At 42.8% G+C, this 144,179-nt stretch overlaps 1 protein-coding gene and 1 pseudogene across 1 annotated transcript; both read right to left on the bottom strand.

The window, feature by feature from the left end:
- Window positions 1-80,549: 80,549 nt before the first annotated feature.
- Window positions 80,550-80,636, bottom strand: LOC123433668 (annotated as a pseudogene).
- LOC123431387 (UDP-glucuronic acid decarboxylase 2-like) lies at window positions 80,605-81,321 on the bottom strand. The gene is made up of 5 exons (XM_045115186.1): window positions 81,253-81,321; window positions 81,048-81,131; window positions 80,875-80,949; window positions 80,673-80,793; window positions 80,605-80,630 (listed from the first exon to the last, which is right to left on the bottom strand). The coding sequence occupies exons 1-5, from the start codon at window positions 81,280-81,282 to the stop codon at window positions 80,605-80,607; spliced, it is 336 nt and encodes a 111-aa protein (XP_044971121.1). The 5' UTR covers window positions 81,283-81,321.
- Window positions 81,322-144,179: the final 62,858 nt, after the last annotated feature.

Raw genomic sequence — 144,179 nt, 5'->3', positions numbered from 1 at the left:
TAATGTTGGAAAATATTGATAATGTATATAAAAATGTTAATCAAGCATCTGAAAAAATTTCTTGAACACGTATTTGAAAAAGGATTATCAGTCATTCGAAAAATATTGAACTAGAATTTGGAAATATTAATCAACAATTTCAAAAATGTTAAATGTGTATAGAAAAAATATTAACCATGTATTGAAAAATGATATATTTTTTATCATGTATTCTGAAATGTTCATAAAACATTTATAAAATATTGACCAAGTGTGTGAAAGTGTCAACCAAGCATTTTGAAAATGTTAAATGTGTATAGAGAAAATGTTTGGTCATGTATTAAAAAAGATTAATATGTATTTACAAAATGTTAAATGTGTATGGAAAACATGTTGACCATGTATTAAAAAAATGTTTAAATTGTATTTGAGAAATATTAAGTGTTTATAGAAAAATGTTGACCATGCATTGGAAAATCTTAAACTTTTATTTTGAAAATGTTAAAGAGACTCAATGTGTAAAGAAAACAAGAAAAATCAATGAAAAATGAAAAAAATGATAAACAAAACCAAAGTAAAACAAAGAAGAAAGAAAAAACAATTAGAACCGGGAAAAGTAATAAAGAAAACACAAGAAAAAGAATGTAAAAGAAATAGGACCTAGTAAAATGGAGAAATAAATGAAAAATAACCGATAAAAAACAAAGGAACCCCTCCCCCCCCCCCCCCCCCCCACCACCACCACCAAAAAAGCAATGGAAAACCCGTATATTCCATTTGGCTCTAGGGAGCATATGCTCCTGCGTATTAAAAATGTATTTTACGAATGTCATTTTTTTTTGAAAAAAATAGATATGTTCGTTTTCACACTCAAATGGCACATGCAAATTTACAGGTGAAAAACTTAAGTATTTTGGTCTGTGCAAAATGAACAAGTCAAACATCAAATGTTACACTTAATTTTGTTTTTTTCACCAACGAAGCATCGCTATCCCATATGGCATGAAAATCACCAAGGAAAACTTATTTACTCTTTATTTTGATTTTACTGTTCATTAGGGAGCATATGCTCCCAGAGCCAAAAGTCCACGTCCACTGGAAAACCAGCAGTTTTCCTTTTAAGTAGGTCGCACGCTAGTATCCAACACAAGCCCTATACTCACCCAATAGTTAGCTTCGCTAAACATAATGGATCTTCCTTTTTCCCTCTTTTTCTCTTAAAGATGTGCTAACATGCGAGCACGTTACTATGGACTCTCAAGGCAAGGGATCCTTCCATCTCACTGGTCGGCCCGTCACTATGGACTCTTAAGTCGAGGGATCCTTCCGTCTTGCTGACCAGCCCGTTATTATGGACTCTTAAGGCAAATGATCCTTCATTGTTCTCTCGCTGAATGCGAGATATAGCTCCCACACCATGAGATTATATGTTTTGGTTGTTTGGAATAGTCTTATGGGTTCCCCTCGAAAGCCCATTTGCATAGAAGCCATATAAGTCTTTGCTTGACTTGATTGGGATGGGTTAGAAAATGCAGAGGTTAAAAACTGGCCTAGGTATGATACCGGTTCGGATAATAGGCACACTCGTTTGCAATGCCTTAGATGTCTCATTTCTGTCCAACCCCGATAATATTGCTACGGCAGGATATATAAAAAGAGACTGTGATTTATTTCGCTCTAAGGCTTTTTTTATAATCAAACTAATAGGAAATAAATGAAAACCGATTGGGTTTCAAAAGTACAGAGGTTACCATTATCTTATTAATTGTGATCCCTTAGATTTGGAAGCATCCGATGTTTCTTCGCCAGCTTGCAATTACTTCGGATTTAAATGCCGCTCTGACGCCTGGCTTAAATGGTATAAATGAAGATTCATTGGAAAGCTACGTGACTGGTGATTTTTCTAATTATATTTTGGCAAGTAATTATCTGCCAATGGAATTGGGTGATATGACGTTTGCTTCGTTCCTTTTATCTCTTCGCCAACCCTTCCCTCCTCATCTCCTCCACAACGCACACGTACTCGGTCCGTCCTCCATGCCTCCGCAACAGTTGCTCGAGCTCCTCGGTGTTGGATCTTGTCATGGTGAACTTCCTTGTTGATTCATTGCCTTTTCTCCTCGGGGAGTAAAACGTTGTTGAAGTTGAGGGCTGGTCACATCTCCATAGGTAACACACCAGCTCCAACCTCCCCATGAAGCATGAAGATGTGGCAATCGCCACAATCACCCCTTCGCCGGATATGCAGGTGCCTTTTCCCCGATGCGTGCCTTTCTATATTTGTAGTTCGGTCATGAGATGACACAAAAATTCCCACTTAGTCAAGGTTATGTGCAACTAGATTCTTTTGTAGATAGAGATTGGCTAGTCCATCACAATCCTCATAATTTCAACCATCACCATACTAGTTTTGTCTAGCATAATGAGGGTATCACCAGAGGAGATCTACATATAACCAAGTTTGTTGGTTTGCCATGCTTACCTTTCGAGTTGATCTCTTGAAGTTGCAGCCTATTCAGGGTGCAGTTGAAGACTTTGGTAATTCGGTTTTATGAGACAAAGGAGCATGTTATTTTTCCAGGGTTGTTGTCAAAGTGATGGTGGCTGATGTTGTTGTGATCCCCCAAAGCCTTGTTGTCTCTACTGACACCAAGCATCAAGGAGAGTCATGGGCTGTCTCCATAGTGATACATCTCAAATGTATCTATAATTTTGTAAATATTCATAATATATTCACATCATTTATATAGGCTTTTGAAACAATTTGGTATTAATTTTATTGCACAAACATATTAATCCTATGACAAGGATAGTTCCTATTATTTTTGTGTTGTAGAGACAACTTTTGTTGTGTGAAATAAAGTACGAAAGAAATACTTTTGCAACTCTGAGTGAGGCGTACTTTGGAAGCTAACTTTGTGGAGAACTGAATTTTCTCATCTATGAAGTTTCTTTATGTTGGACTAAATCTTTTTGGAATCATTGAGATTATATGATGCATGTCTAGTATAACTTCTAAAGACCCGTAGTGACATTGAGGTAATAACTCTACAAATAATAGCTTAGAACGATAAAAAATTATATGATATTGCCGTACTATAATTTCTAGGGCTGCCCTAGGTGACATTGGGATGACTCAATAGATTAAGATTGGAAAGATGAATTTGAAGTGGTTGGCAATTTTCTCACCTTCCATATCTCATCCCACTTTTATATGATAAATAGGGAAAGTTATTTGTGATTTTTTTGCCACAATTATTAAGGACTTATCATGTTGTTAACTATGTTAACGATGTAAAGAATTGACCAAAGTGATAGTATGAACCCGGTGTTTTCAAGCATTGAAACACCATTTTTATTCACTTTTGTTACTTGTTATGTTGTTATCTGTATTTATTCAGATTATTTAAAGTTACTTTTACCAGTTATATTACATATATATCATCATCTCTTCACCAAATAGTGCACCTACAAAATTGACAATTGTCCGAGGTGTGTTGGGGACACAACAAACTTCTTGTATCTTGATTGCAGGGTTCTTTGAAAGGGATCAGTTTCAACCTACACCTCCCGCCGATTGATAAACCTTAGGACACCAGTTTCAGAGATCGTATATGGCCCCAGATCTAGATAACTTCAACAACAAACTTGCTCTTCTCGACGAGACTAAAAACTTTCCTGTGCAACATTTCTCTACCCAAGGTCATCTTGAAGTCGCAATTGGGCTGTCAAATCTGTAAAATATTAATTGAAAAATGTTTTGTTGCACCCAGACGGTACGGATCACTTTTTACAACCCACCGTTTTGGCTATAACTTTTTCATATGACTTTGGATTGAGATTATTGAATAAGAAAAATCGTTCACCTCGACTAGACGAAGAATTTTCATGTAGAAAAACTTTTCCATCCGGGTCCATACTAATTGTGTTTTCTTCCATGCCATGATCTGGTGTCAACATGTGCAAGTCCTAGCTCCATTTTGGATCATCTACATACCTATGTTGATAATATGACTTGATCTGGTTATAACTTTGAGCCACTCTTTGCAATCATGCCATTTTCGAGTGTCAAGACCAATGGAACTCGTATTCAAAGATTAATTATATAATAGTGTATATTTATATGCCTCTTGATAATTGCACCAGCTACAACATGCATGGTAACTCGTCATTGATAAAATGTTGACTCTATCACCATCTTATATGCCTAAAATATATTTTGATGCCACATACTTGACTCATTTATTACCATTGATGGAAATTGGAGTCTAGATTTGTCTATCAACAATAAAAGATAATTTTCTTGTAGATAGTATCATTTCGAGCTATGTGATATTTGGATTATTCGGATTCAAGATAATTTGTTTTTGTAGACACATGTACAACACTATTTTCTAGGTCTTTGCAAAAAAAGTAATTGTGAGAAGCTTTTCAGGCTAGGGTGCATTTGGTACACCACACAAATACCGGTGCTTACAATTGATCCTCAGAGAAAGAAGGTGAAGCTTCATGTCACCCATGTGTACATTCAGATAATGTAAATATTTTCTTGGCCATAGATAAGTATTTGATCGAAAGCATACCAAACATATTACAATACAAGATAATAATAAACACAACACTGCGGATTTTAGGAATAATTGACTACCCCATGATAGGAATCCACATATTATTTTAAATACAACACCAGTGACAACAACCTCACGACGTGGTTCTTGTCACATCTACCCTCGCGGGGTGTGCAACATCAACACACTCTTAATCAAATTACTAGGCAGCCATACCATTTGCATTAACCTGTAGAAAATGAAGAAAATCAATATATAGTAAGATTAGCATAATTACTGCCCTCTGCTCCAAATTGATAACATCTTTTGAATTGTATTGAACCAATCATGTGCTACTTTAACCACTGCCTTTTTTGAAAGGTAAGTAATTAATTATAATATAACCATAGTTTTTTGTTGCTTTTATCATTACCACTTACATTACTACTTTGGCGATTACCACTTACGTACATATGGTAAAAGATACAACTGTACCATTTTTGTTAGTTATAATTGTTTGTGTGAGAAAAATAATGTTATCTCAATTATGCAGAGTTTTCTTGCCGTGTGTTCTACTTACCGCTCGGGGGGGGGGGGGGGGGGGGGTATAGAATGCGTGAATATGAAGCTGTCTATAGTTCTCAGAGGCTGTCCTCCTGAATATGGTGTGATTGATGGTGCCATCTGCCCTGACCAATTCTTTGGTGCCACCAACAATAGCCCACTCACCATCTGTATCGGTGATCCCCATGACTTGAAAGGTAGACCCATTGAACCTATTTCACGTGGGCACCAAATGATATCACGCATATCACAAAATTGAAGGTTTGGTAAATATATATATCATGCATATCACGCATATGCACTTGGCAAATATTATACTCCCTCCGTTTTAAAATAACTGTCTCAACTTTACATTAGGTCTAGTACAAAACTGTACTAAGCTTAAGACACTTACTTTAAGACGGAGGGAGTAGTTGAAAAGAACTAAACTAGTTTTTTTCAACTACAAGTATTTAGGTATAAAAAGAGTAATCGAATGGATCAGAACGAATACTACTATTGTTAGCTACACTTTTGTCTTGGTGTACAGGTAAGATGATAAAAATTAATGCACGGCCTCATCCTTTATCTGTTATGACCAGCATGGAGCTACATTCGTCATTTGTAATTCTTCTTCTCAGCTGGCCCCCTATTGAATTTTAGTGCCAACACATGCAGGATATATATTTTTAGTCTTAAATACGGGCTGTGTGAAAGCACAATCGTACCAAACGCACGGGGTCATCACATACGTGTGGTATATCCTGAAATTTTATGCCGTTTCTTTCTTGTGTCACTGTGTGATGTGATACATACAAGTGCTACTTGGGCATTATACGTCGCGTTGCAAATCGAAAAAGAAAACCCTTGACCCTGCCTCCTTTTCCTCTTTCACATTCTTTCACGAGGCTGGCCATTCACCGGTGACTTCTCGCCTCCCTTTCTTCCTCGATGACGCCTCCCTTCCTCCCACGCTTGTCGGTGACTACGCATGCTCCATGAAGCCTAATGTGGCACCTTTGCTCCCCCTCCCCCTTTCCCTATAGCTCTTGCAGCTACTTACATGGTGCATACCTCTCCATATCGCACAATGCCATCTTTCTCCTATGAAGCACATGGATTCCGCCACTATACAACCCTTTGGTGGTTGTATGTCATGCGAAGAGCCACAACAATAGTCAAAAAGTACAACATATAGCGACACTTTGGAAGAGCTAGCAACATGCCAAGAATGCATTGGAAGAAAGATGACATTTGAGTGTTGCGCGAATGGCATGTTGAAACCAACGTCTGGTTTTGCTGCAAACGGCTAGCAAAAGTGTTGGAACCGGCCAACCCAGCAGTCACAACCCGTGACTGCACCAGCTGGGTTTTGGCCATTTTTGCTGCAAGCCGGGCAGCCCAGTGCTGGAACCAGCCAATCCAGTGCTGCAACCGGCAACAACGACAACTACCCGGTAGCAGCCATATTTGTTTTGGTAAAGCTTTAACACTACTAGGGAAAACCTTACAAGTACGGTTGGATTTTTCCCTACCAGTAGCGTGGATGCCAGCATTACTACTAAGACGCTACAACTAATAATTAACATAAGCATCATGTTTCTAGCTTTATCCAAATCGTGATCCATGAAAAGAATAGTATGATCAACGTATTGCAAGATGGACACAACACCATCAACTAGATGTGGTACTAGTCCAGCTACTCGGTCCTCCTCTTTTGCTCTTCCTATCATTACTGCCAACATATCTGCTACTATGTTGAACAGTGTAGGACAAATTGAGTCACCCTGCGTGAGACCCTTATGCGTTTGGAAGTAGTGACCTATGTCATCATTCACCTTCACCCCAGCGCATCCTTTTTGTACGAAAGATTCAGTATGTTTTGTCCATACTTCTTCGAAACCCTTCATACGCAAGGCTTGCTGTAAGAAAGACCATTTTACTTTATCATACACCTTCTCGAAATCCACTTTAAAAATAACCCCATCTAGTTTCTTCGAATGGATTTCATGCAGCGGTTCATGTAAGACCACCACACCCTCTAGTATGTTTCGTCCACGCATGAACGTTGTCTGAGCTGGCTACACCATCGAGTGTGCAACTCTAGTTAATCTATTAGTTCCCACTTTAGTGAAAATCTTAAAGCCAACGTTTAGTAGGCGAAAGGGAAGGAATTGCTCAATACGAGCAACACCTTCCTTTTTGGCAATAACGTTATCGTACCAAAGTTTAGATGAAATAACTGCAAATGTCCATTGAACAAATCATGGAACAAAGGCATAAGATCACCCTTAATGATGTGCCAACATTTTTTTGTAAAACTCTGTCGAGAATCCATTTGGACTCGATGCCTTACCATTCTTCAACTAAGATATCGCCTCAAACACCTCTTTCTCTGAAAATGGTGCTGATAAAACCTCATTCTCGTCATTCCCGAGCTGAGGAATATCGTCTCCCAATCCCTCATCCAACGTAACAAAACTTTCAACCGGAGCTCCAAACAACTGTTTGTAATATTCAGAGATGTACATCTTTAGGTTCTCTTACCCTGCAATTGTACACTCATCCTGCTCCGAGTTGAAAAATCTTCTGCTTTCTATGTCTTCCATTTGCAATAAATGGAAGAACTTAGTATTATCTTCCCTGTACATAATGTTATGAGCTTTAGCTCTAACCGCCCACTTCAGGTCCTCCTCTCTTAGAAGCTCTTGCAATCTCTTCTCAGCATCCATCCTAGCTGCCCGCTCATGCACTGTGAGCACAACCGTCTTAGCCTTTACATCAAGCTCATTTATAAGATTAAGAAGTCTCTCAACCTTATACACTCCATATTGATCCTTCGCCCAACCTCTCAAAAACCGTCTTAAGTGCCTAATCTTGTTCTACCATCGATCCAAGTTGGTCTTGCCTTGCGAGACCATCCCCCATTCCCTGGAAACCAATTCCAAAAATCATTTTTTCTGGAACCATGCTAATTCGTAGGAGAACAAACCCTTGTTTCCTACATGAGTTGCTTCCCTCGAATCAACCAATAGGGGTGCATGATCAGAGATTCCTCTCTATAAGTCATGGCCAATAACCAGAGGAAATTCTGTTCCCAGTCGACACTGGTTAGCGCCCGATCCAGCTTCTCATAAGTTGGAGTCGGCAATGCATTTGCCCAAGTAAATTTCCTCCCAGAGAGCTCGATCTCTCTTAGGTCTAGACTTTCAATAATCCTATTGAACATGAAAGACCATCTACCATCAAAATTGCCGTTGTTCTTCTCCTCTCTTCTCCTAATAATATTGAAGTCACCCCCGATTAGGATAGGTAACCTTTCATCACAGATCCGTACAAGATATGCTAAGAAATATGGTTTGAGTTCTCGCTGGGCTGCTCCATACACCGCAACAAGAGCCCATTGGAACCCATCAATCTTAGAGTGAACTCCAATCTTGACAGTAAAATCCACTAGTACTACATTACGTACTTCTAAGGACGCACGCTTTACTCCAAGTAAGATCACACTAGACCTTTCTCCTGGAGGCAAACAATGCCAATCGAAATCAATTCCACTTGACAGGGTATTTAAAAACTGATGCGTAAAATTGTCCCTGCCCGTTTCAAGTAAGGAAATGAAATCTAATTTATGTTCTATCGAAGCATCAACAAGGAACCTTATTTTAGGCAATTTAGCAAGACCTCTGCTATTCCAAAAGATTCCTTTCATCTATCATCATGGAATTTCTTTGCGATCCTAGCTCTAGCACTTCTATGCACAGAAAAAACCAGATAGACCTTCATTTTCCGTGTGCGTTTAGGCTTCTCATTTCCTTTATCCCGGTCCATATAACCGGTTTCAGGAATAGAACTACTCGTAGAGCACGGAGGGGCCATATACCCCTCTTGACCACAGTCCGTGTCCCCGCTCTGTTGACCCTGAGGTGGACGTAAATCCTCACACAAAGAATTCAGTGATCGAACCCCTAAAGTATTAATTTCGAAATCATTCATGGGTTTCACTGCAGCAATATTACGTACTATGTCCATGGCCCTATCAACCTCAAGGTCTAAAAATCGTTAATGGATTTTGAGACCTCCTTCGCATTATTCCCCAAGCTAACTCCGAGAAGCCTAGCACTATCAATAATTTCAGCTTCTGAAAATGAAGAATCAAATACGAAGTGTTTACTGACAAACCTGTAGAGTGCTCGATATCACGAAGCTTGGCCGCACGCATTGCTCTGCCCATCTGTATGTCATCAGCGTCAGGCTGCACCTGAATCCTGAGACTAGATGGCCTATCCCCGGAAGCCGGCTTTGGAATACCCCCAAAAGCAATCACATCCTCTGTCATAGTCTCAGGTTGTCCACACCCGCCGCTTTTGCGCTAAGTGTTTGAGCTGGTGCGAAACCATCGGTTGCCGCAGTCTGCGCCTCCTGCAGGTTCAGTGTGACAGCCGCTGCAGCTGGGGAACAGTTGCCCTGAGTCAGCCCGCACCCATTCATGTGTGAACCGAGCAGTCCATCGGTAGAACTAGCAGCAGAGCGCAGAGGTGCACCTTTTTTGGTAGAGGAGATGACCGACCCAGCCTCCTGCCCATCTTTCATCTCAACCTCCACAACCTTCAACTTGTCCGAGCAAAGCCCATCAGACATCAGCTTCATCTTCTTCTGCTTAGACAGACAATCTATGTCTTGAGCCATTGTCTCCCCTCCTGTGGCAGCCAGCGGTGATTCGTCCATCTCAACTGGATATCCCCAAAGGCGACTTGGAGAAAAAACAACACCAAAGGAACCGAACTTCAAAGTATTGATCGGCGTTGAAGAGGGAACCACCCCTCCCCGCAGAATCACCATCTGGCTTGTCAGAGCGGCTGTGTGAGCCTCGACAAATTTCATTGGACCCATTGTCCCCATTCTTCTCCTGAGCACCACTCCCCGCATCCCAATCAGTCATATGCACATCCATATCTTCATCCTCCTCCGTAAACAACGACAGACTCTCCATCTCGATCTGTAGGCAATATCGCATGCCTCCATAGGTCCAAAAAACCACATCAGGAACCAGATCTATGTCAACCACACTGGCGAGCAGCCGGGCTACCCCATTAGCCCTAGTGAACGGTATATCAATGTCCTCAGTTTTACCAACCAGAGATCCCAAGCTCCATGCAACTAGGAAATTGTTAAGCTCCTTAGGAGGAGCATCCGAGAACCTCATCCAAATATCAGGTAATGGTGTCCCGAGAGGCTCTTTTGACTTCCATTCAATGAACTCTAGAACACAATTTGTGCTTGGCACTCTGCACATGACAAACTTAAGCAGACGTGCAAGATCCTCCCTTGATGGAAGATCAACTCTGAACACCTGCTCTTCTACTTTGACTGGCGCCCATTTAAAATTCGCAAAAACTAGCTCACGAAGCAATTGGACGAGTTGATCCTTAGTCATCTGTCCTTGAGTCATAGTTACCAAAGCAGTCAAAGATGTATCAACCACTGGAGCAATCGAAGGTGTCGTTGGTGATTCAAAAGACAACATCTCGGGGCAACAAACCCCATAGATCGTTACAACCGGTTTTGGCCTGAACAACAATGGGCACTTTCCTGTTGCATGGTTAGGCTTGAGGCAGATATCACATTGTTCAGCCTTGCATTCAGCCACAAAATGACCTGGCATACTGCAAAGATAGCAGGTCATCTTCTCTTTCTTATGCTCCCATTTTGAGATTTTATCACCTCCTTTAGGTTTGTCCACATCACTCGCGCGATCATCTTCTGGCCCGGCAACAATCTTACTCTCCTCCGGCGCCTTAGCTACAGCTGGAATCTTCACCATGGTAGACATAGGTGCAGCCAGCCCTGCAGTGTTAGTGCCTGCAACAGCGCTGGTCTCCTTGTTGTCACCCTCATCCTCTGCTCGCGCGGGGGGAGCCGGTGGTCTGGGCCGCTTCGGCTTCCTGCCTCCACCCCAAGCAGGGCGGTAACCACCACGCTGCTGCCAGTATGGAGGCCTCGACGACCCTTCGACGAACCCCCCTGTAGGTCCATTGAAACCTCTGCCCGCAGCAGGCTTGCTTTGCCAGGCATAGCGACGACCACCACCACTAGAAGATGACCCACGATGCTGCCCCTCTTCGTAGGCGTTGAAACCATCATCACCACACTGCCCGCTAGGAGGCTTCCGAGCCACGTCGACCTGCCGAGCCATAGTCCCCGCATCATGCGTCCGAACCCCTGCGGTGTCGACGCCAGTCGCACCTCTCGTGTATTCGGTGCTTGCTGAGGTCCCGCCCCATCTCTCCCTGGAGGAGGAGCTGTCTTTGGCGGCAGAAGGTTCTTACCCCGTCCATCCATATCAGGCCTTAGCGGCAGCACACGCAGGGCTCTTCCCGGACTTAGCACCGGGAACCCAGGCCTAACACGCCGCAGAAGAACCCTAGCCGCCAGAGAAGTATTCGGACAGAAAGAATCAGCCGTGATGGAATCCGTCGTATTGCCTATGTCATCTGTTGGAAATATGCCCCAGAGGCAATAATAATTAGTTATTATTATATTTCTTTGTTCATGATAATCGTTTATTATCCATGCTATAATTGTATTGATTGGAAACACAATACTTGTGTGGATACATAGACAAAACACTGTACCTAGTAAGCCTCTAGTTGACTAGCTCGTTCATCAAAGATGGTCAAGGTTTCCTGGCCATAGGCAAGTGTTGTTACTTGATAACGGGATCACATCATTAGGAGAATCATGTGATGGACTAGACCTAAACTAATAGACGTAGCATGTTGATCGTGTCATTTTGTTGCTACTATTTTCTGCGTGTCAAGTATTTGTTCCTATGACCATGAGATCATCTAACTCACTGACACCGGAGGAATGCTTTGTGTGTATCAAATGTCACAACGTAACTGGGTGACTATAAAGATGCTCTACAGGTATCTCCGAAGGTGTTCGTTGAGTTAGTATGGATCAAGACTGGGATTTGTCACTCCGTATGATGGAGAGGTATCTCGGGGCCCACTCGGTAATACAACATCACGCACAAGCCTTGCAAGCAATGTGACTTAGTGTAAGTTGCGGGATCTTGTATTACGGAATGAGTAAAGAGACTTGCCGGTCAACGAGATTGAAATAGGTATGCGGATACTGACGATCGAATCTCAGGCAAGTAACATACCGAAGGACAAAGGGAATGACATACGGGATTATATGAATCCTTGGCACTGAGGTTCAAACGATAAGATCTTCGTAGAATATGTAGGATCCAATATGGGCATCCAGGTCCCGCTATTGGATATTGACCGAGGAGTCTCTCGGGTCATGTCTACATAGTTCTCGAACCCGCAGGGTCTGCACACTTAAGGTTCGACGTTGTTTTATGCGTATTTGAGTTATATGGTTGGTTACCGAATGTTGTTTGGAGTCCCGGATGATATCACAGACATCACGAGGGTTTCCGGAATGGCCCGGAAACGAAGATTGATATATAGGATGACCTCATTAGGTTACCGGAAGGTTTTCGTGCATTACCGGAAAAGTTTCGGGCTCATCGGTACTGTACTGGGAGTGCCGGGAGGGGTGCCGGGGACCATCAGGAGGGGTGTCACGCCCCAAGGGGTCTCATGGGCTATGGGAAGAGATAAACCAGCCCCTAGTGGGTTGGAATCAGTTCCCACTAAGGCCCATAAGGTTTGAGAAGGAAAAACACAGGGTGGAAAGAGTTTCCAAGTGGGAAGGTGGAATCCTACTCCAAGTAGGATTGGAGTAGGACTCCACCACCTCCAATTTCGGACAAACCTTTAGGTTTTGAGGCTGCCTCCTCCCCTCCCTCCCTCCTATATATAGTGGGGTTTTAGGGCTGATTTGAGACAACTTTTGCCCCGGCAGCCCGACCACATACCTCCACGGTTTTACCTCTAGATCGCGTTTCTGCGGAGCTCGGGCGGAGCCCTGCTGAGATTAGATCACCACCAACCTCCGGAGCGCCGTCACGCTGCCGGAGAACTCATCTACCTCTCCATCTCTCTTGCTGGATCAAGAAGGCCGAGATCATCGTTGAGCTGTACGTGTGCTGAACGCGGAGGTGCCGTCCGTTCGGCACTAGATCGGAGCGGATCGTGGGACGGATCGCGGGACGGTTCGTGGGAAGGTTCGCGGGGCGGATCGAGGGACGTGAGGACGGTCCACTACATCAACCGCGTTTCTTAACGCTTCTGCTGTGCGATCTACAAGGGTACGTAGATTGGAAATCCCCTCTCGTAGATGGACATCACCATGATAGGTCTTCGTGCGCGTAGGAAATTTTTTGTTTCCCATGCGCGACGTTCTCCAACAGTGGCATCATGAGCTAGGTTCATGCGTAGATGTAATCTCGAGTAGAACACAAAAGTTTTTGTGGGCGGTGATGTGCGTTTTTCTGCCCTCCTTAGTCTTTTCTTGATTCCGCGGTATTGTTGGATCGAAGCGGCTCGGACCGACATTACTCGTACGCTTACGAGAGACTGGTTTCATCGCTATCGGCGAGTGCCGGTTTCTCCAACTTTAGTTGAATCAGATTTGACCGAGGAGGTCCTTGGATGAGGTTAAATAGCAATTCATATATCTCCTTTGTGGTATTTGCGTAAGTAAGATGCGATCCTACTAGATACCCATGGTCACCACGTAAAACATGCAACAACAATTAGAAGACGTCTAACTTGTTTTTACAGGGTATGCTTGTGATGTGATATGGCCAACGATGTGATGTGATATATTGGATGTATGAGATGATCATGTTGTAATAGTTAATATCGACTTGCACGTCGATGGTACGGCAACCGGCAGGAGCCATAGGGTTGTCTTTAAACTAACGTTTGTGCTTGCAGATGTGTTTACTATATTGCTAGGACATAGCTTTAGTAGTAATAGCATGAGTAGCACGACAACCCCAATGGCGACACGTTGATGGAGATCATGATGATGGAGATCATGATGTGACGCCGGTGACAAGAAGATCGTGCCGGTGCTTTGGTGATGGAGATCAAGAAGCACATGATGATGGCCATATCATGTCACTTATGAATTGCATGTGATGTTAATCCTTTATGTACCTTATGTTGCTTAGAACGACGGTAGCATTATGAGGTGATCTCTCACTAAAATTTCAAGACGAAATTGTGTTCTCCCCGACTGTGCACCGTTGCGACAGTTCTTCGTTTCCAGACACCACGTGATGATCGGGTGTGATAGACTCAACGTTCACATACAACGGGTGCAAAACAGTTCCACATGCGGAACACTCGGGTTAAGCTTGACGAGCCTAGCATGCGCATACATGGCCTCGGAACACATGAGACCGAAAGGTCGAGCATGAATCGTATAGTTGATATGATTAGCATAGAGATGCTTACCACTAAAACTATTCTCGACTCACGTGATGATCGGACTTGAGATAGTGGATTTGGATCATGTACCACTCAAATGACTAGAGAGATGTACTTTTTGAGTGGGAGTTCTTAAGTAATATGATTAATTGAACTAATTGTCATGAACATAGTCTAATGGTCTTTGCGAATTATGATGTAGCTTGCGCTATAGCTGTACTATTTTTAATATGTTCCTAGAGAAAATTTAGTTGAAAGTTGATAGTAGCAAACTTTGCGGACTGAGTCTGTAAAACTAAGGATCGTCCTCGTTGTTGCGTAGAAGGCTTATGTCCTTAATGCACCACTCAGTGTGCTGCACCTCGAGCGTCGTCTATGGATGTTGTGAACATCCGACATACACGTTTCTGATGACTACGCGATAGTTCGGTGCAAAATACTTAATGGCTTAGAAGCGTGGCGCCGAAAACGTTTTGAAACGTCACGGAACATGAGTGATGTTCTAAAGAGATGAAATTGTGATTTCATGCTTGTGCCCTTGTTAAGAGGTATGAGACCCCCGACAAGATTCTTTGTCCATGAAGTAAAGGAGAAAGACTCAATCGTTGAGCGTGTGCTCAGATTGTCTGAGTACGACAATCACTTGAATCAAGTGGGAGTTAATCTTCCAGATGAGATAGTGATGGTTCTCCAAAGTCACTGCCACCAAGCTGTGAGAGCTTCGTGATGAACTATAACATATAAAGGATAGATACAATGATCCTTGAGAGACTCGTGATGTATGACACTGCGAAAGTAGAAATCAAGAAGGAGCATCAATGGTTGATGGTTAGTAAAACCACTAAGTTTCATGAAAGGCAAGGGCTAGAAGGGATACTTCGTGAAACAACAAAACAGTTGTTGCACTAATGAAGAGACCCAAGTCTAATTTCAAACCCGAGACTAAGTGCTTCTGTTATGAGGGGAACGGTCACTGAGGCGGAGCTACCCTAGATGCTTGGTAGATAAGTAGGCTGGCAAAGTCGAAAGTAGTATATTTGATATACATGATGTTGATGTGTGCTTTACTAGTACTCCTAGTAGCGCGAGGGTATTGGATACCGGTTCAGTTGCTAAGTGATTGGTAACACGAAATGAAAGCTACGGAATAAACAGAGACTAGCTAAAGGCGAGGTGACGATACGTGTTGGAAGTGTTTCCAAGGTTGATATGATCAAACGTCGCACGCTCCCTCTATCATTGGGATTGGTGGTGAAACCCAAATAATTGTTATTTGGTGTTTGCGTTGAGCATGAACATGATTGGATCGTGTTTGGTGCAATACGATTATTCATTTAAAAGAATAATAGTTATTCTATTTGCTTGAATAATTACCATCAATGGTTTATTGAATCTCGATCGTAGTGTTACACATGTTCATAATATTAGTGCCAAAAGATAAAAAGTAATAATGATAGTACCACTTAGATTTGGCACCGCCACTTGAGTCATGTTGGTGTAAAATGCATGAAGAAGCTCCATGCTTATGGATCTTTTGGACTCACTTGATTTTGAATCACTTGAGACATGCAAAACATGCCACATGAAACAAGTAGAGTAACTTGTTGGGAGTAATGCATTTTTGATGTGTGCAGTCCAATAAGTGCTAAGGCACGCAGTAGATATCATTATGTTCTTACTTCACTGACGATTTGAGTAGATACAGGAGTATTTACTTGATGAATCACAAGTCTGAAATGTTGAAAAGTTCAAAGCTATTTTAGAGTGAAGATCGTCGTGACAAGAGGATAAACAGTCTACCATATGATCATAGAGATGAATATCTGAGTTACGAGTTTTGGTACGCAGTTAAGACAATGTGGAAATTGTTTCGCAATTCATGCCACCTGGAACACCATAGTGTGATGATGTGTCTGAACGTCTTAGCCACGCCCTATTTGATATGGTGCATACTATGATGTCTCTTATCGAATTACCACTATCGTTTATGGGTTATGCATTAGAGACAACCGCATTTACTTTAAATAGGGCACCGCGTATTTCCGTTGAGATGACACAATATAGACTAAGGTTTAGAGAAATCTAAGCTGTCATTTCTTTAAAGTTTGGGGCTGCGATGCTTATGTGAAAAAGTTTCAGTCTGATAAGCTCGAACCCAAAGCGGATAAATGCATCTTCATAAGATATCCAAAATAGTTGGATACATCTCCTATCTCAGATCCGGAAGCAAAGTGTTTGTTTCTAGAAACGGGTTCTTTCTTGAGGAAAGGTTTCTCTCGAAAGAATTGAGTGGGAGGGTGATAGAACTTGATGAGGTTATTGAACCATCACTTCGACTAGTGTGTAGCAGGGCACATGAAGTTGTTCGTGTGGCGCCTACACCAATTGAAGTGGAAGCTGATGATGGTGATCATTGAGCTTCGGATCAAGTTACTACAAACCTCGTAGGTCGACAAGGTCGCGTACTACTACAGAGTGGTTTTGTAACCCTGTCTTGGAGGTCATGTTGTTGAACAATAATGAACCTACGAGTTGTGGAGAAGCGATAGTGGGCCCGGATTCCGACAAATGGTTGGAGGCCATTAAATCCGAGAGAGGATCCATGTATGAAAACAAAGTGTAGACTTTGGAAGAACTACTTGATGGTCGTAGGACTATTGAGTAAAGATGGATCTTTAAAAGGAAGACAAACGACGATGGTGATAAGTCACTATTAAGAAAATCTCGACTTGTCGCAAATATGTTTCCGACATGATCAAACAGTTGACTATGGTGAGACTTTCTCACTCGTAGCGATGCTAAAAGTCTGTTAGAATTATGTTAGTAGTTGTTGCATTATTTTTGAAATATTGCACATAGGATGTCAAAACATTGTTTCCTCGATGGTTTTCTTGAGCAAACATTGTATGTGATACAACCAGAAGGTTTTGTCGATCCTAAAGATACTAACAAGTATGCAAGCTCCATCGATCCTTCAATGGACCGGTGCAAGCATCTCGGAGTTGGAATATACACTTTGATGAGATGATCAAAGATTTTGGGTTTGTACAAGGTTTTTGAGAAACTTGTATTTCCAAAGAAGTGAGTGGGAGCACTATAGAATTTCTGATAAGTATATGTGGTTGACATATTGTTGATCAGAAGTAATGTAGAATTTCTGTGAAGCATAAAAGGTTGTTTGAAAGGAGTTTTTCAAAGGAATACCTGGATTGAGCTACTTGAACGTTGAGCATCAAGATCTATGGAGATAGATCAAAATTCTTAATAGAAGTTTCAACAAGATGCATGCCTTGACAAGTTTTTGAAGGAATTCGAAATAGATCAGCAAAGAAGGAGTTCTTGACTGTGTTGTAAGGTGTGAATTTGAGTAAGACTCAAAACCCGACCACGGCAAAATAAAGATAATAGACGAAGGTCGTCTTCTGTGCCTTAGCCGTAGACTCTAAAGTATGCCATGCCGAGTACCGCACCTGATGTGTGCCTTGCAGCAAGTCTGTTAAGAGGTACACAGAGTGATCCAGGATTGAATCACTGATCAGCGGTCAAAGTTATCCTTAGTAACTAAATAGACTAAGGATTTTTTCTCAATTATGGAGGTGGTTAAAGAGTTTGTCGTAAAGGGTTACGTCGATGCAAGCTTTGACACTAATCCGAATAACTATGAGTAGTGAAACGGATTCGTATAGTAGAGTAGAAATTTGGAGCATTTCCGAATAGCACGTAGTAGCAGCATCTATAAGATGACATAAAGATTTGTAAAGAACGCACGGATCTGAAAGTTTCAGAACCGTTGACTAAAACCTCTCTCACGAGCAAGACGTGATCAGACCCCAGAACTATATGGGTGTTGGATTCGTTGAAATCACATGGTGATGTGAACTAGATTATTGACTCTAGTGCAAGTGGGAGACTGTTGGAAATATGCCCTAGAGGCAATAATAATTAGTTATTATTATATTTCTTTGTTCATGATAATCGTTTATTGTCCATGCTATAATTGTATTGATTGGAAACACAATACTTGTGTGGATACGTAGACAAAACACTGTGCCTAGTAAGCCTCTAGTTGACTAGCTCGTTGATCAAAGATGGTCAAGGTTTCCTGGCCATAGGCAAGTGTTGTTACTTGATAACAGGATCACATCATTAGTAGAATCATGTGATGGACTAGACCCAAACTAATAGACGTAGCATGTTGATCGTGTCATTTTGTTGCTACTGTTTTCTGCGTGTCAAGTATTTGTTCCTATGACCATGAGATCATATAACTCACTGACACCGGAGGAATGCTTTGTGTGTATCAAACGTCGCAACGTAACTGGGTGACTATAAAGATGCTCTACAGGTATCTCCGAAGGTGTTCGTTGAGTTAGTATGGATCAAGACTGGGATTTGTCACTCCGTATGACGGAGAGGTATCTCGGGGCCCACTCGATAATACAACATCACACACAAGCCTTGCAAGCAATGTGACTTAGTGTAAGTTGCGGGATCTTGTATTACGGAATGAGTAAAGAGACTTGCCGGTAAACGAGATTGAAATAGGTATGCGGATACTGACGATCGAATCTCAGGCAAGTAACATACCGAAGGACAAAGGGAATGACATACGGGATTATATGACTCCTTAGCACTGAGGTTCAAACGATAAGATCTTCGCAGAATATGTAGAATACAATATGGGCATCCAGGTCCCGCTATTGGATATTGACCGAGGAGTCTCTCGGGTCATGTCTACATAGTTCTCGAACCCGCAGGGTCTACACACTTAAGGTTCGACGTTGTTTTATGCGTATTTGAGTTATATGGTTGGTTACCGAATGTTATTCGGAGTCCCGGATGATATCACGGACGTCACGAGGGTTTCCGTAATGGTCCGGAAACAAAGATTGATATATAGGATGACCTCATTTGGTTACCGAAAGGTTTTCGTGCATTACCGGAAAAGTTTCGGGCTCATCGGTAGTGTACTGGGAGTGCCGGGAGGGGTGCCGTGGACCATCAGGAGGGGTGTCACGCCCCAAGGGGTCTCATGGGCTATGGGAAGAAATAATCCAGCCCCTAGTGGGCTGGAATAAGTTCCCACTAAGGCCTATAAGGTTTGAGAAGGAAAAAACACAAGGTGGAAAGAGTTTCCAAGTGGGAATTTGGAATCCTACTCCAAGTAGGATTGGAGTAGGACTCCTCCACCTCCAATTTCGGCCAAACCTTTAGGTTTTGAGGCTGCCTCCTCCCCTCCCTCCCTCCTATATATAGTGGGGTTTTAGGGCTGATTTGAGACAACTTTTGCCCCGGCAGCCCGACCACATACCTCCACGGTTCTACCTCTAGATCGCGTTTCTGCGGAGCTCGGGCGGAGCCCTGCTGAGATTAGATCACCACCAACCTCCGGAGCACCGTCATGCTGCCGGAGAACTCATCTATCTCTCCGTCTCTCTTGCTGGATCAAGAAGGCCGAGATCATCGTTGAGCTGTACGTGTGCTGAACGCGGAGGTGCCGTCCGTTCGGCACTAGATCGGAGCGGATCGTGGGACGGATCGCGGGACGGTTCGTGGGACGGTTCGCGGGGAGGATCGAGGGACGTGAGGACGGTCTACTACATCAACCGTGTTTCTTAACGCTTCTGCTGTGCGATCTACAAGGGTACGTAGATCGGAAATCCCCTCTCGTAGATGGACATCACCATGATAGGTCTTCGTGCGCGTAGGAAATTTTTTGTTTCCCATGCGATGTTCCTCAACATCATCATGACCTACCTCCACTCGGGCCTCGACCTGGGCCACATACCCATCAATCGGCAGGCCCGAACTGGGCACAAGTGCAACCAGGAATGGATTTTGCAAAATAGGTCGATCAGCCAAAACATTGCTTGCAGTTTCCTTTTGTGACTTGCCGAAATCGTGAGAACAACCCTGGCCCGAATACCCAGTTATTGTTGTGCCTAACAATTCAGCCTGTAAATCCGACCCTACCAAATTTAGTAGGGAATTCAAACATGCGTCTCGCAGATCCCGGATCGGCAAGACCACTGCCGGCGTCGTCGTCTTCCCGACTTTGGCCAACACTTCTTCCTCTTGGTTACGAGAGTCCGGTTTTCTAGCTTGATGCAGTCGGATAAGGTTAATGGAGGCAAACGTACCTTAGGGATTGGTCCGATGAAGGGATGGACTGCCTTCGACTTCGCCTTCCTATCTTTCCTCGGACCTCTCCCGCTAAGGTGAGGCTTCCGACCTCCCGGTAGCACCAACCCCGGACCGATCCGTCGAGCTGGGCTATCCTCAGCCGACAATGGCAGAGGTGAAACTGTTGGGGAACTTCGCATGGGAAACAAAAATTTTTCTACGCGCACGAAGACCTATCATGGTGATGTCCATCTACGAGAGGGGATGAGTGATCTACGTACCCTTGTAGACCGTACAGCAGAAGCGTTAGAGAATGCGGTTGACGTAGTGGAACGTCCTCACGTCCCTCGATCCGCCCCGCGAACAATCCCGCGATCAGTCCCACGATCTAGTACCGAACGGACGGCACCTCCGCGTTCAACACACGTACAGCTCGACGATGATCTCGGCCTTCTTGATCCAACAAGAGAGACGGAGAGGTAGAAGAGTTCTCCGGCAGCGTGATGGCGCTCCGGAGGTTGGTGATGACCTTGTCTCAGCAGGGCTCCGCCCGAGCTCCGCAGAAACGCGATCTAGAGGAAAAACCGTGGAGGTATGTGGTCGGGCTGCCGTGGAGAAGTCGTCTCAAATCAGCCCTAAAACCTCCGTATATATAGGTGGGAGGGAGGGGACCTTACCTTGGGGCTCAAGGAGCCCCAAGGGGGTCGGCCGAGTCCAAGGGGGAGGACTCTCCCCCCAAACCGAGTTGGACTAGGTTTGGTGGGAGGGAGTCCCCCTTCCTTCCCACCTCCTCCTTTTTTTTCTTTCTCTCTTGATTTTCTTCTCCTTGGTGCATAGAGCCTTTTGGGCTGTCCCACCAGCCCACTAAGGGCTGGTGTGCCACCCTCAAGGCCTATGGGCTTCCCCGGGCTGGGTTGCCCCCCCGGTGAACTCCCGGAACCCATTCGTCATTCCCGGTACATTCCCGGTAACTCCGAAAACCTTCCGGTAATCAAATGAGGTCATCCTATATATCAATCTTCGTTTCCGGACCATTCCGGAAACCCTCGTGACGTCCGTGATCTCATCCGGGACTCCGAACAACATTCGGTAACCAACCATATATAACTCAAATACGCATAAAACAACGTCGAACCTTAAGTGTGCAGACCCTGCGGGTTCGAGAACTATGTAGACATGACCCGAGAGACTCCTCGGTCAATATCCAATAGCGGGACCTGGATGCCCATATTGGATCCTACATATTCTACGAAGATCTTATCGTTTGAACCTCAGTGCCAAGGATTCATATAATCCCGTATGTCATTCCCTTTGTCCTTCGGTATGTTACTTGCCCGATATTCGATCGTTAGTATCCGCATACCTATTTCAATCTCGTTTACCGGCAAGTCTCTTTACTCGTTCCGTAATAAAAGATCCCGCAACTTACACTAAGTTACATTGCTTGCAAGGCTTGTGTGTGATGTTGTATTACCGAGTGGGCCCCGAGATACCTCTCCGTCACACGGAGTGACAAATCCCAGTCTTGATCCATACTAACTCAACTAACACCTTCGGAGATACCTGTAGAGCACTTTTATAGTCACCCAGTTACGTTGCGACGTTTGATACACACAAAGCATTCCTCCGGTGTCAGTGAGTTATATGATCTCATGGTCATAGGAATAAATACTTGACACACAGAAAACAGTAGCAACAAAATGACACGATCAACATGCTACGTCTATTAGTTTGGGTCTAGTCCATCACGTGATTCTCCTAATGACGTGATCCAGTTATCAAGCAACAACACCTTGTTCATAATCAGAAGACACTGACTATCTTTGATCAACTGGCTAGCCAACTAGAGGCTTGCTAGGGACGGTGTTTTGTCTATGTATCCACACATGTAAATGAGTCTTCATTCAATACAATTATAGCATGGATAATAAACGATTATCTTGATACATGAATTATAATAATAACTATATTTATTATTGCCTCTAGGGCATAATTCCAACAGTCTCCCACTTGCACTAGAGTCAATAATCTAGCCCTCACATCACCATGTGAATTACATTGTAATAAATCTAACACCCATACAGTTCTGGTGTTGATCATGTTTTGGCCGTGGAAGAGGTTTAGTCAGCGGGTCTGCTACATTCAGATCCATGTGCACTTTGCATATATTCACGTCCTCTCCCTCGACGTAGTCGCGGATGAGGTTGAAGCGTCGTTTGATGTGTCTGGTCTTCTTGTGAAACCGTGGTTCCTTTGCTAAGGCAATGGCACTAGTGTTGTCACAGAACAAGGTTATTGGATTCAGTGCGCTTGGCACCACTCCAAGATCCGTTATGAACTGCTTCATCCAGACACCCTCCTTAGCCGCCTCCGAGGCAGCCATGTACTCCGCTTCACATGTAGAATCTGCTACGACGCTTTGCTTGGAACTGCACCAGCTTACCGCACCCCCATTAAGAATAAATACGTATCCGGTTTGCGACTTAGAGTCGTCCGGATCTGTGTCAAAGCTTGCATCGACGTAACCTTTTACGGCGAGCTCTTCGTCACCTCCATACACGAGAAACATCTCCTTAGTCCTTTTCAGGTACTTCAGGATATTCTTGACCACTGTCCAGTGATCCACTTCTGGATTACTCTGGAACCTACCTGTCATACTTATGGCCAGGCTAACATCCGTTCTAGTGCACAACATTGCATACATGATAGAACCTATGGCTGAAGCATAGGGGACGGAGCGCATATGCTCTCTATCTTCATCAGTTGCTGGGCACTGAGTCTTACTCAATCTCGTACCTTGTAGAACTGGCAAGAACCCTTTCTTGGACTGTTCCATTTTGAACCTCTTCAAAACTTTATCAAGGTATGTGCTTTGTGAAAGTCCTATCAGGCGTTTTGATCTATCCCTATAGATCTTAATGCCTAGAATGTAAGCAGCTTCTCCTAGGTCCTTCATAGAGAAACTTTTATTCAAGTAATCCTTTATGCTCTCTAAAAGCTCCACATTGTTTCCAATCAGCAATATGTCATCCACATATAATATTAGAAACGCCACAGAGCTCCCACTCACTTTCTTGTAAATACAAGATTCTCCAACCACTTGTATAAACCCAAATGCTTTGATCACCTCATCAAAGCGTTTGTTCCAACTCCGAGATGCTTGCACCAGTCCATAAATGGATCGCTGGAGCTTGCACACCTTGTTAGCATTCTTAGGATCGACAAAACCTTCGGGTTGCATCATATACAACTCTTCGTTAAGGAAACCGTTAAGGAACGCCGTTTTGACATCCATCTGCCAGATTTCATAATCGAAAAATGCAGCTATTGCTAACATGATTCTGACGGACTTAAGCATCGCTACGGGTGAGAAAGTCTCATCGTAGTCAACTCCTGGAACTTGTGAAAAACCCTTTGCCACAAGTCGAGCTTTATAAACGGTCACATTGCCGTCAGCGTCCGTCTTCTTCTTAAAGATCCATTTGTTCTGAATAGCCTTGCGGCCCTCAGGTAGTATCTCCAAAGTCCACACTTTGTTCTCATACATGGATCCTATCTCGGATTTCATGGCTTCTAGCCATTTGTTGGAATCTGGGCCCACCATTGCTTCTTCATAACTTGCAGGTTCATTGTTGTCTAACAACATGATTGATAAGACGGGATTACCGTACCACTCTGGAGCAGCACGTGATCTCGTCGACCTGCGTGGTTCAACAGAAACTTGAACTGGAGTTTCATGATCATTATCATTAACTTCCTCCTCAACTGGCGTCGCAACGACAGAGGTTTCCCCTTGCCCTGCGCCACCATCCAGAGGGATGAGAGGTTCGACAACCTCGTCAAGTTCTATCTTCCTCCCACTCAATTCTCTCGAGAGAAACTCCTTCTCGAGAAAAGCTCCGTTCTTAGCAACAAACACTTTGCCTTCGGATTTGAGATAGAAGGTGTACCCAACTGTCTCTTTTGGGTAACCTATGAAGACGCACTTTTCCGCTTTGGGTTCCAGCTTTTCAGGCTGAAGCTTTTTGACATAAGCATCACATCCCCAAACTTTAAGAAACGACAACTTTGGCCTTTTGCCACACCACAGTTCGTATGGTGTCGTCTCAACGGATTTTGATGGTGCCCTATTTAAAGTGAATGCAGCTGTTTCTAATGCATAACCCCAAAAAGATAATGGCAAATCAGTAAGAGACATCATAGATCGCACCATCTCTAACAAAGTACGATTACGACGTTCGGACACACCATTACGCTGTGGTGTTCCAGGCGGTGTCAACTGTGAAACAATTCCACATTTTCTTAAGTGATCACCAAACTCAAAACTCAGATACTCACCCCCACGATCAGACCGTAGGAACTTGATCTTCTTGTTACGATGATTTTCCACTTCACTCTGAAATTGCTTGAACTTTTCAAATGTTTCAGACTTGTGCTTCATCAAGTAGACATAGCCATACCTACTCAAATTGTCAGTGAAGGTGAGAAAATAACGATATCCGCCGCGTGCCTCCACGCTCATCGGACCACACACATCGGTATGTATGATTTCCAATAAGTCACTTGCACGCTCCATTGTTCCGGAGAACGGAGTCTTAGTCATCTTGCCCATGAGGCATGGTTCGCACGTGTCAAGTGAATCAAAGTCAAGTGACTCCAAAAGTCCATCCGCATGGAGTTTCTTCATGCGCTTTACACCAATATGACCTAAGCGGCAGTGCCACAAAAATATGGCGCTATCATTGTTTACTCTAACTCTTTTGGTCTCAATGTTATGTATATGCGTATCGCTATCAAGATTCAATATGAAAAATCCCCTCACATTCGGTGCATGACCATAAAAGATGTTACTCATAGAAATAGAACAACCATTATTCTCTGACTTAAAAGAGTAACCGTCTCGCAATAAACAAGATCCAGATATAATGTTCATGCTCAACGCAGGCACTAAATAACAATGATTTAAGTTCATCACTAATCCCGATGGTAGCTGAAGTGACACTGTGCCGACGGCGATTGCATCAACCTTGAAACCATTTCCTACGCGCATCGTCACTTCATCTTTCGCCAGCCTTCGTCTATTCCGCAGTTCCTGCTTCGAGTTGCAAATATGAGCAACAGAACTGGTATCGAATACCCAGGCACTACTACGAGAGCCGGTTAAGTACACATCAATAACATGTATATCAAATATACCTGATTTTTCTTTGCCCGCCTTCTTATCTGCCAGATACTTGGGGCAATTGCGCTTCCAGTGACCCATACCCTTGCAATAGAAACACTCCGTTTCAGGCTTAGGTCGAGCTTTGGGTTTCTTCGGCGGATTGGCAACAGGCTTGCCGCTCTTCTTCGAATTACCCTTCTTGCCTTTGCCGTTTCTCTTGAAACTAGTGGTCTTATTCACCATCAACACTTGATGCTCTTTACGGAGTTCAGACTCTGCGACTTTTAGCATCGCAAACAACTCGCCAGGAGACTTGTTCATCCCTTGCATGTTGTAGTTCAACACAAAGCCTTTATAGCTTGGCGGCAGTGATTGAAGGATTCTGTCAGTGATAGCCTCTTGCGGGAGTTCAATCCCCAGCTCAGCTAGACGGTTTGAGTACCAGACATTTTGAGCACATGTTCACTGACAGACGAGTTCTCCTCCATCTTGCAAGCATAGAATTTATCGGAGGTCTCATACCTCTCGATCCGGGCGTTCTTCTGAAAGATAAACTCCAACTCCTGGAACATCTCAAATGCTCCATGACGCTCAAAGCGACGTTGAAGTCCCGGTTCTAAGCCATACAAGACTGCACATTGAACTATTGAGTAGTCCTCCTTACGTGCTAACCAAGCGTTCTTAACATCCTGATCAGCCGTAGCGGGTGGTTCATCTCCTAGCGCAGCATTAAGGACATAGTCCTTCTTCCCAGCTTGTAAGATTAGCTTAAGATTACGAGCCCAGTCTACAAAGTTGCTTCCATCATCTTTCAACTTAGCTTTCTCTAGGAACGTATTAAAATTCAGGATGACTGTTGCGTGAGCCATGATCTACAACACAAATATATTCAAAGTGGACTTAGACTATGTTCAAGATAATTAGAGTTTAACTTAATCAAATTATTTGCTAAACTCCCACTCAAAAAGTACATCTCTCTAGTCATTTGAGTGGTTCATGATCCACTTACACTAGCTCAAGTCCGATCATCACGTGAGTTGAGTATAGTTTCAGTGGTAAGCATCCCTATGCTAATCATATCATCTATATGATTCATGATCGACCTTTCGGTCTCATGTGTTCCGAGGCCATGTCTGCACATGCTAGGCTCGTCAAGCTTAACCCGAGTGTTCCGCGTGCGCAACTGTTTTGCACCCGTTGTATGTGAACGTTGAGTCTATCATACCCGATCATCACGTGGTGTCTCAAAACGACGAACTGTAGCAACGGTGCACAGTCGGGGAGAACACAATTTCGTCTTGAAATTTTAGTGAGAGATCACCTCATAATGCTACCGTCGTTCTAAGAAAAATAAGGTGCATAAAAGGATTAACATCACATGCAATTCATAAGTGACATGATATGGCCATCATCACGTGCTTCTTGATCTCCATCACCAAAGCACCGACACGATCTTCTTGTCACCGGCGCCACGCCATGATCTCCATCAACGTGTTGCCATCGGGGTTGTCGTGCTACCCATGCTATTACTACTAAAGCTACATCCTAGCAAAATAGTAAACGCATCTGTAAGCACACACGTTAGTATAAAGACAACCCTATGGCTCCTGCCGGTTGCCGTACCATCGACGTGCAAGTTGATATTTCTATTACAACATGATCATCTCATACATCCAATATATCACATCACATCATTGGCCATATCACATCACAAGCATACCCTGCAAAAACAAGTTAGACGTCCTCTAATTTTGTTGTTGCATGTTTTACGTGGTGACCATGGGTATCTAGTAGGATCGCATCTTACTTACGCAAACACCACAACGGAGATATATGAGTTGCTATTTAATCTCATCCAAGGACCTCCTCGGTCAAATCCGATTCAACTAAAGTTGGAGAAACCGACACTTGCCAGTCATCTTTGAGCAACGGGGTTACTCGTAACGATGAAACCAATCTCTCGTAAGCGTACGAGTAATGTCGGTCCAAGCCGCTTCAATCCAACAATACCGCGGAATCAAGAAAAGACTAAGGAGGGCAGCAAAACGTGCATCACCGCCCACAAAAACTTTTGTGATCTACTCGAGAAGACATCTACGCATGAACCTAGCTCTGATACCACTGTTAGGGAACGTCGCATGGGAAACAAAAATTTTCCTACGCGCACGAAGACCTATCATGGTGATGTCCATCTACGAGAGGGGATGAGTGATCTACGTACCCTTGTAGACCGTACAGCAGAAGCGTTAGAGAACGCGGTTGATGTAGTGGAACGTCCTCACGTCCCTCGATCCGCCCCGCGAACAATCCCGCGATCAGTCCCACGATCTAGTACCGAACGGACGACACCTCCGCGTTCAGCACACGTACAGCTCGACGATGATCTCGGCCTTCTTGATCCAGCAAGAGAGACGGAGAGGTAGAAGAGTTCTCCGGCAGCGTGACGGCGCTCCGGAGGTTGGTGATGACCTTGTCTGAGCAGGGCTCCGCCCGAGCTCCACAGAAACGCGATCTAGAGGAAAAACCGTGGAGGTATGTGGTCGGGCTGCCGTGGAAAAGTCGTCTCAAATCAGCCCTAAAACCTCCGTATATATAGGTGGGAGGGAGGGGACCTTACCTTGGGGCTCAAGGAGCCCCAAGGGGGTTGGCCGAGTCCAAGGGGGAGGACTCTCCCCCGCAAACCGAGTTGGACTAGGTTTGGTGGGAGGGAGTCCCCCTTCCTTCCCACCTCCTCCTTTTTTTTTCTTTCTCTCTTGATTTTCTTCTCCTTGGCGCATAGAGCCTTTTGGGCTGTCCCACCAGCCCACTAAGGGCTGGTGTGCCACCCTCAAGGCCTATGGGCTTCCCCGGGGTGGGTTGCCCCCCCCGGTGAACTCCCGGAACCCATTCGTCATTCCCGGTACATTCCCGGTAACTCCGAAAACCTTCCGGTAATCAAATGAGGTCATCCTATATATCAATCTTTGTTTCCGGACCATTCCGGAAACCCTCGTGACATCCATGATCTCATCCGGGACTCCGAACAACATTCGGTAACCAACCATATATAACTCAAATACGCATAAAACAACGTCGAACCTTAAGTGTGCAGACCCTGCGGGTTCGAGAACTATGTAGACATGACCCGAGAGACTCCTCGGTCAATATCCAATAGCGGGACCTGGATGCCCATATTGGATCCTACATATTTTATGAAGATCTTATCGTTTGAACCTCAGTGCCAAGGATTCATATAATCCCGTATATCATTCCCTTTGTCCTTCGGTATGTTACTTGCCCGAGATTCGATCGTCAGTATCCGCATACCTATTTCAATCTCGTTTACCGGCAAGTCTCTTTACTCGTTCCGTAATACAAGATCCCGCAACTTACACTAAGTTACATTGCTTGCAAGGCTTGTGTGTGATGTTGTATTACCGAGTGGGCCCCGAGATACCTCTCCGTCACACGGAGTGACAAATCCCAGTCTTGATCCATACTAACTCAACTAACACCTTCGGAGATACCTGTAGAGCACCTTTATAGTCACCCAGTTACGTCCTCCGATGTCAGTGAGTTATATGATCTCATGGTCATAGGAATAAATACTTGACACGCAGAAAAAAGTAGCAACAAAATGACACGATCAACATGCTACGTCTATTAGTTTGGGTCTAGTCCATCACGTGATTCTCCTAATGACGTGATCCAGTTATCAAGCAACAACACCTTGTTCATAATCAGAAGACACTGACTATCTTTGATCAACTGGCTAGCCAACTAGAGGCTTGCTAGGGACGGTGTTTTGTCTATGTATCCACACATGTAAATGAGTCTTCATTCAATACAATTATAGCATGGATAATAAACAATTATTTTGATACAGGAATTATAATAATAACTATATTTATTATTGCCTCTAGGGCATAATTCCAACAGAAACATCATCGAAAATCTCCTCCAACTCGGCCTCATCCTCTTCTCCTACTAGAACCCAAAAACGGCCGTCAAACTACGGACGTGCAACATGCACCGGAGAGAGAGTGAGATCAACGCATACCTGCGATGCAGATGTAGACGTCGTTGCCTCGACTTGCGGCGAAGGGATTGGTTCCCCCCTCCACAATTAGATACACATCGATCTCCAACCGCAATCCAAGATAGACCACCTCTCCCTCCTGCAGATATTTGCCGACGAGGATGTCACCATCGTCGCCCCTCACCGTGATCCACCAAGACTTCAGATGAAGGTATAAACTCCCATGCCATTCGCCTCCCCCATGAACGGTAGAGAAGCGCGCCAGCCATCTCACGTACTTGAGGGATCAACCAATACCAGATCAGAAACCCCTCCCGAAGTGAGCGGCACCGGCGCGTCGACAGTCGGACTAGACTCCGGCAGCAACGACACGACCCAGTACCTACACCCGAGACCGGAACCGCCGATTGCAGATCTAAGACCCCTCCCGACGTACGCACCAATAGCGCAACCACGGTCGGAGGAGGTTCCGGCGGCAGCGGGGCCGGGGACGCATACGCCATCCCAAGCGGTCCTCTTTTTTCTCTTCTCTCTGCTGCTGCGTGCGTGCATCCCAAGCGGCATTTGAGTACTTGAAAAAGGCAAGAGTAGCCACCCCAGGTCACGTCACTGAGGATGACATAATGCCTCATCCATGGCCACCGTTTGAGTACTTTGATTTGGTGGTGCTTTTCTAGTTACTCGTCTCGGGATCTAGGGTGAAACCACAAGTGTGGCTCTAGTTGGTTATACCGGGCAATGAGAATGTTCTGTGTCGTTACCTTGTTAAAAGCTTTGTTTGGAACTCGCTTAGACATGATTTTTAGGATGAAAAACTACGATGCAGCGGTCGGTTGTTGGATCCGACGACGGCGGTGATTGTACGCCGTGCCCTTTCTTAAGGTGTTGCGGTTGACAAACTTTACTCGTATTCATTGTGTTTTTAAGATATGGTTAGTGCCGATGGACATTGCTGCATTTGGTCGTTTGCTGTTTTGATTCCTCCAGGGTTGTTTTTCTAGGTATAGTTTTAATCTTCTATGACTTTGCTACTTGACAACGTGAGCCTGTGTGTTTGTGTATTCATGCGTGTGTGTTGGTTGTGTACATCTTTATTATGCAAAGGTTAGTTGTATGCTTAAAAACACTTTTTTATAGAGAAAATGCAGAACCATGGAGCTCACTAGCCTCAGGCAATCTCACCCACCTAGAGCGGATAATTATATCTCATCCACCACAATGTTAGAGCATCTCCAGCCCTTCGGCCTCCCAGGGGCTTGAAATAGCGCCGCCTGGGGTGTGCCAGCGGAAAAATCGGCGTGGGGTTGCACGGGTTCCCAGCCGCCCTCCCCCACAAGGTCGCCCCAACCGTTTTTTTCAAATCAATCTCGGCCTGAATTCGGCCAAAAACAACACAAATTTGAAGTATATTCAGCGTTTTCATTGATATTTGTACAAAACTGAACTTAAAATATAACTCAAAATGAAATTTAAACACTACTACGCCTCCGTCTTCTACATGCCGAGAAGCTTGTAGAAGTTGGTGTAGTCGCCACCGTCGTCGCCCTGCACTCCCCGCCGTCCTTGCTGCACACCTTCCCTGGGTCGTAGTGGTGGACAGGGTTGGTCGGCCCAGACGCCTCCTCGTCACTGTCGTCGAGGACAACGACGCCGTCCTTCTCACGGCCGCGGCGTCGAGTGGCGATCTCTTTAAGGGCGCGGCGCTGGCACTCCATCTCATCCCGGACGTAGTCGTCCCGCGCCCATTTGAGGACAGTGTCGTCGTCGGTGGCCATGTCCAGGTGCTCCTGCTTGATGGGGAGGAGCACTAGCTGGGTCTTCGGCTTGACGAGGCGGGAGGAGGAGGAGCCGCCCTTATTGGTGACGATGCCGCTGCTGCGCGTGCACCACCCGAGCGGGGTCTTGAGCGGCTCCGACTTGACGGGGAGGAGCGCTGACGACCCGGAGGAGCTGGAGCGGGACCAATACGAGGAGGAAGACGTCGTCTCCATGCGCCTTGACGGGAGCAGGCGGGACGTGCGTCACTGGGACGCACGTCTCCACGCCTTCACTGCACCGCCCATGAGGAATCAATGGAAGGCTGACCGGTAGCACAACCTTTGCATTGATTCCTACAGGAAACGAGGCGACGAGGACGATGGACATGCCTACTCGCTGACTCGGCGGGTCTACACGCGTTTCGTGCCAAAAAATCGTTTCCCCCGGCGCCCGTGGGACCCCCAGCGCACCGGGTTCGGCCTGGGACTGCTGGGGCCAAATTCAGCCCTAACCGGCGAAAAATAGGCTCCTCGGAGTGCGACTGGGCCATTTTATAGCGCCGATGACAGAAAAAGGCCTTGGAGGGCCTCTTGGGGGCACGGGTGAAGATGCTCTTAGGAGAACAATTATCACCCTTAATTATATATTATCCTTCCTCCCCTCATCAAATCACCAAGGTGCCAAGTCGAATATCCGTTCCACTACCTACTCTCATCCGAACCACCTACTCACTAGGGTGCGCAGGAACGGGCAGGGAGTTCCCCGGCGGGGGACGACGGCGACTCAGGAGTGGGGGAGAGGGGGGAGGGGGGAGTGGGGGAGTTAGGAAAAGTTTGAACCGGGTTAACTTAACATAGCAGTAGCGCTGGATTTGTACCAGCGCTACTCCTAAGTTAGTAGTAGCGCTCGTACTCAGCGCTGGATGAGTACCAGCCCTACTACTAACTTAGGAGTAGCGTTGGTACAAATCCAACACTACTGCTAACTTTCTTTTCTTTATTTTCTTTATTTTATTATTATTATTATTAACTTTTTATTATTTTTCTTTTCTTTTTATTATTTTCCTTTCCTTTTGTGTTTACTTTCCTTTTTCTTTTGTATTGCTTTCTCCCTTTCGTTTTTTATCCGACGGCCTCGCACGCAGTCAACGAGAACGTCTCTCTCCCATATTGCGTGAATATTACCAGAACCATGTGTTGTTTCGTACACAAAACACATCCATATATATAAATGATTGTTTCTCACCTGCGTCGAAGAGGTTTCACATTGAGCTTCTTCCCTTTCTTGTTCGTTGTCTTGATTATATCAATAGTGATTTCAATACTAAAAACAATACTACGATCACCCAACTAAGTTCTATATCACTACTTTTGGTACTAAAATTCAGTATTGCGATTATCCACATTAATATTTCAATACCGATTTCAGTACTTCAAAATAGCTCCATGATCACCCGACTCGGTTCTTTATCACTAGTTTCCGTATTAAAATCTAGTATTGCTATTATCCACCTAAGTATTTCAAAACAGATTTTAGTACTGAAAAACAGCCCCACGATCACCTCACTTAGTTCTATACTTCAGTACAGATTTCAGTACTAAAATGAGTGTTAAAATATAAACTTTGGTGAGTTGGGTGATGGTGGTGTTTTGTTTCAGTACTAAAATGAGTTTTAAAATATAAACGTTGATTATCACAATACATAATTTTAGTACAAAAAGTTGTGATATAGAACTTAGTCGGGTGATCCTGGTATTGTTTTTTGAGTAGTAAAATCAGTATTGAAATATGAACATGGGGATAGTCACTATACTAAAATTTAATTCCGAAACTAATGATATAGCAATGAGTTGGGTGGTCATGGTGTTGTTTTTTGATACTAAAACGAGTATCGAAATATTTACGTGGATACTCACAATACTAGATTTTGGTACCAAAATTGCTGATATAGAATTGCGTCAGGTGATTGCCGTACTCAAATCAATATTGAAGTATAAAACTGAGTCCGGTGATCGTGGGGCTATTTTGAAGTACTGAAATCATTATTCAAATATTAACGTGGATAATCGCAATACTGAATTTTTGTAACAAATTAGTGAATTTTAGTACCGAAATTAGTGATATAGAACCGAGTGAGGTGATCATGGTGTTGTTTTTGAGTATAGAAAACGGTACTTAAGTATAGAAATTAGTGAGGTGATCGTGGGGCTGTTTTTTAGTACTGAAGTCAGTTTTGAAATATTTAGGTGGATAATGGCAATACTGAATTTTAATACGGAAACTAATGATATAGAACTAAGTTGGGTGATCGTGTTGCTATTTTGAAGTACTGAAATACTAATGTGGATAATCGCAATACTGAATTTTAGTACCAAAGGTAGTGATATAGAACTGAGCCGGCTGATCTGGTGTTGTTTTTGAGTACTGAAATCAGTATTGATATATTAAATTGGATGGTCGGTATACTTATTTTTAGTATCGAAACTAGTAATGTAGAACTGAGTCGGTTCATGGTGGTGCTTTGTTTCAGTACTGAAATCAGTGTTGAAATATTAACGTTGATAATCACAACACAGATTTTAGTACAAAAAGTTGTGAGATAGAACCGAGTCAGGTGAACGTGGTATAATCTTTTGTGTACTAAAACCAGTATTGAAATATTAACATGGATAGTCACTATACTAAATTTGAATTTCGAAACTATTGATATAGCACTGAGTTTGGTGATCATGGTGTTGTTTTTCAATACTGAAATCGGTATCGAAATATTAACATGGATACACACAACACTAGATTTTAGTACCAAAATTACTGATATAGAATTGCGTCACGTGATTATCGTACTCAAATTAATACTGGAGTATAGAACTATGTCCAATGATCGTGGGGCTATTTTTCAGTACTGAAATCAGTATTGAAATATTAACTTAAACAATCGCAATACCAATTTTTTGTACCGAATTAGTGAATTTTAGAACCGAAATTAGCGATATAGAACTGAGTGAGGTGATCATCGTACTAAAATCAGTATTGAAATATCGACTTGCACGTCGATGGTACGGCAACCGGCAGGAGCCGTAGGGTTGTCTTTAAACAAATGTTTGTGCTTGCAGATGTGTTTACTATATTGCTAGGACGTAGCTTTAGTAGTAATAGCATGAGTAGCACGACAACCCTGATGGCGACACGTTGATGGAGATCATGATGATGGAGATCATGGTGTGACGCCGGTGACAAGAAGATCGTGCCGGTGCTTTGATGATGGAGATCAAGAAGCACATGATGATGGCCATATCATGTCACTTATGAATTGCATGTGATGTTAATCCTTTATTTAGCTTATATTGCTTAGAACGACGGTAGCATTATGAGGTGATCTCTCACTAAAATTTCAAGACGAAATTGTGTTCTCCCCGACTGTGCACCGTTACGACAGTTCTTCATTTCCAGACACCACGTGATGATCGGGTGTGATAGACTCAACGTTCACATACAACGGGTGCAAAACAGTTGCACACGCGGAACACTCGGGTTAAGCTTGACGAGCCTAGCATGCGCAGACATGGCCTCGGAACACATGAGACCGAAAGGTCGAGCATGAATCGTATAGTTGATATGATTAGCATAGAGATGCTTACCACTAAAACTATTCTCGACTCACGTGATGATCGAACTTGAGATAGTGGATTTGGATCATGTACCACTTAAATGACTAGAGAGATGTACTTTTCGAGTGGGAGTTCTTAAGTAATATGATTAATTGAACTAATTGTCATGAACATAGTCTAATGGTCTTTGCGAATTACGATGTAGCTTGTGCTATAGCTCTACTATTTTTAATATGTTCCTAGAGAAAATTTAGTTGAAAGTTGATAGTAGCAAACTTTGCGGACTGAGTCTGTAAAACTAAGGATTGTCCTCGTTGTTGCGTAGAAGGCTTATGTCCTTAATGCACCACTCAGTGTGCTACACCTCGAGCATCGTCTATGGATGTTGTGAACATCCGACATACACGTTTCTGATGACTACGCGATAGTTCGGTGCAAAATACTTAATGGCTTAGAAGCGTGGCGCCGAAAATGTTTTGAAACGTCACGGAACATGAGTGATGTTCTAAAGAGATGAAATTGTGATTTCATGCTTGTGCCCTTGTTAAGAGGTATGAGACCCCCGACAAGATTCTTTGTCCATGAAGTAAAGGAGAAAAACTCAATCGTTGAGCGTGTGCTCAGATTGTCTGAGTACGACAATCACTTGAATCAAGTGGGAGTTAATCTTCCAGATGAGATAGTGATGGTTCTCCAAAGTCACTGCCACCAAGCTGTGAGAGCTTCGTGATGAACTATAACATATAAAGGATAGATACAATGATCCTTGAGAGACTCGTGATGTATGACACTGCGAAAGTAGAAATCAAGAAGGAGCATCAATGGTTGATGGTTAGTAAAACCACTAAGTTTCATGAAAGGCAAGGGCTAGAAGGGATACTTCGTGAAACAACAAAACAATTGCTGCACTAATGAAGAGACCCAAGTCTAAACTCAAACCCGAGACTAAGTGCTTCTGTTATGAGGGGAACGGTCAGTGAGGCGGAGCTACCCTAGATGCTTGGTAGATAAGTAGGCTCGCAAAGTCGAAAGTAGTATATTTGATATACATGATGTTGATGTGTGCTTTACTAGTACTCCTAGTAGCGCGAAGGTATTGGATACCGGTTCAGTTGCTAAGTGATTGGTAACACGAAATGAAAGCTACGGAATAAACAGAGACTAGCTAAAGGCGAGGTGACGATACGTGTTGGAAGTGTTTCCAAGGTTGATATGATCAAACGTCGCACGCTCCCTCTATCATTGGGATTGGTGGTGAAACCCAAATAATTGTTATTTAGTGTTTGCGTTGAGACATGCAAAACATGCCACATGAAACAAGTAGAGTAACTTGTTGGGAGTAATGCATTTTTGATGTGTGCAGTCCAATAAGTGCTAAGGCACGCAGTGGATATCATTATGTTCTTACTTCACTGATGATTTGAGTAGATACAGGAGTATTTACTTGATGAATCACAAGTCTGAAATGTTGAAAAGTTCAAAGCTATTTTAGAGTGAAGATCGTCGTGACAAGAGGATAAACAATCTACGATATGATCATAGAGATGAATATCTGAGTTACGAGTTTTGGTACGCAGTTAAGACAATGTGGAAATTGTTTCGCAATTCATGCCACCTAGAACACCATAGTGTGATGATGTGTCTGAACGTCTTAGCCACGCCCTATTTGATATGGTGCATACTATGATGTCTTTTATCGAATTACCACTATCGTTTATGGGTTATGCATTAGAGACAACCACATTCACTTTAAATAGGGCACCGCGTATTTCTGTTGAGATGACACAATATAGACTAAGGTTTAGAGAAATCTAAGCTGTCGTTTCTTGAAAGTTTGGGGCTGCGATGCTTATGTGAAAAAGTTTCAGTCTGATAAGCCCGAACCCAAAGCGGATAAATGCATCTTCATAAGATATCCAAAACAGTTGGATACATCTCCTATCTCAGATCCGGAAGCAAAGTGTTTGTTTCTAGAAACGGGTTCTTTCTTGAGGAAAGGTTTCTCTCGAAAGAATTGAGTGGGAGGGTGATAGAACTTGATGAGGTTATTGAACCATCACTTCGACTAGTGTGTAGCAGGGCACATGAAGTTGTTCGTGTGGTGCCTACACCAATTGAAGTGGAAGCTGATGATGGTGATCATTGAGCTTCGGATCAAGTTACTACAAACCTCGTAGGTCGACAAGGTCGCGTACCACTACAGAGTGGTTTTGTAACCCTGTCTTGGAGGTCATGTTGTTGAACAATAATGAACCTACGAGATATGGAGAAGCGATGGTGGGCCCGGATTCGGACAAATGGCTGGAGGCCATGAAATCCGAGAGAGGATCCATGTATGAAAACAAAGTGTAGACTTTGGAAGAACTACTTGATGGTCGTAGGACTATTGAGTAAAGATGGATCTTTAAAAGGAAGACAAACGACGATGGTGATAAGTCACTATTAAGAAAAGCTCGACTTGTCGCAAAGATGTTTCCGACATGATCAAACAGTTGACTATGGTGACACTTTCTCACTCGTAGCGATGCTAAAAGTCTGTTAGAATTATGTTAGTAGTTGTTGCATTATTTTTGAAATATTGCACATAGGATGTCAAAACATTGTTTCCTCGATGGTTTCCTTGAGCAAACATTGTATGTGATACAACCAAAAGGTTTTGTCGATCCTAAAGATACTAACAAGTATGCAAGCTCCATCGATCCTTCAATGGACTGGTGCAAGCATCTCGGAGTTAGAATATACACTTTGATGAGATGATCAAAGATTTTGGGTTTGTACAAGGTTTTTGAGAAACTTATATTTCCAAAGAAGTGAGTGGGAGCACTATAGAATTTCTGATAAATATATGTGGTTGACATATTGTTGATCAGAAGTAATGTAGAATTTCTGTGAAGCATAAAAGGTTGTTTGAAAGGAGTTTTTCAAAGGAATACCTGGATTGAGCTACTTGAATGTTGAGCATCAAGATCTATGGAGATAGATCAAAATGCTTAATAGAAGTTTCAACAAGATGCATGCCTTGACAAGTTTTTGAAGGAATTCGAAATAGATCAGCAAAGAAGGAGTTCTTGACTGTGTTGTAAGGTGTGAATTTGAGTAAGACTCAAAACACGACCACGGCAAAATAAAGAGAATAGACGAAGGTCGTCTTCTATGCCTTAGCCGTAGACTCTAAAGTATGCCATGCCGAGTACTGCACCTGATGTGTGCCTTGCAGCAAGTCTGTTAAGAGGTACACAGAGTGATCCAGGATTGAATCACTGATCAGCGGTCAAAGTTATCCTTAGTAACTAAATAGACTAAGGAATTTTTCTTGATTATGGAGGTGGTTAAAGAGTTCGTCGTAAAGGGTTACGTCGATGCAAGCTTTGACACTAATCCGAATAACTATGAGTAGTGAAACGGATTCGTATAGTAGAGTAGAAATTTGGAGCATTTCCGAATAGCACCTAGTAGCAACATCTATAAGATGACATAAAGATTTGTAAAGAACGCACGGATCTGAAAGTTTTAGAACCGTTGACTAAAACCTCTCTCACGAGCAAGACATGATCAGACCCCAGAACTATATGGGTGTTGGATTCGTTGAAATCACATGGTGATGTGAACTAGATTATTGACTCTAGTGCAAGTGGGAGACTATAGGAAATATGCCCTAGAGGCAATAATAATTAGTTATTATTATATTTCTTTGTTCATGATAATCGTTTATTATCCATGCTATAATTGTATTGATTGGAAACACAATACTTGTGTGGATACGTAGACAAAACACTGTCCCTAGTAAGCCTCTAGTTGACTAGCTCGTTGATCAAAGATGGTCAAGGTTTCCTGGCCATAGGCAAGTGTTGTTACTTGATAACGGGATCACATCATTAGGAGAATCATGTGATGGACTAGACCCAAACTAATAGACGTAGCATGTTGATCGTGTCATTTTGTTGCTACTGTTTTCTGCGTGTCAAGTATTTGTTCCTATGACCATGAGATCATATAACTCACTGACACCGGAGGAATGCTTTGTGTGTATCAAACGTCGCAACGTAACTGGGTGACTATAAAGATGCTCCACAGGTATCTCCGAAGGTGTTCGTTGAGTTAGTATGGATCAAGACTGGGATTTGTCACTCCGTATGATGGAGAGGTATCTCGAGGCCCACTCAGTAATACAACATCACACACAAGCCTTGCAAGCAATGTGACTTAGTGTAAGTTGCGGGATCTTGTATTACGGAATGAGTAAAGAGACTTGCCGGTAAATGAGATTGAAATAGGTATGCGGATACTGACGATCGAATCTCAGGCAAGTAACATACCGAAGGACAAAGGGAATGACATACGGGATTATATGAATCCTTGGCACTAAGGTTCAAACGATAAGATCTTCGTAGAATGTGTAGAATCCAATATGGGCATCTAGGTCCCGCTATTGGATATTGACCGAGGAGTCTCTCGGGTCATGTCTACATAGTTCTCGAACCCGCAGGGTCTACACACTTAAGGTTCGACGTTGTTTTATGTGTATTTGAGTTATATGGTTGGTTACTGAATGTTGTTCGGAGTCCCGGATGATATCACAGACGTCAAGAGGGTTTCCGGAATGGTCCGGAAACAAAGATTGATATATAGGATGACCTCATTTGGTTACCGAAAGGTTTTCGTGCATTACCAGAAAAGTTTCGAGTTCATCGGTAGTGTACTGGGAGTGCCGGGAGGGGTGCCGGGGACCATCAGGAGGGGTGTCACGCCCCAAGGGGTCTCATGGGCTATGGGAAGAGATAAACCAGCGCCTAGTGGGCTGGAATAAGTTCCCACTAAGGCCTATAAGGTTTGAGAAGGAAAAAACACAAGGTGGAAAGAGTTTCCAAGTGGGAAGGTGGAATCCTACTCCAAGTAGGATTGGAGTAGGACTCCTCCACCTCCAATTTTGGCCAAACCTTTAGGTTTTGAGGCTGTCTCCTCCCCTCCCTCCCTCCTATATATAGTGGGGTTTTAGGGCTGATTTGAGACAACTTTTGCCACGGCAGCCCGACCACATACCTCCACGGTTTTACCTCTAGATCGCGTTTCTGCGGAGCTCAGGCGGAGCCCTGCTGAGATTAGATCACCACCAGCCTCCGGAGCACCGTCACGCTGCCGGAGAACTCATCTACCTCTCCGTCTCTCTTGCTGGATCAAGAAGGCCGAGATCATCGTCGAGCTGTACGTGTGCTGAACGCGGAGGTGCCGTTCGTTCGACACTAGATCGGAGCGGATCGTGGGACGGATCGCGGGACGGTTCGTGGGACGGTTCGCGGGGAGGATCGAGGGACGTGAGGACGTTCCACTACATCAACCGCGTTTCTTAACGCTTCTGCTGTGCGATCTACAAGGGTAAGTAGATCGGAAATCCCCTCTCGTAGATGGACATCACCATGATAGGTCTTCATGCGCGTAGGAATTTTTTTGTTTCCATGCGACATTCCCCAACATCATCATGACCTACCTCCACTCGGGCCTCGACCTGGGCCACATACCCATCAATCGGCAGGTCCGAACAGGGCACAGGTGCAACCAAGAATGGATTTTGCAAAACAGGTCGATCAGCCAAAACATTGCCTGCAGTTTCCTTTTGTGACTTGCCGAAATCGTGAGAACAACCCTGGGCCGAATACCCAGTTATTTTTTTGCCTAACAATTCAGCCTGTAAATCCGGCCCTACCAAATTTAGTAGGGAATTCAATCATGCGTCTCGCAGATCCCGGATCGGCAAGACCACTGCCGGCGTCGTCGTCTTCCCGACTTTGGCCAACACTTCTTCCTCTTGGTTACGAGAGTCCGGTTTTCTAGCTTGATGCAGTCAGATAAGGTTAATGGAGGCAAACGTACCTTAGGTATTGGTCCGATCAAGGGATGGACTGCCTTCGACTTCGCCTTCCTATCTTTCCTCGGACCTCTCCCGCTAAGGTGAGGCTTCCGACCTCCCGGTAGCACCAACCCCGGACCGATCCGTCGAGCTGGGCTATCCTCAGCCGACAATGGCAGAGGTGAAACATCATCGAAAATCTCCTCCAACTCGGCCTCATCCTCTTCTCCTACTAGAACCCAAAAACGGCCGCCAAACTACGGACGTGCAACATGCACCGGAGAGAGAGTGAGATCAACGCATACCTGCGATGCAGATGTAGACGTCGTTGCCTCGACTTGCGGCGAAGGGATTGGTTCCCCCCCCCCACAATTAGATACACATCAATCTCCAACCGCAATCCAAGAGAGACCACCTCTCCCTCCTGCAGATATTTGCCGACGAGGATGTCACCATCGTCGCCCCTCACCGTGATCCACCAAGACTTCAGATGAAGGTATAAACTCCCATGCCATTCGCCTCCCCCATGAACGGTAGAGAAGCGTGCCAGCCATCTCACGTACTTGAAAGGATCAGCCAATACCAGATCAGAAACCCCTCCCGAAATGAGCGGCACCGGCGCGTCGACAGTCGGACTAGACTCCGGCAGCAACGACACGACCCAGTACCTACACCCGAGACCGGAGCCGCCGATTGCAGATCTAAGACCCCTCCCGACGTACGCACCAATAGCGCAACCACGGTCGGAGGAGGTTCCGGCGGCAGCGGGGCCGGGGACGCATACGCCATCCCAAGGGGTCCTCTTTTTTCTCTTTTCTTTGCTGCTGCGTGCGTGCATCCCAAGCGGCATTTGAGTACTTGAAAAAGGCAAGAGTAGCCACCCCAGGTCACGTCACTGAGGATGACATAATGCCTCATCCATGGCCACCGTTTGAGTACTTTGATTTGGTGGTGCTTTTCTAGTTACTCGTCTCGGGATCTAGGGTGAAACCACAAGTGTGGCTCTAGTTGGTTATACCGGGCAATGAGAATGTTCTGTGTCGTTACCTTGTTAAAGGCTTTGTTTGGAACTCGCTTAGACATGATTTTTAGGATGAAAAACTACGATGCAGCGGTCGGTTGTTGGATCCGACGACGGCGGTGATTGTACGCCGTGCCCTTTCTTAAGGTGTTGCGGTTGACAAACTTTACTCGTATTCATTGTGTTTTTAAGATATGGTTAGTGCCGATGGACATTGCTGCATTTGGTCGTTTGCTGTTTTGATTCCTCCAGGGTTGTTTTTCTGGGTATAGTTTTAATCTTCTATGACTTTGCTACTTGACAACGTGAGCCTGTGTGTTTGTGTATTCATGCGTGTGTGTGTTGGTTGTGTACATCTTTATTATGCAAAGGTTAGTTGTATGCTTAAAAACACCTTTTTATAGAAAAAATTGCAGAACCATGGAGCTCACTAGCCTCAGGCAATCTCACCCACCGAGAGCGGATAATTATATCTCATCCACCACAATGTTAGAGCATCTCCAGCCCTTCGGCCTCCCAGGGGCTTGAAATAGCGCCGCCTGGGGTGTGCCAGCGGAAAAATCGGCGTGGGGTTGCACGGGTTCCCAGCCGCCCTCCCCCACAAGGTCGCCCCAACCGTTTTTTTCAAATCAATCTCGGCCTGAATTCGGCCAAAAACAACACAAATTTGAAGTAAATTCAGCGTTTTCATTGATATTTGTACAAAACTGAACTTAAAATATAACTCAAAATGAAATTTAAACACTACTACGCCTCCGCCTTCTACATGCCGAGAAGCTTGTAGAAGTTGGTGTAGTTGCCGCCGTCGTCGCCCTGCACTCCCCGCCGTCCTTGCTGCACACCTTCCCTGGGTCGTAGTGGTGGACAGGGTTGGTCGGCCCGGACGCCTCCTCGTCACTGTCGTCGAGGACAACGACGCCGTCCTTCTCACGGCCGCGGCGTCGAGTGGCGATCTCTTTAAGGGTGCGGCGCTGGCACTCCATCTCATCCCGGACGTAGTCGTCCCTCGCCCATTTGAGGACAGTGTCATCGTCAGTGGCCATGTCCAGGTGCTCCTGCTTGATGGGGAGGAGCACTAGCTGGGTCTTCGGCTTGACGAGTCGGGAGGAGGAGGAGCCGCCCTTGTTGATGACGATGCCGCTGCTGCGCTTGCACCACCCGAGCGGGGTCTTGAGCGGGTCCGACTTGACGGGGAGGAGCGCTGACGACCCGGAGGAGCTGGAGCCGGACCAATACGAGGAGGAAGACGTCGTCTGCATGCGCCTTGACGGGAGCAGGCGGGACGTGCGTCACTGGGACGCACGTCTCCACGCCTTCACTGCACCGCCCATGAGGAATCAATGGAAGGCTGACCGGTAGCACAACCTTCGCATGGATTCCTATAGGAAACGAGGCGACCAGGACAACGAACATGCCTACTCGCTGACTCGGCGGGTCTACACGCGTTTCGTGCCAAAAAATCGTTTCCCCCGGTGCCCGTGGGACCCCAGCGCACCGGGTTCGGCCTGGGACTGCTGGGGCCAAATTCAGCCCTAACCGGCGAAAAATAGGCTCCTCGGAGTGCGACTGGGCCATTTTATAGCGCTGATGACAGAAAAAGGCCTTGGAGGGCCTCTCGGGGGCACGGGTGAAGATGCTCTTACGAGAACAATTATCACCCTTAATTATATATTATCCTTCCTCCCCTCATCAAATCACCAAGGTGCCAAGTCGAATATCCGTTCCACTACCTACTCTCATCCGAACCACCTACTCACTAGGGTGCGCAGGAACGGGCGGGGAGTTCCCCGGCGGGGGACGACGGCGACTCAGGAGTGGGGGAGAGGGGAGAGGGGGGAGGGGGGAGTGGGGGAGTTAGGAAAATTTTGAACCGGGTTAACTTAACATAGCAGTAGCGCTGGATTTGTACCAGCGCTACTCCTAAGTTAGTAGTAGCGCTCGTACTCAGCGCTGGATGAGTACCAGCCCTACTACTAACTTAGGAGTAGCGTTGGTACAAATCCAACACTACTGCTAACTTTCTTTTCTTTATTTTCTTTATTTTATTATTATTATTATTAACTTTTTATTATTTTTCTTTTCGTTTTATTATTTTCCTTTCCTTTTGTGTTTACTTTCCTTTTTCTTTTGTATTGCTTTCTCCCTTTCGTTTTTTATCCCGACGGCCTCGCAGGGAGTCAACGAGAACGTCTCTCTCCCATATTGCGCGAATATTACCAGAACCATGTGTTGTTTCGTACACAAAACACATCCATATATATAAATGATTGTTTCTCACCTGTGTCGAAGAGGTTTCACATTGAGCTTCTTCCCTTTCTTGTTCGTTGTCTTGATTATATCAATATTGATTTCAATACTAAAAAACAACACTACGATCACCCAACTAAGTTCTATATCACTACTTTTGGTACTAAAATTCAGTATTGCGATTACCCACATTAATATTTCAATACCGATTTCAGTACTTCAAAATAGCACCATGATCACCCGACTCGGTTCTTTATCACTAGTTTCCGTATTAAAATCTAGTATTGCTATTATCCACCTAAGTATTTCAAAACAGATTTTAGTACTGAAAAACAGCCCCACGATCACCTCACTTAGTTCTATACTTCAGTACAGATTTCAGTACTAAAATGAGTGTTAAAATATAAACTTTGGTGAGTTGGGTGATGGCGGTGTTTTGTTTCAGTACTAAAATGAGTTTTAAAATATAAACATTGATTATCACAATACATAATTTTAGTACAAAAAGTTGTGATATAGAACTTAGTTGGGTGATCCTGGTATTGTTTTTTGAGTAGTAAAATCAGTATTGAAATATGAACATGGGGATAGTCACTATACTAAAATTTAATTCCGAAACTAATGATATAGCAATGAGTTGGGTGGTCATGGTGTTGTTTTTCGATACTAAAACGAGTATCGAAATATTTACGTGGATACTCACAATACAAGATGTTGGTACCAAAATTGCTGATATAGAACTGCGTCAGGTGATTGCCGTACTCAAATCAATATTGAAGTATAAAACTGAGTCCGGTGATCGTGGGGCTATTTTGAAGTACTGAAATCATTATTCAAATATTAACATGGATAATCGCAATACTGAATTTTTGTAACAAATTAGTGAATTTTAGTACCGAAATTAGTGATATAGAACCGAGTGAGGTGATCATGGTGTTGTTTTTGAGTATAGAAAACGGTACTGAAGTTTAGAAATTATTGAGGTGATCGTGGGGCTGTTTTTTAGTACTGAAGTGAGTTTTGAAATATTTAGGTGGATAATGGCAATACTGAATTTTAATACGGAAACTAATGATATAGAACTAAGTTGGGTGATCGTGTTGCTATTTTGAAGTACTGAAATACTAATGTGGATAATCGCAACACTGAATTTTATTACCAAAGGTAGTGATATAGAACTGAGCCGGCTGATCTGGTGTTGTTTTTGAGTACTGAAATCAGTATTGATATATTAAATTGGATGGTCGGTATACCTATTTTTAGTATCGCAACTAGTAATGTAGAACTGAGTCGGTTCATGGTGGTGCTTTGTTTCAGTACTGAAATCAGTGTTGAAATATTAACATTGATAATCACAACACAGATTTTAGTACAAAAAGTTGTGATATAGAACCGAGTCAGGTGAACGTGGTATATTCTTTTGTGTACTAAAACCAGTATTGAAATATTAACATGGATAGTCACTATACTAAATTTGAATTTCGAAACTATTGATATAGCACTGAGTTTGGTGATCAGGGTGTTGTTTTTCAATACTGAAATCGGTATCGAAATATTAACATGGATACTCACAACACTAGATTTTAGTACCAAAATTATTGATATAGAATTGCGTCACGTGATTATCGTACTCAAATTAATACTGGAGTATAGAACTGTGTCCAATGATCGTGGGGCTATTTTTCAGTACTAAAATCAGTATTAAAATATTAACTTAAACAATCGCAATACCATGTTTTTGTATCGAATTAGTGAATTTGAGAACTGAAATTAGCGATATAGAACTGAGTGAGGTGATCATCATACTAAAATCAGTATTAAAATATTAACATTGGTAATCACAATACGAAATTTTAGTACAAAAAGTTGTGATATAGAACTGAGTCGGGTGATCGTGGTACGGTTTTTTGAGTAGTAAAATCAGTATTCAAATATTAACATGGATAGTCACTATACTAAATTTTAATTTCGAAACTTTTGATATAACATTGAGTTGGGTGCTCATGGTGTTATTTTTCAATACTGAAATGAGTATCGAAATATTAACATGGATACTCAGAATACTAGATTTTAGTACCGAAATTACTGATATAGTACCAAGTGAGGTGATTGTTGTACTCAAATGAATACTAAAGTATAGGACAGAGACCGTTAATCATGGGGCTATTTTTCAGTACTCAAATCAGTATTAAAATATTAATTTGAACAATTGCAATACTAAATTTTAGTACCAAAATAGTGAATTTTAGTACCAAAACTAGAGATATAGAACTGCATGAGATCATCATCATACTAAAATCAGTAATGAAGTATAGAATTGAGTGAGGTGATCGTGGGGCTATTTTTCAGTACTGAAATCAATTTTGAAATATTTAGGTGGATAATAGCAATTCTGGATTTTTATACGGAAACTAGTGATATAGAACTGAGTCGGGTGATCGTGGTGCTATTTTCAAGTACTGAATCAGTATTGAAATATTAACATGGATAATCGCAATACTTAATTTTAGTACCAAAAGTAGTGATATAGAACCGAGTCGGGTGATCGCGGTGTTGTTTTTGAGTACTGAAATCAGTATTGAAATATTAACATGGATAGTGACTATATTAAATTTTAATTCCTAAACTATTGATATAGTACTGAGTTGGGTGATCATGGTATTCTTTTTCAGTACCGAAATCAGTATCGAAATATTAACATGCATACTCACAATACTATATTTTGTACCGAAATTACTAATATAGAACTGCGTCACATGATTGTCATACTCAAATCAATACTCAAGTATAGAACCGAGTCCGGTGATCGTGGGGCTATTTTGAAGTACTGAAATTGGTTTTGAAATATTCACGTGGATAGTCGCAATACTGAATTTTAGTCCCAAAGTAGTGATAGAGAACCGAGTCGGGTGATCGTGCTATTGTTTTTGAGTACAGAAATCAACATTGAAATATTAACGTGGATGGTCACTATACTTATTCTTAGTATCGAAACTATTAATCTAGAACTGAGTCGGGTGATGGTGGTGTTTTGTTTCAGTATTGAAATCAGTGTTGAAATATTAATGTTGATAATCACAATAATAATTTTAGTACAAAAACTTCTGATACAGAACTCAGTTAGCTGATCGTGGTATGCTTTTTGAGTAGTAAAATCAGTATTGAAATATTAACATGGATAGTCACTATAATAAAATTTAATTCTGAATCCATTGATATAGCATAGAGTTGGGTGATCATGGTGTTGTTTTTCAGTACTGAAATCAGTATTGAAAAATAACATGGATACTCAAAATACTAGATTTTAGTATCAAAATTACTAATATAGAACTGAGTGAGGTGATTTTCGTACTCAAATAAATACTGAACTATAGAACTGAGACCGGTTATCATGGGGATATTTTTCACTACTGAAATCAGTATTGAAATATTAATGTGAAAAATGGCAATACCAAATTTGATATCGAATTAGTGAATTTTAGTACCGAAATTAGTGATATAGAACTGATTGAGGTGATCATCGTAGTGAAATCAGTACTCAAGTATAGAACTAAGTTAGATGATTATGGGATTGTTTTTTAGTACTGGAATTAGTTTTAAAATATTTAGGTGGATAATAGCAATACTGGATTTTAGTACGGAAACTAGAGATCTAGAACTGAGTCTGGTGTTCGTGGTGCTATTTTGAAGTACTAAAATCAGTATTGAAATATTAACGTGGATAATCGCAATACTGAATTTTAGTACCAAAAGTAGTGATATATAACTGAGTCGGGTATTCATGGTGTTATTTTTTGAGTACTGAAATTAGTATTGATATATTAATGTGGATGGTCATTATATTCATTTTTAGTATCGAAACAACTAATGTAGAACTGACTCGGTTGATGGTGGTGTTTTGTTTCAATACGAAATTAGTGTTGAAATATTAACGTTCATAATCACAATACATAATTTTAGTACAAAAATATGTGATATAGAACTCAGTCAGGTGATTGTGGTATTGTTTTTTGTGTACTAAAATTAGTATTGAAATATTAACATGGATAGTCACTATACTAAATTTTAATTCCGAAAGTACTAATATAGCACTAAGTTGGGTGATCATGGTGTTATTTTTCAGTAATGAAATTAGTATCAAAATATTATCGTGGATACGCACCATACTAGATTTTAGTACCAAAATTACTGATATAGAACTCCATTAGGTGATTGTCGTACTCAAATCAACACCGAAGTATAGAACCGAGTCCAGTGATCGTGGTCTATTTTGAAGTACTTTAATTAGTATTGAAATATTAATGTGGATAATCGCAATACAGAATTTTAGTACCAAAAGTAGTGATATAGAACCAAGTCGGGTGATCGTGGTGTTTTTTTTGAGTACATAAATGAGTATTGAAATATTAACGTGGATGGTCACCATACTTATTCTTAGTATCGAAACTAGTAATATAAAACTGAGTCGGGTGATGGTGGTGTTTGTTTGAATACTGAAATCAGTGTTGAAATATTAACGTTGATAATCATAATACATAATTTTAGTACAACAAGTTGTGATATAGAATTGATTCGGGTGATCGTGGTATTGTTTTTTGAGTAGTAAAATCAGTATTGAAATATTAACATGGATAGTCACTATACTAAAATTTAATTCCAAAACTATTGATATAGCACTGAGTTGGGTGATCATGGTGTTGTTTTCCAGTACTGAAATCATTATCAAAATATTAACGTGGATACTCATAGTACTAGATTTTAGAACCAGAATTGCTGATATAGAACTGCGTCCATTTGATTGTCGTACTCAAATCAATATTGAAGTATAGAACTGAGTCCGTTGTTCGTGGGGCTATTTTGATGTACTGAAATCAGTATTGAAATATTAATGTGGATAATCGCAATACTGAATTCTAGTACCAAAAGTCGTGATATAGAACTGAATCGGGTGATCGTGGTGTTGTTTTTGAGTACCGAAATCAGAATTGAAATATTAACGTAGATGGTCACTATACTTATTCTTTGTATCGAAACTACTAATATAGAACTTAGTGGGGTGATGGTGGTGTTTTGTGTTAGTACTGAAATCAATGTTGAAATATTATCGTTTATAATCACAATATAGAATTTTAGTACAAAAAATTGTGATATAGAGCTGAGTCGGGTGATCGTGGTATTGTTTTTTGAGTACTTAAATCAGTATTGAAATATTAACACGAATAGTCACTATACTAAATTTTAACTCCGAAACTATTGATATAGCACTGAGTTGGGTGATCATGGTGTTGTTTTCAGTACTGAAATCAGTATCAAAATATATTAACGTGGATACTCACAATACTAGATTGTAGTACCAAATTTACTTATATAGAATTGTGTTAGGTGATTGTCGTACTCAAATAAATACCGAAGTATAGAACTAAGTCCGGTGATCGTGGGGCTATTTTGAAGTATTGAAATCATTATTGAAATATTAACGTGGATAATCCCAATACTGAATTTTAGTACGAAAGGTAGTGATATAGAACTGAGTCGGGTGATCCTGGTGTTGTTTTTGAGTATAGAATTCTGTATTGAAATATTAACGTGGATGATCACTATACTTATTCTTTGTATCGAAACTACTAGTATAGAACTAAGTTGGGTGATGGTGGTGTTTTGTTTCAGTACTGCAATGCGTGTTAAAATATCAACGTTGATAATCACAATACATAATTTTAGTACAAAAAGTTGTGATATAGAACTAAGTCGGGTGATCGTGGTATTGTTTTCTGAGTAGTAATACCAGTATTGAAATATTAGCATGTTGATAGTCACTATACAAAAATTTAAGTCCGAAACTAATGATATGTTACTGAGTTGGTGATCATGGTGTTGTTTTTCAGTAATAAAGTCAGTATCAAAATATTTACGTGGATACTCAAAATAATAGATGTTGGTACCGAAATTGCTGATATAGAACGGCGTCACGTGATTGTCGTACTGAAATCAATACTGTAGTATAGAAGTGAGTCCGGTGATCGTGGGGCTATTTTGAAGTACTAAAATCGTTATTCAAATATTAACGTGGATGATCGCAATACTGAATTTTGTAATGAATTAGTGAATTTTAGTATTGAAATTAGTGATATAGAACTGAGTGAGGTGATCATGGTGTTGTTTTATAGTATAGAAATCAGTACTGAAGTATAAAATTAGTGAGCTGATCGTGGGGCTGTTTTTCAGTATAGAAATCAGTTTTGAAATATTTAGGTGGATAATAGCAATACTGGATTTTGATATGGAAACTAATGATATAGAACTAAGTTGGGTGATCATGGTGCTATTTTGAAGTACCGAAATCAGTATTGAAATATTAACATGGATAATCGCAATACTAAATTTTTGTACCAAAAGTATTGATACATAACTGAGTCGGGTGATCGTGGTGTTGTTTTTGAGCACTGAAATCTGTATTGATGTATTAACGTGGATTGTCACTATACTTACTTTTAGTTTCAAAAGTACCAATGTAGATCTGAGTAGGTTCATGGTGGTGTTTTGTTTTAGTATTGAAAGCAGTGTTGAAGTATTTACATTGATAATCACAATACATATTTTTACTACAAAAAGTTGTGATATAGAACTGAGTCAGGTGATCGTGGTATTGTTTTTGGAGTACTAAAATCACTATTGAAATGTTAACATGGATAGTAACTATATTAAATTTCAATTCCAAAACTATTGATACAACATTGAGTTGGGTGATCATGGTATTGTTTTTCAGTACTGAAATCAGTATCGAAATATTAACATGCATACTCACAATACTATATTTTGTACCAAAATTACTGATATAGAACTGTGTCAAATGGTTGTCATACTCAAATCAATACTGCAGTATAGAACCGGGTCCGGTGATTGTAGGGCTATTTTGAAGTGCTGAAATTTGTTTTGAAATATTAATGTGGATAGTCGCAATACTTAATTTTAGTCCCAAAGGTGATCGTGGTGTTGTTTTTGAGTACGGAAATTAGCATTGAAATATTAACGTGGATGGTCACTATACTTAATCTTAGTATCGAAACTACTAATATAGAACTGAGTGAGGTGATGGTGGTGTTTTGTTTCTGTATTGAAATCAGTGTTGAAATATTAACGTTGGCAATCACAATAATAATTTTAGTACAAAAAGTTGTGATACAAAACTGAGTTAGGTGGTCGTGGCATGTTTTTTGAGTAGTAAAATCAGTATTGAAATATTAACATGGATAGTCACTATACTAAAATTTAATTCTGAAACTATTGATATAGCACTGTGTTGGGTGATCATGGTGTTGTTTTTCAGTACTGAAATCAGTATCGAAATATTAACGTGGATACTCACAATACTAGATTTTAGTACTAAAATTGCTGATATAGAACTGCGTCATTTGATTGACTACTCAAAAACAATACTAGATTTTAGTACTAAAATTGTTGATATTGCACTAAGTCTGGTGAATGTGGGGTATTTTGAAGTACTGAAATCAGTATTGAAATATTAACGTGGTTAATCGCAATACTGAATTTTAGTACCAAAAGTAGTGATATAGCACTAAATCTGGTGATCATGGTGTTGTTATTGAGTACAGAAATTAGTATTGAAATATTAACGTGGATGGTCACTATACTTAGTCTTAGTATCAAACTACTAATATAGAACTTAGAGGGGTGATGGTGGTGTTTTGTTTTAGTACTGATATCAATGTTGAAATATTATCGTTCATAATTTCAATACAGAATTTTAGTACAAAAAGTTGTGATATAGAGCTGAGTCGGGTGATCGTGGTATTTTTTTTTGAGTACTAATATTAGTATTGAAATATTAACATGGATAGTCACTATACTAAATTTTAACTCCGAAACTATTGATATAGCATTGAGTTGGGTGGTCATTGTGTTGTTTTTAGTACACAAATCAGTATCAAAATATTAGCGTGGATACTCACAATACTAGATTTTAGTACCAAAATTACTAATATAGAACTGCGTTGGGTGATTGTCGTACTCAAATAAATACCGAAGTATAGAACTTAGCCCGATGATCGTGGGCCTATTTAGAAGTACTGAAATCAGTATTGAAATATTAACGTGGATAATCGCAATACTGAATTTTAGTACCAAAAGTAGTGATACAGAACTGAGTCGGGTGATCCTGGTGTTGTTTTTGAGTATAGAAATAAGTATTGAAATATTAACGTGGATGGTCACTATACTTGTTCTTAGTATCAAAACTACTAGTATAGAACTGAGTTGGGTGATGGTGGTGTTTTGTTTCAGTTCTGAAATGGGTGTTAAAATATTAACGTTGATTATCATAATACATAATTTTAGTACAAAAAGTTGTGATATACTAGAACTTAGTCGGATGATCGTGGTATTGTTTTTTGAGTAGTAAAATCAGTATTGAAACATTAACATGGGGATAGTCACCATACTAAAATTTAATTCTGAAACTAATGATATAGCACTGAGTTGGGTGATCATGGTGTTGTTTTTGAGTACTAAATGAGTATCGAAATATTTACGTGGATACTCACAATACTAGATGTTGGTACCAAAATTGCTGATATATAATTGCGTCACGTGATTGTCGTACTCAAATCAATACTGAAGTATAGAACTGAGTCCGGTGATCATGGGACTATTTTGAAGTACTAAAATCATTATTCAAATTTTAACGTGGATAATCGCAATACTGAATTTTTGTAACGAATTAGTGAATTTGAGTACCAAAATTAGTGATATAGAACTGAGTGAGGTGATCATGGTGTTGTTTTTGAGTATAGAAATCAGTACTGAAGTATAGAAATTAGTGAGGTGATCGTGGGGCTGTTTTTCTATTACTGAAATCAGTTTTGAAAAATTTAGGTGGATAATAGCAATACTCGATTTTAAAACAGAAACTAATGATATAGAACTAAGTTGGGTGATCATGGTGCTATTTTGAAGTACCGAAGTGAGTATTGAAATATTAACGTAGATAATCGCAATACTGAATTTTAGTACAAAAAGTAGTGATATAGAACTGTGTTGGGTGATCTGGTGTTGTTTTTTAGTACTGAAATCAGTATTGATATATTAACTTGGATGGTCGGTATATTTGGTTTTATTATCGAAACTACTAATGTAGAACAGAGTCGGTTCATGGTGGTGCTTTGTTTCAGTACTGAAATCAGTGTTGAAATATAAACGTTGATAATCACAACACAGATTTTTAGTACAAAAAGTTGTGATATAGAACCGAGTGAGGTGAACGTGGTATATTCTTGTGTGTACTAAAATCGGTATTGAAATATTAACATGGATAGTCACTATACTAAATTTGAATTCCGAAACTATTGATATAGAACTGCGTCACGTGATTGTCGTACTCAAACCAATACTGAAGTATAGAACTGTGTCCAATGATCGTGGGGCTATTTTTCAGTACTGAAATCAGTATTGAAATATTAACTTAAAAAATCGCAATACCAATTTTTTGTATCGAATTAGTGAATTTTAGAACCGAAATTAGCGATATAGAACTGAGTGAGGTGATCGTCATATTGAAATCAGTATTGAAATATTAACATTGGTAATCACAATACGAAATTTTAGTACAAAAAGTTGTGATATAGAACTGAGCGTGGTGATCGTGGTATTGTTTTTGAGTAGTAAAATCAGTATTGAAATATTAACATGGTTAGTCACAATACTAAATTTTAATTCCGAAACTATTGATATTGCACTGAGTTGGGTGCTCATGGTGTTATTTTTCAGTACTGAAATGAGTATCGAAATATTAACATGGATACTTAGAATACGAGATTTTAGTATTGAAATTACTGACATAGAACCGAGTGAGGTGATTGTCATACTCAAATGAATACTGAAGTATAGAACTGAGACCGTTAATCGTGGGGCTATTTTTCAGTACTGAAATCAGTATTGAAATATTAAAATGAACAATTGCAATTCTAAATGTTAGTACAAAAATAGTGAATTTTAGTACCAAAACTAGTGATATATGTCGGGACCCCGATCCTAAGCCATAGGAATCCAGCCTGTAACACATCGCATCCCTTTGTGGTCTCACGCACGGTTAACTCCACGGCTGCAGCCTTACCTTAGCCGGGACCGTTTGCGTCTTTTGACTCACGTATGCGATAGTGTCGCTAGCAATCCAATGTCAAAGAATTCGGATCGACATGTCTAGTCATAAACCAAAGTGGCATTACCGCACAAGGACGGGCATACATGACCCAACAAAGCAGGTGTCGGTCATCAGCGAATGTAGACGAGTCGTAGCAAGCTACAGGGACTCCATTACATCGCGTGACATTTCCCCAAAGGGGACAGACACAGCAGCTAAGAAGGACACATGCCGGTCAACCAATGTGTCCGGAGCAGTAGCGGACTACCAAGGCTCATTGGATCACAAAGGGGCATTTCCTCGTTAGGAGTGCTACTAAAGTTCAGGACTAGGTAATCAAACCCCATACATATCAAGTACGACACACGTACGCATGGCATACCGATATGTATAGATACATCGATGGCATCACAACATAACCATAAACATACAAGCCTTATTTAAGAGGCTCGGAAGAGCCACACACATAATATTACACATTAAAGGTCTCACGACGCATAATAGCAGTCATTCAATTACAAGCCAGCGGAAGAGTTTAAACTGTCTGAGTACAGACAGGACAACTAGAAGGCACATGGCCTGACTATACTACAGACCAACGTAGGGCCAGATCGTAGCTGGGACACCAGCTACTCGTCGTCGTCGATGTCTACGAAGAACCCTCCATTAGGGTCATTAGCAACCTCTGCAACATTTATTAAGCAAACATGAGTACGAAGGTACTCAGCAAGACTTTAGGATAACTAACTACTCATGCAAGGTATCAAAAGGGTATTGTGGGGTTTCATGCGGAAAGCCAGCATTTGACTCGTGGCTAGACAACTTGCATTTTTAAATAATTTTGACAACTTGATTTCTCGCACACGAGTCCACTAACACCACAACAATACACTATCGTGGAATCATTCCGTCTCCATACGGAAATGCCGTCCACGACACTCACGCTTATCTTGGCAATTTTATGAGTAGCCATTGAATTTATCTATGAACAACATATGTCTCCAAGTAGTCCATATCCGTGGACGCGGCTATTCGAATAGATCATAACCCTGCAGGGGTGTACTTTGTCACACACGCTCTCGCCACTTATCGCCATGTGCACGTCATGCACCTCGGCAACCTTCAAGCGGAAGCCCAGCGAGAGAGTCGGCCACGACCGTTAACCACACTAGTACCTAGTCCAGGTTTATCGCCTATCTGAGAGTAACCCGTATGGAAGTCCGGCCGGGGTTTCCGCCACGGCCTCAAACGATGTGCGCAGGGTTCCCAAGCCCACCATCCGGGTGCCACTTGGTACACCGTGCCACTGCCTACCGCATCACGGCCCACCTCTCAGGTCAGCACCATGCACGACCTCCAGCATTACTATAAACACCAGAAACTACTTGCAACTCTTGGACCGAGTACTACGCGGTTAATAGGCCGAGCGGGGTCATATTTCAGGGCCCAGCATGTGGTAGTATCTAGTCTTGGATTACATACACGGAACTCAGTTCCTAAGGACGGTTCCAATGAAACAACCCGCCATGTACTCCTACACAACCTTTCACCGGTACCTTTACCAAATCAGGTTCAACACACAACCTTTACTTATCGAACACATTCTCACAATTCTGTTCATCTCCCAGATGATAGACCATACACAACTCTAAGCATAGCATGCATAGCAGGATAAGGCACATCATAGCTCAGGCAACTACCAGGTATGCTAGGTTGCAAGGTTCGGCTATTTACTGTGACAAGGTTAGGTCATGCAAAGGAAGTGGGTTCAACTAACGTGGCAAAAGCAGTTGTAGCATTTGATCCTAATGCAATAATAAGTGCAGGAGCAAGAACATGGGAATTATCGGGATGATCAAAAGGGTTGCTTGCCTTGTTGCTCAGAGGACAGACGATATCCGTCAGACGGATATTCGATGGAATCCGGGGGTGCGGAGCCTACCGAAATGAATGGCAACATTCAATAACAATCATATGCAATCAAAATGATGCATGAGCATGGCATGAGAATGCAAGGTGATATTATAATCAACATGTGTTAGGTTTGAAGTTGATTCGAATCACATTCAAAATCAATTCAAACGAGGTATTCTCGAATACCGATTTAATTGATTCGACCTGATGCTCAGATCAACTTGATGTTAACATGCATGAGATGTCATGTTAAGATACTGATTTGTAATTAGGACAGTGTGTGATCATGGCATTCATAATGAAATTTGAGTATTTTCCAAATTCCATTTAAAAAGTAATTATAAGAATTGAATTATTCCTTATTCTACATGTTAGGGTCCTGTAACTTTTTCAAACATGGTTGAAAATAGCATATTCAGAATCCTTAAATTTTTCTGATGCTTTTTCATATATAAATTATTTTCATTGGAGTTACAGATTAATTTCTATGATTTTTACAAGTTTTAGCAATTTCCTGGAATTATTTTTATACTGGAAAATACTTTTATTGCATCAGCATGACATCAGCAGGTCCATCTAGCCGTTGAAAGTCAAACCTGACCAGTGGGACCCACTGGTCAGTCTCTCTGGTCAATTTTAGATTAAGTTTAAACTTAATTAACTGATTAACCTTGCTGGACCCACATGTCAGTGACTGATTAACTTATTTGATTTATTTTTATTAGTTTTAAACTTGCCAGAGGCTGGCCCCACCAGTCAGTGGCTCAGGCCAGCCGAGATCCACCGGCGGCGAGGTCGTCCTCGCCGGCGGGGAGCCTCCGGCGACCACCAGCACGGCGGAGGGGCTCGGAAACGGCGCACAGGGGGCCAAATGCTGCGCGGAGAGTACCAGAAGAACGACACACCTCCCGCAGCTCCATTTCTGCACTTAGATGGGGCTGAACTGGCCGGAGATGACTCCGGCGACGAGCTTGGCGACGGCCAAGGCTCGGGCGTCATCGGGGTCTTTGATTCAGAGGGAACTACGCTCGGTTCTTAGCTCCTATAACATCTACGCGTCGACCTGAAGCTGTTGGTGCCCTCGGAAGGACGAGCTGATCACCGGAGGGCTACCGGCGACGAGCTGCAGCGGCGGTCCTCGTCGGGCTCCGGTGAAACTAGAGCTAGAGGAGGGGATCGACGGGGAAATCTTAGGGGAAATGACCGCATGCTCATGGGGAGTGCAGCGCAGGGCTTAGACGGCTCGGGGAAGGCCTGGGGGCGACGACTCGGGTAGAGCTCGTCGGCGGCCGAAGGTTGAAGACGACGGTGCCGCGGGCGTTGCAGGGCTCGGGGTGGCTTCGGCTTCTGCAGGGAGGACCAGACCGACGAGGCGGAGCTAACGGCGTGCTCTGAGAAGAGATCCTATGGCTAGGGGCACGGGCAGCTCGAGCTTTGCTCGGCTCCAATGTCGGCAGAAGGGGGAGGAGAGATCCGGGAGGAGGGAGAGAGCCGACGCTGGGAATGGATAGAGGAGGCCTCGGGGAGCTTATCCCCGGCCTTGCCAGCGTGAGGCGGCGGCCAGGCAGGCGCACAGGTGCGTGGCCGCGCCGGAGAAGGCGGCGGCCACCTCCTGCTCCTACTGGCGCGAGGGAGGGGACGACTCAGGGAGATGGGCCGGGCCAGGCTAGGCGACAGGTAAGAGTTTCCCATTTTTTTTCTATTTTTGTTTGTGTTTTAGCTATTTCAATATTTTGCTATTTATTTCAGCTCCAAAACAAAATGTAAAAACTATGTTAAGCACCCTAGAATATTTGTTGGAATAATCCCAACCATTTCCAAAGTTTTCAACATTTTTGAAAATTTAAAGTTTCTGTTTTCAAATTTAAAACTTGAAACCAGTAGCTTTTTGCATTTATTTAAAATGCTTAAAGTGGCAAGAAAATAGTTTTCTCCAATGCTCATTTACTTTCATGATTTACCAGAAAGTTTGAACATTTCTTAAGGCCATTTTGGGTTCATTGATTTCAACTAGTTTGAGATTTCCTTTATTTAAAGTGGTGGCTAGGGTTTTGAGTTTTTCCTTTGCCACTTTCTTGTTCTTGTTGAACTTCTTAGATGCAAATGCAAAGAAGAGAAGAGCACAAGACTAACTTGCTTAAGGGGTCAGGGATGTGACAATATAGAACTGAATGAGGTCATCATCATACTAAAATCAATACTGAAGTATAGAATTGAGTGAGTTGATCGTGGGGCTATTTTTCAGTACCGAAATCAGTTTTGAAATATTTAGGCGGATAATAGCAATACTTGATTGTTATACGAAAACAAGTGATATAGAACCCAGTTGGGTGATCGTGGTGCTATTTTCAAGTACTGAAATCAGTATTGAAATATTAACATGGATAATCGCAATACTAAATTTTAGTACAAAAAGTAGTGATACAAAACTGAGTCGGGTGATCACCATATTGTTTTTGAGTACTGAAATCAGTATTGATATATTAACATGGATTATCACTATACTTATTTTTAGTTTCGAAACTACTAATGTAGAACTGAGTAGGTTCATGGTGGTGTTTTGTTTTAGTATTGAAATCAGTGTTGAAGTATGACGTTGATAATCCCAATACATATTTTTACTACAAAAAGTTATGATATAGAACTGAGTCGGGTGATCGCGGTATTGTTTTTGGAGTAATAAAATCACTATTGAAATGTTAACATGGATAGTGACTATATTCAATTTTAATTCCAAAACTATTGATATAGCACTGAGTTGGGTGATCATGGTACTGCTTTCAGTACTGAAATCAGTATCGAAATATTAACATGCATACTCACAATACTATATTTTGTACCAAAATTACTGATATAGAACTGCGTCAAATGATTGTCATACTCAAATCAATACTGAAGTATAGAACCGAGTCCGGTGATCTTAGGGCTAGTTTGAAGTACTGAAATCGGTTTTGAAATATTAACGTGGATAGTCGCAATACTGAATTTTAGTCCCAAAGTTAGTGATAGAGTACTGAGTCCGGTGATCATGGTGTTGTTTTTGAGTACAGAAATCGGAATTGAAATATTAACGTGGATGGTCACTATACTCATTCTTAGTATCAAAACTACTAATATAGAACTGAGTCGGGTGATTGTGGTGTTTTATTTCAGTATTGAAATTAGTGTTGAAATATTAGCGTTATTAATCACAATAATAAATTTAGTACAAAAAGTTGTGATACAGAAGTGAGTTAGGTGATCGTGGTATGTTTTTGGAGTAGTAAAATTAGTATTGAAATATTAACATGGATAGTCACTATACTAATATTTAATTCTGAAACCGTTGATATAGCACAAAGTTGCGTGATCATGGTGTTGTTTTTCAGTACTCAAATCAGTATTGAAATATTAACATGCATACTCAAAATACTAGATTTCAGTACCAAAATTACTGATATAGAACTGAGTGAGGTGATTGTCGTACTCAAATCAATACTGAACTATAGAACTGATACCGGTTATCGTGGGGCTATTTTTCAGTACTGAAATCAGTATTGAAATATTAATGTGAACAATCACAATACCAAATTTTTGTATCGAATTAGTGAATTTTAGTACCAAAATTAGTGATATAGAACTGAGTGAGGTGATCGTCATACTGAAATCAGTACTAGAGTATAGAACTAAGTTAAGTGATCGTGGGGTTGTTTTTCAGTACTGGAATTAGTTTTGAAATATTTAGGTGGATAATAGCAATACTGGATTTTAATACGGAAATTAGTGATCTAGAACTTAGTTGGGTGATCGTGGTGCTATTTTGAAGTACTGAAATCAGTATTGAAATATTAACGTGGATAATAGCAATACTGAATTTTAGTACCAAAAGTAGTGATATATAACTGAGTCAGGTGTTCGTGGTGTTGTTTTTGAGTACTGAAATCAGTATTGATATATTAATGTGAATGGTCATTATACTTATTTTTAGTATCGAAACAACTAATGTAGAACTCTCTCGGTTGATGGTAGTGTTCTATTTCAGTATTGAAATTAGTGTTGAAATATTAACGTTCATAATCACAATACAAAATTTTAGTACAAAAGATGTGATATAGAACTCAGTGAGGTGATTGTGGTATTGTTTTTTGTGTACTAAAATTAGGATTGAAATTTTAACATGGATAGTCACTACATTAAATTTTAATTCCGAAAGTATTGATATAGCATTAAGTTGGGTGATCATGGTGTTGTTTTCCAATACTGAAATCAGTATCAAAATATTATCGTGGATACGCACCATACTAGATTTTACTATCAAAATAACTGATATATAACTATGTCACGTGATTGTCGTACTCAAATTAATACCGAAGTATACAACCGAGTCCGGTAATCATGGGGCTATTTTGAAGTACTTTAATCGGTACTTCATATCTGCTATTTATACCGAAGTATTAGTTTCACATACGAGCTCTGAATCGAGAAAACCCAAGCTTGTTGGAAATCTTAAGACCATGCAGATATGAAAATGCCAATGATATAGAGATGTGAGACCTCTATGAATGAAGAACTAGCAAAAACTCCAACATCAAAAACATCATAGTAGATGCATATGGACTCCATTTTCGATGAACTCGAGCTTGTCATGAATATGACCATAAGCTCTAAAACTCACAAAGAGAAACACCAAACAAGAACCAAGAAGTATGATGCAAGGATGCAAATGGTTTGAGCTCTCAACGAACGATACGATCGAGCTACTCACTTGAGAGCCCCCCTTGACAGTACGACAATCTATCCTAAAACAGAAAAACTATCAAGGGCAAACCTATACCTTGCACCTCGTCCTCTTGAGCTAGGTGACGATGATCTTGGCTTCCTCAAGATGGACCACCTTCTTGATTGCGTTGGCATGATGAAGACTAGTTGATTGCTCCCCCATACACAACATGGGTGAGCCTGTCTTCAGCATATCTTCACAAGTCCATTGCCACCAAAATGGACGGCAAGCTTCAAGCATGATATCTTCATGCTAATCCACCTGAACTTGCACACCGCAATCTTGATGACGATCACCACTTGACGTCATCCTTCATGGGTTGTATGAGATATTCCTCTAGATGCAAGCCCATGGAAACACACCTAACCCCACATAGAACTCTCACGAAGACCATGGGTTAGTACACAAACACGTAATTGACAATGCTTACCATACCATGGGATCACTTGATCCCCTCTCAGTACATCTTGTACGCTTTGTGTGTTGATCATCTTGATTTACTCTTTGTCTAACGATCTTGATCAACCTTATGTCTCTATGACCATTATTTGGATAATACCTTGAATACCATCTTGGTCATCATATAAACTCCTTGAACCCAACAAATGGACTTCAAGAAGTGCCTATGGACAAATCCAATAAATATAACTTAAGGCGACCATTAGTCCATAGGAATTGTCATCAATTACCAAAACCACATATGGAGAAATATGCTCTAACAATTGTCATACTCAAATATATACCGAAGTATAGAACTAAGTCCGGTGATCGTGGGGCTATTTTGAAGTATTGAAATCAGAATTGAAATATTAACATGGATAATCGCAATACTGAATTTTAGTACCAAAAGTAGTGATATAGAACTAAGTCAGGTGATCCTGGTGTTGTTTTTGAGTATAGAAATCAGTATTGAAATATTAACGTGGATGGTCACTATACTTATTCTTAGTATCGAAACTACTAGTATAGAACTGAGTTGGGTGATGGTGGTGTTTATTTTAGTACTAAATGAGTGTTAAAATATTAAATTTGATAATCACAATACATAATTTTAGTACAAAAAGTTGTGATACAGAACTGAGTCGGGTGATCATGGTATTGTTTTTTGAGTAGTAAAATCAGTATTGAAATATTAACATGGGGATAGTCACTATACTAAAATTTTATTTCGAATCTAATGATATAGCACTGAGTTGGGTGATCATGGTGTTGTTTTTCAGTACTAAAATGAGTATCGAAATATTTACGTGGATACTCACAATACTAGATGTTGGTACCAAAATTGCTCATATAGAACTTCGTCAGGTGATTGTCATACTCAAATCAATATTGAAGTATAGAACTGAGTACGGTGATCATGGGGCTATTTTGAAGTACTAAAATCATTATTCAAATATTCACGTGGATAATCGCAATACTGAATTTTTGTAACGAATTAGTGAATTTTAGTACCAAAATTAGTGATATAGAACTGAGTGTGGTGATCATGGTGTTGTTTTTGAGTATAGAAAACGGTACTGAAGTATAGAAATTAGTGAGGTGATCGTGGGGCTGTTTTTTAGTAGTGAAGTCAGTTTTGAAATATTTAGGTGGATAATAGCAATACTGAATTTTAATACGGAAACTAATGATATAGAACTAAGTTGGGTGATCGTGGTGCTATTTTGAAGTAGTCAAATACTAACGTGGATAATCGCAATACTAAATTTTAGTACCAAAGGTAGTGATATAGAACTGAGTCGGGTGATCTGGTATTGTTTTTGAGTACTGAAATCAGTATTGATATATTAAATTGGATGGTCGGTATACTTATTTTTAGTATCGAAACTAGTAATGTAGAACTGAGTCGGTTCATGGTGGTGCTTTGTTTTAGTACTGAAATCAGTGTTGAAATATTAACGTTGATAATCACAGCACAGATTTTAGTACAAAAAGTTGTGATATAGAACCGAGTCAGGTGAACGTGGTATATTCTTTTGTGTACTAAAACCAGTATTGAAATATTAACATGGATAGTCACTGTACTAAATTTGAATTTCGAAACTATTGATATAGCAGTGAGTTTGGTGATCATGGTGTTGTTTTTCAATAGTGAAATCGGTATCGAAATATTAACATGGATACTCACAACACTAGATTTTAGTACCAAAATTACTCATATAGAATTGCGTCACGTGATTGTCGTACTCAAATTAATACTGGAGTATAGAGCTGTGTCCAATAATCGTGGGGCTATTTTTCAGTACTGAAATCAGTATTGAAGTATTAACTTAAACAATCGCAATACCAATTTATTGTACCGAATTAGTGAATTTTAGAACCGAAATTAGCGATATAGAACTCAGTGAGGTGATCGTCGTACTGAAATCTGTATTGAAATATTAACATTGGTAATCACAATACGAAATTTTAGTACAAAAGTTGTGATATAGAACTGAGTCGGGTGATCGTGGTATTGTTTTCTGAGTAGTAAAATCAGTACGGAAATATTAACATGGATAGTCACTATACTAAACTTTAATGCCGAAACTTTTGATATAACACTGAGTTGGATGTTGATGGTGTTATTTTTCAGTATTGAAATGAGTATCGAAATATTAACATGGATACTCAGAATACTAGATTTTAGTACCGAAATTACTGATATAGAACCAAGTGAGGTGATTGTCGTACTCAGATGAATACTGAAGTATAGAACTGAGACCGTTAATCGTGGGGCTTTTTTTCAGTAGTGAAATCAGTATTGAAATATTAATATGAACAACTGCAATACTAAATTTTAGTACCAAAATAGTGAATTTTAGTACCAAAACTAGTGATATAGAAATGCATGAGCTCATCATCATACTGAAATCAGTACTGAAGTATAGAATTGAGTGAGGTGATCGTGGGGCTATTTTTCAGTACTGAAATCAATTTTGAAATATTTAGGTGGATAATAGAAATACTGGATTTTTATATGGAAACTAGTGATATAGAACTGAGTCGGGTGATCGTGGTGCTATTTTCAAGTACTGAAATCAGTATTGAAATATTAACATGGATAATCGCAATACTGAATTTTAGTACCAAAAGTAGTGATACAGAACTGAGTCGGGTGATCGCGATGTTGTTTTTGAGTACTGAAATCAGTATTGATATATTAACGTGGATTGTCACTATAATTATTTTTAGTTTGGAAACTACTAATGTAGAACTGAGTAGGTTCGTTGTGGTGTTTTGTTTTAGTATTGAAATCAGTGTTGAAGTATTAATGTTGATAATCGCAATACAGATTTTTACTACAAAAAGTTGTGATATAGAACTGAGTCGGGTGGTCGTGGTATTGTTTTTGGAGTACTAAAATCACTATTGAAATGTTAACATGGATAGTCACTATATTAAATTTTAATTTCTAAACTATTGATATAGTACTGAGTTGGGTGATCATGGTATTCTTTTTCAGTACTGAAATCAGTATCGAAATATTAACATGCATACTCACAATACTATATTTTGTACCAAAATTACTGATATAGAACTGCGTCACATGATTGTCATACTCAAATCAATACTCAAGTATAGAACCGAGTCCGATGAACGTGGGGCTATTTTGAAGTACTGAAATCGGTTTTGAAATATTAACGTGGATAGTCGCAATACTGAATTTTAGTCCCAGAGGTAGTGATAGAGAACCGAGTCGGGTGATCGTGGTGTTGTTTTTTAGTACAGAAATCAACATTGAAATATTAACGTGGATGGTCACTATACCTATTCTTAGTATCGAAACTATTAATATAGAACTGAGTCAGGTGATGGTGGTGTTTTGTTTCAGTATTGAAATATTAATGTTGATAATCACAATAATAATTTTAGTACAAAAACTTCTGATACAGAACTCAGTTAGGTGATCGTGGTATGTTTTTTGAGTAATAAAACCAGTATTGAAATATATATTAACATGGATAGTCACTATACTAAAATTTAATTCTGAATCCATTGATATAGCATAGAGTTGGGTGATCATGGCATTGTTTTTCAGTACTGAAATCAGTATTGAAATATTAACATGGATACTCAAAATACTATATTTTAGTATCGAAATTACTGATATAGAACTGAGTGAGGTGATTTTCGTACTCAAATAAATACTGAACTATAGAACTGAGACCGGTTATCATGGGGATATTTTTCAGCACTGAAATCAGTATTGAAATATTAATGTGAACAATGGCAATACCAAATTTGATATCAAATTAGTGAATTTTAGTACTGAAATTAGTGATATAGAATTGATTGAGGTGATCGTCGTACTGAAATCAGTACTCAAGTATAGAACTAAGTTAGGTGATTGTGGGGTTGTTTTTCAGTACTGGAATTAGTTTTGAAATATTTAGGTGGATAATAGCAATACTGGATTTTAATACGGAAACTAGAGATCTAGAACTAAGTGTGGTGTTCGTGGTGCTATTTTAAAGTACTGAAATCAGTATTGAAATATTAACGTGGATAATCGCAATACTGAATTTTAATACCAAAAGTAGTGATATATAACTGAGCCGGGTATTCGTGGTGTTATTTTTTGAGTACTGAAATCCGTATTGATATATTAATGTTGATGGTAATTATATTCATTTTTAGTATCGAAACAACTAATGTAGAACTGACTCGGTTGATGGTGGTGTTTTGTTTCAGTATGAAATTAGTGTTGAAATATTAACGTTCATAATCACAATACATAATTTTAGTACAAAAATATGTGATATAGAACTCAGTCAGGTGATTGTGGTATTGTCTTTTGTGTACTAAAATTGGTATTGAAATATTAACATGGATAGTGATACGTCTCAAACGTATCTATAATTTTTGATGGTTTCATGCTGTTATCTTGTCATCTTTGGATGTTTTATGTACCTTTTATATCTTTTTTTGGACTAACTTATTAATTCAGTGCCAAGTGTGAGTTCATGTTTTTTCTGTGTTTTTGGCTCTTTTCAGATCTGATTTTGGAACGAAATAAAATCCCCGAAATGATTTTTTCCCGAACTGAAGAAGATCATGGGGCCTGTGGGCCAAGCCAGGAGGGCTACAGGGAGCCCACAACCCCCACTCCGCCACCAGGGGGGAGGCGGCGGTGGGCAGGCTTGTGGCCTCCCTAGCGCCCCCATGACTTAGATCTTTGGCCTATATATTCCCTAAAATACAACAAAAAATCAGGGGATCCACGAAAATACTTTTCCGCCGCCGCAAGCTTCCGTTTCCGCCAGATCTCATCTGGAGACCCTTCCCGGTGCCCTGCCGGAGGGGACTTTGGAGTTGGAGGGCTTCTTCATCATCATCATCGCCCCTCCACTGACTCGTGAGTGGTTCAATTCAGACCTACGGGTCCGTAGTTAGTAGCTAGATGGCTTCTTCTCTCTCCTTGATCTTCAATACAAAGTTCTCCATGTACTTCATGGAGATCTATCCGATGTAATCTTCTTTGGCGGTGTGTTTGTCGAGATCCGATGAATTGTGGATTTGTGATCAGATTATCTATGATATATATTTGAGTCTTTGCTGATTTCTTATATGCATGATTTGATATCCTTGTAAGTCTCTCCGAGTCTTGGGTTTTGTTTGGCCAACTAGATCTATGATTCTTGCAATGGGAGAAGTGCTTGGTTTTGGGTTCTTACCATGTGGTGTCCTTTCCCAGTGACAGTAGGGGCAGCAAGGCACACATTGAGTAGTTGCCATCAAGGGTAACAAGGTGGGCTCTGTCGTTGATATGAGATTGTCCATCTACATCATGTCATCTTGCTTAAGGCGTTACTCTGTTCTTTTGGACTTAATACACTCGATGCATGCTGTATAGCGGTCGACATGTGGAGTAATAGTAGTAGATGCAGAAAGTATCGGTCTACTTGTTTTGGACGTGATGCCTATAGATATAATCATTGCCATAGATGACGTCACAACTTTGCGCGGTTCTTTCAATTGCTCGACAGTAATTTGTTCACCCACCGTCTACTTGCTTTCATGAGAGAAGCCACTAGTAAACACTACGACCCCCGGGTCTATTCAGCTCTATCGTTTCCACTTTTGCTTTTACTTTGCGTTGTTACTTTGTTGCTTTCAGTTCTCACTTGGCGAACAATCTATAAGGGATTGACAACCCCTTCATAGCATTGGGAGCAGGTTCTTTGTGTTTGTGCAGGCACTTGTGATACTCCTTCACTGGATCGCTACCTTGGTTCTCAAACTGAGGGAAATACTTACCACCACTGCGGTACATCACCCTTTCCGCTTCGAGGGAATACCAACGCAAGGCTCCAAGGCCACGGCGGAAATCTGTATATTTGCCTAGGAAGTCCCTTAAGGCGTAGCCGTAGCAGAAGGATTCCTGGTGCCTTCAACACACCTATTTCCGGCACCATTGGAAGGTCTTTTGTTGCAGTAGCAGAAGTATTTCTGGCGCCGTTGCCGGGGAAGGAGAGATCTATCCAAGTAGGTCTCACAAACTCATCTCTCACATTTACTTTTTTGCGAGTTGCCTCTCGTTTTCCTCTCCCCCACTTCACATTTGCCGTTTTCATTTGCCTTTCTCCTTTGCCTTTTTCGTTTTCCTTTTTCGTTCGTCCTTTTCTCTCGTTTGCCTTTCCGTTGCTTGTGTGCTATGTGCCTTCAATATGCTTGCATCTTCGCTTGCTGAAAATCTAGTGATATGGATCCTCGTCCACTTCCTAATCTCTTTAAGAGACCCACTTATGTGGAACGAATTGCTAGTGAGTTGAGGGCACTTGATTATCTTTATGGAGTTTTGCTTGAGATGCGTGAATCTGAAAATTGTGAGGAATAAATTTATGAAATGATTCAGGAGGGCTCCTTGGATGAAAAGCAGGATTGCAATGGTTTCACTATAAATCCTATTAGTGAAAATCATGCTAAAAATATGCAAAACCCTAAGCTTGGGGATGCTCGTTTTGCTATGTCCCCTACTTGTTGCAATAATCATGATTGGGGTGATGATCTTTCTTATGATCTTGAAAATTTGTTTAAGCCTCATGATGAGTATGATATTTGCAACAATATTGAAAGTGGGATTGGAGAAGTCATGACTTTAGTTGATGATAATCCCACTATTTTTGAAGAACGTCAACTTTGCATGCTTGTGGATCATGAAAAGAATATCCTATGTGATAGTTACATTGTTGAATTTGAATATGATCCCACATGTAATTGCTATGAGAGAGGAAAATATTTTGGTAGAAACTTTCATGTTACCAAATTACCTCTCGTTATGTGGAGATTGCTATTGTCTCTTTCTTCTTCCTTGCATATGGCAACTATTGGTTGTCTTGACAATCTATCTTCCTTTAAAATGCCTATGCATAGGAAGTATGTTAGACTTAGATGTGATTTCCACATGCTCTATGATGCTCTTGTTGTGCTTCAATTCTTGTCTTTTGCGAGATCATCATTCGATGCCTAGCTAAGGGCGTTAAACAATAGCGCTTGTTGTGAGGCAACCCAACGAATCTATCCTTTTTCTTTCTGTTTTGTGTTTTCCACACTTTCATAATTCTGTTATGATTGTGTTTTTTGTATTTCGTTTTGCGTTTGTGCCAAGCAAAACCGTTATGATTAGTCTTGGGGATGATCGTTTGGTCATGTTGGAAAAGACATAAACTTTCTGCTCACGAAAAGAATTTTCATTTTTTTTCTGTAAGAGCTTTTGAGTTGATTCTTTTGCTGATTTCTACGAAAATTCTTAAGACTGTCATAATTTTTCAAAATTTGTGAAATACAGAGGTATACGAAATATACAGATTGCCACAGACTGGTCTGCTGTTAACATATTCTGTTTTTGTTGTGTTGGTTGCTTATTTTGAGGAAACTATGGATAGTATCGGGGGGTATTAGCCATGGAAGATTGAAAATACAGTAACTCAAAATCAGCATAAGTAGAATTTAAGTTTGCTACAGTACCTAAGGAAGTGGTGGTTTGCTTTCTCATACTAATGATATCACGAGTTTCTGTTTAAGTTTCGTGTTGTGAAGTTTTCAAGTTTTGGGTGAAGTTCTTATGGACAAAGAGATATAGAGTGGTAAGAGATCAAGCTTGGGGATGCCCAAGGCACCCCAAGAGATTCAAGGATGCCGTAAAATCCTAAGCTTGGGGATGCCCCGGGAAGGCATCCCCTCTCTCGTCTTCAATCCATCGGTAACGTTACTTGGGGCTATATTTTTATTCACCACATGTTATGTGTTTTTGCTTGGAGCGTTGATACGTCTCCAACGTATCTACTTTTCCAAACTCTTTTGCCCTTGTTTTCGACTATAATTTGCATGATTTGAATGGAACTAACCTGGACTAACGTTGTTTTCAGCAGAATTGCCTTGGTGTTATTTTTGTGCAGAAATCAAAGTTCTCCAAACGTCCTGAAAATTTACGGGGAGCAGTTTTGGAAAATATCAAAAATATCTGCGCCAAGTTCCACCTCAGGGGGTGGGCCAGTGGGCCACAAGCCCCTGCACCGCCACCAACCCCCTGGTGGCGGTGGGCAGGCTTGTGGGGCCCACAGGCACCTGTCGCCCCAACTCCAGCTCTATAAGTTGCCTTTCATCCCAGAAAAAATAAAAAGAGAAGTTTTCGTCGCGTTTTCGATACGGAGGCGCCGCCACCACCTGTTCTTCATCTCGAGGGCAGATCTGGAGTCCGTCTTGGGCTCCGGAGAGGGGAAATCGTCGCCATCGTGATCATCAACCTTCTTCCCTCTCCAATTCCATGAAGCTCTTCGTCGTTCGTGAGTAATCTATTCGTAGGCTCGCTGGGCGGTGATGAGTAGGATGAGATCTATCATGTAATCGAGTTAGTTTTGACGGGGATTGATCCCTAGTATCCACTATGTTCTGAGATTGATGTTGCTACTACTTTGCCATGCTTAATGCTTGTCACTAGGGCCCGAGTGCCATGATTCCAGATCTGAAATTATTATGTTGTCACCAATATATGTGTGTTTTAGATCCGATCTTGCAAGTTGTAGTTACCTACTATGTGTTATGATCCGGCAACCCCGGAGTGACAATAACCGGAACCACTCCTGGTGATGATCATAGTTTGAGGAGTTCATCTGTTCACCAAGTGCTAATGCGTTGGTCTGGTTCTTTATTAAAAGGAGAACCTTAATATCCCTTAGTTTCCTTTTGGACCCCGCTGCCACGGGAGGGATGGACAATAGATGTCATGCAAGTTCTTTTCCCTAAGCACGTATGACGACACATGGAATGCATGCCTAAATCACATTGACGAACGGGAGCTAGCCACTTATCTCTCTATGTTATAGCTGTTGCATGATGAATATCATCCAAACAAATCACCGACCCATTGCCTACGAGTTTGTCCAACTGTTGCTAACGCTGTTACTTGTCTTGCTCTGCTGCTACTACTGTTGCCAGTGCTGTTACTTGTCTTGCTCTGCTGCTACTACTGTTGCTACTACTGTTACTTGTCTTGCTCTGCTGCTACTACTGTTGCTACTGTTGTTACTTGTCTTGCTCTACTGCTGCTACTACTGTCGCTTGCTACTGTTGCTACTTGCTACTGCTATCACTACTGTTGTTCCTTGCCACTGCTATTGCTCGTTACACTGCTGCTACCTGCTACACTGTTGGTTCACCTGCCGTTGACGGGAATTGACAACTTCCATCGACGCGGCAACGAAGGCGCCATTGATACAATTGTTAGGAATAGTCTGCCGTCAACAGATCGTTTCTGACACCGTTGTTATCATACTACTTTGCTGTTACTACTGTGCTTGCAGATACTAATCTTTCAAGTGTGGTTGAATCCGACAAATTCAGCTGCTAATACTCGAGAGTATTCTCTCACTTCCTTTAGGCAATCTACAAATTTGGGTTGAATACTCTACCCTCGAAAACTGTTGCGAACCCACGCGCTGGTGTGCCGTTAACAACATTCTTCTAGTTTCATTACCGGGGAGTGCTATCAGAATTCTTCTGGTGCCGTTGCAGGAGAAGGTTCGTTGTCATAAGCATTCGTCTAGCTAACGCCAGAGATTGCACGATCAGCATTTTTTTGGCGCCGTTGCTGGGGAGGTATTGCTATATTCTCTGAGTTACTTGGGATTTATATCTGCTGATCACTCTGAAGAATCTGAAGGATCCGAAAACCAAAGTCTTGCCCTCAACTACGAGGGGAGGTAAGGAATTTCCATCTAGCTCTGCACTTGATTCACCTTCAGTTATGAGTAAGTTTGCGACCTCACCTCCTGCTAGAAATCTTGATATGTCGCCTGTGCTTGATGATGCTTGTGATACTATGCCTGATACTGCTAGAGATGCTATGCTTGATACTATGCCTGATGATATTATGCTTGATACTATGCCTGATACTGCTAGAGATGCTATGCTTGATACTGCTTTGCCTGATGATGCTAGAGATGCTATTTTTCCTGATGATGCTATGCTTGATACTGCTAGAGATACTCCTTTGCCTGATGTTCCACTAGGAGTGTTCCTTGATGCTCATATTGCTAGAGTTACTGCCAATGCTCGTGATGCTTCTGATACTGCCGATACTATTGAGATAGAACCTGCTTTTGCTCCTGTTAGATCTAGCTCTCCTAGATATGAATTGCCTGATATACCTGAGGGTTATGTTATGGAGGGAGAGATAGCTGAGGATTTTCTTGCGTGTAAGGATGCCTATGATGCTGAGAAATTACTTCTCAAGTGGAAGGAAAAATCTCGTGAAGCTAGAATTGAAAAATGACCCGAAGTTTGCCACTTCGCCTATCTTTGTCACCGATAAGGATTATGAATTATGTGTCGACCCTGAGATAATCTCTTTAGTCGAATCTGATCCTTTTCACGGTTATGAGTCTGAGACGGTCATAGCCCATCTTGCCAAACTATCCAAATCAGCCAACCTCTTCACTAATGAGGAGAAGATCCGTCACTACTATATCCTTAAGCTGTTTCCTTTCTCTCTAAAGGATGATGCTAAAGCCTGGTTCACCTCTCTTGATCCTGGATGTGTGCGTAGTCCCGAGGAGATGGTCTATTACTTCTGTGAGAAATATTTCCCTGCCCATAAGAAGCAAGCTGCCTTGCAGGAAATATACAACTTTGCTCAACTCCAAGAAGAGAGTCTTCCACAAGCTTGGGGGAGGCTCGTCCAGCTACAGAATGCTTTGCCTGATCACCCCTTAAGAAGAACGAGATACTTGATATCCTCTATAACGGACTTACCGATGCCTCTAGAGACCACCTAGATAGTTGTGCGCTTGTGTTTTTAGGGAACGAACTATAGAACAGCTGAGACTCTACTGAATAACCTCTTGATCAACGATAATGCTTGGACTATCCCCTAACCACTTCCTAAGCCAACTCTTAGGAAAAGAGGTATTCTACCAAGAAATCTATGCAAGAGAAAGGCATTAGATCTGAAGATGTCAAAAATATACCACCTATCGAAGAGATCCATGGTCTCGATAACCCGATACAGGTAGTAGAAGTGAATTCTCTGCGTAGGTTTAACGAGAGTGATATTCCTTTTGATAAACCTTCTAGCCTATGCTTTGATGAATTTGACAACTTTGTTGCCAAACAACAGAGTTTCAATGATTATGTTAGCAGACATTTGGAACAAAGTGCTCATATGCTTAGCCATCTAAGTGCTTGTGTAGACAAAAATGTCAATGCTCTGAAGCTTCTGAGTAAACATGCCTCTATGATTACTACTCAGGTAGAACAAGTACTTAAAGCTCATAATGACTTGCTCAATGAATTAAATGACAACTCTGTCGGAGTCATTACTAGAGGAGGCAAAATGACTCAGGAACCTTTGTATCCTGAAGGTCATCCTAAGAAAATTGATCAAGATTCTCAAGGAATCAATGCTGATACACCTAGTCATCCTAAGGAGAAGAAGAAGGGTGATAGGAGCCTACACGCGAGTTCACTAAATACTGTCACACCTGAAGAACCTAATGATATTTCTGCGCCTGATGCGGAAACACAATCTGGTGATGAACATGAACCTGGTGACAATATGGACAGTGATGTTCATAATAATACTCAACCTAGCAATGATGAGGATGTGGAGATTGAACCTACGGTTAATCCTGATAATCCACAACCTAAGAGATACGACAAGAATGACTTCACTGCTAGGAAACATGCTAAAGAAAGAGAGACATGGGTTCAGAGACCTATGCCCTTTCCTCCTAAGCCATCCAAGAAAAAGGATGATGAGGATTTTGAGCGCTTCGTTGAGATGATAAGACCCGTCTTTCTGCAGATGCGGTTAACTGATATGCTCAAGATGTCTCCGTATGCCAAGTACATGAAAGATATCGTGACTAATAAATTGAAGATACCAGATCTTGAGATCTCCACCATGCTTGCTAATTACACATTCAAAGGTGGAACTCCTAAGAAACTTGGTGATCCTGGAGTGCCCATTATACCTTGTTCCATTAAAGGAAACTACGTAAGAACTGCCTTATGTGACCTTGGAGCCGGTGTTAGTGTTATGCCGCTTTCTCTTTATCGTAGACTTGAGTTGGATAAGTTGACACCCACTGAAATTTCTCTGCAAATGGCCGACAAATCAACTGCTTTCCCTACCGGCGTTTGCAAGGATGTGCCTGTTGTGGTTGCTAACACCACTATCTTAACAGACTTTGTTATCTTGGATATTCCCGAGGACGATGCCATGGCTATCATCCTCGGAAGACCCTTTTTAAACACTGCAGGGGCTGTTATAGATTGCAACAAAGGCAATGTCACTTTCCATGTCAACGGTAATGAGCACACTGTGCACTTTCCGAAGAAACGATATCCAGTACATTGCATCAATGCTATCGAAAAGACTTCATCAATTCTTATTGGGAGCTTTGAATGCGCTATTCCTCATGTCAAGATGAAGTATGATTGGCATGTTGGGGAGATTCATATCCCCATTGAGGTGACTTAGTGGCTATTCAAAAATTCTCCGTTCTCTCTTGCGATTTGAGAAGGTTTTGTCATAAGGACTTGATCAATCCCATTGACGGATTTCTTTCGATGACCATGAAACGGATGAATCAGAGAGTCACATACCTCTGTTTTGAGTCTTCATTTTCTGTTGCTTAGAAGAAAAATGATAGAATTAGTTTAGTTTTTCCTGTTTTCTATTTTAGCGTCTCGGAGAAAAATACCTCGAAAATAAAAGTTCTTCGATGGTCCTGAAAATTTAGTTTGATTTTTTCTGGAATTTTTGAAAATTTCTGGGCCTGAGAGCTGGCCAGGGGCCCTCACCAGTGGGCCACAAGCCTCCCCCCGCCACCTACCCCCCTCGTGGCGGGGTGCAAGCTTGTGGAGCCCACAGGCATACCCTCCACTCATTCCAGCTCCCAGCCTCTTCTTCCACCTCCAGAAAAAATTGTTTCGCAGCTCAAACCCGTGTTCTTGCTCATTTGGCCATGATTTTCGATCTCCTTGCTCAAAGCACCATTCTCCGAACTGTTTTGGGGAATTTACTCCTTGGTAAGTGACTCCTCCATTGGTCCAATTAGTTTTTGCTCTAGTGCTTTATCCTTCGCGTATTCTTGCTACCTTGGTGACCCTGTTCTTGAGCTATAAATGTTGATTTTAGTTGGTTCCAAGTAGTTTTAGCGCGTGATACAGTCTCTAGGCACTAGTAGGAATAGTTGCTACAAGTTGGGTAATCCTTATTCACTTTTCTTTCGAAGTCTCTAAAAATTTCAGAATTTTTCAGAGCTAGAAAAAGGAAGAGATGAGGAGGTTCTTGAGAGGCTCTTCAAGCCGTAACCACAAGGAGGACGAGAAGAACCACCCCAAGTACGTAGTCCCTCGAGTCACAGAAGTTCGAGCGTGCGAGTGGCCAAGTGATGAATTTTTGCTCGTCGCCGGACTTTATGAAGACTTTTATTACTTGGTGGAGAACGCAGGTCTTACTGCGTTCGTTGAAGATAAGTGCCCACAATACCTCCTCCTCACCAATATTTTCGTTCAAAGCTTCAAATTTTATCCGAGGAAGAATCCTCCCATGGTTGAGTTCATGATATACGATGTCCCCCAGTGCATGACGCTACAAGACTTTTGCAATGTATGCAAATTACCTTATGTTGGGGATATCCGTGACCCTCGTCCACGGGACTTGGAGGATTTCATTGGTTCTATTGTTGTTGGAGAGGAGAGAGGAGTGTCTCGCGCTAGAATTGCCAGCATACATTTTCCTGTGCTTCGGTACTTCTCACTATTTGTGGGAAAATTTTTGATTGGCCGTGGGGAGGCTGGATCACTTTGTTCTCCAGACCTTGTGGTTCTGCGCGAAGGCCTTTTTAATGATAAGACTTATAGCTTGGGCGCTATAGTCGCTCAACGGTTGAACCTGAACCATTCTAAAGGTGTCGTCTATGGAGGTATCTACGCTACCCGTCTTGCCAGACACTTTGAGATACCCATTAGAGTGGGAGAGGAAGGAGAGATGCTTCTCCCTGAGAGATATCTGGATTATGACAGCATGGTTTGCCATGATTTTATGGATAGAGATGCTAGTAGACGGATGATTTATAACCTGGTGTTTAGTCAGGGTACTCGGGAGACTATTACTTTGCCTGCTCCTTCTTTGTTTGATCTTCATGTAGGCAGGTACACTATTATGCCCGCGGACATCTACGCATATTGGGGCTTGGCCCAACCACAGGCGCCCGTGCCCGAGCCGCCAGTCGAGTACCAGGCGCCAGTTTATCAGTGGGAGCCAGAGGAGCTCGCACAACAGTGGCATCCGTAGTCTGCTCCGGAGTATCCTGGAGTTGGTTATTTTCCACCATGGGAGTAGACCAAGCTAGGCCAAAAGCCTAAGCTTGGGGGAGTACATGTTCTCATCAACTTTACATTCATGCTTATGCTTTCACTTTGTTAGCCAGTGTTTACACTTTGCCACTGTATTATCCATGCTAGTTTCTTTTTGTTTTCTTGTTTTCTTGTTTTGTGTCCTTTTGAAAAAACCCAAAAAGATTTTTCTTTCTTCTTTTGCTTGTTGGGAGCTTTCCCGTGTAAATAGCTTTCTTTTTCTTTGTGTCAAGGTAGAAGATATTGGTTACAATGCTTAGTGGTTCTTACATGCATAGCTGTTGAGCTTTCAAAGAGCCATATTATTTTGTCTTCTCCTTTGTGTTTGTCTGCAGATTCAGCTTAGTCCAATGCGCTTATTATCGTTTTCATCGTTCGATCGTGCAAATGAAAGGCAACAATGATGGTATTTGATGAAGTGACTGAGACTGAAAAGCTGGTATGAACTCTATCTATTTTGTTTTTGTAAATATGACTAGCTTGTCGACCCAGATTTAGCTTTATTGTGAGAGAACCATGTTTGCAATGACAACTTAGAGATCATAGTTTATGATGTCATGCTTATTTAGCTGAGAGCTTATAATGGTTTGTCTTGATTGCCAACATAGATTTTGAGATGACTGTGATGTAGTATGATAGGATGGTATTCTCCTTTGAATGTTTCAAGTGGCTTGACTTGGCGCATGTTCATGCATGTAGTTGAAACAAAATCAACATAGCCTCTATGATGTTCGTGTTCATGGTGATTTATATCCTATTCATGTTTGCATTTAATGTTAGTCAAACTCATTGCATCTTGATAACTGTTGTCGCTCTCTAGTTGGTCGCTTCCCAGTCTTTTGCTAGCCTTCACTTGTACTAAGAGGGAATACTGCTTGTGCATCCACTTCCATAAACCCAAAAGTTTTTCCATGAGAGTCCACCATACCTACCTATTTGCGGTATCTACCCGTCGTTCCAAGTAAATTTGCATGTGCCATTCTCTAAACCTTCAAGAAATAATCTGTTTTGCATGCCCGAACCGCTCATGTGGTGACAGAGGGCTATTGGTATCTTCCATGCTAGGAGTGTTATCCTCGACATGTGTTTATTCACAGTCATTCACGAGAAAGGGGCCGGTATTTGGGATGCCCAGTTCCATGCTTAAATCGAAAACATAACTGTAAAATATGACTCCCCCGGATTGATGTTAGTATGGACGGTACCCGAGGATTCGGCTAGCCGTGGAGTGTGATTGATTGGTGGTGGGGGACTTAAAACTTTACTTTTCTGTTTGGGAACCGCCTATAGCATGAGTAGCAGGGAAGATATTGAGAACTCTTGGTCATTGCGTTGACAATGAAAGCATGCCACCCAAAATTATTATCTCTGTTTTCAAAAGCTTGAGCTCTGGCACCTCTGCAAATCAATGCTTCCCTCTGCGAAGGGCCTGTTTATTTATTTTCCTGTCGAGTCATCCTCCTCTTATATAAGCACCAATTAGAGAGCACCTCTGTCATTTTTATGCTTTGCTTTTGATTGATATTGAGTATGACTATGAGTGGATCTTCCTTGCTATGAATTACAATGTTTAGTCAGCCCTTGATCTTTGAAAGTGCTCTGCATTTATGTTTTGTGGTCTCAGAAAGAGCTAGCAAGATACCATCTATTCATATTGCTTCATGTTTGTTTTGATTGAAGTGTTGGTATTTGAAACTCATTATTATTTGCTCGTTAGCTGATTATGCCATTGATATTAGTTAACCGTGAGACCTTTGTGTCATTTGCTTATGTGGTTAACTTGTGATCTTGCTGAAATTCTGGTTATGAGTTAGACATAGTTGCAACAACAAGATCAAACAGAGTTTGTCAAAGTTTTTCTTTCTCTCTCAGTTTGTCAACTGAGTTGCTTGAGGACAAGCAAGGTTTTAAGCTTGGGGGAGTTGATACGTCTCCAATGTATCTACTTTTCCAAACTCTTTTGCCCTTGTTTTGGACTATAATTTGCATGATTTGAATGGAACTAACCAGGACTGACGTTGTTTTCAGCAGAATTGCCTTGGTGTTATTTTTGTGCAGAAATCAAAGTTCCCAAACGTCCTGAAAATTTACGGGGAGCAGTTTTGGAAAATATCAAAAATATCTGCGCCAAGTTCCACCTCAGGGGGTGGGCCAGTGGGCCACAAGCCCCTGCTCCGCCACCACCCCCTAGTGGTGGTGGGCAGGCTTGTGGGGACCACAGGCACCTGCCGCCCCCAACTCTAGCTCTATAAGTTTCCTTTCATCCCAGAAAAAAATAAAAAGAGTAGTTTTCGTCGCGTTTTCGATACGGAGGCGCCGCCACCACCTGTTCTTCATCTCGAGGGCAGATCTGGAGTCCGTCTTGGGCTCCAGAGAGGGGAAATCGTCGCCATCGTCATCGTAAACCTTCTTCCCTCTCCAATTCCATGAAGCTCTTCGTCGTTCGTGAGTAATCTATTCGTAGGCTCGCTGGGCGGTGATGAGTAGGATGAGATCTATCATGTAATCGAGTTAGTTTTGACGGAGATTGATCCCTAGTATCCACTATGTTCTAAGATTGATGTTGCTACTACTTTTCCATGCTTAATGCTTGTCACTAGGGCCCGAGTGGCATGATTTCAGCTCTGAAATTATTATGTTGTCACCAATATATGTGTGTTTTAGATCCGATCTTGCAAGTTGTAGTTACCTACTATGTGTTATGATCCGGCAACCCCGGAGTGACAATAACCGGAACCACTCCCGTTGATGACCATAGTTTGAGGAGTTCATGTGTTCACCAAGTGCTAATGCGTTGGTCCGGTTCTTTATTGAAAAGAGAACCTTAATAACCCGTAGTTTCCTTTTGGACCCCGCTGCCACGGGAGGGATGGACAATAGATGTCATGCAAGTTCTTTTCTCTAAGCACTTATGACGACACACGGAATTCATGCCTACATCACATTGACGAACGGGAGCTAGCCACTTATCTCTCACTACAGGAATCGAGCATTTTGCCGTCAGGACGCTACAGACGGCAAAGAGCGAATTACAGTCGGCAAAATTTTTGCCGCCAGCCCATGACGGCAAATAATGTCGTCAGACCATGTGCCCGCAAAGGGCGTCTTTGCCGTCAGCGGCCGGGACAGCAGACGGCAAAATTTTTGCCGTCAGTGGAATTATGTTCCCGTCAGCTACTTTGATAGACGGCAAAAAAATGGTCAGAAGACGGAACGGCCTAGCTAACGGACGACGTTAGCCTTTTTTGCCGTCTTCCTCACCCCGTACATGACAGCAAAATATGGCATTTTTTTGCCGTCTTCCTAACCTATATATGACAACAAAATATGGTCTATTTTTGCCATCTTCCTCACCCCGTACATGACAGCAAAATATGGTCTATTGTTTGTCGTCTTCCTAGCGTGTACATGACAGCAAAATATGACATTTTGTTTGCTGTCATGAACATGACAGCAAAGAGCATAAATAGACATAATTCATACAGCATATATATATATATATATATATATATATATAAAACATAATCCATACATCATATATATAACATCCATAATCCATACATCATATATATAACATCCTTAATCCATACAGAATATAACACATCCATAATCCATACATCATAGATATAACATCCATAATCCATGTCATAATATTTGGCATTACTACATATATATACATCATATATAAAACATCATATATATAATCCATTCATAATATTTGGCATTACTACATAAAATTTGGCATTACGATAAATGTCTTCATGTCAATATCGTAGTCAAAGAACATCCGTATGACAACCTACAAGATGAAGTCATGCACATATGTCAGATTTTGGCACACAATAAATAAAGGTTATCCAGTTCTTGACACACAATAAAATTTGAGGAACACATAGAAAATTTTCAAGCAGGGAGACTCACAAATCTTATTTTGTGCTATGCACCGTGTTATGACATTGATTTTGAACATGTATATGCATTTTTCTTTGCTCGGTATGGTGAACAACCCAGAACATTAAAACAAGTGCAAGAGCTACCGCCAAGCAAGAATAGACTATGAAACCTGCCAGCACAGATTATAGTTGCATGTCAAAAATGGATTTGATAGCATAAATATTTTACTGAAAAAGTGGGATAGAAAACATAACCACAAACATAAAGAATGTTGCACAAAGGGAAACAACTTCCCTCATATACTTTCTTGGTGGTGTAACACCATATACTTTTTATGGAAGTATCACACAGATATAGTGCATATAAACATAGATGGTATTAGCCTAAAAAGCACCGACACGGCGACACGGACACGGCGACACGCATACGGGGACACGGGATACGGCTTTTTCCAAAAACAGCCCATCGGAGACACGACAAGTATATATAAAAAATAAATATAAATGTACATGTAATATACAGTTAAAGACAGAAAAGAGAAAGAAATACTGCCCCATTTGTTGTCTGTTGTCTCCCTCACTCTCACCCACTGATGATTGGCTCCCAGATGTAGTAATGTACATGTAACATAAGCCGAGAGAGGATATTTTGGATCCACCCCACCAGGTCCATGTGGTACACAATAATTATACATGTCATCAAAATAGCTGATTCCTGTAGTAAACCACCTCAAGCATCTCTACAACAATATATATACAGTGATGGCATGCCTAGCATCAGTTTTAAAAAGCTCGATTTTAGATACATCAAAGACCAAAAAAGGTCTCAGCGGTCTAAATGTTTCACATCCTCTGCTTAGCACACCATCATCATAATAGTGTTATTGAACTCACCATCATGGTCGATGGTGTCCTGGACAACCTTGGCCAGTTCCAGCATGGTGAACTTACCGGGGTTTCCCAAGTTGAATGGCCCAATGTGATCACCTTCCATCAGCCTGATCAACCCCTCAACCTGGAAGAGTGCTATTTTAGAAAGCGCATTCCAGATAGCATAGCTATAATTATTGTTCACTGGTGGTTAGAGATGACCTACCAAATCAGAAACATATTGGAAACTCCTGGTCTGCTTGCCATCGCCGTAAACCGTCAAAGGCTCCTTCCTTAGCGCCTGCCATTATATTAACATAGAGCATTCAGGTGTTAGTTCAGAAATGAAAAGAAACTTGCGGTTTTTTAACTAGCAGAGCAACAGCGCTGTGTGTTTACCTGAGCAATAAAGTTGCTGACAACACGACCATAGTCAATGCACATGCGTGGGCCATAGGTGTTACAGATCCGAGCAATCCTAACCTAAATAGTGAACACAACAAAATACACCAATCACTACACATACAGACCTATTTTTATACAGATGGAATGGAAATTTTAGTGCTTGCAACAATATATTAGTATAACACAAATGACAAAATACTTCAAGGTTGGCACCACGGTGGTAGTCCATGGTCAAGGTTTCAGTTGTACGCTTGCCCTCGTCGTAGCAACTCTTGAAACCTGTTGTCTAGAGAAACATACATACACATCAATGGTACTTTTCTTGAGAAAGAGTAATACTATGTTCTATATGTAACGAATTTAAACTGTACATGACAAATGCATTCATAGAAAATGGAGCAACGACTAGCTTGCACATGGTGAGAGCATTGCATATAAGATTTTACTTTTTATACTGTATTTTTTTATTTACACTCTCAACATTGCAATTTTGGTACTAGCTCATCAAGAGGCTTCCCGCAATCAAGTGCCTCTAGCCTAGCCAGATCAGATTTCCGATCAATCATCTGAAGTAAAAGGATATCAAATGCATCAAAAAGTAACTTACATGTAAAAAAGTACGAGGTTTTACAAATTTAAGATCAAAAGCAAATTTAATTACATTTACTCATCTAGTATAAAAAGACTATCATCCATATAGACAGCAGGTCTTATAGATGACTAAACACGGCACATATTTCCTCCATGCGGTTCTTAATTGCTATTTTTTGAATCACTTTCTGGGGTACATACACAGAGTGTACTACTGCGGCACACCATTACACTCTTCAAGAGGGAATCCCTGGGCGCTCGCTGGTAATGCCCACGTCGACGCAAGGTAATCCCTGGGCGCTCACTGCGGCAAACCTGTTGAATGAATTTGGATCCATAAATGTGATTGATGAACAAAGACTATGAAGAAAAGTAGTTTGACATTTTTCGTATTATAAATCTATGCCAAACGTTGAGACTAAAAATAAAAACAGTACATGAAGGCACCTTGAGGGTGGAGCAGGAGCTCACTTGGAGCTTAGGTGCTTTGCCCCCCCATCTACGTTCTAAATAAAATGGATGGCGAATGAGCAAGGGGAGGGTCGAGAGGGTGAGGACAAGCAAAGTAGCACGCACAAGGGATGAGACATGTTGCGATGTTTTAGGAAATAGTCTTCGTCAAAATTGCACTTCTATATATTGATTTATGCCATTTTCTCGTTTTGCTGATTTTAGTGGGACAGTTTTGATCAAAATTTCTGCAGCCGACTATTTCACTGTGCTTTTTGACTTTGGTGGAAGATAATTCAATCAAGATGAATAATTACATTCTTGTATTTCAAAATTAATATAATGGTTCACTTCACACCAGTTTACTTAATATTAATTGTTATCTTTTGTCACTATCTTCCACACCTTCCTACCTATATATTTCGGATCATGAACTAGTATGATGCGTTTTTCATATACATACACACAATACAATTGAAATGTGACTGTTGCTGACAATGGCTCCCATTTGGTTTGGACAAAACCCAAGAACCTGCCCAAAAAAAACTCACGCAACATCTTTATATATTTATATATAAATACATGTATAAAATTATGAATAAATGTAGTAATATTTTCATATCTTAGTTTCACATAGACCAAACATGCACACAGCAGAAGTTGTTGTCTGCTCAGGTCAATGGAGGTCTTGGGGGTTGTGATCTTTTGGTCGTTTCCGTGACACAACATTGGCCGCCCATAGATGTACTAGTAGGGAGGGCAGCCCTGCGTGTACCTTCCCATCCAGGTGTGTATGTGCCCCCCAAAACATTCTTTTAAGCTTTAGCCATCATCAGATGATCTACCGGTACATATGTTAGCCTGGCTAAATATTCAAAACCTTTTTCATGTGTCAATCCATGTTCCAAACAAAAGTTTGTTTGGTGGTGTTTCTTTGGGACTAGTAAGATGCCCGTGCTATGCTACGAAATCACATAAAATGAAATGGAATAACAAAAGTATAAATCAAATGTAGTACTGCATCTTTTTGTCAAGATATGGTTAGGCTTTAGACACGTAAAAGAATAACAGAGTTATATGCATCTGGGCAACTATTTTCAAATGCATCATGCATCGAAGTTACATTTATCATTTGCCTAGAAAACACACCAATTTGATTTCTCATGTGAAGTTGTGTTGGCATTACACCACCATAAGATTTCACGTTGTAGGTGAAACTCAGTTTCAGTTACATCAACAATTATAAAAGCACCGAACAGATTTTTAACGACACGTACACCCAAATCTAGTCTAGTGCCCTTGACCTTGATATACATATCGACCGTAAACTGCTGAAATAGACGCTTGCCATGTAATATTGAGTTGAATATCGCAGGGCGTGTTTGTAACCTATAACAGTAGTACTATCTAATAGAGACGCACAATCGAGCACTCATTTCTACATAAAAGCGAAGAGGAAAAGTTAGGCTATCACAAGTATGGATCTAAGGGAAAACACAAAATTATAGCAAAAGACTAACCAGATTCGTCATCTTCATTTTCATTAGACTGTAATGCCGCATGCAAGGATACACCAACGTTTGGGATCTTTGGATGCCAACCAAGTCCCCCTCTAGGAAAGAAAAGGGGGTATGAGAGGGGGTCGTAGCAACCATAATATGGTTGTATAGTTGTTCCCGTATAAGATAACGTTGCAAATGAATCTTCGTCTACGAGAAGTTAGAAAGTTAGCAATGTAAAAGCCTCAAATATATGATAGGCTCTTTATATCAAATGCATGATAGGCTCTTATATCAAATATATGATAGGATTATTTAAATCAATTTTTTAAGCATTAGAAGTAATAGGTTTCACCACAACTCATATCTATTAGTACAAAAAATCCCTTCTTCAAAAATCAAACACCGCAGACTGTGATATGTTAAGGGAGATGAATCATATTCTCTAGAACACATCAAGCATAGAAAAAGTCTCATTTCTTCAACACGAAAACAAGCAGGAAAGACTTGAATTTATGTGTTGCGTCCAGTATAAAAAAAGTGCAGGAAGCCCAAACATTGATGAAAAAAATTAGAATCCAAGATTCATGTCTCGTGTTGATACATTCTACTACAACCATGAACCGCAGATCATTAGTTAAATCAAACATGTGAGCATTCAGCATAACAAATCATATGTTTCACTTCAGCTGATATTTATTTGTATTAAAAAATCTTTGAAATTCACAATCCTCATATTCTTAAAAGATATATAACTATGCCATGTTGCTTTAAGTCATGTTTCTGTGAACAGAAAAAATAACTTGAAAAAGAAGGCGAATGAAGACACATAGTACACCTAAAAGAAATTTCTCTATGGAGACTAATGCTCCAAAGGAGCTTACATTTTTACAGCAAGCCTTGGGAAGACACGACGCCTCTCTTTACCGAATCTACAACAGAAACTGAAACAATTGCTCAGCTATAGAAAATAGTCAGTGATAATTTGGTAGCCATTCGGCAATTGGGATCTGCTCAAGGAAATTAATTAACAGTCTGCCACACAAGGCAGACGGACCATCAACATGAACTGGCTTTTTTAAAGGAGTAAAGATTAAGGGAGCAACTAAGCACAACAAAACCTAAACCAAACACAGTACTTAACGTTCTTATCTGCATGTACTACCTAGTACTCTACTAACACAGATATGTGTAAAAGCAGATCAAAAGGCGTGAAACAACAAACGATGGAGGGGTATGTGTGATGATGTGTGCACAACATTCACATGTAGGCTGTCATGTGAGTTGAGTTGGTACGGTACCTTGAGGAGTTGCTCCACCTGGTGCTGGCGTTCCCTGCTGAGAACTGGTCCATCAACACACACACATAGACCGCCTATGGAGGAAGCGGCAGAGTACGTTGGCGGCGATTCCACGGAGGTACTTGGCCCGGACGGCGCCGGGGGCGCGGGACCAGTCGTGGCCGTGGTTCCTCTTGAGGGCGGCCCGCGCGGCCGCCATCGCGGCGTCCACGTCCTCCGAGGTGGCCGCCGGGATCTCGCCTGTCGAAACCTAGTGATGAGCAGGGCAGCCAACGAGACGGGCGAACGGAAAGCAGAGATAGAGAGAGGGGCGGACCTATGGAGACCTCGGTGGCCGGGTTGATGACGGGGAGGCGGCGGCCGAGCGCGGGCGCGCACCACTCACCGTCGATGAAGAGCTGCCGCTGCGGGACCTTGGCGGCGTGTGTGGCACCTGTGGCGGCGGCGGCCGGTGAGGGAACCCTAGATATTGTTTTCACCAGAGGAGCAAGTCGCGAGAGGGAGGGCTTTGTTTTTTTTAGCCGGTGCGTTTTTTTATCCAGTGCGCCACTTGGGTTTTTTGCCGTCTTCTGTACCCATACCTCACGGCAACGTTATGTTTTGCCGTCTGCCCTTGCTAATTCAAGACGACAAAACTGCGTGCCGTTTAGACCGGTTAGACGCAGTTGTGGATATCTATTTTGCCGTCATCTGTAGCGTAAGTAGACGGAAAAAATCGTCTCTTTGCCATCATCTGCCAATATAGTTGACGGCATAATTATTTTTTGCCGTGTGGTTTTTTTTGCCGTCTGATTTTCGTGATTTTTGGCGATAGTATCGCTTTGCCGTCTGCCCATGACGGCAAACTTCCTGTTTGCCGTCTGCCCCGATGATTTGCTGACGGCAAAGATTATACATGTCGTCAAAATAGCTGATTCCTGTAGTGTCTCCGTGTTATAGCTGTTGCATGATGAATATCATCCAAACAAATCACCGACCCATTGCCTACGAGTTTGTCCTACTGTTGGTACTGCTGTTACTTGTCTTGCTCTGCTGCTACTACTGTTGGCTATTGCTGTTACTTGTCTTGCTCTGCTGCTACTACTGCTGTTACTTGTTTTGCTCTGCTGCTACTACTATTGCTACTGTTGTTACTTGTCTTGCTCTGCTGCTGTTACTACTGTCGCTTGCTACTGTTGCTACTTGCTACTGCTGTCACTACTGCTGTTCCTTGCCATTGCTATTGCTCGTTACACTGCTGCTACCTGCTACACTGTTGGTTCACCTACCGTTGACGGGAATTGACAACTTCCGTCGATGCGGCAACGAAGGCGCCATTGATACAATTGTTAGGAATAGTGTGCCGTCAACAGATCCTCACGGACAGCGTTGTTACCATACTACTTTGCTGTTACTACTGTGCTTGCAAATACTAATCTTTCAGGTGTGGTTGAATCCGACAAATTCAGCTGCTAATACTCGAGAGTATTCTCTCACCTCCTTTAGGCGATCTACAAATTTGGGTCGAATACTCTACCCTCGAAAACTGCTGCGAACCCACGCGTTGGTGGGCCGTCAACAACATTCTTCTAGTTTCATTACCAGGGAGTGCTATCAGCATTCTTTTGGTGCCGTTGCAGGAGAAGGTTCGTTGACATAAGCATTCGTCTAGCTAACGCCAGAGATTGCACGATCAAGCGTCTTGTATCGTAGGAGTCTTTTATTTTTGTTGTGTCACAATCATCCTTGCTGCACACCTAGAGAGAGACATGCACACACCGTGATTTTGTCGAGCTTCACTTATATCTTTTGGTAGACAATTCAGCTCACATGTGCTTCACTTATATCTTTTAGGCTAGATACTTTTGCTCTATGTGCTTCACTTATATCTTTTAGAGCACAGCGGTGCCTGTCTTGGTAGTTGATCTATGCTTTGAAAGTAGTCTCAAAAGGGGTAGTTATCCAAAGGGATACGAAAACTTCCACCTTCATGTCCATTGAATAGTTACAGAAGTTTGATTCCTCTCAATTAGTTTTGAGATATGGTTGTGGTAATATTGAAGTTATGCTAGTAAGGTGTTGTGGATCTAGAAATACTTGTGTTGAAGTTAGTGATTCCCGTAGCATGCACGTATGGTGAACCGCTATGTGATGAAATCTGAGCATGATTAGTCTATTAATTGTCATCCTTTACGCGGCGGTCGGGATCACGCGATGGTTTATACCTACCAACCCTTCCCCTAAGAGTATGGGTTGAATGCTTTGTTTCGATTACTAATAAAACTTTTGCAACAAGTATATGAGTTCTTCATGATTAATGTTGAGTCCATGGTTTAGATGCACTTTCACCTTTCATCATCACTATCTTCTTAGTGCCGTGCAACCTTCGCCGATGCACAAAACCCACCATTAGCCTCCCTCAAAACAGCCACCATACCTACCTACTATGGCTTTTTCAAAGTCATTCCGAGATATATTGCCATGCAACTACCACCATGACACGTGCCATCACATCTACATTGCCATTGCATGATGATAAGATAGCTAGCATGATGTTTCCATTAATGTCTATGCCATGCTAGATCATTGTCACGATACACTACCGAAGGCATTCCATATAGAGTCCTTGTTGCTCTAAGTTTTGAGTTGAAAGTGTGATGATCATCATTAATGGAGCATTGTCCCATGCGAGGAAATAAAAGAGGCCAAAGAATCCCACCAAAATAAAATAAAAAGATAAAAAAAGAGGCCAAAGAGCCCACCAAAAATATATATAAAAAATGAGAGAAAAAGAGAGAAGGGACAATGTTACCACTTTTCCACACTTGTGCATATTAAGCACCATGATCTTCATGATTGAGAGTCTCTCGTTTTGTTACCACCATATAGCTAGTGGGAAATTTTCATTATATAACTTGGCTTGTATATTCCAATGATAGGCTTCCTCAAAATTGCCTTAGGTCTTCGTGAGCAAGCAAGTTGGATGCACACCCACTAGTTTTCTTTAAGAGCTTTTCCCTTACTCTTAGCTCTAGTGCATCATTTGTATGGCAATCCCTACTCATTCACATTGATATCTATTGATGAGCATCTCCACAACTCATTGATATGCCTAGTTAATGTGACCATCTTCTCCTTTTTTGTCTTGCAACCTCCACCACACTCTACACCACTTATAGTGCTAAAACCATGGCTCACGCTCATGTATTGCGTGAGAGTTGAAAAGGTTTGAGAAAGTAAAGGTGTGAAACAATTACTTGGCCAATACCGGGGTTGTGCATGATTTAAATTCGTTGTGCAATGATGATAGAGCATAGCCAGACTATATGTTTTTGTAGGGATAACTTTCTTTTGGCCTTGTTATTTTGAAAGTTCATGATTACCTTGCTAGTTTGCTTGAATTATTATTATTTCCACGTCAATAGAAAACTATTGTTTTGAACCTAATGGATCTGAACATTCACGTCACATAAGAGGAGTTACAAAGGACATCTATGCTAGGTAGCATGAAAGCATCAAAACTTCATTCTTTATCACTTCCCTACTCGAGGATGAGCAAGCGTTAAGCTTGGGGATGCTTGATACGTCTCAAACTTATCGATAATTTTTGATGGTTTCATGTTGTTATCTTGTCATCTTTGGATGTTTTATGTACCTTTTATATCTTTTTTGGGACTAACTTATTAATTCAGTGCCAAGTGCCAGTTCCTGTTTTTCTGTGTTTTTGGCTCTTTTCAGATCTGATTTTGGAACGGAGTCCAAACGGAATAAAATCCCCGAAATGATTTTTTCCCGAACGGAAGAAGATCAGGGGGCCTGTGGGCCAAGCCAGGAGGGCTACAGGGAGCCCACAAGCCCCCACTCCGCCACCAGGGGGAGGCGGAGGTGGGCAGGCTTGTGGCCTCCCTCGCGCCCCCCTGACCTAGATCTTTGGCCTATATATTCCCTAAAATACAGCAAAAAAATCACGGGATCCACGAAAATACTTTTCCGCCGCCGCAAGCTTCCATTTCCGCGAGATCTCATCCGGAGAACCTTCCCGGTGCCCTGCCGGAGGGGACTTTGGAGTTGGAGGGCTTCTTCATCATCATCATCGCCCCTCCAATGACTCGTGAGTAGTTCACTTCAGATCTACGGGTCCGTAGTTAGTAGCTAGATGGCTTCTTCTCTCTCTTGGATCTTCAATATAAAGTTCTCCATGATCTTCATGGAGATCTATCTGATGTAATCTTCTTTGGCGGTGTGTTTGTCGAGATCCGATGAATTGTGGATTTGTGATCAGATTATCTATGATATATATTTGAGTCTTTGCTGATTTCTTATATGCATGATTTGATATCCTTGTAAGTCTCTCCGAGTCTTGGGTTTTGTTTGGCCAACTAGATCTATGATTCTTGCAATGGGAGAAGTGCTTGGTTTTGGGTTCTTACCATGTGGTGGCCTTTCCCAGTGACAGTAGGGGCAGCAAGGCACACATTGAGTAGTTGCCATCAAGGGTAACAAGGTGGGCTCTGTCGTTGATATGAGATTGTCCATCTACATCATGTCATCTTGCTTAAGGCGTTACTCTGTTCTTTTGGACTTAATACACTAGATCCATGCTGGATAGCGGTCGACGTGTGGAGTAATAGTAGTAGATGCAGAAGAAAGTATCGGTCTACTTGTTTTGGACGTGATGCCTATAGATATAATCATTGCCATAGATGACGTCACGACTTTGCGCGGTTCTATCAATTGCTCGACAGTAATTTGTTCACCCACCGTTCTACTTGCTTTCATGAGAGAAGCCACTAGTAAACACTACGGCCCCCGGGTCTATTCACCTCTATCGTTTCCACTTTCGCTTTTACTTTGCTTTGTTACTTTGTTGCTTTCAGTTCTCACTTGGCGAACAATCTATAAGGGATTGACAACCCCTTCATAGCATTGGGAGCAGGTTCTTTGTGTTTGTGCGGGCACTTGAGATACTCCTTCACTGGATCGATACCCTTGGTTCTCAAACTGAGGGAAACACTTACCACCGCTGTGCTACATCACCCTTTCCGCTTCGAGGGAACACCAACGCAAGGCTCCAAGGCCACGGGGGGAATCCTTTGCATATTTTCCTAGGAAGTCCCTTAAGGCGTAGCCGTAGCAGAAGGATTCCTGGTGCCTTCGACACACCTATTTTTGGCGCCATTGGAAGGTCTTTTGTTGCAGTAGCAGATAGTCACTATACTAAATTTTAATTCCGAAAGTATTGATATAGCACTAAGTTGGGTGATCATGGTGTTATTTTTCAGTACTGAAATTAGTATCAAAATATTATCGTGGATACTCACAATACTAGATTTTAGTACCAAAATTACTGATATAGAACTGCATTAGGTGATTGTCGTACTCAAATTAATACCGAAGTATAGAACCGAGTCCGGTGATCGTGGTGCTATTTTGAAGTACTTTAATTAGTATTTAAATATTAATGTGGATAATCGCAATACAAAATTTTAGTACCAAAAGTAGTGATATACAACCGAGTCGGGTGATCGTGGTGTTTTTTTGTGTACATAAATGAGTATTGAAATATTAACGTGGATGGTCACCATACTTATTCTTAGTATCAAAACTAGTAATATAGAACTGAGTCGGGTGATGGTGGTGTTTGTTTGAATACTGAAATCCGTGTTGAAATATTAATGTTGATAATCATAATACATAATTTTAATACAAAAAGCTGTGATATAGAATTGATTCGGGTGATCGTGGTATTGTTTTTTGAGTAGTAAAATCAGTATTGAAATATTAACATGGATAGTCACTATACTAAAATTTAATTCGGAAACTATTGATATAGCACTGAGTTGGGTGATCATGGTGTTGTTTTCGAGTACTGAAATCATTATCAAAATATTAATGTGGATACTCACAGTACTAGATTTTAATACCAAAATTGCTGATATAGAACTACGTCCATTTGATTGTCGTACTCAAGTCAATATTGAAGTATAGAGCTGAGTCTATTGTTCGTGGGGCTATTTTGTAGTACTAAAATTAGTATTGAAATATTAATGTGGATAATCGCAATACTGAATTCTAGTACCAAAAGTCGTGATATAGAATGAATCGGGTGATCGTGGTGTTGTTTTTCAGTACAGAAATCAGAATTGAAATATTAACGTAGATGGTCACTATACTTATTGTTTGTATCGAAACTACTAATATAGAACTTAGTGGGGTGATGGTGGTGTTTTGTGTTAGTACCGAAATGAATGTTGAATTATTATCGTTTATAATCACAATATAGAATTTTAGTACAAAACATTGTGATATAGAGCTGAGTCGGGTGATCGTGGTATTGTTTTTTGAGTACTAAAATCAGTATTGAAATATTAACACGGATAGTCACTATACTAAATTTTAACTCCGAAACTATTGATATAGCACTGAGTTGGGTGATCATGGTGTGTTTTCAGTACTGAAATCAGTATCAAAATATATTAACGTGCATACTCACAATACTAGATTATAGTACCAAAATTACTTATATAGAACTGTGTTAGGTGATTGTCGTACTCAAATAAATACCGAAGTATGGAACTAAGTCCGGTGATCGTGGGGCTATTTTGAAGTATTGAAATATTAACGTGGATAGTCCCAATACTGAATTTTAGTACCAAAGGTAGTGATATAGAACTGAGTCGGGTGATCCTGGTGTTGTTTTTGAGTATAGAATGCAGTATTGAAATATTAACGTGGATGGTCACTATACTTATTCTTTGTATCGAAACTACTAGTATATAACTAAGTTGGGTGATGGTGGTGTTTTGTTTCAGTACTACAATAAATTTTAAAATATTAACGTTGATAATCAAAATACATAATTTTAGTACAAAAAGTTGTGATATAGAACTAAGTCGGGTGATCGTGGTATTGTTTTTTGAGTAGTAATACCAGTATTGAAATATTAGCATGTTGATAGTCACTATACTAAAATTTAAGTCCGAAACTAATGGTATGTCACTGAGTTGGGTGATCATGGTGTTGTTTTTCAGTAATAAAGTCAGTATCGAAATATTTACGTGGATACTCAAAATAATAGATGTTGGTACCAAAATTGTTGATATAGAACTGTGTGAGGTGATTGTCGTACTCAAATCAATACTGTAGTATAGAACTGAGTCCGGTGATCGTGGGGCTATTTTGAAGTACTGAAATTAGTATTCAAATATTAATGTGGATAATCGCAATACTGAATCTTTATAACGAATTAGTGAGTTTTAGTACCAAAATTAGTGATATAGAGCTGAGTGAGGTGATCATGGCGTTGTTTTTGAGTATAGAAATCAGTACTGAAGTATAGAAATTAGTGAGGTGATCGTGGGGCTGTTTTTTAGTACTCAAATCAGTTTTGAAATATTTATGTGGATAATAGAAATACTGGATTTTAATACGGAAACTAATGATATAGAACTAAGTTGGTTGATCGTGGTGCTATTTTGAAGTACCGAAATGAGTATTTAAATATTAACGTGGATAATCACAATACTGAATTTTAGTACCAAGAGTAGTGATATAAAACTGAGTCGGGTGATCTGGTGTTCTTTACGAGTACTGAAATTAGTATTGATATATTAACTTGGATGGTCAGTATACTTATTTTTAGAATCGAAACTACTAATGTAGAACTGAGTCGGTTCATGGTGGTGCTTTGTTTCATTACCGAAATCAGTGTTGAAATATTAACGTTGATAATAACAACACAGATTTTTAGTGCAAAAAGTTGTGATATAGAACCGAGTCAGGTGAACGTGGTATATTCTTTTGAGTACTAAAATCAGTATTGAAATATTAACATGGATAGTCATTACACTAAATTTGAATTTCGAAACTATTGATATAGCACTGAGTTTGGTGATCATGGTGTTGTTTTTTAGTACTGAAATCAATATCGAAATATTAACATGGATACTCACAATACTAGATTTTAGTACCAAATTACTGATATAGAACTGCGTCACGTGATTGTCATACTCAAATCAATACTAGGGTTTAGAACTGTGTCCAATGACCATGGGGCTATTTTTTAGTACTGAAATCAGTATTGAAATATTAACTTAAACAATCGCAATACCAATTTTTTGTACCGAATTAGTGAATTTTAGTACCGAAATTAGCGATATAGAACTGAATGAGGTGATCATCGTACTGAAATCAGTAATGAAATATTAACATTGGTAATCACAATTCGAAATTTTAGTACAAAAAGTTGTGATATATAACTGAGTCGGGTGGTCGTGGTATTGTTTTTTGAGTAGTACAATCAATATTTAAATATTAACATGGATAGGCACTATACTAAATTTTAATTCCAAAACTTTTGATATAGCACTGAGTTGGGTGCTCATGGTGTTATTTTTCAGTATTGAATTGAGTATCCAAATATTAACATGGATACTCAGAATACCAGATTTTAGTACCAAAATTACTGATATAGAACCGAGTGAGGTGATTGTCGTACTCAAATGAATACTGGAGTATAGAACAGAGACCGTTAATCGTGGGGCTATTTTTCAGTACCGAAATCAGTATTGAAATATTATTATGAACAATTGCAATACTAAATTTTAGTACCAAAATAGTGAATTTTAGTACCAAAACTAGTGATATAGAACTGAATGAGGTCATCGTCATACTGAAATCAGTACTGAAGTATAGAATTGAGTGAGGTGATCGTGGGGCTAGTTTTCAGTACTGAAATCAGTTTTGAAATATTTAGGTGGATAATAGCAATACTGGATTTTTAGACGGAAACTAGTGATATAGAACTGAGTGAGGTGATCGTGGTGCTATTTTCAAGTATTGAAATGAGTATCCAAACATTAACATGGATAATCGCAATACTGAATTTTAGTACCAAAAGTACTGATAGAGAACTGAGTCGGCTGATCGCTTGTGTTGTTTTTGAGTACTGAAATCAGTATTGATATATTAACATGGATTGTCACTATACTCATTTTAGTTTCGAAAATACTAATGTAGAACAGAGTAGGTTCATGGTGGTATTTTGTTTTAGTATTGAAATCACTGTTGAAGTATTAACGTTGATAATCACAATACAGATTTTTACTACAAAAAGTTATGATATAGAACTGAGTCGGGTGATCGTGGTATCGTTTTTGGAGTACTAAAATCACTATTGAAATGTTAACAAGGATAGTCACTATATTAAATTTTAGTGCCAAAACTATTGATATAGCACTGAGTTGGGTGATCATGGTATTGGTTTTCAATACTAAAACTAGTATCGAAATATTAACATGCATACTCACAATACTATATTTTGTACCAAAATTACTGATATAGAACTGCGTCAGATGATTGTCATACTCAAATCAATACTCAAGTATAGAACCGAGTCCGGTGATCGTGGGGCTATTTTGAAGTACTGAAATCGGTTTTGAAATATTAACGTGGATAGTCGCAATACTGAATTTTAGTCCCAAAGGTAGTGATAGAGAACTTAGTCGGGTGATCGTGGTGTTGTTTTTTAGTACAGAAATCGGCATTGAAATATTAACGTGGATGGTCACTATACTTATTCGTAGTATCGAAACTACTAATATAGAACTGAGTCGGGTGATGGTGGTGTTTTGTTTCAGTATTGAAATCATTGTTGAAAAACTAACTTTGATAATCACAAAAATAACTTTGGTACAAAAATTTATGATACAGAACTGAGTTAGGTGATTGTGGTATGTTTTTGGAGTAGTAAAATCAGTATTGAAATATTAACATGGATAGTCACTATGCTAATATTAAATTCTGAAACCATTGATATAGAACAGAGTTGCGTGATCATGGTGTTGTTTTTCAGTACTGAAATCAGTATTGAAATATTAACATGAATACTCAAAATACTTGATTTTAGTATCGAAATTACTGATATAGAACTGGGTGAGGTGATTGTCGTACTCAAATAAATGCTGAACTATAGAACTGAGACCGGTTATCGTGGGGCTATTTTTTAGTACTGAAATCAGTATTGAAATATTAATGTGAACAATCACAATACCAAATTTTTGTATCGAATTAGTGAATTTTAGTACCGAAATTAGTGATATAGAACTGAGTGAGGTGATTGTCGTACTGAAATCAGTACTGGAGTATAGAACTAAGTTAGGTGATCGTGGGGTTGTTTTTGAGTACTGGAATTAGTTTTGAAATATTTAGATGGATAATAGCAATACTGGATTTTAATACGGAAACTAGTGATCTAGGACTAAGTCGGGTGATCGTTGTGCTATTTTGAAGTACTGAAATCACTATTGAAATATTAACATGGATAATAGCAATACTGAATTTTAGTACCAAAAGTAGTGCACTACAGGAATCAGCTATTTTGCCTACACGTATAATCTTTGCCGTCAGCAAATCCTCGGGGTTGACGGCAAACGGTTACTTTGCCGTCATGGGCAGACAACAAAAAAATACTATCGTAAAAAATAAATAAAAGTAGACGGCAAAAATACACACGGCAAAATAAAGTTTTGCCGTCAATTATTTGACCAGATTACGGCAAAGGTAGCATTTTTGCCGTCTTCTTACGCGCGGGCTGACGGCAAAAGGTGTGCACGTGTGCGTTTAACGGGCCTAAACAGACAATTGATTTGTTGTCTTTTATTTGGGCCAGCTGACGGCAATGAGTGAAAAAAATAAATCTTTGCCGTCTCGTGCTCTACTCCGAAGACGACAACGAGTGAAATTTTTTTAAAAAAACCAGCCACCCCAGCCCAGATCGAAAACTGCTCCCGCACCTCACCTCTCGTGACACCCCTCAAAAAAAAAACTCACATCTCGGGACTTATCCTCTCGCGCACAGGTTCCACCACTGGAGGTCACCACCGCCGGCCTCCCTTGTCGGCGCCACTGGACTCCCCGACGGTCGCCACCTCCGGCCTTCCTAATGGACGCCGTCGACGTTCTCCGCTCCCTTCCCGCCCCACCGTGAGTGAGGGGATCGGCCAGTTCGCGCCTCCTCGCCGGTCGCAGCCCGGCCCTCTCCTCCCCGCCGGTCGCAGCCCGGCCCTCTCCTCTCCTCTCCAGTCGCCGCGAGCCTCCCAGCCACCGCCGGTGACCTCCCCGGCTGCCGCCGCCTCCCTACCAGTCGTCCCACCGCCGGTCACCGGTCAGTTTGCAAGTACTTTGTCCCCTGACTTGTAGTGACTTTCGTGTCTACTATTGGAATGGTGCATTATTTCTTGAGTTTTTAGCTATATGCAGTATTGGCAAATCAATACTCCATTTTCCTCTCGTGAACAAGTAAAGAAACTGACAAGTGCCGAGCCAGAGATGTTACCGAAATCATTTGTTTCCAAAATTAGCAGTCGAGTGTTACTCCATTTTTTCTAGCTATATATATAATTGGCTCGGATTATAATGCTGCCTTTACTTATTGTTAAATATCCAAATTCCTGTAGAAAAAAAACAATTGGTTGATAAGTTCCATGCTTATTTCATGTAGCTAATGTTCTGCTTGCCTCCTACACAGTTTTCAAATAACTACAACTTAATTTGTAGCATGTAGAGTGGATTATCATTTTGTGCACATTGTATTCAAGAGATATGTATAGAAGTGTATGCTGTCCAACCCATGTGGACATATACAAAAAGCTCTAAATCAGTTGAATGTTTGTGAACTTAGTTTAATGATTGTGGTTTTGCTTGGGTTTTCCTACTGCTACTATTTCGCGTCAGGTTCTAATTTCGTCTGCTATTGTTGTTTTTGCGGTGGTGTTGCAGGCTCGCAGTGAAGAAAAGAAAGGCAGAGAAGGACCCCAACAAACCCAAGCGACCCTCGAAAGCTTCTTCTTCTTCATGTGAGTCCCCCTATTCTATTACTTGATGTGGTTCGATTCACGTCGTTTTCGTGTGTTTTGTTGTGGCCTCGCATCCTGACCGAGGAGTTGGTGTGTGTTTCATATTCGCAGGGACACACCTTGTCATGCCCAAGGCCTCGTCAGGGATAGAAGCGCATCTCGTCGTGTCGCAAGAATGGATATCGTTACAAGTACATGTACTGAAAAGAAGAGATATATATACAGAATTGGCTTACACTCGCCACAAGCTACATCAGAGTCACATCAGTACATTACATAATCATCAAGAGTAAGAGCAGGGTCCGACTACGGACGAAAACAAACGACAATAGAAGAACGACGTCCATCCTTGCTATCCCAGGCTGCCGGCCTGGAACCCATCCTAGATCGATGAAGAAGAAGAAGAAGAAGAAGCAACTCCAAATGAACAATCAACGCGCTCGCGTCAAGTAACCTTTACCTGTACCTGCAACTGGTGTTGTAGTAATCTGTGAGCCACAGGGGACTCAGCAATCTCCTTTCCAAAGGTATCAAGACTAGCAAAGCTTAATGGGTGAGGCAAGGTTAAGTGGTGAGGTTGCAGCAGCGGCTAAGCATATATTTGGTGGCTAAACATACGAGTACAAGAAATAAGAGAGATAAGATCTACGCATAACGGACGTGAGCTACTGATGATCAAATGAATGATCCTGAACACCTACCTATGTCAGACATAATGCCACCGTGTCCTCGATCGGAGAAGGAACTCACGAAAGAGACAGTCACGGTTACACACACAGTTGGCAAGTTTTAATTAAGTTAACTTCAAGTTATCTAGAACCAGTGTTAAACAAAGTTTCCACGTTGCCATATAACCGCGGGCACGGCTTTCCGAAAGATTAAACCCTGGAGGGATGCTCCAACTAGTCCATCACAAATTACCACAAGCCGCATAGAAATCCTCAATCACGAAGCTCGCGATCTCGTCGGATTCCCTAGTGGAAAACCTCAACTCTAAGATTACCCAAAGCATCATCGGAATCAAGATGCACAAGATATCTCGTCAAAGGTAAAACTAATCAAGCAAGGCCGCCCGACGTGTCGACGATCCCGATAGGAGTCGCGTACCTCGTTCTCAGGACACGACGGATGAACTAGACGTCGGGATCGCTAAACCTCCGGGTGACCAGAGGGATGTCGGACATCGCTCAGGTGGGACCAACACTCATGAGGAGCACTGGCCCGGGGGTTGATTAAAATAGTCCGCGGGTACCGGCGGGTCCCTATGCATTATTATTAGGTTATTAGGCAAATGTAGTACCAAAGTTAGGCCTTGCCAGACCAGCTTTATTTTAAAACGAATTATCAAGGGGGTCCCCTGTGACGCCCTCGATTTAATCGTACGCTAACCATACACGCAAATGCGTACGATCAAACCCAAGGACTCACGGGAAGATACCACAACACAACTCAAGACACAAATAAAATAACATCAGCTTCATATTACAAGCCAGGGGCCTCGAGGGCTAGAATACGAGAGCTCGATAAACACACGAGTCAGCGGAAGCAACAACTATCTGAGTACAGACATAAAACATGGGGTGCCTTAGAGAAGGCTAACACAAAAGACACAACAATCGAACGAGGCGAGGCCTCCTGCCTGGGAACCTCCTAACTACTCCTGATCATCAGCGGCCTCCACGTAGTAGTAGGCATCGTCGGGGTAGCAGTCGTCGGTGGCGGGGACCTCCAACTCCTGGGCTCCATCATCTGGTCGCAGCAACGGATCAAGGGGACAAGGGGGGAGCAAAGCAGCGGTGAGTACTCATCCAAAGTACTCGCAAGTCTTACATCAGAACTATTCTAATTATGCATCAGTATCAAAGAAGGGCGGTTATATGTGGACTGACTGCAGCAATGCGAGAAAAGAGAGAGAAGGCCTAGTCCTATCGAAGACTAGCATCTTTAGGGTCTTGCAGCAATAGACGAGAGTAGAACAGGGGGTAAAACATTAATAGTCATATTGTTGTAGCAGTATTAAAGTGAGGTCACGCCTAAGGATCCTCCCTCGACTCCTTGCGAGGAAGCAATCCCGAGGCAAACTAATTCCAGTTAAGTAACAATTGTAGTAGTAAAAGATCGGGGCACAATTCCAAGTCGTCCTGTAACTGTGGACACGGCTATCCAAATAGTTAATTTTCATCCCTGCAGGGGTGCACCACATGTCCCGTCACGCTCGATAACACTCTGGTCGGACATACTTTTCTGGGTCCTGCCCGGCCTCGGAATATCGACACGTCGCAGCCCCACCTAAGACTAATCAGAGAGGCCAGCCCGCCGGTCTAACTCCTAAGCAAAAAGGGTTCGTGGGCCCAGTTCCCCTTCACGCTCCTACACGTGGCGTGGGCGGCCGACGTCAGTCCTAGCATCCCTTAATCACAAGCGCGATGCATCTCGGGACCACTCGGGCGCGCGCCGCTACATTGCTGGCATCTAAAAAGCTTCGGCTGATACCGCGACGCCGAGTACCCATAATTCTTCCCGCGTAGCCGGTTAGTGCGAAAAGGTCTCCGACCAACCGAGATCAAATACCCAAATCCATTAACATTTTAATTAGGCCATCAACACAGTCTCACGGGAATCTACCCGTCTTACAACTAATCACCAATGATCCCAGTAACAGGGTTGAGTAACTGTGTGGTTGTAACATCGGGGGGAATCCGAGGTATCACCCTCATTGGATTCCGAACGATGTACCCGTCAAGGTGGGATTAGAGGAATCACCCTCGGGGGTCCCACACTTGCGGGGTTGCACGACAGAGGCGTCATCGGGAATGGTGAAAGAGGAATCACCCTCGATAACCACGACCGACTAGCTATACTACAGAGATATCATCAGGAGTACTTAGTGAGGTGTCACCCTCGATACCCGATAGTATCCCTATAGCGTCGTACAACGAAGGGGGGTGTATGTGCTGTGTCGGATCTGGCTCGTCGATCAGGGATCGAGATTTGAAAACAAGCGGGGCAACTGAACTACGGGGTCAGAGGGGATGACTGCTCCACCTATACTAAGCAGGTTAAAGGTACATGACTGAAAGTAGCAGTTCATCAAAAACAGGCTATGCATCAGATATAGGAGCTAACTACAACAGTAGCAAAAATACTAATGCAAGCAATAGGAAGAAAGACATAGGCGATATAGGAATGATCAAGGGGGGTTTGCTTGCCTTGCTGCTCTGCGGCAAAGGACTGATCGGCAGGGTCGTAGATGTACCCGGCAGCAGCGTCAGTCTCGGGGTCTACCGGTAAGAAGAGGGGGAAGAAACAATAAATAATAGCACCGATGCAACACAAAGTATGACATGGCAAGATGCAGGCTAGTCATGAGCTAACGCAGCAACATCCGTCATAGACGGGTCGGAAGAATATCTGATGATATTTTCCGGGTCTCGGGCTACTACCGGTAATACTGGAAACGATGGAAATGTTCCATGTTTGTTATGCTAGGGACGCGTGACACACGAATGGACCGTGTATCCGGGTTCGTATCGTTGTGCTGATCAACTTTCATGTTGAAAATATTTCGATCTGACTTACGGATTATTTAATATTAATTTTCAAAGTTTTATTAATTATTTAGGAATAAAAACAGATTTAATTAATTTAATAAAATCCTATTATGACATCATCGCGATGTCATGCTGGCATCAGCAGTTGACTGGTCAACTGACCAGCGAGTCTCGAACGTCATAGGCACAAGTTTTAATTAAAACTAAATATTAATTAATCAGATTAATTTAGTGGGGGACCCACGTGTCATTCTCTCATTAGGTTAATTAATTATTCTAATTAACATATTAACTTATATATCTATTTAACTAATTCATTAACTCATTAATTAATTATTATATCTATTTATTTATTTATTTAATAAAAACATATATTTTTATTATTTATATTATCTATCGCGTGGGGCCTTCCTGTCATAGACAGCGGGTGCATTGGCCCCACCGGTAAGTGACCTTAGGCCAAAATAATCGATTTTATCCATAGATATAAACATGCAAAGATCGTATTCCTCCAAACACCTATATACGCAATACATACATCGCACTTCATACATACATACATTCATATACACGGAATACATCATTTGTTTTTATTTTATTTAACTCTCACACTCACATCTCTCTCTGTCAACAGACAACAGAGAACACAACTCTCTGCTAACTCAACATAGGAGAACACCTTCTTCAAATCCTCCTACCGGTCACTACCGTCGACGGATCGGGGTCCCGTTTGCCGGAACGGAACCGGGACGGTGAGGGGAACGCGACGGCGGGAGGAGCCCGAGGAGAGGCTCACCAACGTTGATGAGACGGCCCGATGAAGCTGGAGTTCGCGGGAAGCGGAGGTGACGGCGAGGAGGAGGACGAGGCGGTGACGGTGACGGCGCGGTTCCGGTGAGGACGATGACGGCCGTTCCGGCGAGGAAGAAGTGTAGGGGAGGCCCGGTGGGGGAGCGGCTCATCGGCGGGGTGGAGGGCCGAGGGGGCCGGGGCTCCTGCCGGTGGGGTGGAGGGCCGAGGGGGCCGGGGCTCCTGCCGGCGGGGCTCCTTGGGGGCCTTGGCCGACGGGGGGAACACCGGAGGGCTCGGTTGACCGAGGAGGCAGGAGGGGCCGACGGGAGGTTCCTGGGAGGGAGGAGGCGACGTGGGAGAGGAGGCCTCGATGGGGGAGAGGGTGGATCGGGCAGGGGAGGGAGAGAGAAGGGTGTCGGTGGGAGGGAGAGTCGTGGGGAAGGGGGTGGGGAGTGCGGCTCGAGAGGGGGAGCTTGGGGAGTGGCGGCGGCTCAGGGAGAAAACGGGAGTGCGGGGGGGAGCCGGGGGGATAGCGCTAGGGTTTCCCCTGCGGGGGCTGGAGAGATTCCTCCCATTTCTTACCGAAAGAAATGACACAAGCTCGAAGCATGTCCTCGAGAATTTGGTTGACTCGTTCAACTTGTCCCTGGGATTGAGGATGAAATGCAGTGCTGAAGGACAGATGAGTCCCCATAGCCTTGTGAAAACTTTCCCAGAATTTTGAAGTGAACAAGCTGCCACGGTCCGAACTGATTACCAACGGAATACCGTGAAGTGAAACAACTCTTGACATATAAAGATCTGCCAGCTGACTAGCATTAATCGTTTCCTTGAAGGCCAGGAAATGTGCAACTTTGGACAGTCGATCAATGACGACAAGAATAGCATCATTACCTTTCTGAGATCTGGGAAAACCAGTGACGAAGTCCATTTCAACGTGGTCCCATTTCCACTCGGAAATAGAGATAGGTTGCAGAGTTCCAGCAGGCTTTTGGTGTTCTTCTTTGATACGCCGGCATATATCACATTCTGCCACATAGCGTGCAATGTCTTGTTTCATATTGGGCCACCAGAATCTTTGCCGGATGTCTTGGTACATCTTGGTACTACCCGGATGAATAGACAATGGTGTGTCATGAGCTTCTTCCATCACCTTCCCAGTCATCCTGAGATTTTCCTTCTTATTTGGGACGAATAGGCGACCCTTGAAATACAAGGCGCCACCTTCATCAACAGTGAAAAAGGAGGGTTTACCCTTCGCAATACAGCTCTTAATCCTGTCGACATCATTGTCAAAGTCTTGCAGATTCTTTATGGAGCTCACAAGATCTGGTTCAACCACTAGGTTACTGAGGGAACCCTGATTAACAACACGAAGGTTCATCTTTTGACACTCTTCAGGAGGGGGAACAAGGTAACCCTGAGGAACAATGTGGAGGTTCAGCTTACGGAACTCCTCTTGCAGACGATCGTGAACCTGATGAACCTGGAGGTGGTTGCAGTATGACTTGCGACTCAAGGCATCAGCCATTATGTTAGCCTTGCTAGGGGTATATGATATACTACAGTCAAAATCTGCTATACGCTCCATCCATCTTTGTTGACGTAGGTTCAGCTCCGGTTGAGTGAACAAGTACTTCATACTTTGATGGTCGGTGTAGATTTCACAGCGATTACCGACAAGGTATTGTCGCCATTCCTTCAATGCATGAATGACTGCGGCAAGCTCGAGATCATGAACTGGGTAGTTCTCTTCATGAGCACGCAGTTGACGTGAAGCATAAGCGATCACCTTGCGATCCTGCATTAGGACACAACCTATTCCTTGACGAGAAGCATCACAGTATATGACGAAATCCCTTTTCGTATCTGGAGGAGCAAGTACTGGAGCGGACGTCAGTTTGTCCTTGAGCGCCTGGAAACTTTCCTGGCATTTATCAGTCCATTCATACTTAACACCTTTGTGAAGCAGGTTGGTTAAGGGCTTCGCAATTTTGGAGAAGTTCTCGACGAATCAACGGCAATAGCTGGCGAGTCCGAGAAAACTTCTGACTTGCTTGACATTCTTCGGGGGACTCCAGTCAAGAATAGCTTGAATTCATTCGGGGTTGACCACAATACCATCCTTGGAAATCACATGACCAAGGTAAGTCACTTCGTCTAGCCAGAACTCACCTTTGGAATACTTCGCATAGAGTTTATGCTCCCGAAGCTTATCCAGTACAAGACGAAGATGTTCAACATGCTCTTCTTTGTTCTTCGAAAACACCAGAATATCATCCAGATATACCACGACAAATTTGTCGAGGTAGTCCATGAATATATAATTCATCAATCGAGAGAAGGTTGCCGGTGCATTGGTTAAGCCGGAGGACATGACGGTGTACTCGTATGATCCATATCGAGTAACAAAGGCGGTCTTTGGAATATCCTCCTTGCAAACACGGATCTGGTGGTATCCCAATCTCAAGTCGAGCTTAGAGAAAACGGTGGAACCAGCAAGTTGATCATACAAATCATTTATCCGAGGGAGAGGATATTTGTTCTGAATAGTGGCCTGGTTGATAGGACGATAGTCTTGGACCAATCAATTTGTCCCATCCTTCTTCTTAACAAAGAGAGAAGGTGCTCCCCAAGCAGAGGAACTCGGACAGATGAAACCCAGACGGAGTGAGTTGTCAATTTCTTGCTTAAGTTCAAGGAGTTCATGTGGTGGCATTTTATAAGAACGCTTCGCAATAGGAGTGGTACCGGGTACCAAGTCAATGACAAACTCGATAGCTCGAGCAGGGGGAATCCCCGGAAGTTCTTCTGGAAAGACATCTTGAAATTCTCGGACCACTGGTATGTTTTCAATCCCTTCCAGAGGCGACGCATTTAATGCATTCAAAGCATACAGTCGTGCCTCAGCATTACGGACGAGATGCGCATGGTAGCCTATTACTTCATCTGAAGGGTGTAGGAGGTGGACGGTCTTGGTGGCACAAACAATCGATGCCGTATGAGCTTTCAACCAGTCCATCCCCAATATCAGATCAATGTTGGAGGACTTTAGTAGGATGGGGTTGGCAAGGAATTCTAACCCTTCAATTTCAACTGGAACATGGGGGAAAACCACAGAGGTTCGGCATTCGCCCCCAGGGGTGTTTACCACTATCGGGATGTTCATCTCTTCGCTCCTAGTATCATGCATGTATGCAAAATTTTCTGACATAAAGGAATGCGATGCTCCTGTATCAAACAATACAGAAGCAGGTACTGAGTTAATGAGAAGTGTACCCATCACGGTAGCAGGCTGGTCTTGAGCTTGACTCATATCAATGTTGTTGGCCTGACCACGAACATAAGCAGGCTTAGCGTTGAAGTTGCGGTTCTGGTGGTTGCCACTGCCAGTTGCGGGAAGTGTCAGCTGATTCGGATTCTGCCTGCAGTCTCTAGCATGGTGACCTGGACGGCCACACTTGAAGCACAGCCCGTCCTCAGGACGGGAAGGAGGAACTCGAGGCGGTGGAGCTGGAAGCCTCGGCTGCCTAGGTGGTGGAGGAGGCAGGCGAGGTGCAGCATAGGACGACCGCGGAGTAGGAGCAGGTGCATGGTACATGTTGTTGGGAATCCAGATCTTCCGCTTCTGTGCAGATGAGCCGGAAGATGAGCCCATGTCACGGTTGCGCTTGCTGCTATCTTTGTATTCCTGCAGACCAGTCTCAACCTGAATAGCCTTGTTCACCAGGGTGGCGAAATCAGCATAGTCCGGAACGAGGAGTGTCAGCTTGATATCAGGGTGGAGGCCTTCATGGAACTTCTCCTACCTGCGTGCATCAGTCGCAATTTCTTATTCAGCATAGCGAGATAATCCCAGAAATTCCGGCTGATAAGCATCCACAGTCTTGTTGCCCTGGACCAAGTTGCGGAACTCACGCTTCTTCCGGTCCATGATTCACTGGGGAATGTATCGAGCACGGAAAGCAGCCTTGAACTCTGCCCAAGTGATGATAGTCCCATCGGGCTGAGAGCGCCTGTGGCTGTCCCACCATTGAGCAGCGGGACCCTTCAGAAAGTAGGCGGCAAAGTTGACATGGCTCGCCAGGGGCACGTTGGCAGACTCTAGCTCATAAGAAATGTCACGGAGCCAGTCATCAGCATCAAGAGGCTGAGTTGAGCTGCGGTAGATCACAGCGTTGAGACGGCAGAAGTCTTGCAGTGTCACGCCTTGCGGTTGGTTCATGTTCGGCCTTTGGAACTAATCCATGAGCCCTTGCATAAACTGGCGGTTCAGCTCAAACTGTTGGACCATCCCCGCCATATACTCAGGAGGCGGGGGTGGTGCATCGTTGGCAGGGGCACGCGGGCGGCCAGCTGGTCTAACCATCCTGTTAAATATTTAGCAGGGGTAGTTTAGCTTAAAGTAATTGAAAGGCATCACACGCATTCATGAAGTGATTAAGCATAATGAAAGGGAAATGCGATAGATACTCCATTGTAGTTGAGTTCGACATACAGACCCATACATAAGTTCGATTACAGACTAACGATTACAAATTAGAAATTTGGCGATAGCCCGGACGCATTAGACGATACCCTGGACTCACTAGGCGGCGCGCAGGCACGCGGTGGAAGAGTACCACAACGAGATGTAGCGATAAGGCTACATCAACGTCGGAGAGGACGATCGAATCCTGGTAGCTGGCGGTGATAGAAGGTAGGGACAGGACCCTGTGTCCCGTTGTGACTCTGGTGACGGCACCGCATCCAGTCGAGGAGCTGAGGTCCAAGTGCAGGGGTTCTACCCCCAACATCTGTCCACTCGAGAGCTCATGGTAGCTCTGTCCTGCCCGGCTCACGGATGCGCATAGGGGGAACCCTCGGGCAGTGTGATGGCTGCAACTCTGTCAATGCGTCGTAAAGACGAGCGCGCGTAGCATACAGCTCCACAGTCAGAGCTCGGAGAGCACGATCCATTGCCTCAGTGTACTGCACCAGAACCCGCGCGTCGTAGCGACGCGTCACGTAGGGGGCGCAGACAGCGACGTAGGAACGGTCGCTGCGCTCCCGAACGTCAGAAGCGTAGGCAGTGAGATTAGACCTAGTCTCATCCCCAGCAGGAGCATGTGGGATGTATCTGAAAGGGCTCTCCTTCAGGTGAGGGTACGCTCCACGAAGACGGGTGATGGCAATGTAGGCCGCATCATGGACGGCCATCTCGACCGACACTCCAATATCGCAGAACACGTGGCGCTCGAGGGTCTCGCAGCCCCTCTGGTCGAAGATGCGAACCTCAGCCTGGTACTGGTACTGGTTGTACTCGCGGAAATCCTCGAACACAGTGTACTCGGGGTACCAGCGATATCCCAGCCTGGTCAGGAGATCGACCAAAATGGCCGGGAACCCAGTCGTCTCAGTGGCCTGTATCAGGCGCACGTGCTGTCTTGCGGGACGCATCTGAAAATAAGATTGACGGATGTCAAATGACAGTGTGTGTAATATATATTCAGGAGAAAGAGTAGTTAGTCCAGCGCTCTGGATCGATGTGATTCGAGAACCTAATGTTAGAGTTAGTAAAATCTTTGACCCGAAAGAGAAGAGGGAGTAGAGCCTAGAGTATAGGAAAGTAGTAAAATATACTAATACCACCCAATTCAGATGTGGGCCCGTAAGCCACAACATCAGTGTTAGTAAAGTTTTTCAAACACTAGACTCAACTTCGGCCAAGGAGTTGGAAAGGGGGCTACCTACAGGCAGTTGGCTCTGATACCAACTTGTGACGCCCTCGATTTAATCGTACGCTAACCATACACGCAAATGTGTACGATCAAACCCAAGGACTCACGGGAAGATACCACAACACAACTCAAGACACAAATAAAATAACATCAGCTTCATATTACAAGCCAGGGGCCTCGAGGGCTAGAATACGAGAGCTCGATAAACACACGAGTCAGCGGAAGCAACAAATATCTGAGTACAGACATAAAACATGGGGTGCCTTAGAGAAGGCTAACACAAAAGATACAACGATCGAACGAGGCAAGGCCTCTTGCCTGGGAACCTCCTAACTACTCCTGATCATCAGCGGCCTCCACGTAGTAGTAGGCACCGTCGGGGTAGCAGTCGTCGGTGGCGGGGACCTCCAACTCCTGGGCTCCATCATCTGGTCGCAGCAACGGATCAAGGGGACAAGGGGGAGCAAAGCAGCGGTGAGTACTCATCCAAAGTACTCGCAAGTCTTACATCAGAACTATTCTAATTATGCATCAGTATCAAAGAAGGGGGGTTATATGTGGACTAACTCCAGCAATGCGAGAAAAGAGAGAGAAGGCCTAGTCCTATCGAAGACTAGCATCTTCAGGGTCTTGCAGCAATAGACGAGAGTAGAACAGGGGTAAAACATTAATAGTCATATTGTTGCAGCAGTATTAAAGTGAGGTCACGCCTAAGGATCCTCCCTCGACTCCCTGCGAGGAAGCAATCCCGAGGCAAACTAATTCCAGTTAAGTAACAATTGTAGTAGTAAAAGATCGGGGCACAACTCCAAGTCGTCCTGTAACCGTGGACACGGCTATCCGAATAGTTAATTTTCATCCCTGCAGGGGTGCACCACATGTCCCGTCACGCTCGATAACACTCTGGCCGGACATACTTTTCTGGGTCCTGCCCAGCCTCGGAATATCGACACGTCGCAGCCCCACCTAAGACTAATCAGAGAGGCCAGCCCGCCGGTCTAACTCCTAAGCACAAAGGGTTCGTGGGCCCAGTTCCCCTTCACGCTCCTGCACGTGGCATGGGCGGCCGACGTCAGTCCTAGCATCCCTTAATCACAAGTGCGATGCATCTCGGGACCACTCGGGCGCGCGCCGCTACATTGCTGGCATCTGAAAAGCTTCGGCTGATACCGCGACGCCGAGTACCCATAATTATTCCCGCATAGCCGGTTAGTGAGAAAAGGTCTCCGACCAACCCAGATCAAATACCCAAATCCATTAACATTTTAATTAGGCCATCAACACAGTCTCACGGGAATCCACCCGTCTTACAACTAATCACCAATGATCCCAGTAACATGGTCGACTAACTGTGTGGTTGTAACATTGGGGGGGATCCGAGGTATCACCCTCGTTGGATTCCGAACGATGTACCCGTCAAGGTGGGCTTAGAGGAATCACCCTCGGGGGTCCCACACTTGCGGGGTTGCACGACAGAGGCGTCATCGGGAATGGTGAAAGAGGAATCACCCTCGATAACCACGACCGACTAGCTATACTACAGAGATATCATTAGGAGTACTTAGCGAGGTGTCACCCTCGGTACCCGATAGTATCCCTATAGCGTCGTACAACGAAGGGGGGTGTATGTGCTATGTCGGGTCTGGCTCGTCGATCAGGGATCGAGATTTGAAAATAAGCGGGGCAACTGAACTACGGGGTCAGAGGGGATGACTGCTCCACCTATACTAAGCAGGTTAAAGGTACAAGACTGAAAGTAGCAGTTCATCAAAAACAGGCTATGCATCAGATATAGGAGCTAACTACAACAGTAGCAAAAATACTAATGCAAGCAGTAGGAAGAAAGACATAGGCGATATAGGAATGATCAAGGGGGGGTTTGCTTGCCTTGCTGCTCTGCGGCAAAGGACTGATCGGCAGGGTCGTAGATGTATCCGGCAGCAGCGTCAGTCTCGGGGTCTACCAGTAAGAAGAGGGGGAAGAAACAATAAATAATAGCACTGATGCAACACAAAGTATGACATGGCAAGATGCAGGCTAGTCATGAGCTAACGCAGCAACATCCGTCGTAGACGGGTCGGAAGAATATCTGATGATATTTTCCGGGTCTCGGGCTACTACCGGTAATACTGGAAACGATGGAAATGTTCCATGTTTGCTATGCTAGGGACGCGTGACAGACGAATGGACCGTGTATCCGGGTTCATCTCGTTTTGCTGATCAACTTTTATGTTGAAAATATTTCGATCTGACTTACGGATTATTTAATATTAATTTTCAAAGTTTTATTAATTATTTAGGAATAAAAAACAGATTAATTAATTTAATAAAATCCTATTATGACATCATCGCGATGTCATGCTGACATCAGCAGTTGACTGGTCAACTGACCAGCGGGTCCCGAACGTCATAGGCACAAGTTTTAATGAAGACTAAATATTAATTAATCAGATTAATTTAGTGGAGGACCCACGTGTCATTCTCTCATTAGGTTAATTAATTATTCTAATTAACAGATTAACTTATATATCTATTTAACTAATTCATTAACTCATTAATTAATTATTATATCTATTTATTTATTTATTTAATAAAAACATATATTTTAATTATTTTTATTATCTATCGCGTGGGGCCTCCCTGTCATAGACACCGGGTGCGTTGGCCCCACCGGTAAGTGACCTTAGGCCAAAATAATCGATTTTATCCATAGATATAAACATGCAAATATCGTATTCCTCCAAATACCTATATACGAAATACATACATCGCACTTCATACATACATACATTCATATACACGGAATACATCATTTGTTTTTATTTTATTTAACTCTCACACTCACATCTCTCTCTGTCAACAGACAACACAGAACACAACTGTGTGCTAACTCAACATAGGAGAACACCTTCTTCACATCCTCCTAACGGTCACTACCATCGATGGATCGGGGTCGCGTTTGCCGGAATGGAACCGGGACGGTGAGGGGAACGCGACGGTGGGAGGATCTCGAGGAGGGGCTCACCAACGTTGATGAGACGGCCCGATGAAGCCGGAGTTCGCGGGAAGCGGAGGTGACGGCGAGGAGGAGGACGAGGTGGTGACGGTGACGGCGCGGTTCCGGTGAGGACGGTGACGGCCGTTCCGGCGAGGAAGAAGTGTTGGGGAGGCCCGGTGGGGGAGGGGCTCGCCGGCGGGATGGAGGGCCGAGGGGGCCGGGACTCGTGCCGGCGGGGTGGAGGGCCGAGGGGGCCGGGGCTCCTGCCGGTGGGGCTCCTTGGGGGCCTTGGCCGACGGGGGGAACACCGGAGGGCTCGGTCGACCGAGGAGGCAGGAGGGGCCGACGGGAGGTTCCTGGGAGGGAGAAGGCGACGTGGGAGAGGAGGCCCCGATGGGGGAGAGGGTGGATCGGGCAGGGGAGGGAGAGAGAAGGGTGTCGGTGGGAGGGAGAGTCGTGGGGAAGGGGGTGGGGAGTGGGGCTCGAGAGGGGGAGCGTGGGGAGTGGCGGCGGCTCAGGGAGAAAACGGGAGTGCGGGGGGGGGGGGGGGGGGAGCCGAGGGGATAGCGCTAGGGTTTCCCCTGCGGGGGCTGGAGGCCTGGCCGGCCGGGCCACTAGGCCCAGTTGGGCCAGGGGGTGGGGATTTGGCCTTTTTCCTTTTTTGTTGTTGTTGTTTTGTTTCGTTTTATTTTGCTCTTTCCTTTTCTATTATTTCTTTCTTTCTAATTTATTTTCTTTCTTTTATCATTATTATTTTTAATACTTTCTTTCTTTAATAGTTAAAATGACTTTATAAATATAATCATCATTTGTTTTCAATTTCTGAATCCAGATAGAAATTCGATGCGGGTCAACGACGGTAATTCTCGATGATGTGGCATCATCTGCGGGTGATCACTGTAGCTTAATTACAATATTTACTGTAGCAAAAGTCGAGGATGTCACATCCCCATAACAACCCCGTTCGTGTTAGGAGCGCTCAATTATGGAACATAACACCGGTAGCCGAAACTAATGGGGCAAAGGTGGAACAAAACACCAGGCTAGAAAGGCCGAGCCTTCCACCTTTTACCAAGTATATAGGTGCGTTAAATTAAATAGCATTTAAATATGGTGATATAACAAGGAACCCATGTTTTCTCATGGAAGCAACTGCACCTGCAACTAGCAACGTTAACACAGGGTTAAGCAAGCAGTAACATAGCCAATCAGTGGTTTGCTAGGTCGAACAGGTTGAAGGTTAACATGGCATTGTTGAGAGGCTGATATTTAACATGTGGTAGGCAACGAGACATAAGCGATAGCATCGAAATAACTAGCATGGCAATGATAGTAATGGTATCTGGGGAAATGATCATCTTGCCTGAGATCCCGCTTGGAAGAAGAATGCCTCCGTGAAGCAGACGAACCGATGTAGTCGAACGGCTCCTCACAATCCGACACACTGCGGAACTCTATCGAGACAAAGCAAACCGGAAACACAAATCAACACACGGAATTCACCACACGATGCACGACACAAATGATGCATGAGCAGCTGGATACATGCACGTCACGGCATGACAATTCACACAATCAAACACTACACATTAAGTGAAGTTCAATATGCAACGAGTTGCATATTGACGAAACTCGACGTTAATTATTTAATTCTATCCCGATTAGATACACGGTAATATTAAATGTGGTTAAACATGGCAAGAGGTGAAGCGCAAATTAAACTACCTATCTAGACATTTTAAATGAGGTCGAAAATGACATATAGCATCTCCGAGACGACCTCACATGTTAATTTACAAATCTGACCAGATCTGAACTAACACCTTTAATTAGTTGTTAAATAGCAAAACAAATAGGTCCACGTGATTCTTCGCGTCATTTCAAGCAATATACACATAAAGCACATCTCCAATGGAGCTACGGATCAAAAGTTACAAGCACCGCAAGATATGATGGCATGAATGCAAAATGTGTGCAACGACGGTCACGAGCAGTTCAAAACATAGAAACAGCAAGAGAAAATGAAACTACACAAGATTCTAAGCAAGTTTCATGTAGGACACGATCAAATCGGAGCTACGGTTCAAAAACTACGAGCAAGACAAGAAATGACTACAATCTGCCAAAATCAGCCACGTAGCATTTTCTACGCCCCACATCTACGGCTACACAACTCCGATATGCTCAAGTAAGGCATGGCACGGAAGAGGGCGAGAAGCACTACTCTAAACAACTAACAACAACTAGCATGGCATCACGGATCACTAGGGAAAGAAGACACAAAATGGCATCTCACACTCTATTTCAGACTTAGTGAAAATTACACCTCATGAAAGTGCAGTTTTCGATCTGAAGCAATATTGACAGCAGCAAAACCTATAGCTACAGGACTCCAAATGGCATGAAAAATTACAGCATGCTAGAGAATCACAAGGGGTACAACTAACTCCATTGGACCAACCTCAAAAGAGCTACAGATCACAAGATGCAAGCAAGACAAGACAGCAACAAAATATAACAGATTTCAGACTTACAAATATTTCAGCACGTCTAAAACAGCACTATTTCTAGCAACTTGAGGACAATCAGAACACACCTAAACATGCATTTCTATTGCAACCAAAGATACTAGGGGCTAGTCTAAACACCCAAGATCAACTCTCTAGTTGACAACTCCGACAAACGAAGCACGGAACAAATCCTACGAATTAAACAAAAGGGCATCACGGCAAAAATATCGCGCGAACTAACTTGCTCGAATGCTAAAACTAATTGCACAGAAAATCCCATGGATTTTCTAACCCGAAAACATATAAAATATGTGGGGTTGCACAACAAAATAAAGCCACACGAGAATGCGAGAAATAATCCTAGACACGGAAAATAATCTAGCGGCAAATCCCTACACGCAAAAATATCAATGACCGCTCTAAAATACGTGGAATAATGGTCCCTAAAACATGGGCATTTATCTAAGGCATTCGAGCAACCCGATCTTGCACGAAAAATAAATACGGGTCGAAACCTATTAGGACAGCACGCTTATGTAGGAAAACAACATGCTAAACGACGTCAAACAAATGTGCAAGTTATAAAATCAGATTCTACGCGAAAAGTTACATGAGATACATATGCTACTCGTCGCAATCCGATATACGGTTAAAAAGTTACGTACGTTTAAATATTTAGCTAAAACCTGAAATTAATACAATCTCAGAAAAAAACCTAAACTAAATGGGCCGGATCTAAACGCTAACGGGCTACAGGGGTATGGGCGTTTCATAATAAAAAAATGCACACGGCGAGAGTTAGGATCCTCACCTCGGCTTGGGCCGGCTGAGGTAGGTGGAGATGGGCCGGGGGAGCTGCGCCCAGCTCGGCCGCGGCGGTGTGGAGTTGGGCCGGCGGCTCGGTGCGCTGGGCCACTGCGGGACGGGGCCGGCCTGGGCGAGCGACGCGCTGGCCACAGGAGGCCGGTCAACGCTCCGTTCGAGCGGCACCTCCAGGCTCTCCCGATCCCGCTAGATCGAGGAGCACACCGGCGACGGTTCTCCGTCGGAGGAGTTGCAGGCGGCCGGGGAACTGCGAGGATCGACCGGATCTGGCCGAACCTCGCCGGATCCGGCCACCGGTTGGACGAGGGAGCAAGGCGCGCACGAGCACCGGCTCCGGCCGGGATCGAGGGCGCCAGGAGGCCAGCGACTCGGCTGCTCGACGCTGGTGGGTGGCGGAGGCGAGCAGGGCCACCGGCGGCATGTAGGAGGCGGCGGCCGACAGGACTCCGGTGAGGTGGTGCTCGGCAGGGGAGGTGGCTGCCATGGGAGGCGTTGCTCGGTGCCAGGGGCACGGGAGCACGGGAGGCGGCGGCGGCGGTTCGGTCCCGGGCGGGCCTCGGATGGGCTCGACGGGGCCGCGGCGGCTGGATGCTGGTGGGAGGCTAGGGTTTGAGGGGTAGGTGTGCGGATCCCGAGGCACGGGGTTGGCTATCTAAATAATTAGGAAGGGGGTCTATTTATAGAGAAAAGGGGGGCTAGCTTAGCCGGAATTTCGATCTGGATCCAACCGTGCGGTCGGATTCGGACGATTCCGCATGCGGGAATGGGTACGTGGCCGTGTAGGGTGGTTTACCGGAGACGAGAGGGAGAACGGGCGGCGTGGCAACGATTTTTTAAACACCGACAGACATCTGACGGTAGACCGAATACGGTGCCGCTACGGTCGACCGTTCGGGTACCAGACGGTCTCCGATCGCGACGAAATTCGACATGCGGCCTAGCTAGAACTAATTACGACCACATGCCAAGTTTCATCCCGATCAGAAAAAGTTTTACGCACACTTTTACAACAGGGTTTTGATGATGCCGCGGGCGCTTGCGAGTGCAGTCGGGCTCAGAACGGACAACGGCGAGAACCGACAACTAACAATGGATGCAAGTTTTGAATACGGGCGGCAACGGAGACGCCGATGCAATGCAGATGATGTGAATGATGCGATGATGATGCGACAAATGAAAATACCCACACGACGAAAACGGAAAGAAAAGGGAATCTTCTGGAACGTCGGCATCGGGTTGTCACACACCTTCAGGAAGTAGTAGAAGGAGAAGAACCCAAAATTCAAGCAGGTCTCCATAAGAAGTTCATGTGTATGCTAGATTGCATGGTTAAACTGGTTGTTGTAATATGACGAGTGCATGTTTATTTTCTAAATGGTGGTGCTTATTTTAACATTGGAAGACATGACACTCCAAATTGTGTCGTATTTCTCTAAAGTACTTACACAATTTGTATACATGATAGTAGATGATTCTGAACAATTCCAAAGTTAGGTTTGAGATGGCCTGGCACTAAATTTGTTACGGAAACAACATGTGTCAACTATTCCTTTGAACAGGGCCACCTTTTCTTCTCAGTTACATCAACTTTTTAACAGATTTTTTTTACTTTCTTTTTCTAGGAACCTTAACAGAACATATTATTTTGTGGGTTCGTTTTTCTTACTTATTTTCTTTAGGTTAGATGTTGAGCTGCAAGATGATGTTGTTGATGTTGTTTATTAGATTGTTGTGTTAGTGCTGATGTTGGTTGTGCCGGTGCTTTTCATGTGCAGGGATCTTCTCTTCGTCTCGAGGAGCACCGTCGGTCCCGTTGTCGTTGCCCTCGTAGTTTGACTTCCGCCTCTACAGTGTAGGTGTGAGCTCGACTATCATCTCCCCCCTTCCCTATTTGCTCTGTTCCGTCGTCATCTTGATGCATCTAGAGTTTTCTATCATGTCAAGTCTCGTAACCTAGGCGTCTCCCGTTCGAAAGAGCGGCACCTATAAATATGCATGTCTTTGCATATTTATAACCGCCATCCTTTCGAATTGTCCACGTTATCCATGGACAGCCCGAGTACGTGTAGATTGGGTTACGTTTCCCGTGCTCTCTACTTCCGTTCGAGGAAAATTTCGTCAGCACCACCCCGTTGTTCTCCGGGTACACATTCTCTCGCCTTGTTGTCAAGACGTGTACCAGGAGAACAGCGGGGAGGTGCTACTGAAATTTTGCCTTGGACTGGAGTAGAGCACGGGGAACGAACCCAATCTACACGTACTCGGGTGGGATTAAGACCCATCTTTACCTATTAGAGATAGGATTGAATCCATGAATGCTCGTTTCCCTTTTGTATGATAAAAAATAAAACTATGGCGTAAATAATATGACAAAAGTAATTAGTTCTGTATCTACATGTAATTACATTATATCTAACTTTTGAATCTGAACAAAATACCCGTATTGTTAGTGCAAGTAGCGCTATGGATGATCGTGAGTGGATGTACACTGGCCACCCTAGTCAGGTTGGCATGACCGCTGAGTGGGTTGACAAGACCAATGAATTCATAGAGGCAACATTTGCTAGTGGCAAGAGAAAAATTTGGTGTCCCTGCTTGCAGTGCAAAAACTATAAAGAACAGACAAAGAAGATGATGTCTTTACATCTGCAGAAGCATGGGTTTAAGCCTGGGTATGAACGGTGGACCTTTCACGGCGAGACTGAACGTAGCAGAGAGGAGGTCGTTCGTCGGCACACCGACGATGACAGTACCGGGATCGATGTCATGGTAGCTGACTTCAACGATGCACGTGATGCGGGATCAGATGAAGAACCAGAGGAGTCCGCGAGGGCATTCTTAGAAATGTTGAATTCGTCACAACAACCTCTTCACGACTACACAGATCAATCCCAGTTGGATGCCATCGGACAAGCAATGTCTATGAAGACCCAGTTCGACATGAGCAGAGATAACTTTGATTCAATGATGACCTCTTGGGGCCGCTCTCTCCCTGAAGGGCAAAAACTGCCTAAAAGTTGGTACGAAGCAAAGAAAACCCTACGTGCACTTAAGATGCCGTATGAGCAGATACACGCTTGCCCAAACGGATGTGTCTTATTTACGAAAGAGTATGCAAACGACAAATACTGCCCTTACTCCGCGTTCTACGGTTAGTTAACTAAAATATTTGCAAGGATCATTATTGCATTTCTTAGTCCGAGTGTCATTCTAACCATGTAATACTTCATGCAGCATCCATCGACCAATGGATCGAATAATGCTGGATCTTCACATGCTCATGCTCCTGGCAATAACCTTGATGGTTCTCCGCATCTTTCAGATCTGCTATGGTTAGTGCCTCCATATCTCATTTACAAGTAGAGACCACTTGAAGCTATGTATTTGACCCATTTGAACCCATAGAATGACATAGCAGAATTGTTAATATGCTCTAATTGTTAATATCATGTCATTGTTTTTCTCATATATGATAAACATGAATAGCTATCCCTAAATATTAATAAAGGAGAAAACATATAAGTAACTAATGTGTGTGCAGAAATGGCTTGATTATGTGCAACCTGTAATTTTTAGAAGGGTTGATTATTTCTGCTATTTGTTTCACCTGCAACGATCAGTCGAAACAGATTCAGCAAATCATGTCTTCACATGGCATATCTAAAACTTTCAATATAGCACATAGTCTATATTATCTTCCTGCAGCACAATAATATTGTAATGAGAAAAGCAAAACAGATAGCACATAGTCAGAAAAAACACCAGGCCCTCATCAGAATGGAATTTAGCTAATTTCAGCAACTTCTCCTTACCAATACGACGGAATAAAATACTAGGGCTCAAAGCAGATATGCATGGAAGCAACTTGGAATTTACCTCATTAGCATCATCATCATACCAATCTGGACTGAATCTCCTCTTCTTCTTCTTCCCAGTAGCAGCTTGCTATGTCTGCATACAAGTATTAGTACTCTATTCTCAAATCCTAGAAAATGACCTGCTGGTAGTGTGTCACATTAATCCTAACAAACTTGATTAGAAAAAATACATGCCTCATAAAATTAGCAGTACTATACTATCACGAATTCCATATGTGCATTTGATATGGCATGAACCAGAACCAGAACCAGAAATTCAGAAGAAACAAATTCTGAAAGTGCGTCCGCCCTTGTGGGGGAGTACTAGACATGTAAGGCAGGATTAGAAATTGAGTGGGGTTCTGGGCCCCCACTCACTTGAACGTGCGTCCTCCCTTGTGTTTAGGGAAGAAATATTATGTGTAAATATTGTCCATAGTTACCTTTTACAGCTTTTTCCCATGTTATTTTCCAACAATATACCATGTGCAACAGTAATAATGAAGTAAGAATATATATTAGGTTTTCATGTTCAGGTTTTAAATGGATCCCACGTCTTAGCCATGTGTAAATGAAGTAAGAATATTGTTCAGGTTTTAAACAGGCCGAGGGGGCGAATTTCTGAAGGAGAATGATCATGTGCATATACTACTTTTTGTGTTCAGGTTTTTTATATATTAGATTTTATATCATGGATATATGGTGCCACAAATCCATCTCCTCCAAGACTCAGTTCAATATCATCATCACTACACAGATTTTAAATGGATCCCACGTCCTAGCCTACTGATCACATTTCACCTGTGTACACATATATGCATGCATCAATGACGTGGATGATGGTTATATATAGTATGGACATGGATCTGAGCCAATTGTCTGCAGTTGAAGCTGCTTATATGCTCTCCCAGCTAGTACTACATATAAATGTTCAAAATCATTATCAATCTATTCCTACTTGTAATGAAACATGTCCGATCACCATGCAGTTGCCAGTTATGTTTTTTATTTGTGAGTCTCCCTGCTTGAAGATTTTCTATGTGTTCCTCAAATTCTATTGTGTGCCAAGAACTGGATAACCTTTATTTATTGTGTGCCAAAATCTGACATATGTGCATGACTTCATCTTGTAGGTTGTCATACGGATGTTCTTTGGACTACGATATTGACATGAAGACATTTATCGTAATGCCAAATTTTATGTAGTAATGCCAAATATTATGACATGGATTATATATATGATGTTATATATATGATGTATATATATGTAGTAATGCCAAATATTATGACATGGATTATGGATGTTATATATATGATGTATGGATTATGGATGTGTTATATGCTGTATGGATTAAGGATGTTATATATATGATGTATGGATTAAGGATGTTATATATATATATGATGTATGGATTATGGATGTTATATATATGATGTATGGGTTATGGATGTTATATATATGATGTATGGATTATGGATGTTATATACATATATGCTGTATGGATTATGTTATATATATGCTGCATGGATTATGTTATATATATATATATTGTATGAATTATGTCTATTTTGCTGTCATGTACAGGCTAGGAAGACGGCAAAAAATAGACCATATTTTGCTGTCATGTGTAGGTTAGGAAGACAGCAAAAAAATACCATATTTTGCTGTCATGTATAGGTTAGGAAGATGGCAAAAAAATGCCATATTTTGCTATCATGTATAGGTTAGGAAGACGGTAAAAAGGCTAACGTCGTCCGTTAGTTAGGCCGTTCCGTCTTCTGACCATTTTTTTGCCGTCTACCAAAAGTAGCTGACGGCAACATAATTCCACTGACGGCAAACATTTTGCCGTGTGCTGTCCCGGTCGCTGACGGCAAAGACGCCCTCTGCGGGCACATGGTCTGACGACATTATTTGCCGTCATGGGCTGACGGCAAAAATTTTGCCGGCTGTAATTCGCTCTTTGCCGTGTGTAGCGTCCTGACGGCAAAATGCTCGATTCCTGTAGTGGTGATATAAAACTGAGTTGGGTGTTCGTGGTGTTGTTTTTGAGTACTGAAACCAGTATTGATATATTAATGTGAATGGTCATTGTACTTATTTTTAGTATGGAAACAACTAATGTAGAATTGACTCGGTTGATGGTAGTGTTCTGTTTCAGTACTGAAATTAGTGTTGAAATATTAACGCTCATAATCACAATACAGAATTTTAGTACAAAAGATGTGATATAGAACTCAGTCAGGTGATTGTGGTATTTTTTTGTGTACTAAAATTAGTATTGAAATATTAACATGGATAGTCACTACATTAAATTTTAATTCCGAAAGTATTGATATAGCACTAAGTTGGGTGATCATGGTGTTGTTTTCCAATACTGAAATCAGTATCAAAATATTATCGTGGATACGCACCATACTAGATTTTAGTACCAAAATTACTGATATATAACTGTGTCACGTGATTGTCGTACTCAAATCAATACCAAAGTATAGAACCGAGTCCGGTGATCACGGGGGCTATTTTTAAGTACTTTATTCGGTATTGAAATATTAACGTGGATAAACGCAATACTGAATTTTAGTACCAAAAGTAGTGATATAGAACCGAGTCGGGTGATCGTGGTGTTATTTTATAATACAAAAATCAGTATTGAAATATTAACGTGTATAGGCACCATACATAATCTTAGTATCGAAACTAGTAATATAGAACTGACTCGGGTGATGGTGGTGTTTTGTGTGAATACTAAAATCACTGTTGAAATATTAACGTTGATAATCATAATACAGAATTTTAGTACACAAAGTTGTGATATAGAACTGAGTCGGGTGAACGTGGTATTGTTTTTTGACTACTAAAATCAGTATTGAAATATTAACATGGATAGTCACTATACTAAATTTTAATTCCGGAACTATTGATATAGCACCGAGTTGGGTGATCATGGTATTGTTTTTCACTACTAAAATCAGTATCGAAATATTAACGTGGATACCGACAATACTAGATTTTAGTACAAAAATTACTGATATAGGACTCCGTCAGGTGATTGTCGTACTCAAATCAATACTTGATTATAGAACTGAGTCCGGTGATGGTGGGTCTATTTTGAAGTATTGAAATTAGTATTGAAATATTAACATGGATAATCGCAATACTGCATTTTAGTACCAGAAGTAGTGATATAGAACTAAATCGGGTGATCGTGGTGTTGTTTTTTTAGTACAGAAATCAGTATTGAAATCAGTACAGAAATTAGTACCGAAACTACTAATATAGAACTTAGCCGGGTGATGGTGGTGTTTTGTTTCGGTACTGAAATCAATGCTGAAATATTACCGTTTATAGTCACAATACAAAAATTTAGTACAAAAAGTTGTGATAGAACTGAGTCGGGTGATTGTGGTGTTGTTTTTTGAGTACTAAAATCAGTATTGAAATATTAACATGGATAGTCACTATGCTAAATTTTAATTCCGAAACTATTTATATATCACTGAGTTGGGTGATCATGGTGTTGTTTTTCAGTACTGAAATTAGTATCAAAATATCTTACAAAATATATTAAATGGACATACGGTAATATAGGTGAGGATAACGGTCGCATATACCCTATCATTCTGATACGTCTCCAACGTATCTATAATTTTTGATGGTTCTATGCTATTATCTTGTCAACTTTGGATGTTTTTTATTTTATATCTTTTTTGGGACTAACCTATTAACTCAGTGCCAAGTGCAAGTTCCTATTTTTTCCTTGCTTTTGACCCTTTTCAGAGGAGAATATTAAATAGAGTCCAAACGGAATAAAATCTTTGGAATGATTTTTTCCGTAACAGAAGATACGGAGGGAGCTTGAGAACCAAGGCAAAGGATCCCAGGGTAGGCCACAAGCCCCCTAGCCGTGGCCTGGGGGGCCGCGCCTACCAGGCTTGTGCCCCCCCCCCCCCCCCGTGGATCCTTCGCCCTACTTCTTCCTGTTGGAAATATGCCCTAGAGGCAATAATAAATTAGTTATTATTATATTTCTTAGTTCATGATAATCGTTTATTATCCATGCTATAATTGTATTGATTGGAAACACAGTGCATGTGTGGATACATAGACAAAACACGTCCCTAGTAAGCCTCTAGTTGACTAGCTCGGTTATCAAAGATGGTCAAGGTTTCCTGACCATAGGCAAGTGTTGTCAATCATGTGATGGACTAGACCCAAACTAATAGACGTAGCATGTTGATCGTGTCATTTTGTTGCTACTGTTTTCTGCGTGTCAAGTATTTGTTCCTATGACCATGAGATCATATAACTCACTAACACCGGAGGAATGCTTTGTGTGTATCAAACGTCGCAACGTAACTGGGTGACTATAAAGATGCTCTACAGGTATCTCCGAAGGTGTTCGTTGAGTTAGTATGGATCGAGACTGGGATTTGTCACTCCGTGTGACGGAGAGGTATCTCGGGGCCCACTCGGTAATACAACATCACACACAAGCCTTGCAAGCAATGTGACTTAGTGTAAGTTGCGGGATCTTGTATTATGGAACGAGTAAAGAGACTTGCCGGTAAACGAGATTGAAATAGGTATACAGATACTGACGATCGAATCTCGGGCAAGTAACATACCGAAGGACAAAGGGGATGACATACGGGATTATATGAATCCTTGGCACTGAGGTTAAAACGATAAGATCTTCGTAGAATATGTAGGATCCAATATGGGCATCCAGGTCCCGCTATTGGATATTGACCGAGGAGTCTCTCGGGTCATGTCTACATAGTTCTTGAACCCGCAGGGTCTGCACACTTAAGGTTCGACGTTGTTTTATGCGTATTTGAGTTATATGGTTGGTTACCGAATGTTGTTCGGAGTCCCAGATGAGATCACAGACGTCACGAGGGTTTCTGGAATGGTCCGGAAACGAAGATTGATATATAGGATGACCTCATTTGGTTACCGGAAGGTTTTCGTTCATTACCGGAAAAGTTTCGGGCTCATCGGTAGTGTGCTGGGAGTGCCGAGAGGGGTGTCGGGGACCATCAGGAGGGGTATCACGCCCCAAGGGGTCTCATGGGCTATGGGAAGAGATAAACCAGCCCCTAATGGGCTGGAATAAGTTCCCACTAAGGCCCATAAGGTTTGAGAAGGAAAAACACAAGGTGGAAAGAGTTTCCAAGTGGGAAGGTGGAATCCTACTCCAAGTAGGATTGGAGTAGGACTCTCCCACCTCCAATTTCGGCCAAACCTTTAGGTTTTGAGGCTGCCTCCTCCCCTCCCTCCCTCCTATATATAGTGGGGTTTTAGGGCTGATTTGAGACAACTTTGCCACGGCAGCCCGACCACATATCTCCACGGTTTTACCTCTAGATCGCGTTTCTGCGGAGCTCGGGCGGAGCCCTGCTGAGACGAGATCATCACCAACCTCCGGAGCGCCGTCACGTTGCCGGAGAACTCTTCTACCTCTCCATCTCTCTTGCTGGATCAAGAAGGCCGAGATCATCGTCAAGTTGTACGTGTGCTGAACGCGGAGGTGCCGTCCGTTCGGCACTAGATCGTGGGACTGATCGCGGGATAGTTCGCGAGGCGGATCGAGGGACGTGAGGACGTTCCACTACATCAACCGCGTTCACTAACGCTTCTACTGTACGGTCTACAAGGGTACGTAGATCACACATCCCCTCTCGTAGATGGACATCACCATGATAGGTCTTCGTGCGCGTAGGAAATTTTTTTGTTTCCCATGCGACGTTCCCCAACAGTGGCATCATGAGCTAGGTTCATGCGTAGATGTCTTCTCGAGTAGAACACAAAAGTTTTTATGGGCGGTGATGTGCGTTTTGCTGCCCTCCTTAGTCTTTTCTTGATTCCGCGGTATTGTTGGATCGAAGCGGCTCGGACCGACATTACTCGTACGCTTACGAGAGACTGGTTTCAGCGCTACGAGTAACTCCGTTGCTCAAAGATGACTGGCGGGTGTCAGTTTCTCCAACTTTAGTTGAATCGGATTTGACCGAGGAGGTCCTTGGATGAGGTTAAATAGCAACTCATATATCTCCGTTGTGGTGTTTGCGTAAGTAAGATGCGATCCTACTAGATACCCATGGTCACCACGTAAAACATGCAACAACAAAATTAGAGGACGTCTAACTTGTTTTTGCAGGGTATGCTTGTGATATGATATGGCCAACGATGTGATGTGATATATTGGATGTATGAGATGATCATGTTGTAATAGATAATATCGACTTGCACGTCGATGGTACGGCAACCGGCAGGAGCCATAGGGTTGTCTTTATACTAACGTTTGTGCTTGCAAATGTGTTTACAATTTTGCTAGGATATAGCTTTAGTAGTAATAGCATGAGTAGCACGACAACCCCGATGGCGACACGTTGATGGAGATCATGGTGTGACACCGGTGACAAGAAGATCGTGCCGGTGCTTTGGTGATGGAGATCAAGAAGCACATGATGATGGCCATATCATGTCACTTATGAATTACATGTGATGTTAATCCTTTTATGCACCTTATTTTGCTTAGAACGACGGTAGCATTATGAGGTGATCTCTCACTAAAATTTCAAGACGAAATTGTGTTCTCCCCGACTGTGCACCGTTGCGACAGTTCTTCGTTTCGAGGCACCTAGTGATGATCGGGTGTGATAGACTCAACGTTCACATACAACGGGTGCAAAAAAGTTGCACACGCGGAACACTCGGGTTAAGCTTGACGAGCCTAGCATGTGCAGACATGGCCTCGGAACACATGAGACCGAAAGGTCGAGCATGAATCGTATAGTTGATATGATTAGCATAGAGATGCTTACCACTGAAACTATTCTCGACTCACGTGATGATCGGACTTGAGATACTGGATTTGGATCATGTACCACTCAAATGACTAGAGAGATGTACTTTTTGAGTGGGAGTTCTTAAGTAATATGATTAATTGAACTAATTGTCATGAACATAGTCTAATGGTATTTGCGAATTACGATGTAGCTTGCGCTATAGCTCTACTGTTTTTATATGTTCCTAGAGAATATTTAGTTGAAAGTTGATAGTAGCAAACTTTGCAGACTGAGTCTGTAAAACCGAGGATTGTCCTCGTTGCTGCGCAGAAGGCTTATGTCCTTAATGCACCACTCAGTGTGCTGCACCTCAAGCGTCGTCTGTGGATGCTGTGAACATACGACATACACGTTTCTGATGACTACACGATAGTTCAGTGCAAAATACTTAATGGCTTAGAAGCAAGGCGCCGAAAACGTTTTGAAACGTCACGGAACATAAGTGATGTTCTAAAGAGATGAAATTGTGATTTCATGCTTGTGCCCTTGTTAAGAGGTACGAGACCTCCGACAAGATTCTTTGTCCACAAAGTAAAGGCGAAAAGCTCAATCGTTGAGCGTGTGCTCAGATTGTCTGAGTACGACAATCGCTTGAATCAAGTGGGAGTTAATCTTCCAGATGAGATAGTGATGGTTCTTCAGAGTCACTGCCACCAAGCTGTGAGAGCTTCGTGATGAACTATAACATATCAAGGATAGATACAATGATCCTTGAGTGATTCGTGATGTTTGACACTGCGAAAGTAGAAATCAAGAAGGAGCATCAATAGTTGATGGTTAGTAAAACCACTAAGTTTCAAGAAAGGCAAGGGCTAGAAGGGATACTTCGTGAAACGGCAAAACAGTTGCTGCACTAATGAAGAGACCCAAGATTAAACCCAAACCCGAGACTAAGTGCTTCTGTAATGAGGGGAACAGTCACTGAGGGGAGCAACTCTAGATACTTGGTAGATAAGAAGGCTGGCAAAAGTCGAAAGAAGTATATTTGATATACATGATATTGATGTGTACTTTACTAGTACTCCTAGTAGCATGAGGGTATTGGATACCGGTTCGGTTGCTAAGTGATTAGTAACACGAAATGAAAGCTACGGCATAAATGGAGACTAGCTAAAGGCGAGGTGACGATACGTGTTGGAAGTGTTTCCAAGGTTGATATGATCAAACATCGCACGCTCCCTCTATCATCGGGATTGGTGTTAAACCTAAATAATTGTTATTTGGTGCTTGTGTTAAGCATGAACATGATTGGATCGTGTTTATTGCAATACGATTATTCATTTAAAGAGAATAATGGTTACTCTATTTTCTTGAATAATCACCTTCGATGGTTTATTGAATCTCGATCGTAGTGTTACACATGTTCATGATATTGGTGCCAAAAGACACAAGGTAATGATGATAGTACCACTTACTTGTGGCACTGCCGCTTGAGTCATGTTGGTATAAATTGCATGAAGAGGCTCCATGTTGGTATAGATTTTGATGTATGCAGTCCAATGGGTGCTGAGGCACGCAGTGGATATCATTATGTTCTTACTTCACTGACGATTTGAGTAGACACAGGAGTATTTACTTAATAAATCACAAGTCTGAAATATTGAAAAGTTCAATTCCGTTTCAGAGTGAAGTTCGTCGTAACAAGAGGATAAACTGTCTACGATATGATCATAGAAATGAATATCTGAGTTACGAGTTTTGGTACGCAGTTAAAACAATGTGGAAATTGTTTCGCAGTTCATGCTACCTGGAACATCATAGTGTGATGATGTGTCTGAACGTCATAGCCACACACTATTTGGTATGGTGCATGCTATGATGTCTCTTATCGAAATACCACTATCGTTTATGGGTTAAGCATTAGAGATAACCGCATTCACTTTAAATAGGGCACCACGTATTTCCGTTGAGATGACATAGTATAGACTGAGGTTTAGAGAAATCTAAACTGTCGTTTCTTGAAAGTTTGGGGCTTCGACACTTATGTGAAAAAGTTTCAGTCTGATAAACTCGAACCCAAAGCGGATAAATGCATCTTCATAGGATATCCAAAACAGTTGGGTACATCTCCTATCTCAGATCCGAAAGCAAAGTGTTTGTTTCTAGAAACGGATCCTTTCTCGAGGAAAGGTTTCTCTCGAAAGAATTGAGTGGGAGGGTAGTAGAACTTGATGAGGTTACTGAACCATCACTTCAACCAGTGTGTAGCAGGGCGCAGGAAGTTGTTCCTGTGGCGCCTACACCAATTTAAGTGGAAGCTGATGATGGTGATCATCAAGCATCGGATCAAGTTACTACAAGCCTCGTAGGTTGACAAGGTCGCGTACTACTACAGAGTGGTACGGTAACCCTGTCTTGGAGGTCATGTTGTTGAGCAACAGTGAACCTACGAGTTATAGAGAAAGCGATGGTGGGCCCGGATTCCGACAAATGGCTGGAAGCCATGAAATCCGAGAGAGGATCCATGTATGAAAACAAAGTGTAGACTTTGGAAGAACCACTTGATGGTCAGAGGACTATTGAGTAAAGATGGGTCTTTAAAAGGAAGACAGATGATGATGGTGATAAGTCACTATTAAGAAAAGCTCGACTTGTCGCAAAGATATTTCCGACAAGATCAAACAGTTGACTATGATGAGACTTTCTCACTCGTAGCGATGCTAAAAGTCTGTTAGAATTATGTTAGTAGTTGCTGCATTATTTATGAAATATTGCACGTAGGATGTCAAAACATTGTTTCCTCGACGGTTTCCTTGAGCAAACATTGTATGTGATACAACCAGGAGGTTTTGTCGATCCTAAAGATACTAGCAAGTATGCAAGCTCCAGTAATCCTTCAATGGACTGGTGCAAGCATCTCGGAGTTGGAATATACACTTTGATGAGATGATCAAAGATTTTGGGTTTGTACAAGGTTTATGAGAAATTTGTATTTCCAAAGAAGTGAGTGGGAGCACTATAGAATTTCTGATGAATATATGTGGTTGACATATTGTGGATCAGAAGTAATGTAGAATTTCTGTAAAGCATACAAGATTGTTTGAAAGGAGTTTTCAAAGGAATACCTGGATTGCTCTACTTGAACGTTGAGCATCAAAGATCTATGGAGATAGATCGAAAGCGCTTAATAGAAGTTTCAACAAGGTGCATGCCTTGACAAGTTTTTGAAGGAGTTCAAAATAGATCAGCAAAGAAGGAGTTCTTGGTTGCGTTGTAAGGTGTGAATTTGAGTAAGACTCAAAACCCGACCACGGCAGAATGAAGAGAATAGACGTAGGTCGTCTTCTATGCCTTAGCCGTAGACTCTAAAGTATGCCATGCTGAGTACCACACCTGATGTGTGCCTTGCAGCAAGTCTGTACACAGAGTGATCCAGGATTGAATCACTGATCAGCGGTCAAAGTTATCCTTAGTAACTAAATAGACTAAGGAATTTTTCTCGATTATGGAGGTGGTTAAAGAGTTCGTCGTAAAGGGTTACGTTGATGCAAGCTTTGACACTAATCCGAATAACTATGAGTAGTGAAACGGATTCGTATAGTAGAGTAGATATTTGGAGCATTTCCGAATAGCACGTAGTAGCAGCATCTATAAGATGACATAAAGATTTGTAAAGAACGCACGGATCTGAAAGTTTCAGAACCGTTGACTAAAACCACTCTCACGAGCAAGACATGACCAGACCCCAGAACTATATGGGTGTTGCATTCGTTGAAATCACATGGTGATGTGAACTAGATTATTGACTCTAGTGCAAGTGGGAGACTGTTGGAAATATGCCCTAGAGGCAATAATAAATTAGTTATTATTATATTTCTTAGTTCATGATAATCGTTTATTATCCATGCTATAATTGTATTGATTGGAAACACAGTGCATGTGTGGATACATAGACAAAACACTGTCCCTAGTAAGCCTCTAGTTGACTAGCTCGTCAAGGTTTCCTGACCATAGGCAAGTGCTGTCACTTGATAAACGGGATCACATCATTAGGAGAATCATGTGATGGACTAGACCCAAACTAATAGACGTAGCATGTTGATCGTTTCATTTTGTTGCTACTTTTTTCTGCGTGTCAAGTATTTGTTCCTATGACCATGAGATCATATAACTCACTAACACCGGAGGAATGCTTTGTGTGTATCAAACGTCGCAACGTAACTGGGTGACTATAAAGATGCTCTACAGGTATCTCCGAAGGTGTTCATTGAGTTAGTATGGATCGAGACTGGGATTTGTCACTCCGTGTGACGGAGAGGTATCTCGGGGCCCACTCGGTAATACAACATCACACACAAGCCTTGCAAGCAATGTGACTTAGTGTAAGTTGTGGGATCTTGTATTACGGAACGAGTAAAGAGACTTGCCGGTAAACGAGATTGAAATAAGTATACGGATACTGACGATCGAATCTCGGGCAAGTAGCATACCGAAGGACAAAGGGAATGACATACGGGATTATATGAATCCTTGGCACTGAGGTTCAAACGATAAGATCTTCGTAGAATATGTAGGATCCAATATGGGCATCCCGGTCCCGCTATTGGATATTGACCGAGGAGTCTCTCGGGTCATGTCTACATAGTTCTCGAACCCGCAGGGTCTGCACACTTAAGGTTTGACGTTGTTTTATGCGTATTTGAGTTATATGGTTGGTTACCGAATGTTGTTCGGAGTCCCGGATGAGATCACAGATGTCACGAGGGTTTCCGGAATGGTCCGGAAACGAAGATTGATATATAGGATGACCTCATTTGGTTACCGGAAGGTTTTCGTTCATTACCGGAAAAGTTTCGGGCTCATCGATAGTGTACTGGGAGTGCCGGGAGGGGTGCCGGGGACCATCAAGAGGGGTATCACGCCCCAAGGGGTCTCATGGGCTATGGGAAGAGATAAACCAGCCCCTAATGGGCTGGAATAAGTTCCCACTAAGGCCCATAAGGTTTGAGAAGGAAAAACACAAGGTGGAAAGAGTTTTCAAGTGGGAAGGTGGAATCCTACTCCAAGTTGGATTGGAGTAGGACTCTTCCACCTCCAATTTCGGCTAAACCTTTATGTTTTGAGGCTGCCTCCTCCCCTCCCTCCCTCCTATATATAGTGGGGTTTTAGGGCTGATTTGAGACAACTTTGTCACGGCAGCCCGACCACATATCTGCACGGTTTTACCTCTAGATCGCGTTTCTGCGGAGCTCGGGCGGAGCCTTGCTGAGACGAGATCATGACCAACCTCCGGAGCGCCGTCACGCTGCCCGAGAACTCTTCTACCTCTCCGTCTCTCTTGCTGGATCAAGAAGGCCGAGATCATCGTCGAGTTGTACGTGTACTGAACGCGGAGGTGCCGTCCGTTCGGCACTAGATCATGGGACTGATCGCGGGATAGTTCGCGAGGCGGATCGAGGGACGTGAGGACGTTCCACTACATCAACCGCGTTCACTAACGCTTCTGCTGTATGGTCTACAAGGGTACGTAGATCACACATCCCTTTTCGTAGATGGACATCACCATGATAGGTTTTCGTGCGCGTAGGAAAATTTTTTGTTTTCCATGCGACGTTCCCCAACACTTCCGCCTATAAATTCCCTAAAAATCTGAAACCATGAGAGGGAGCCATGAAAATACTTTTCCGCCGCCGCAAGCTTGTGTCTCCGCAAGATCCCATCTGGGGCACGTTCTGGTGCCCTGCAGGAGGGGGGATTCGGACACGGAGGGCTTCTCCATCAACACCATTGCCTCTCCGATGATGCGTGAGTAGTTCACCATAGACCTTCGGGTCCATAGCTAGTAGCTAGATGGCTTCTTCTCTCTCTTGGATCTTCAATACAAAGTTCTCCATGATCTTCATGGAGATCTATCCAATGTAATCTTCTTTTGCGGTGTGTTTGTCGAGATCCGATGAATTGTGGATTTATGATCAGATTATCTATGATTATTATTTGAGTCTTCTCTGATCTCTTATATGCATGATTTCGCATCCTTGTAATTCTCTTCGAGTTGTGGGTTTCGTTTGGCCAACTTGATCTACAATTCTTGCAATGGGAGAAGTGCTTGGTTTTGGGTTCATACCGTGCGGTGTCCTCATCCAGTGACAGAAGGGGTAGCGAGGCACGCATCGCGTTGTTGCCATTAAGGGTAAAAAGATGGGGTTTATATCTATTGCATGAATTTATCCCTCTACATCATGTCATCTTGCTTAAGGCGTTACTCCGTTTGTCATGAACTTAATACACAGGATGCCTGCTGGATAGCGGTCGATGTGTGGAGTAATAGTAGTAGATGCAGACAGTATCGGTCTACTTGTTTCTAACGTGATGCCTATATGTATGATCATTGCCTTAGATATCATCATGAATTTGTGCGGTTCTATCAATTGCTCGACAGTAATTCGTTCACCCACCGTAATACTTGCTATCATGAGAGAAGCCTCTAGTGAATACTATGGCCCCCGGGTCTACTTCACATCATATTTTCAGCTCTAGACTTTTACTTTGTTGCACTTTCCACCTTCAGATGTCACCTTGCAATCAATCGTAAAGGGATTGACAACCCCTTTATAGCGTTGGGTGCATGTTTGTTGTTTTTGCGCACGTACTTTGGAGACTTGTCTTGATACTCCTACTGGATTGATAAATTGGTTCTCAAACTGAGGGAAATACTTACTGCTACTGTGTTGCATCACCCTTTCCTCTTCAAGGAAAAAACCAACGCAAGCTCAAGAAGTAGCACATCCCAGCACAAATGGCTCACAGGGATCCTATGATCATCGGACCACGCCATTTTCTGTGTTCATTATTCTATATAAGATTAAAAATCACAGACATTGGACAAATAAAAACCTATCATAAAGGCTACAACAAAAAAAATCATGCAATGATGGACTTGCCAGACACTAAGAAGCTTTTTTTTTCTAGGAACAAAATCAAAAGCGCTTGTCCTGCAATAGATCTCAAGAGGCCAAAAAGGTTCTCTTTCAGTTACAACTAATAATCCAATTAATACATCTGGAATATTATCGAATACATCTCGAGTACAATTAATCTAGTTCACTCGCAGTTTTTGATCAAAGTGATCACCCAAAGAGCTGCCGCTGTATTGAGACGCGGGCAGTGGACACCCACAGAGAAGAAACCATCACAGGATCATAGATCGGGTGAGAAGCTTGAAAAACGTGCCAGGTATTGGAGAACCTGTCGTCCAACGCAACCAAGTAACGACGGACGTGCTCGTCCTCCTCCCTGACATGGCGACGTACCTCCTCCTTGGGGGTCGGCAGCCTCCGCACCGAAAGTGGCTCACGAGACCGTCACCAAAGAAGCTCTGAGTCGACGACGGGAGTCAGGTTCCTCACCAAGATGCATGCCCCGGAAGGTAGCATCTACCAGTGCGAGCCCGGGGACGCCCAGTCAAGGACATGGCGCCTCTCAAGCAGGTTGTCGCCATCGAGTCGACGACGAGGATGCGGGACGGGCATCGTTGACTTCGAGAACAAGTTCTACAACTATTTAAATTCCTACTATTTAATAAACTTTATCATCCAATCCAAACATAACAAAATGTGAACAATACTATTCCCAAGAATCGCTCCCACGTGCCGCCATCACGGACGCTCTCAGCCACCATCACGTGTTGTGCTTTTAGCGTTCCTTTCAGGTTTTGCTTTTTATTTTTCCGCATGCATTTCTGGATTTTTAGATTTTTTTTCTTGTTTTTTTAGAGTTTCGATTTGTCACCGGTCTTTCTTAGCTTGTTGACGAAAAATATTTCCAACTGTTTTTTGTGAAAAAAATGTGTTTTTTGTTTTTTTGTGAGATGCATAGTTTGGCTTTTGCAAGAGGCATGGTCGTGTTTCTCGGAAATGAGAAAAAAATATGTTTTTTTTCATGACAAGTACGATTTTGCTTTCCCAAGAGACAAGACCATGCTTCTCGTAAATGGAAAAAGACGTGTTTTCTGTTTTTCTTTTATGAAAGGCATGGTTTTACTTCCCCGCGTGCCTCTCAAAATAAGAAGACATGTTTTCCATTTTTTTGGTGAGAGATACGATTTTGCTTTCGTGGGAGGCATGGTTTTGCTTTCGCGAGAGGCACGGCCGTGCCTTTCTGAAATGAAAAAAAATGTGTTTTGTATTTTTTTCGCGAGAGACAAGGTTTTGCTTCCGCAACAAGCACGGTTTCGATTTCGAGATAGGCACGGCCGTGCCTCTCGGAAATGAAAAAAAAAACGTGTTTTTTTCGTGAGAGACATGATTTTTCTTCCGCGAGAGGTACGTTTGCACCTATCGAAAACGAAAAAAACGCGTTTTCTATTTATTTTTTTCTATCAGAAGAGATGAACTTTTCACGATGTGACTGAAAAAGTTATTTTTTCGTGTCTAGCTGGATGCATCGGGGGCGGCACCTACCGCTGCCCCCAGTGCTCATGCCCTTAGAGCAAGTACAATAAGGTACATTCAGCAGGTTGTAAGGATTAAAGTACTATATTTTTGCTGAGTTGGATGAGAAAGAAGAGGAGAGAGAAGGGAAGCGGACTCTTCGTGAAGAGCCAGCTCTAGCACGTGCTCCTAGGTGCTTTGTGAGAATGAAAAATGGGCCATATATGATAAAAATAATACTCTTTTATAGCCAACTATTGTACAAGCTAGCTATCAGACGGGCTATAATACTGCTTATAGCTAACAGTTGGCTATACTATTAACCATGCTCTTAGATCACTTACTAGCTAGCACGGGGAATTAACAAGTTTGAAAAGAGTGACCAGCTGGCATGCGAGCATATTGTGGATGGATTGGAGCCCATTCCAAAGCAAACATACTGATTGAGTTGAGCTAGTGGGATGGTCCTCCTATCCTAGAGCAAACGTACTTTGATTGTATTTCGTTTTCTTTTTTGCGAGGTTAACTTACTGTGATTCTCATGATCAACAGCAGATAGATGTGATTGTCAGCTATTATTTCTTCTTCTTTTTTTGAGAGGTTAACTTACTGCGTCCTCGTCCCTGCCCGCCTTTCCGTGTCTCTTCGCCGTCGCCACCGACTACCGTTGGACTCCTCATCGGGAGCAAAGGAGAGGAGAGGAGAGAAGAAGAGGGAAGCAGAACGGTGGGCCGCTCCGGTGCAGTAATTGCTGCAGTGTAGGCTACATACATAGAGATAGAGGCCGGTCCGTTGACGTGTAAAAGCGCTTTTGGTTTTAAGAACCTTCAAGAATGTTCCCAAACCGGTGTTTTTTTCTAAAGTTAACTTTTTGTTTTTGTTTTTCTATTTAGCCTTTTTTGCTTTTTTAAGTTACTTTTTCGTTTTACTTTTTAATTAGAGAGACGCACATTCAGTCCAGGTCGATCCTGCTTTTATTTAGGATGTTATAAGGATCTGAAACAGGCAACAGTGCAACACTGTCAGGGTCATAAATCAACCCTCTACTTTCACCGATAAACACAACCTTGGAACAAAAAGAGAAGAGATAAATTCATACGAGAAGCTAGGTCAAGTAACAACTATGGCATGTCTTCGAAGGCGACGCTGTCCTCGGCAGCGGCGCCATTGGCGCGATGTCCGTGAGCCCAGAGACAACCGGTGCCATGCGGAGATCGATATCGTGCTTGCTCAGGCTCTAAGGCGCAGCGGCCACGGCGGCCATGAGGCGCTCAACCTTGGCGACCTATAGCATGTTGAGGCACTCGTGGATGCCTCCTCTTGACAGGGCGAAGGAAGTTGGGATGGTCATGGCGAGCAGGACGATAAATCGTGGGAGCCTCGCAAGAGGGGATCATGCATGTGTGGGTTCATTTACAAAGATGGCTCGTGCACTGGTAGAAAAAGAGGCTTCCGTCCAGCCCCATAAGTCGCGACACTGTAGGAACCGCGACTAATGATTTCTTTAGTCGCGGTTCGGCAGACGAACCGCGACCAAAGGCCTGGGCCAGGGCGCTCGGTGGCCAGCTGGTGCACGTGAGGGGCTTTAGTCGCGGTTGGCCAGGCCCCGGAAGGTAGCATCTACCAGTGCGAGCCCGGGGACGCCCAGTCAAGGACATGGCGCCTCTCAAGCAGGTTGTCGCCATCGAGTCGACGACGAGGATGCGGGACGGGCATCGTTGACTTCGAGAACAAGTTCTACAACTATTTAAATTCCTACTATTTAATAAACTTTATCATCCAATCCAAACATAACAAAATGTGAACAATACTATTCCCAAGAATCGCTCCCACGTGCCGCCATCACGGGCGCTCTCAGCCACCATCACGTGTTGTGCTTTTAGCGTTCCTTTCAGGTTTTGCTTTTTATTTTTCCGCATGCATTTCTGGATTTTTAGATTTTTTTTCTTGTTTTTTTAGAGTTTCGATTTGTCACCGGTCTTTCTTAGCTTGTTGACGAAAAATATTTCCAACTGTTTTTTGTGAAAAAAATGTGTTTTTTGTTTTTTTGTGAGATGCATAGTTTGGCTTTTGCAAGAGGCATGGTCGTGTTTCTCGGAAATGAGAAAAAAATATGTTTTTTTTCATGACAAGTACGATTTTGCTTTCCCGAGAGACAAGACCATGCTTCTCGTAAATGGAAAAAGACGTGTTTTCTGTTTTTCTTTTATGAAAGGCATGGTTTTACTTCCCCGCGTGCCTCTCAAAATAAGAAGACATGTTTTCCATTTTTTTGGTGAGAGATACGATTTTGCTTTCGTGGGAGGCATGGTTTTGCTTTCGCGAGAGGCACGGCCGTGCCTTTCTGAAATGGAAAAAAATGTGTTTTGTATTTTTTTCGCGAGAGACAAGGTTTTGCTTCCGCAACAAGCACGGTTTCGATTTCGAGATAGGCACGGCCGTGCCTCTCGGAAATGAAAAAAAAAACGTGTTTTTTTCGTGAGAGACATGATTTTTCTTCCGCGAGAGGTACGTTTGCACCTATCGAAAACGAAAAAAACGCGTTTTCTATTTATTTTTTTCTATCAGAAGAGATGAACTTTTCACGATGTGACTGAAAAAGTTATTTTTTCGTGTCTAGCTGGATGCATCGGGGGCGGCACCTACCGCTGCCCCCAGTGCTCATGCCCTTAGAGCAAGTACAATAAGGTACATTCAGCAGGTTGTAAGGATTAAAGTACTATATTTTTGCTGAGTTGGATGAGAAAGAAGAGGAGAGAGAAGGGAAGCGGACTCTTCGTGAAGAGCCAGCTCTAGCACGTGCTCCTAGGTGCTTTGTGAGAATGAAAAATGGGCCATATATGATAAAAATAATACTCTTTTATAGCCAACTATTATACAAGCTAGCTATCAGACGGGCTATAATACTGCTTATAGCTAACAGTTGGCTATACTATTAACCATGCTCTTAGATCACTTACTAGCTAGCACGGGGAATTAACAAGTTTGAAAAGAGTGACCAGCTGGCATGCGAGCATATTGTGGATGGATTGGAGCCCATTCCAAAGCAAACATACTGATTGAGTTGAGCTAGTGGGATGGTCCTCCTATCCTAGAGCAAACGTACTTTGATTGTATTTCGTTTTCTTTTTTGCGAGGTTAACTTACTGTGATTCTCATGATCAACAGCAGATAGATGTGATTGTCAGCTATTATTTCTTCTTCTTTTTTTGAGAGGTTAACTTACTGCGTCCTCGTCCCTGCCCGCCTTTCCGTGTCTCTTCGCCGTCGCCACCGACTACCGTTGGACTCCTCATCGGGAGCAGAGGAGAGGAGAGGAGAGAAGAAGAGGGAAGCAGAACGGTGGGCCGCTCCGGTGCAGTAATTGCTGCAGTGTAGGCTACATACATAGAGATAGAGGCCGGTCCGTTGACGTGTAAAAGCGCTTTTGGTTTTAAGAACCTTCAAGAATGTTCCCAAACCGGTGTTTTTTTCTAAAGTTAACTTTTTGTTTTTGTTTTTCTATTTAGCCTTTTTTGCTTTTTTAAGTTACTTTTTCGTTTTACTTTTTAATTAGAGAGACGCACATTCAGTCCAGGTCGATCCTGCTTTTATTTAGGATGTTATAAGGATCTGAAACAGGCAACAGTGCAACACTGTCAGGGTCATAAATCAACCCTCTACTTTCACCGATAAACACAACCTCAGAACAAAAAGAGAAGAGATAAATTCATACGAGAAGCTAGGTCAAGTAACAACTATGGCATGTCTTCGAAGGCGACGCTGTCCTCGGCAGCGGCGTCATTGGCGCGATGTCCGTGAGCCCAGAGACAACCGGTGCCATGCGGAGATCGATATCGTGCTTGCTCAGGCTCTAAGGCGCAGCGGCCACGGCGGCCATGAGGCGCTCAACCTTGGCGACCTATAGCATGTTGAGGCACTCGTGGATGCCTCCTCTTGACAGGGCGAAGGAAGTTGGGATGGTCATGGCGAGCAGGACGATAAATCGTGGGAGCCTCGCAAGAGGGGATCATGCATGTGTGGGTTCATTTACAAAGATGGCTCGTGCACTGGTAGAAAAAGAGGCTTCCGTCCAGCCCCATAAGTCGCGACACTGTAGGAACCGCGACTAATGATTTCTTTAGTCGCGGTTCGGCAGACGAACCGCGACCAAAGGCCTGGGCCAGGGCGCTCGGTGGCCAGCTGGTGCACGTGAGGGGCTTTAGTCGCGGTTGGCCAGGCCAACCGCGACTAAAGGTGGGCCGCTCCGGTGCAGTAATTGCTGCAGTGTAGGCTACATACATAGAGATAGAGGCCGGTCCGTTGACGTGTAAAAGCGCTTTTGGTTTTAAGAACCTTCAAGAATGTTCCCAAACCGGTGTTTTTTTCTAAAGTTAACTTTTTGTTTTTGTTTTTCTATTTAGCCTTTTTTGCTTTTTTAAGTTACTTTTTCGTTTTACTTTTTAATTAGAGAGACGCACATTCAGTCCAGGTCGATCCTGCTTTTATTTAGGATGTTATAAGGATCTGAAACAGGCAACAGTGCAACACTGTCAGGGTCATAAATCAACCCTCTACTTTCACCGATAAACACAACCTTGGAACAAAAAGAGAAGAGATAAATTCATACGAGAAGCTAGGTCAAGTAACAACTATGGCATGTCTTCGAAGGCGACGCTGTCCTCGGCAGCGGCGTCATTGGCGCGATGTCCGTGAGCCCAGAGACAACCGGTGCCGTGCGGAGATCGATATCGTGCTTGCTCAGGCTCTAAGGCGCAGCGGCCACGGCGGCCATGAGGCGCTCAACCTTGGCGACCTATAGCATGTTGAGGCACTCGTGGATGCCTCCTCTTGACAGGGCGAAGGAAGTTGGGATGGTCATGGCGAGCAGGACGATAAATCGTGGGAGCCTCGCAAGAGGGGATCATGCATGTGTGGGTTCATTTACAAAGATGGCTCGTGCACTGGTAGAAAAAGAGGCTTCCGTCCAGCCCCATAAGTCGCGACACTGTAGGAACCGCGACTAATGATTTCTTTAGTCGCGGTTCGGCAGACGAACCGCGACCAAAGGCCTGGGCCAGGGCGCTCGGTGGCCAGCTGGTGCACGTGAGGGGCTTTAGTCGCGGTTGGCCAGGCCAACCGCGACTAAAGGTGGGCCGCTCCGGTGCAGTAATTGCTGCAGTGTAGGCTACATACATAAAGATAGAGGCCGGTCCGTTGACGTGTAAAAGCGCTTTTGGTTTTAAGAACCTTCAAGAATGTTCCCAAACCGGTGTTTTTTTCTAAAGTTAACTTTTTGTTTTTGTTTTTCTATTTAGCCTTTTTTGCTTTTTTAAGTTACTTTTTCGTTTTACTTTTTAATTAGAGAGACGCACATTCAGTCCAGGTCGATCCTGCTTTTATTTAGGATGTTATAAGGATCTGAAACAGGCAACAGTGCAACACTGTCAGGGTCATAAATCAACCCTCTACTTTCACCGATAAACACAACCTTGGAACAAAAAGAGAAGAGATAAATTCATACGAGAAGCTAGGTCAAGTAACAACTATGGCATGTCTTCGAAGGCGACGCTGTCCTCGGCAGCGGCGTCATTGGCGCGATGTCCGTGAGCCCAGAGACAACCGGTGCCATGCGGAGATCGATATCGTGCTTGCTCAGGCTCTAAGGCGCAGCGGCCACGGCGGCCATGAGGCGCTCAACCTTGGCGACCTATAGCATGTTGAGGCACTCGTGGATGCCTCCTCTTGACAGGGCGAAGGAAGTTGGGATGGTCATGGCGAGCAGGACGATAAATCGTGGGAGCCTCGCAAGAGGGGATCATGCATGTGTGGGTTCATTTACAAAGATGGCTCGTGCACTGGTAGAAAAAGAGGCTTCCGTCCAGCCCCATAAGTCGCGACACTGTAGGAACCGCGACTAATGATTTCTTTAGTCGCGGTTCGGCAGACGAACCGCGACCAAAGGCCTGGGCCAGGGCGCTCGGTGGCCAGCTGGTGCACGTGAGGGGCTTTAGTCGCGGTTGGCCAGGCCAACCGCGACTAAAGGTGCCCAAAGGCCTTTAGTCGCGGTTTGCCATGCCAACCGCGACAAAATACCTTTAGTCGCGGTTGGCCAGACCAACCGCGACTAAAGGTCGTTGCGCGCCGGAACGAAAAAACCCTTTAGTCGCGGTTGGTTTATCCAACCGCGACTAAAGGTTACCTTTAGTCGCGGGTCGCCTCCCCAACCGCGACTAAAGGGGGGGGGCGCGGGAACGCAAAAACCTGCCAAAAACCCTTTACTCGCGGTGGGGGAGGCGACCCGCGACTAAAGGTAACCTTTAGTCGCGGGTCGCCTCCCCAACCGCGACTAAAGGTGGGGGTTATAAATACAAGGCCTGCCGCCGTCTTCTCCGATTCTCGTCTTCTCCGATCCTCGCCCTCGACGCCGCCCTCGCCGCCCGCCGTCGCCCTCGCCCTCGACGCCGCCCTCGCCGCCCGCCGTCGCCCTTGCCCTCGACGCCGCCCTCGCCGCCCGCCGTCGCCCTTGCCCGGCCACGTACGCCGCCCGCCGTCGCCCGCCGTCGCCCCTCGCCCTCGCCGCCGGCCGTCTCGCCCACGTACGGCGCCGTTAACCTATGTGCAAGTGCAAGAAGGATTGAAGAATTGCACTATGAATCTTGATTGCCGTTAACCTTGATGCACCGTTGGATACTTGATTCACTTAGTATACTCCCTCCGTTCCTAAAATGAGTGAATCTACGTTCTAAGTGAATCTACGTTCTAAAGTATGTCTATAACGGTCTCGGATCCAACTTGGGCGTGCGACTAAATGTGTCATGGTGTCACATTCCATTGATTAAGAAATAGATGATGAATATTGTGCATTTTTCTTATTTTCCACAATGACGTTGACTATTTGGCATAAAAATGAGTTAATGGATAAGTAATAGTTGAATAAAACCGTATTAGTCTTGTTTAGACAAGTTCGTAAAATTAACATTATTAAGATGAAAAAACACACAATATGGCAAACAAACAGACAATAAAAATGTATAATCATCTGATGTCAATTTGTTTTGTCAAAAAATGTAAAGTGATCTCAAAACATGAGCCCAAGTTGGATCCGAGACCGTTATAGGCTGTTGTTTCAATCAGTAGCATGGCACCCGACCGATGGTGATTGCATCCTAGCCTAACAGAGATCAAAGCTCAAGGTTTAACGCTTATCCTTTCTAGCGACAGGCGATGCAGTACTCCCTTCGTTCCTTTTTTTTACATGATTCGTTTGAAGTTAAACTTTAGTGTTGTGGATATTGATGTTTCTTAACACGCATTCGATCGAACTTGACGAAGTTCAACATCAGTCAAATTTTATACACGGAGTAAAACCAAACAAGAGGGGGTACTTGTCAATAGACGGGCATGAGTGTTTGACCCCTTCCTCGCCCCCTCCTTTTGCCACCGCCCTTTCGCCACCGCCACCGCCACCGCCCCCCTTCTTCACTTAATTAATTTGTTTTTACTACATGTTTTCAGGACTGACATAATGGCGGACGATAGAGCTGACCCGATTATGGACAACTATGATCCGGACGGTGAAGCACATATGTTCGGCATCATAAACGGCGATATTCTATATGTGCCGACCGGACAAGATCAAGAAGATGATATCTCTTCTTATCTGAACCTTGACGGTGAAGATGAAGGGCGCCGTCAGCAAGATGATGCCGAACAAACGTCGATAAACGACGATCTTCAAATGGAAGTAGCAACCACCTCCGGCGCCGAGGTATATATATACATTGAGCCTCTGGTGATACAAACTAACTGATTTGAATAAATATGTGTGTACTAACGCGCGCGACTCTCTTTCTTATTTCAGCCCTCGGCCGGATCGTCGAAACAATCGAGTACGTCGTCAAAGCGTGGCGCAACCAAGACGATGAAACAAGGAGAAACATGCACCATCGAGGTTGTCGACAGTGCAACCGGCAGGCCGCTGGAGCCCCGCAAGAACGTCACCAAGTTTGTCAGCCAATGCGGAGCCGTTGTTAGAGACAACGTCTCGATCACCGTCCAGGAGTGGAATGAGCCAAAGAAGGCACGAAATGCTGGTTTCACTTTTGTCGATAAGAGAACAAAAAAAGATTGCTTCAAGAAGCTTATGGAACATTTCGTTCTACCTCCGGAATACAACAAATTCGATGAGGAGGGTAACAAGATTGAGGAAAACAAGGAGAGGAGGAGGCTAGTCAAACAGTTCGCTCTTCATAAGATGGCCGACGCATTCCGAAAATTCAAGCAAAATCTAGCCCATGACTTTGTCAAGCAGAACAAGACTCCGGATTTCAAAGGACAATATGAGAAACTGAAACATGATTGGCCAGAATTTGTGAAGCAAAAGAAATCGGAGCAGTTCATTCAAATATCGAAAAGAAATAAGGAAAATGCGGCTAAGAAGGAGTACAATCATATTATGGGGCCAGGAGGGTATCGCATTTGGGTGCCTAGGTTGGAGAAGATGGAGAACGAGCTGAGGGCGCGAGGAATCCGTCCAGGTACGGAGGGATGGGACCAAAGGGCCAAAAGCTGGTGGTACGGGCATGGGGGAACGCTGAACCCGGAGACAGGGGAGTGTGTTTACGGGGGCAAATTAATTAAACCCACCCAAGCCCTTATTGACGCAATGAGGGATGCTCAAGAGGGGAAGATCAAGTTCAACAGAGAGAACAACGCGCTGACAAAAGCCCTCGGGAATCCTGAACACGGAGGACGTGTACGAGGCATGGGGAACATTCCGTGGAAAATAGGGTTCCCCCAGAACGATGACCCGTACGGTTACAGAAGCCGTAAGAGAAAGATGGATCGGGAAGCAGATGTTGTGGCGCGGTTGGCATCGGAAATGGATGTGATGAAGAAAACCGTGAGTGTACTATTAGCCGAAAGAGATGTTCGGGCGCAGCATGAAGATCATCCAGCGGATCTCGGAAGCCAGCAGCGGAGAAGCAGCGTGGCTTCCACGGAGGCCCCACCAGCTGGTGCAGATGCACCGACGATCGAAATTACTGCACCGGAGCCTCTGGTGGTCGAAATTACTGCACCGGAGCCTCCTCGCTACCCCGTGGATGATATAAAGGAGATGAAAGAATGTCATCTGTATTATCCTATCGGGAACATGTCCATGAAGGTAGCCATCGGCAGTGCTTTACCATGTTTACCTGGAGCACTCCACCACAACAACCCCATTCAAGATGGCTATGCTTGTGTCACGGTGGAGGACATAGTCCAAGGGTTTGAGGACCTGGAGATTGACATTGCTACACCTGAAGGGGAGAAAAGACTTGGAGATGTCAAGCGCCATTTCATTCTATGGCAAAAGAAGTTTATCAAGTTTCCAGGCGAGGCGCCAAGGACAACAAGTCCACCCCCCTACGGTGGTGGTGGTGGCGGTGGCGGTGGTGGTGGTGGTGACGGTTCACCTACACCTCCGTCACGTCAGCCGACGCCCCCCAGTCCACAACGTCCGGCGGGTGATCAGACGCCGCCCCTCAGTCCTCGTCCGGCGGGTGATCAGACGCCACCCCCCAATCCACCTCCGGCAAAGAAGCAGAAGCAGTCCTGGATTATTAACCCGGACCCTTATGTACCTAAGACCACAAAGGTACCAGAGCCATCACTGAAGCCTCTCCCCACAAGGCCTTGGGAACGTAGTGCCGAGGAAACTGCCGCGAGGGCGGCTGCTGATCATGAGAAATGGAAGGCGGACTGCAAGAAGAAAAGAGAGCCCGAGCCCAAGCCAGTATTTTCTGATGAGCAAAAGAAGTGGGCTAAGTCATTTTTGAGCACACCGTCCCAAGCCGCGAAGAATCTGCCTGACGACTATGCACGTGAACTTCGTAGGCAGGCACTCATGTTGAAGGAGAAGAAAGAGCGGGCGGAGAACCAGGAGAACAAAGCCTTGGAGGAGGCCGAGAAAACGGAATTAGAAAGTAAAAAAAGCGGGAAACGAGTTGCCCAGCTCGGGGAACAAAGTAAACAATCGATTGCCCCGCTTATAGTGAAAGCCGCCGGTCCGGATGACCCCGATATCATAGCAGCTGCGGCAGCACATGGATTGACTGTAACGAGTGCCAGAGAACAAGCGGCCAACTTAGGTATTACTCTTCGTGAAATGTTAGGCCTTGATGAGGCGCCAGTGAAGGAGGTAGTAATTACATATGTGAAGAATGGGCCTCTCGTCGAGCCTGCGCAGGAAGATGATCTACCTCCACAAATGAAAGGTCTGCTGAAATGGTACAAGGGTTACATAAAAAATAAAAACGCCAAAGATTATATTTATGCGGAAGTTAGATATGAGCATCACTTCAAACATTACTATGTACAAATTCATCTGAGTGAATTGTTCCAGCTTTTCAATCTGCGCGAGCTCGACAAATCTATCATCAGTTGCTACGTTCTGTAAGTGATTTATTTATACCCCATCTCGTTCATATTGCCTGCACTATATATATGTCGTAACTATATTGTTGTGTCCGCTATTATACATGCAGAATGAAGATTAAGGAATGCAGAGTAAGGAACATCCATGATGTTGGGTTCATTGACCCACACATCGTTAATGGATATGTGTTGGAGCATCACCCCGCCGACATGGAGGCAGACCTGTGCCCAAAGGCCTTTAGTCGCGGTTTGCCATGCCAACCGCGACAAAATACCTTTAGTCGCGGTTGGCCAGACCAACCGCGACTAAAGGTCGTTGCGCGCCGGAACGAAAAAACCCTTTAGTCGCGGTTGGTTTATCCAACCGCGACTAAAGGTTACCTTTAGTCGCGGGTCGCCTCCCCAACCGCGACTAAAGGGGGGGGGCGCGGGAACGCAAAAACCCGCCAAAAACCCTTTAGTCGCGGTGGGGGAGGCGACCCGCGACTAAAGGTAACCTTTAGTCGCGGGTCGCCTCCCCAACCGCGACTAAAGGTGGGGGTTATAAATACAAGGCCTGCCGCCGTCTTCTCCGATTCTCGTCTTCTCCGATCCTCGCCCTCGACGCCGCCCTCGCCGCCCGCCGTCGCCCTCGCCCTCGACGCCGCCCTCGCCGCCCGCCGTCGCCCTTGCCCTCGACGCCGCCCTCGCCGCCCGCCGTCGCCTTGCCCTCGACGCCGCCCTCGCCGCCCGCCGTCGCCCTTGCCCGGCCACGTACGCCGCCCGCCGTCGCCCGCCGTCGCCCCTCGCCCTCGCCGCCGGCCGTCTCGCCCACGTACGGCGCCGTTAACCTATGTGCAAGTGCAAGAAGGATTAAAGAATTGCACTATGAATCTTGATTGCCGTTAACCTTGATGCACCGTTGGATACTTGATTCACTTAGTATACTCCCTCCGTTCCTAAAATGAGTGAATCTACGTTCTAAAGTATGTCTATAACGGTCTCGGATCCAACTTGGGCGCGCGACTAAATGTGTCATGGTGTCACATTCCATTGATTAAGAAATAGATGATGAATATTGTGCATTTTTCTTATTTTCCACAATGACGTTGACTATTTGGCATAAAAATGAGTTAATGGATAAGTAATAGTTGAATAAAACCGTATTAGTCTTGTTTAGACAAGTTCGTAAAATTAACATTATTAAGATGAAAAAACACACAATATGGCAAACAAACAGACAATAAAAATGTATAATCATCTGATGTCAATTTGTTTTGTCAAAAAATGTAAAGTGATCTCAGAACATGAGCCCAAGTTGGATCCGAGACCGTTATAGGCTGTTGTTTCAATCAGTAGCATGGCACCCGACCGATGGTGATTGCATCCTAGCCTAACAGAGATCAAAGCTCAAGGTTTAACGCTTATCCTTTCTAGCGACAGGCGATGCAGTACTCCCTTCGTTCCTTTTTTTACATGATTCGTTTGAAGTTAAACTTTAGTGTTGTGGATATTGATGTTTCTTAACACGCATTCGATCGAACTTGACGAAGTTCAACATCAGTCAAATTTTATACACGGAGTAAAACCAAAC

Source organism: Hordeum vulgare, chromosome 2H (assembly GCF_904849725.1).
Source record: "Hordeum vulgare subsp. vulgare chromosome 2H, MorexV3_pseudomolecules_assembly, whole genome shotgun sequence".
Classification (NCBI taxonomy): Eukaryota; Viridiplantae; Streptophyta; class Magnoliopsida; order Poales; family Poaceae; genus Hordeum; species Hordeum vulgare.
This window is presented reverse-complemented; position numbering and strand designations above follow the sequence as displayed.

Bases quoted from the DNA above. Each gene is read 5' to 3' on its own strand.
- LOC123431387 (XM_045115186.1), bottom strand. From the start codon at position 81,282: ATGGACTACCACCGTGGTGCCAACCTTGAA. The intron at 81,132-81,252 runs GTATTTTGTCAT...TTCACTATTTAG, and splicing joins ACCGTGGTGCCAACCTTGAA to GTTAGGATTGCTCGGATCTG. The intron at 80,794-80,874 runs GTAGGTCATCTC...GCACTCTTCCAG, and splicing joins TCCAATATGTTTCTGATTTG to GTTGAGGGGTTGATCAGGCT.